The sequence below is a fragment of the Sminthopsis crassicaudata genome, chromosome 3 (genome assembly GCF_048593235.1).
Source record: "Sminthopsis crassicaudata isolate SCR6 chromosome 3, ASM4859323v1, whole genome shotgun sequence".
NCBI lineage: Eukaryota > Metazoa > Chordata > Mammalia > Dasyuromorphia > Dasyuridae > Sminthopsis > Sminthopsis crassicaudata.
Genome location: NC_133619.1, coordinates 24,650,350 through 24,777,889, shown reverse-complemented (window position 1 = coordinate 24,777,889; position 127,540 = coordinate 24,650,350). Strand labels below are relative to the sequence as shown.

General features: G+C 34.3%; 1 protein-coding gene across 1 annotated transcript; it reads left to right on the top strand.

Annotated features, from left to right (window-relative positions):
* Positions 1–15,087: 15,087 nt before the first annotated feature.
* Positions 15,088–127,317, top strand: ZBBX (zinc finger B-box domain containing). Its single transcript, XM_074298133.1, has 20 exons — positions 15,088–15,197; positions 24,299–24,432; positions 29,353–29,466; positions 33,528–33,621; positions 37,328–37,376; positions 39,409–39,518; positions 47,118–47,213; positions 71,212–71,367; positions 73,360–73,540; positions 75,183–75,303; positions 78,863–78,984; positions 79,976–80,073; positions 80,991–81,070; positions 83,185–83,357; positions 86,178–86,464; positions 95,023–95,182; positions 96,224–96,340; positions 106,053–106,310; positions 125,590–125,728; positions 127,043–127,317. Exons 2-20 carry the CDS (start codon positions 24,365–24,367, stop codon positions 127,140–127,142), a joined length of 2,523 nt encoding a protein of 840 aa, XP_074154234.1. The 5' UTR covers positions 15,088–15,197; positions 24,299–24,364; the 3' UTR covers positions 127,143–127,317.
* The last annotated feature ends 223 nt before the right edge of the window (positions 127,318–127,540 follow it).

Here is a 127,540-nt window from a genome sequence, read left to right as displayed (position 1 = left end):
GTAAATCACTTCCAAATTTTTTGTCCAAAAAACCCCAACTGGGGTCACATAAAGGCAAAAATGATTGAAATAACTGAATAACAACAATTGTCTGATAAAATATCATTGCTTATTTGCTCCAGGAACATTGGATCGCAGGTTCAGAAAGGCGAGGGACATCACATATTTTCTGTAGCAAAGTTCTCAGTTTGCAGATGGGGACCTCAATTTTCTTCTCTGCAACCTGAGGGGTTAGACAAGATGTCTCTTCCAGATCTAAATCTATGCTTCTGTGAATCTGTGAAACAGTGTCAGAGAACTCAGTGTCGTTTAATAATCAAGGGGCATAGTGATCTGCAAAGAACGGGGGCTTCATAAAGTCTCGTTGAGAGTATTGAGTAATTGCTTCATTTCTTGGAGCAATTTCAAAAAATCGGCACATTGACAATATTTTTAAAAAATAAACACAAATGAGAATCATTAGGGGAAAACAATAAACAAGATACCATAGTGGGAAACATCACAAAGACAGGTGGCAGTTATTTAGCAGATGATGGGAAATAAGTGAATTTATTTCCATTCCCACATCTGGGGTGCTAAAAATTGTTAGGAAAACCACTGTTTTCTTGGAGGGAAGCCACTTATAAGAGACATTTTATGGCTCCAAGAATTAAGATAAAGGGCAACAGTAGGTCCATGGGTAATATCGCTTGCTTGAAGCACATGTAAGAAGCATTAATTTTGTTTAGCATACTAACTTCGTGTGGTTGTGGCCTTATGGGGATGTTTTAGAGCAACATCTGAAAAAGGTAAGTTTATTATAATGGCAAATATATGTTTCTGCACAATCTGATGAAAAATTTGCCCTTGGGGACCCAAGCTGAAGAAGAATCAATTTGATGATGGAAAATTACTGTCAGCTATATTCCAGTCAAGCAAGCCTAGAAACTCTTATTTTGCTTCCCAGCTTGAGTACATAAGTGAGAAATGCAAATCTTTCCAATGAAGTGCAGTTAACAGTGCATAAATCTCAACAAGACAGTAGGATACACTTATTAAAACTTGGCAAGGATCAGAAATGAATGACTTTTTCTTTTAGAAATGCCAGCTTCCTTTTTCTTCCTCCTTTTCAAGATGAGCTTTTCCCTGGGCCCCATCAATTATAAATAATGGTTTCCTCACAAAATTGGCACCACTAACCTAAAAGCAAATAAGCTGAGAAATTAAAATGGATTGAAAATCAACATTGTGACAAACATATTAGCTATTTTTTGATGATTTAAAAAGTATGCTCCAAGTTATTTTCATATCTGTGATGGAATATTGATGGCAAATGATGAAAGAAGGAAGTAGAGCCCAACAATGACTGGAAAACCATGAAGAATGGAGCTTCAGGACAGTTCTTTGTCTCTGCAGGGTGTTAGTTCCTGAAAGGGGCGGAAGGGGGGAGAGGGAGGATCTTTTGTCACTGTGCACCTAGAAGCATTGCAGAGTGGGGACCAATGCTTCCATGCAGCTGTTTTCTAACATTAGTTATGGCTGAAGTTTAGGCCCTAGTGTGGATGTTCTCTTAGGCTAGATTATTCTTCCTCCTTCACTCCAATTACTGATCTCACTGAGTTCTGTCATGTCCCATCTAAAATCAGAGCTTCTACAGGAAGCCTTTCCCAACTCCTCTTATTCTAGTGCCCTTCTTCTATTAATTATTTCTTATTATCCTGCCTAGAGCTTGCTTTGCATGAATGCGTTTACTTGTTGTCTCCTCCCATTAGATTTTAAGCTCTTTGAGGACTGAGACTGTTAATCCCAGTGCATAGCATTGTACCTGTCACTTAGTAAGTACTTAATAAATGTCTATTTATGAGTGATTGATTAATGAAACAAGCCAAGGAAAGGAGATGAAGCCAGCTGTAATCACTGGGGTCATGTTCTCATTTCATTTACCATCACAGTATCATAAATTATAGATGAAAGAACCTTGAAAATCATCAGCTACTTCATTCTCCCTATTTTATGGATGAACAAACTGTGGACCAGAGAAGAAGAATCTGTCTTGCCTTGGGGCCCTGACAGGAAACACTGATTGCATGCATATTGAAGAATCGTTTTGCTGGGAACCATTCTCAACTCATTAATGTGTAAATATCATGAACTTCAAAACAGAATATATAGCAAATGTGGGCACTCATTCTGCTGTGTACCTTTTCCTTTCCCCTTTTGTCTCTTTTCTCCCTCTCTGCTTTTGCTCTTTCATCTACTCTTTTCTGTCTCTTCCCACCCAATCCTTTTCCTTTATATACTACTCTCCATATATGCTACCCCACAAACAGTGAATAATTAGGTAATTATCTGGTGTCTAGCTTATTCTAGGGACTGCATTAAATGCCAGTGTTGCAGAGACAAGAAAAAATGAAAATGTCTGTTTTCATAGACTTGTATTCTATTGCTTATAAATTGATGTACACATGATATATGTAGAGTGGATAGATGGAAGGTAACTATAGCAGGGAAGGTGCTAAATATTGATGGGAACCAGCAATGACTTCCCGCAGATTTTACTGTTCTGAGTCTTAAAGGAAGTCAAAGATTCCCTCTTAAAACCTAAAACTTAAAACCTTTAAAACTCCATTCAAATAAGGAAGGAAAGCCAAGATTAGAGGGGAGCCAGTACAAAGGCACGGAGGTGGGAGCTTAATCAAAACATGAATTTAAAATCATTTATTTAGGATTAGAGGGTATCTTAGAAGTCCCTGAATAAATTCATCTCATTTTACAGTTGAAGATACTGAAGGCTACAGAGATTATATGACTTGCTCATAGTATCTCTGTTAATAGAAAGTGATAATTTCACTTATATGCAGAGTATACCATATGAAATGCCAGATTGGATGAATCCAACCTGGAATTCAGATTTCCAGGAAAAAAATATCCACATTCTGAGACATGCAGATGACACCACTTTCATGGCAGAAAGTGAAGAAGAATTAAGAAGACTCAATATAGGTGAAAAAGGGGAGTGTGAAAGTTAGCTAGAAGCTCATTTTCAAAAACAAAACAAAACAAAACAAACAAACAAACAAACAAACAAAAAAAAAAAAAAAAAAAAAACTTGGCAATTGATCCAATTCCTTCCTGGCAAATAGGGAGAGAAAAAATGGAAGTAGTGTCAGACTTTATATTCTTGGGCTCCCGGATCACCACAAATGGTGACTGCAGACATGAAATTTAAAAGTACTTGCTCCTTCGACTGAAAGCTCTGGAAAATCTGGACAGCATACTTAAAATCAGAGACATTGCCTTGCCAAGAAAGTTCCATATAGTCACAGCTATGGGTTTTCCTGTAGTAATATATGACAGTAAGAGTTGAGTTATAAGGAAAGTTGAGCTCCACAGAATCATTGCTTTTGGATTGTGATGCTGGAGAAGATTTTTGCGAGTTCTTTGGAAAGAAAATAGGTCAAATCAAGTAATGTTTAAATAAATTAATTCAGGCTATTTACTGGAAAGTCAAACACTGGAGCTGAAGATAAAATACTTTGGTCACATATTGAAAAGATGGGATTCATTGGAATAAGATCCTGATATTGGGAAATATTGACTGCAATAGGAAAAGGGAATGGCAGAAGATGAGATGGATAATGTCATAGAGACAACAATCATGAGCTTGGACAGGGTTTGGAAGACAGTGGAGAATAAAAAGGCCTGCTTACTATGGTCCATGGGGTCACAAATAGTTGGATAAGACTGACCACCAGAACTGTAATAATAATAACATGGGGAAGAGATTTAGAGCTCAAACTTAGAGATTATCCAGTCCAAATGCCTTATTTTACTAATGAGGACACCAAGATCACACACGTTGAAATTAGCAGAGGGAAGACTTGAATTAGGTCCTCTTTTCCCATCTCACTTGCCACTCTTCCATGAGACTTTTATAACCTAGAATTTTCTAGGATAGATTATAAATGAGAATCATTGTCATAGCTTTAGAACTGAAAAAAATTCAGAAACTATCTCATCTAGTCCCTTTACTTTATAGATGAGGCACCTGAGGCCCAATAGCTTGTCAATAATTTGTCTAATACAGGAAAGTGTCAAAGGTGGGAATTTGAAACAGATTTCTTTAGTCCAGAGCCAATGATCTTTTAATTATGGAATTCCAAATTATCCATTTTTTTCCCATGATATGTGAACAGAACTGATAATTATAAAATTGGTAGAGATAGATTTAAAGGACCAATCTTTGTCCTCTCCACTACATTCACCCCCAGTTGTTCAATGATAATTGTGATCTAGGAAACTATGCTGAGTGATCCCAAATAGATTATAACAAATGATTATTCAACCCCTCCTATACCTTGTTAAAGGGAGAGAGAGACAGATTAGAAAGAGAGACAGAGACAGAGAGAGATATAGAGCGAAAGAGGAAAGAAAAGAGGGAGAGAGAAAGAGAGAGGGAGGGGGAGAGAGGAGGGAGAAAGAGAAAGAAAGAGAGGCAGAGATAGAGAGAGAAAAGAGAGAGAACATTAGGAATAGAAGAGAGACAGAGACAGACACAGAGAGAGAGAGAAAGGGAGAAGAGAGACACACACACACACAGAGAGAGAGAGAGAGAGAGAGAGAGAGAGAGAGAGAGAGAGAGAGAGAGAGAGAGAGGAGAGAGAGACATTAGGAATAGAGTGAGGTGGGGATGAAGATATGAAAGGATTTTTAAAGAACTAAGCCTGGAAAGGGGGAAAGTTGAATTCAGAGTCTTAGCACCTCTGAATCAAAATTTAGGTATTATCTCTTCTGTATTGAGCTTGCTCTGTCTTCCTCTTACTTTGGAAAGGAGATGGAATTGTTTTGATTTGTTAAGAACTATTAAGTCTAAATATAATTATTAGTGGCCAAGTTAAATATATTTGTATCCTGATAATTTAGGTCTCTGTCAGTTTTGTGAAGGCTTCTGTTGTTCTACAAAGCATAAAATCTCTAAAGAAAATGATTCCTTAATAATTTGAAGGAATTAAACTCTACAGATAGACTCAGTCAGAAGAAAAAAAAATGATCTAGGGAGGGCTGTTTTAGTGGACTGATGTATCAAATTCCCTTTCCATCATACCACACAGACAGATATCAAACGTCCTTTCAAGGAATACTACCTCTGACCCCAAACCACTGGTTGTACTCTTTTAACTGGAGAAGAAACTGAATTTTTCACATACCACTATATAAATTCATCCTATAACTTGATTACTTTCTTCCACTTGTGAGGTATCAACTTTATTTTTTTTTCTGTATTTGCTTAAGAGTGCTGTAAATGAAGCTGTAGTTAGGAGTCATGGTGGCTGGAAAAATGAAGCAGGATTGACTTATTCCTGTAGCAACATCTGCCCTGCATATATCTTAGCTTTAAAGAGTTTTTCCAGGAAGATGAGGCTAAAGCCTTTTTTCTGCTAAAGGCTGACAGTAAGTGAAGTCTAGCTGTTGTGAAATTTCACTATTTTAGGGTGTGCCTTTGCTCCAAATTCACATATAATTGAGAGGTTAAAACAAAGACTAGGACGTTTGATGATAAGCCTCTGCTGCCAGGTCTTCAAACCATTACCACAAACATTAATAACAGCCATATTCATAACTGGGTTGAAGTAAGGGCTTTTCTCCTGGACTTTAGAATTTAGAAAGGGGGCATTTCAGGGGAGGCACTTTCAGTCCCCTGGTCTGTGATCTCTGACTCTGGTCATTTTCTGATAATTCTGTGTCACCTATCTCATGTTCTTCTATTCCCCTCCCAACTACTTCTCCACAAATTTTTGCATGTACTATGGGGTCACACTTAAAACTCTCACACAGAGCGTGTGTTTCTATTCTCAAATTAGCACTCTGGCCATGGACATGAAAGAGAGGACTATTATATGGGGAGCTGAATGCTTTTGGATACCTCAGCCTGTGGCAATATCAGCTTTTCTGTGATCTACCTTCACTAGGCTCACTAGGTGTTAGAAAAGTAGAATTTCTAGATAAAGTTCTGTAATAAAATCAAAGAAAAATATTGGCAAAATAGTCCTCCATGGATCTGTTCTTGTGTCAGAAGGTCTGAGGTTCTGCCTCTAATTTCTACCAACTGAAATAAGACTCTTCTCTTAAATTTAGTTTTCTAAAATGTAAAACTTATTCACTAATTGTGTTTTTATATTATGAAAGAAATATAATTTTGCTAAAACTTCAGAAAATAGTGTGTATCTGATATGAATTGTAAAAGCTATGTCCTTGGGCTTTAGGCCTTTCTTAAATGGCTCCTTCTTTTGGAAGTGGGACAGGAACCTTTTTTTTTTTTTTTTTTTGGCTTTGATCTTGTACTGCTTTTTAAATTTCAATAATTGCTGAATGAAAAAAGTTGAAATTAATAAGAACTTTTATAAGTATTTACTATGTGCCAAATATTGTGCTAAGTGGTAAGGCTATAACCCAAAGATAGTTCTTGGAGGAGAACCAATATAACAAGAGAATAGACAAATCTTTGTCTGAGCTCTTCTTGGCTTCCTTTAGATCAACACCAGATCCAGCTTCTGAACTGGTTTTGCACTGGTAGAACCCACAAATATTTGGAGTGTAACAAATTTCTAGCAGAAGATATTTTGGAAAAACTTCAGAAAAAGGTCTGTTTCAATGGGGGTGGGAAGGCAGCAAAGTGCAGGGGCAGCACAGGAATCCAGGGCAGAAAGCTTTACAGGTTGGGGAATCTATTGGGAGGCTCTTACCAAAAGACAGTAAATTGGTCAAGGTTCAAAAGTCAGTGGATCAGTAGACAAGCTGATTCAGCACAGCTATAAAAGACAAATAGTGAGGCATTGAACCTTAGAATAAGGCCATATTCATCCAATACAGGAAAGCCAGCAGCTCTGGCCCCAGGGCAACATGAAGCCACTGTCACCTACAGAAAAAGCCTGGTACAATCTTTTCTTTGCCCTAAGACCTCAACTTTTTTTTTATTATAGCTTTTTATTTACAAAATATATGCATGGGTAATTTTTTAGCATTGACAGTTGTAAAACCTTTTGTTCCAATTTTTCCCTTCCTTCCCTCCATCCCCTCCCCCAGATGGCAAGTAGACCAATACATGTTAAATATGTTAAAGTATATGTTAAATATGATATATGTATACATCAGACCTCAAAAACAAACAAAAAAAAAAAAACTCTGACCATAGATAGCTTTTATGGAGATAGGGAACAACAGACCTCAAACCCTAAGGACACTAATGCCAAAATGTCTCTAGATGAAGCCCCCAAAATGATATGAGTTGGTCTCCATCTCACCAGGCTTTCTTGAAATTATTCAAAAAAGACTTTTAAAGAAGTGTTAGAAGAAAAATGGAAAAAGGAAATGAGAACTTTGCAGGACAGTTTATGTATGGGACAGCTATGACTACAACTCAAATTAATAGTAGAAACTCTCAAGGTAAAAAAGAGCAAAAAAAAGGATTTATTACAATCTAGGAGAAAGGGCAACTCCTAACAGACAAGATGTCATCAGTAAAGGAGTGCAAAGCACAAAGTATAAATACAGAATTATATACATCCTAATGTAGAAACCTCCACTCCTGTCTTTGATCTTTTCTCCTATTGTCTGGCAGAGTCCAGACACCCTAAAGTGGAAATCTTTCCCAAAAACAAAATAACACTAGTAAATAATAAACTCTTTATTGATTAAGTATTTAAACAGTAATTAAGAGTTGGGGGGCAGGAGGGAAATGTTCCAACACTTGCAACTTTTGTCTATAGCTCAACTTGTTATTGGAAAGTCTTAAGTCACAATTAGGACATAGGTCAAGACCACATTCTTATTTATTCCATTCAGTTCCACCTTTTTATTAAATAACCTTTGAAAACATCTCTCACTATTCTTGACACATTTCCTCAACCCATTCTGTTCTCAGTCTCTAATTCCTCTGGGTCTGGTTTGTCCTTTTCTCTATTGTGGTCCATCCTTATCAGCAACAAAGGACCTGTTTTCAGTTTGATTCCTTGGTCCCAGCCTTTAAAGGTCCAAGTCTAACTGGACATCCCCCTCCAGGTTGTTCAATCTTTACTATCCAAGTTATTGTCAAGCTCCTAAGACTCATCCTTTGTGGAAATCCCAGTTATGTCTCTGAGGTTAAATTTTCCCTATAAAATCTGCTTGTATGCTACCCCATGGCTGCTACCTTCCTTTGGGTCAGCTGGGCACAGCATCCTGTCTTGTATTTTTTCCCTTCCCCCATATTATGTTATCTCCTCTAATTCCACTATGCCCAAACCCAATTCACCTTCCAGCTAATTAAAGCTTTTAGGGTGCTAAGTCATTTTGAGGACTCTTAATTCTCTAACAAAGCAATAGGGAAACATTTGTTCCAATGCAGTTTCATTCCTAACATCAATTTAGTAATCTATTTCTTAAGAATCTGATTCATCCTTTCAATTTTCCCTGATGAGGGCAGATGTCCCAGTGTATGGGATTACCACTCAATTTGCAACCCCTCCCCATTATTTCTTACAAAACCTTAGAAGTAAAATAGGTTCCTTTATCAGAATCAAATAGTCTCTATAAATCCATACTTAGTCCAATGTTATTCCACTAGTGCCTCTTAAAGCAGTAGAACCCATGGGAAAACTTCCACCCATCCTATTAAATAGTGCACTCGATCTCAGTTTCCCCACAGGTTTCATTTCATTAAAACTTAAGTTGAATATTTTGGATGCAAGTTCCCTCCCTCTGGAGAGACACCTCCTTCTTATTTATCTGTAGATATATTGCACACTTTTCAGATAAAATTTGTTTTGCAATTACATATATCCATATACACTAACTTTTCTTGCTTTTTCTTTCTCTGTTAAAAAGAGTAAGCAAGAAAAACGTTAAGATTCAGAATATAAGTAATATCTAAATAACTTTGGACCAAAATTCACAAAATTTATATCACATATCCAGCAGGGCTGCCAAACTGTTAAATCACAGTTCATACAATTTTTACAAATTATCCAATATACAATTTAGAAAGCAACATGGTCTAATTAGGAGATACAAACATGTGACCTCTTTAAGTAAGTTACCAGAGAACCCAAATTTTTTTAACTTCAAATTAAATACAGATTTGAATTTCCAGTAGCGATACTTCAATATTAACGCACACATATTTCTAAAATCTTAGACCAGAATAAACAAGTTCACAATTTTAGCACGTATTAATTAATACAAATTATCTTATAAAAGTTCAGAATCAGAATTATAATTTAAACACACAGCTCCAAAATTTGAGGTGGCAGAAAACTGCCCTTTCAAGTCATCTACAAAGCTTTAAGAAATCTGTGGGCTTTAGGAACTTGGGAGAGAAGGTTGGAGAAATTTGTCCCAGGTATCCAGCTGCAGGTCAGTAGCCCAGTGACTAGCCCACCCTCCATGCCAGAAATGAAGAGGGTTGGGTGAGCAGAGGAATGTTGAAGATGTTGGGACAGCAGCACAAACCTCAGAAGAATCCAGGCCATCCAGAGACACTAGCCTAGCCAGGACAGATTCCACAAACCTCTCTAAGAGAAAGAAGCATGGAAAATACCAAAAAGGATGTTTGTTTGTTTGTTTTTTTCCTTTTGCAGTTTTTTTTTTTTTTTTATTCTGGATTCAGGACCTTAGAAGGCTTTTAGTCATGTAAATTAGGCCTACTTAAAAATAAAATAGACTACTTCAAGTTAGCAGACTGAGAGATAATGCCAAGCAACTTAAAACTTAGTCTCAAACCCCCCAGAATCTGCTAAAATCAAAAGGTGAAGTGTGACTAGTTCCCTGGAAGGCCTCAGGATCAGTCAAAGTCAGGATTAATCAAAGTTCTTGGTCTTTAGTGGGAGAAATGAAGGAGGCAGGCAAGTGGAGTCCTGAGTCTCCAGCTTCTCTCCTCCTCATCCTGCAGCAGAATCACCCTGACTTCTCTCCCCCAGCCCTCCAATCCTTGTCTATGATTATCTCACCACCAAAACATTCAGCAAGCACCAATGGTGAGGAGAGTCATCACATCACCATCTCATCTAAATATGTATATACAGCCATTATCTTACAATGAATAGGTAATCAGCCTTAAGTGTTCTGCTGTCTGATTCAAGCATACTTTTTTGGAGTTTCAGCCCTCTACAATGAAGGAAAAAAAAATGGGAGGAAAAAATATTCAAGCAAACAAACAACCAAAAAAAAAATAAGATGAAAATTATTATCCTTTGATCAATATTTGGGTTCCATCGTTCTGTCTCAGAAGGTGGATGGTTGTTTCCATCACAAGTCTATTGGAATTGCCTTATATCACCTCATTGTTGAAAAGAGCCAAGTCCATCAGAATTGATTATCACATAATCTTGTTACTGTATACAATGTTCTTTGGTTCTACTCACTTTACTTAGCATCAATTCATATAAGTCTTTCCAGGCTTTTCTGAAATCAACCTGCTCATCATTTTTTTTTTTTTTTTGCTAAGGCCATTGGGGATAAGTGGGCCCAAGGTCACAAGCTAAGAAGTGTTAAGTGTCTGAGGTGGGATTTGAACTCAAGTCCTACTGACTTCAGGGTTGGCACTCTATCCACTTCACCTTCTAGCTGTCCCTCATCACTTCTTATAGAAATAGTTCTTATTCTCAAGGAACTCACATTTTATTGAGAGACTAGGGGACAGGAAACAAATGTCACTTTATCTGTATATCTATTTGTCTTTCTATCTATCCATCTATCTGTCCTCCTATTTATCTCCTGTGCAAGACATTGTGGAATACAAAGACAAGAGTATAAATAGCTTCTATCCTCATGGCCCTTATATTCCACCAAAGTCTATGTGTGTGTGGGAGGGGTGAGAGTGGTAAGGGGTGGGTGGATATAAAATGAACACAGGTAAGCAAATATGATATAAATCGAAGCAAAAAATTACTAAAAACTGAATGGGGCATCAGGAAAGCCTTTCTATGAGGTATGTGAACTAAGTCATGAAGGAAACTAAGGATCCCGAACATTGGAGAAAGTACATTGTGGGCTGGGGGCAAGATTGTTCTGAGAACAGAGTGATGGAAATCTGAGTTTGGAGAATAACAATCTGGACAGTTTGACCATATCTAAGGGGGAATGAATGTCAGGTTTTTGGTGCTTCATGCATATGGAGGACAAGCTCCTCTTCTTTTTTCCTCCGTACATAGATCCTTACATGACTGAAAATTCATGGCTTTTCAAGTTAGTTTTTTCTCTTTGGGTCATCATTTATTCAAGTTCATAACTCTGACCCCTTCCCCCAACAATATATCTCAATGCCAGGCCAAACCAAATAAACCATCACTTCAGAACAAAAGAGAATAAAGGAAATATAAATAGCAAGGCAAATGAGAAATTTAATTAAGCAATCAATCGCATTCTGGACCAATACCAAATAATTGCCACCTCACATCCTTCCAGCAGAGCATTAACCAACTCACCTATCCATCCCCTAATGCAGATCACTCCAGGTCCTAACATGTCACAAAAGATCCTAGTAACTTAACCACTTATTTTGGAACTGCGCACAGCAATCTAGTAACTGTTGACTTCTCTTAGCAAGGAAATTTTTCCTCACTGAGAACATTTCTGTTGCTTTATGAACTTCCCAGCTCTCTTAGCTCCCCCCAAGATTTCTCTAGTGATCTCTTAAACTTCTTTGCTTGAAAGCTTTCTCGTCCAAACTCTGTATCTAGTAACACCTTCATTCTGTAGGTTAATTCTATAGGTTAGTGTATAGACTCATGGAACACTTAGTAAATAAAATCCCCCATTCCCCTCTTCCCCCTCCCTAATGATTTCTTGGTCTCAAGCATACATAAAAAAATATAAAGTGATAATAATAGCATCTAATATTATTATGTGGATAACATGAAATAAGATTTGTAAAGGAGTTTGAAAACCTTAATGTGCTACTCCTTATTGTTGTTATTATTGTTATTAATGATACAATTTCATTAAGATTATCTCTTTCCAAGCTTTATATGAACTAGAAAAAACACACTTATATCACAATTTAGGATACATTTGCTAGAAACTAAATTTACTAGAATAGAAAGGTAATAAAAAGACAATATTGAGAACTTTTAACTGATTTCCTCTTGCTTGTAATGCTATTTCAATGCTCACTTCAGTTTATAACTATCTTTTCCATGGAGAGTGCCAGTCAGCTGGAGCCTTTGTTTTAGTGTGATCTGAATTCATGTTCTTTCACATTCTCATTTTTCAATATTTTGAATTAGATTGGCATAGATTCTTTTTTGGGGGAAATGCTCTCTGTGTCCTGAAGCCAATTGAAAAGGGAAGCTAATAAATCTCATCCAAATATATTCCAGTTCTTATGATCAAGTAACTCATGAATTGATGCTGTCAGCTTGGTCTTTGTTACATCTAAGATGAAATGGAATTTTCCATCCAGGTAAGTGTGATGCCACATGGGTCAGGAATTCTTTGGTTTCCTGCTTTAATCCATGGATTCCCAGGAAAATAATAAAAGTAGAAAGCAAGGGAATTCCCTTCCCAATGGGCAAATGACCTATCTGTGTTCTATCTCCAAAATTCCTGTCTGGACATCCTGGTATATGGCATGGTTATGACTGTTCTTATTGTAGTGCCACCAAGAAGTTCTTCCCTTGAATTTTAAATTCATTTCTTCAACTAAATTCCATAACATTTCCATTATGCAGAATCATTGCTCTAGAATTAAAAGGGTCCTCAATCTAGTTTTTCTCCAATGTCCTCCTTCTACAAGTGAGGAACATAAGGTGAAAAAAGTTGAAACAGTTGCCCAAGATTATAAACAGGACCTTCCCTAGTTCCAAATTATTATTTCCAACTCTTTTTTTTCTGATTTTGGCAATGAGCTTGTCTAAGTGGAAATGTGAGAATGGAGGCTGCCTAAACATGGATTATGTTAATATAACACCAATAAATCATCTAGAGCTAGGCCTTATAGGATGCTTGGATCATAACAATCTGGGGAGAGGGGAAGTGGAAGATTTGTTCATTTTATTTTAAAGATAAAGAAATTGAGTCCCAAAAGCACCGAGTTATCTCCTTAGAGTCACATAGGTAGAGAGAATAAGAGTTGCCCAGGATGATTTCAGAAAGGCCTGGAGAGATTTACATGAACTGATGCTGAGTGAAACGAGCAGGACCAGGAGATCATTATATACTTCAATAACAATACTATATGATGATCAATTCTGATGGATGAGGCCCTCTCCAACAATGAGATGAACCAAATCAGTTCCAACGGAAGCAGCTAATCACAGTGAAAGAACTCTGGGAGATGACTATGAACCACTACATAGAATTCCCAATACCCTTATTTTTGTCCACCTGCATTTTTTATTTCCTTCACAGACTGTACACTATTTCAAAGTCCGATTCTTTTTGTACAGCAAAATAACTGTTTAGACATGTATACATATATTGTATTTAATTTATACTTTAACATATGTAACATATATTGCTCATCTGGGGGAGGAGGGTGGGGAGAAGGAGGGGAAAAATTGGAACAAAAACCTTGGCAATTATCAATGTTGTAAAATTACCCATGCATATATCTGGTAAATAAAAAGCTATAAATTAAAAAAAAAAAAAAAGAATTAAAGTTGTCTTTTCCTGCCAATTCCATTATACTTGGCTGATTTATTTTCCTAATTTTAATGAGGTAAAAATGCAAATACAAATGCATAACATAATGGAGATTATCATAGCATCTCAAAAGTAAAAAAAAAAAATCAGTTTAATATAGTTTAATTCTCAAGTTCACAGAAGACAAAAACCAGTTATTTGAATCAGGAGTGATAGGTAATCCTTGTGATTTTGTGGTTAGGGAGACTGTGGTTGATGGATTGCTTCAGCTTGAGAGTTCTGAGTTATAGTAGGTTAAATCAAATGGGTGGGTGCACTTAATAGAGTACCAGTGTGATGAGCCTTTGAACTGAAGCAAAATATGGATGGGCACATCAGGCTGCCTAAAGATGGCTGAGCTAGGACAGTAACAAACATAGCAAATTTCTCTTGCTGATAAGTGATAATATTCTCCTGTAAATGAAGGGAGCCAGTATTGTGCTGATTGTTAAAATTCAGGGTGAGCATTTACAACTTGGAAATTGACAATAGCTGCAAATGAAGGCTTGATTTCTTGTTTTCTTGATTGTCTAGGTTGAAGAAAACAATGGTGAAAATATTAATAATGAAAATTACCCTTAAGAGCATATTATGGACTTTTTTGGGGAAGAGATTGTTGTTAACTTATCAGCAGACTGCAGTAACAGGAAGACTGTCAAAAAAAGAAACTTTTCTGGAAAAAAACAAAACAAAACAAAACATATGCATTATCTTAACTGTCCTTAAAGGATTGATTATGCCTCTGCAGACAGCATGTTATTTTATCTTCTAACTGCTTTTCACTTTGTTACTAATCATAGGTTTGAGAAAAGAGCTCTATATTTTGTTTCAAAATACTTTCTCCTAAGACGTCACCTTCATAACAATTTCTGGATGTTGCTCTGTTCCACAGATGCTGAGAAAAGTTTCTAAATGGAAATGAGACTGTGTTACAATCGCCTTTTCCTGTTTGTTCTCTGGCAGATCATTATAATTTATGGGCTCCTAACTTGGGTCATCTGTCCACAGTCATTTGCCTAGTGTGGGCTACAGTGGATCCAGGGCCCGACTTTCACTCAAATCGGGCCTCATAAACTTAACTGTGGGATCTTGGTCAATCGCTTCACCTGTTTTGCCTCAGTTTCCTCAGCTGTAAAGCGAGCTAATAGCAACCGTCTCACGGGGTCCTGAGTCTCAGATGAGATTTACGTTTTGTAAACTTTACACCGTTGTAGCAACGCTAGTTGTTGTTATTTATTGAGGATGCCTTCAGATCTGGAGATGAAATGCAAAGGTGATAATTACACAGTTCCATTCTTCTCTTTTATTTTCTTTGGGGGTCACTCCGGGCAGAGGCAGCTTCCTCCCCTTACACCTGGGCCGGTTGGATCGCGCCGCCGCTCTCTCCCTGAGGTCCGGCTGCGAGTGGTACAGTCCGTCAGCGAGGGGTTGCCATGGACACGGCTGGTCGCCAGGTAACCAGGGAGACAAAGGCAGAGGCGCCTTACGGCGCGGGGCGGGGCGGGGCGGGGCGGCCCGCCCGCTGCAGGCGGTGCTGACGATGAAGGAGCTGAGGGCCACAGGTGGGTCCGGGGTCCAGGTGGGCCTTTTGAGGCGGCCCGCGGGGCTCGGGGCGGGCGATCTAAGCTCGGACATGGCCCGGGAGGCGCGGGGCCGCTGGCCGGCTGGGGTTATAATGGTGTGTGCGGGCCGAGGGACAGAGGAACGGAGTGGGGCGGGGCTATTACCTGCCAGGCCCGGCCTTGAGCCAGGTCCCAACTACCCCTACCTGCAACTAGGGCTGAACCCGGAGGGACCGACCACCTGTCCGGGTGGCCAACTTCCCCTCCTTCACCCCCTTCTCCTTTTAAAATTGTGGCCCCAGGTGAGGTGGTGAAAGGACTTCCTCCAAGCTGGCACAGAGATAGCAGAATGATACCGGGACGGGAATCAACTTTAATATAGCATCGTCTATGTACCAGTCATCGTGCTAAAAACATTGTCACAAATATCTCAGTTGACTTTCACATTAACCCTGAGAAATGGGTGAAATGGGTGCCACTGGTATTCCCATTTTACCGTTGAGAAAACTGAGGCAGAGAGTGACTTGCTCAGGGTCATACAGCTGTGAAGGGTCTGGGACCAGGGCTCCATCCCCTGGGCTGCTTCACGCATCAGAGGCCATCATGGATCCCAGTCCTTGTTCCCACCGCTGATAGGGGATAACGGGAAGATCATTGAATAAGGGGCCATCTGGTTCAGCCTTTTCCTTTTTACACTTAAGGAAACAGGCCAAAGAGATGAAGGGATATTTTGGGGTCCCACAGTTATCTGGGTCACAGAACAGTTGACTTCCATTCTATCCCTGAACTTTTCTAGATGAAGAAACTCAGCCTTGGAGTGTGTGAAGGGGCTTGTCCCAACTAGGTGGCTCCTGGAAGGATCATAGATTAGGGGTCAGCTAATCCATCTCTGCCCCAAGCATGCAACCAGGAACCTGCTTTAGTCCAAGCATTTTCCTTTACAGCCTAAATAAGCAATCTGAAATAAATCAAAATTGTAAGTGAAGGAAAAGGCTCCTTTAATAGAGGTAAAGAGAGTCAAGAGTTTGGTTCCAATAAAACTGACAGAAAAAAGTTTTTTTTGTTTGTTTTTTTGTTTTTTGTTTTTGTTTTTGTTTTTGTTTTTGTTTTTTTAGTTGATTTTACTTTTAGGATGAAAAAAGGGGTGGGGAATCTTTGGTCAGGAGGCTTGGCAATTGAGCCAGAAAAACCCGTTTCATTTTGGTTGTTTTTAACCTTTCATGATTCAATTTGTCCCACATCTTAATGTGGAGGCCAGGACACTTTAGAATCACTTTTAGTAATTGTGGCCAGCTCTAGCCAACCTCTGTTTACAAGATGAACAGAGCAAAGATTCTCTAGGGTGGGGCTAGGCCCAACCTGGCTGAGAATCCTTGACCTCTAGAGCTGGAATGCATAAACATTCCTATAGTTAGTGGGAGAAGGTCTCTCAATGCCAAAAGGCCATCCCGACACCCAGAAGGGAGTCTTATATTTTATATGAACAATATTAAAATTAATTTTCCGGTCAGTAGCTAATATTAACATTTAAGCATTTATATTTTTCAGGCAATATTCTAACTACTGGAGATACAAATAGAAACCAAAAGAAACAATTTTTGCTTCCAAAGAGTTTGTAATCTAATGGGGAAAGAATCCAGGGCCCAGTATTCTATCCACTGCTCCACCTAGCTGCCCCATCTATATGACATAGGGTTAACTTAAATTCAAGTCTTTGATATTTTTACTCACCCTCTCTGCTAACTCAGGTTGACACTTCTAAGAGGTACTTAATAAAAGTCAAACTGAGTTGTACATTCTCCCCAAATAACCAATATTTTTAAAAGAGGCCCATTTTTTTCACTATAAAGTCTCACCTAGATGTCACATCATGGGATGGAGGTCACTAGGTTTTCAGACTATAGCTATGAGTTACAGCAGATCCTATCAAGTGGAAAGGTTATTTTTCTGGCCTAGAATCATGACTAAATTGGTCTCAGGCTGTTGGAGGGCATTTTGGTTACTAGTTAAGCTCATTTACAAAGGCATAGAGAGGTTGGATTCTGAGATCAAAGAGGAAAGACCCATTCACATGAAATTGCAGATCTGGGAAGGGTTGTAGTAGAAACAATTTAGTATCTCCATTTCTCTCCTATCCATACAAGGTTTTGAATCTTCCAATACCATTATCTCAGTTTGCTCCCTAATAAAGCAACATGTTAGTTGTGAATTAGGAATCTAGGAATAGTAGGGGCATGTTGTGAGCTTTTTTATATATTGTTTGGATCATTAAGGCAATGTTGTCATAAGAAAGAAATACATTAAGTACTTATATGTAAAGCAGGAAGTGCAAAAAAAGGTATGGTTTCCTTACCTAAAAGGGTTTATGGTCTATTTAGGAAGATTGGGCATAACTCATGGCAAGTTATTATATAACATTCCAATGAATGGCAAAAGAGCAAACTTTTCAGAAGGAATAAGGAGTTTGAGGCAGGGAGACATCTTGTCTTCGGGACAAAAACAGTTTAATTGCAGAATTGAAACAAGCCACTGAACTACTATAAATAAAGGCAGAAGTTTATTGAATTAAACAGAGAAGAAGGAGAAAATATTTCTGAAATACACAAACAAGTTATGAGTAGGGCAAATTTAAGTATAATGGAGTAAGTTATTTTGGTTGAAGCATATGGTGATAAGGCTAGAGAAAGGATGGGATAAGGGAGTGGTCCCAGAGACAATCACAAGAATATGGATATTTGCTGGGAGTGGGAAGCCATTTTAAAGACTATAATAAATGGCCTGATATTTGAAATGTAAAAGCTGCTTAAGCTATTAAAACATTGTTGTAAACCTTAGCAAATAAGACTTTCAAAAACAGAATATCTTCTTCTCCAGATTTTCTTATTTGTTATAAATTTTAAAACAAGGTGTGCTAGAGGAATGAATACTTCCTCAATAGCTTGCTTAAAGGATATAGGTAATCTTTATAAAGACAGAGGACACAATTTATGGGATTATATGAGCATAGAATTTGGAGATGTAAAGGATTTTTTGAAATTTTGCCATTTCCTGTACAGATGAAGAAATATTTATTTATTTATTTGTTTTTTATAAAAGAATCGACCAGTTTTTATATTGGGAAAATGATCATTATTGCTAAGCAGCTTCATATGCAGATTGTTGGCTGGATGTAATCATGCCCCTTTTCTCTGGCTTTGCCTAGTTAACACAAGGTAGGATAATAACTAGATCAGTGATTTCAGAGGTTTAGGGAATTCTCGGATAAGAAACCTCTCAATACCTTCTCTAGTCCTAGTAGTTTTGCCCTGATTCTCACATCCAATATAGTTCAGAGGAAGTACTTGAAGTCAGATATTTCAGGCTCCTAAATCAGCCTTCTATGCTTATATTTCAAAGGGGAGAGGCAATTCAAAATATAGTTTGAATGTATGGTGGATGGAGGGCTGGGTCAGAAGTATAACCAGGAATGGGGATGAAGGAAGGCCAGTCTATACCCCTCCCCAAAATGGAGGACCCAGAAGGAAGTGAGCTGTAGTAGAAGGGACCAACACAGAATAATGGTCCAGGATGAGAAGGCTTCAGAAGCTGGCTGGGGAGTGGAATGCAAAGATGAAGCACTATATAGAGGTCCACAGCACTTGAGTTCAAAGCTAACTTCTGGTACCATTTGGATGAAGTGGGTCCAGTCACTCAACTTTTGTAGGCTTCTCTTTTCTCATTTGTAAGAGAAAGAGATGTCAGACACACAGTTAGGCTGCATGCAGCAGCTGTTGAGGGTAATCCAAACTAGATTAAGATCTAATTGGAAACCATTTAACAAAATAAATAAAAATATCAAAAAACTTATGAGATGACATTTTCAAATAAAGTCAACCTGCAGCTTCTCAAGGATCCTTACAGATGAGTGGTTCCCATTTTTTTTTAATTAATTAATTTTTTGTGTGGTTCCCATTTCTGAGTTTCTTACACTAGATTAACATGGCTTCTGAGATCCTTCCAGCTGTAAAATTATATAAATATATAATATAATAAATATGGTAATAAACATATAACATAGAAATACAATATAAAGCCAATTTTGAAGAAATATTAAAATGAAATTTCATAAGATTAAAAATTTTAACTGAATTTAGTTTAACCCCATCCCCCAACAAGAGCAAAAACAAAACAATAAACTCAGAACACCTTCATTTGATTGTGATGACTTGTATTAGAAATTATTGAGAGTACCAAATAGCTGGGCAGTGTTTAATTGACTTAAATATATGGTGGGAAAACTTCGATTTTTAATGGATTCTAAAATGGTCTACAGTTTTAAAAGTACTCAGGCTTTAAAATGAATCCCTCCAACTTTCCATTTATAAACTTTAATGTATTTGAATAAAGTACTTTTATCATCCTCCTTTTCTCCTGAGATGTTCCAATAAGATTATAGATATTAGGGACAAATGAAGTTTGTCTGTAAGGCAGGGTGACTTGTTGTGACAATATGTGTCCTGATGTGTCCTGATGTCCATCTTTTCAGACTTCCTTATTTTTCTGACCTCATTCCATTGAATACTTATAGTTTATATCATCAGACTGGGAACATGTATTGTGGAATTATCAAGCCAGTCTACAATAGGTCATATTTCAGCATCTTATGATTTAATAAATACTGTACCTGGAAAAGTCATAACATGCGCAAGAGACTTTGTATTCCATCACCATCACTGTCATCATACATCTTAACATGTATGCATTCCTGATTTTTTTTTAAATTTTTACTCAAAATGTATGATTTAGTCTTATTTTATTAATGAAATACTTTGCCTAATGATTGGTATTTTACCATATTCATATTGCTATAGTCTTGGGTATCTCAACAAAGATGTCTTATGACGTTTAAGAAAAAAAAAAAATCAGGAGAGCAAGATTCCTATATGCCTATATTCCTATAGTCAATTATTTTTCTCTTTCTCCCCCATAGAAAAAAGCTTTTGTTCTGTTATATGATGGAATATTAATTGAAGGGAACCTACAGTTATTACACGTGCAAAGTGAAATGCATAAAATAATTTGGTTAATTTGCACATAAAACAATAATTATAAATGTGGAGGAGATCAGTATTTAAGAATTTTCATATTTTCCTCTTTTTTTCCCCAAAGAAAGGCAAATTCAACCAGCTATTTGCAAAGTTTGTTATCCATATTATTTGCATATGTATTTATGAAGAGCAGTGAGTTATTTCTGGTGGTCATTAAGACCGGAGAGTCTTTCTGCCCATCAAGAACCTTTTCATTCCATTTTTGCTAATGCAGTGATAACATTATTATGATCATAACCAAAGAACATATTAAAATAAGAGGTCTTGGAGCCACACTGAATTGCCATAGTGTGTGTCAGATAGACTATTTTAGGTTTTTCATTTAATACATTGGGGAAAAAAGTAATTTTCTAAATATGGCCTTATTAACCTCAAAGAACTGTCACATTTTCCAAATCATTCAGTCAGTGTAAAAACTAGAGTTTCTCAAGCATAATCAATTCATATACACAGTAGGTACTTTATAAATATTTATTGAACTGAATTGACCCAAGTTGAATGAATATCTTCTCCTAGGAGTCATTCCCTCTCCTGCTTATCTTCCTTACCCCCACATCATTGAAGTTTATTTTCTCAAGGGAACTAAGATGAGCTTGAATTCTCTCAGAAAAGAGAAAGATTGCTCAGCTTTCCCTACAAATCTTTACAAAAACAAATTTTCTGACTATTCATTTCACTGGCAGCTGCCCCTTCTTAACTCTACTTGCTGGCTTCCCTAGTCCATCAGACTAGCTAACATTTATTTATTATGTACTAGGCACTGTGCTAAGCATTCATAAAACAAAGAGAGGGAATAAAGTCAACTGACCAGCCACCCAACAATCACTACTATCAGCAACAAAATCAGTTTCTCTTCTCTAGGAACTTGGGCAGTTGGAAAAGGACACAGAAAATAACATCTAAACATGAGATAAAATGGGAATACACAAAAATTGAGGAGGTCTGGGGAAGGTCTTATCTGAGAATTGAAGGAAACTAGGGATTTTGAGATGGATATGAGGAGGGAGGGTTTTCTAGGTAAGGAGTAAAAATGATTATCAAGAGTAACCTGTAAGAGGTCAGTGTCACTCTATCATCTTAGTAGGGATTTAGGAACCAACCAGGTTAAAAGCCAAAGAGTGAATTTTATATTTGATCTTGGATAGAACAGAGAGAGTCATTGGAATTTATTGTAGAGGAGGCCATATGGTTCAGACCTATGGTTTAGAAAGCTAGATTTGATGTCTTAGTGGACAATAGAGGAGGGAAGAGATTTGAGGGAGGGAGACCAATCGGCAAGTTAAGACAATAGTTCAGCTATGAAGTGATGAAGGTCTATGCTAGGGAAATTGCTGTGTCAGAGGAAAGAAATCTACCTTAAAAATTACCTATGCATATGTACTGACAAAAAATGTTATAATTATGAAATTAATAATAAATAAAGTACAGTTCAAATGCCAAAAAAAAAGAAATCCACCTACCTACCTATCTATACACATACATATATTCACATATGTATATATCTCTTTATATAAAACAAACACATATCTATATATGTGTGTCAGTGTATAGATATATAAATATGCATATATATATATATGTTTAAGTGTGTATGGGTATATATATATAGAGAGAGATTAAGATAGTGAAAAGATAGAATGTGATCTCTCTATTCTGGATGTTTGCTTTCCATTTACTCTTTGCATTTCTTGTATTTTTCCTCATTACTTATGTGCTATCTATCCCACTAGAAGATAACTCACTGAAAGTAGAAAGTCTTTGCCTTTCCTCTTATACCCTGATATTTACCACAGTGTCTGACATGAGTTGCTGTAGTCTTAGCATCTCAACAAATATGTCTTTTGGCTGTAAGAAAAACACTCAGGAGAGCAAGACTCCTATATGCAATCTTCTAGTCTTAATTACCTCCCTCTCCCCTCCCACAGGAAAAAAAAAAAAAAAAAGCTTTTGTGCTGTTATATGATAGAATATTAATTAACATTGGTCAGATCTCTTTGTGAACTCCTTTGGGGTTTTCCTATCAAAGACTCTGCTGTGGTTTGCCATGTCCTTTTTCAACCCATTTTTACAGATAAGCCATGTTAAGAGCTTAACAACAGCTTGAGAATGGCTGATGTCATTTAATTGCCTGGGATCTCTGAGCCCCATGCTTAGAGGGGGCTCCCTCATTACCTCCACCTCATTGGTGTCCTCTCTTCAGGATACTATACAAAAGATAATGATAAATGTTGAAGGGGATGTGGCAAAACTGGGACACTAATGCATTGTTAAAGTTGTGAAATGATCCAGCCATTCTGGAGAGCAATTTGATCCAGCAGTGCTACTACTGGGTCTCTATTCCAAGAAAATCATAAAAAGAGGGAAAAGGACCCCAATGTGCAAAAATGTTTGTAGTGACTCTTTTTGTGGTGACAAAGAATTATAAAGTAAGTAGATGCCCATCAAATACGGAATGCTTAAGCAAGTTGTGGTATATGAAAGTATTGGAATATTATTGTTCCATAAACAACGGACAAGCTGATTTTAGAAAGGCCTGAAAAGATTTATACAAACTGATGCTGACTGAAACAAGTACAACCAGGAATTTAGTGTACACAGTAACAGCAAAATTGTGCAATGATTGACTCTGAAAGACTTATTTTTTTCTCAGTAGTTCAGTGATCCAAGGCAATCCCAATAAATTTTGGACAAAAAATGCCATCTGCCGCCAGAGAGAGAACCATGGAGAATGAATGTAACTCAACATATGCTATGTTCTTTTTTATTTTTTTTTCTCTTGAGGTTTTCCCCTTTTTTTCTGATTTTTCTCTTCCAACATGATTTATAAAGAAGTATGTTTTTTTAAAATTAATGTACACGTGTAACCAAATAAAACAATAAAAAAAAATAGGAAAAATAATAGAAAAATAATAGGAAAGTATAGCCTTCTGTATAGCCTTCTATCCAGAACCCTTCTTGTTCCCACCAACTGCTTGTACCCACTAGGCCCTTTGCATTTACATTTTAATATTTCCACATGATTTTTCCTGTATAAACTAATATTTAAACTTTCTTCCTTGATAGAACATAAGGGCCTTTGGAGCAGTGATTTTTTTCTCATGTTTATCCCTCCACTTAGTATCATGCCTGGCACATAGTAGAAATTTAATAAATGTTTGTTGACAGATTTAGGGATGAGATGATGAATCCCTAGTGGATCAAACAAAATAAAGAAGGAATGAAATCTCTCTCAATGGGAGGAAACTCTAAACTGATCCAATAAAGGATCTTTGAAGTTTTCTGTTTGAAAGGTTATGGATTCTAAAAGAATACTGATTTTTGGGTCAGGGGATTCAGGCTTCTAATCTTGGCTTCAATATTTTTAGGCAGTTAGGTAAGTCACTGCCTTTCTTCTCCAGTTTCCTTATCTGTAAAATGGGTTAAATATTGATAGTAAATCGTACTTGAATGACTTTCATTTAGTATTGTTCTAAAGGAGACTGCTTTGAAAATATTAAATTATAATTTTAGTCCAGCTCCATGAGCAGTGTCATGGATTATATGCCACATTCATGTAAACATATTGACCAAACTTTTCCCTGCCTCCTCCACTAACTACATGTTTTGTATTAAAATGGGATGCTATGGGGGCGGCTGGATTGCACAGTGGATAGAGCACCAGCCCTGAAGTCTCCAGTATCTGAGTTCAAATGTGGTCTCACTTAATACTTCCTAGCTGTATGACTCTGGGCAAGTCACTTAACCCCAATTGCCTCAGGGGGGAAAAGATGCTATAATTACTTTTTCTATGTGTGCCTAATGACATTTTTCTTTTAAAGTGATCTAATGTTAAAGGTATGTCCTCTATGTGATGATGAATTTGTATAGACTAATATAGAATCTCAGATATTACATAGAAGAATTTGAGTTGGAGCATGTTTCATGAATTTTTTTTTTAATTTCTCATTGTTTGTGTCATTTTGGCGTGCATTTTATTTTTTTGGCTAAAACTTATTTGTTCCATTTGATGACCAGGTTATATGGCATAAAAGATTTCACGATTCAGAATACTTTTAAGAAGATATTATTACACCATAAATCATGAACACCAATGATTTTATAGTTCTTCCATGGGGAAAAACTGGAAACTCTGTAAAACTCAAAGCCAAGTAAGTTCATGTGTTCCATTAACTGTAATTGAAATGATTGTGAAAGTTTGTAGATGTCAGAATTGTAAAAGTGTTTAAATATAGCATTCAAATTTAAATGTATAATGCAGCTCAAATGTTATGCATCCCTAATTCCATTTTTCTCATCCTTCACTTTCTATCCAAGTATTTCAAGATATAAATATAAATGTTTCATACCTAATTCATCTATATTTGAGAAAACTAGCAAGGAAAATGAATAGTATTTGGGCACTAAAATAATTGAAGGAGAAAGTTGCATTTAGACAAGAATGCTTAGCCAGTAATCTCAGCTACAGATGAACCAAAGCTACCATGATGGTTTTTATGACTCACGGTAATGCTTTCTCATTCAGACTGTACAAATTACTTTAGGGAGAAATAGACAATTAGGGAGATCCCTAAGATATATGCTACAATGGAAGGACCCTTGAGTCTATAGTTAGTAGAACCAAGTTCAAGTTGCAGTTCTGAAATTGAATACTGGTTTGATAGTGGGCAAATTATTTTATATCTCTGATTTGATTTCCTCATCTGTGAAAAGGGGATATAATTCTAGTGTCTATGCCTCTAAGGGAATTGTTAATGTAAAATATAGATAAGGACTTGATTATTGTATCTAATGAATTTCTAAGAAATAGTTGGAGGTACCTTATACCCTCATCCATCTCAAAACCCACCTCATCCATACAGGACACTGTCTCCTGAATGAGTCTATACTGGAGGGAAGCCATCAGGAATAAGCTAGCTGGAAGTAAATTGTGCTGAGGTTTGATACTTCCAAAGCTTTCTGGGTGTAGAAAGTTCCATTTAAATGTGATGATCCAGACTATATACTGTTGTCCTTGGAGACCTCCATAAAATAATTTTAAGCTACTAAAGGTCTTCTTTCCAAATATCCCATATTCAAGATTCCTTATATTATTATAGAGCCTGAATTAGGAGTAGTAGTCATTCTTGTGTCTGACTCTCTGTAATCCTGTATGGGAACCATCAGAGTGGTTTGCCATTTCCATGTCCCATGGATTAAAGGAAGTAGAGGTCAAGTGACTTACCCAAAATCACATAGTTTGTGAGTGAATGAGATCAGAAGGATTAGGAGTAGACCCTCCTAGATCCATAGTCCTGGTGAGACATCTAGGCACGTAGTGGTCTCTGTAGACTGATAATTAGACAGTTTATATCTTTGTAGTTTGTTATTGGAATAGGAAGGGCTGTAGGAAAAACATTCAGAGGAATATGCTGTTGGAGGAGTTATAAATTAAAAAGCCATTTTAGGGAAAAATAGTTACTGTACTAAAAAAATGTTTCTCAACTCTGCATAGTCTTTGTATTATTATCAGCAGCACCAGCAACACTACCATCACACCCACAGCCCCACCCATCCATATCCCCCACCCCTACATATAATCCTCCACCTCACTCACCTCCCCCAAACATTAAATTTCCCAATCTATGGGCTGTATCAGTCAGAATATAACCGCCCTCAGATATCACCCTCTCCTCTGCCCATGGTTGGGCACAGTTGCTGTTCCAACAGAATCCTGGGAGGGGTTTGTACCCAACAGAAACATGGACATTTCTTCAAGGGATCCCAGCCTGTGTGTCTGTGTGACTGTGAGTCCTGTTGGAGAAGGGAGTACCATGGAGAAGGGCTGGGGAATGAGCTCTGGGGACTAGCGGTCTTTGCTCTACATTCTCAAGGCTGTTACTTGGTGGGCTTCTTGCCTGCCTTGTGTTGACAGCTGTAATGGTTCTCTCTCTGATGTTGAATTCTTTCCTTGGAGGCTTTTGGAGAATTTGTGGCACTTGGAGAAAACACCTGGTCCTCTAGTTTGTTGACCTGGGACTCCTCTCCACAGGCTATGTGTCATACTACTTCTGTGCTCCCTGTGCTCACTGACCCCATGAGACCCGTGTGTGTGTACCTCACAGTGTGCATCTGACAGTTGGAGCTAGTGTTTTGCAAATTATCATTCCAGTTATATTATCAATCATTGATCAAGTCTGGCAATAAGTGCATAAGCTATAGAACCTGACATCTATCCCTGAAGATGACCTGTGGTAGAGATAGTCATGCTTTGGGGTTGTGAACTGCCAAGATGAGGGGGAGTTGGGGGAGCAGCTCCAAAGTGGGGTTCCAGCTACTTCCAAGATTGGCTCTGGAGTGCAAGCAAAGCATTCTGGTGCACACCAGAGGAGCCCCAGCAAGCACAGTGGGATTTCTGGGTAGACATGGACACATCTCTTTGAATGAGGACAGAGGGATGGTTTCCTGACACCAATGCTGGGGGAATCTGTTGTTGAGATTGTTATTTCATTGACAAACTAATGTCAGCTCTGCCTCTGGGAGAGAAGTTGTTCAGTTGTTCTGTCTCATTTGACTCTTCATTCAGTCCAAGGAGTTTTCTTAGCAAAGATACTTCAAAAGTTTGCCCTTCTCTCATGGATTAAGACAGAGGTTAAGTGCCTACGTTCCCACAGCTAGTTAAGTGTGTGAGGCTGGATTTCAACTCCGTTCTTCCTGACTCTAGGCCTGGAGCTTTATCCACTGAACCAATTAGCTGCTCCTGGAAAACACCTGAGAGATCCTTAAATCTACCTTGCCCTGATTCAAATAAGAAAACAGATGCTGAGAGACTTTAAATGACTTACTAAAAAGTCACATTGGTGTACACATGACAAACACATTTGCCATACATCTCTATTCCTTATGCCATTGGAATCATAATCTTAACAATGGAAAAACTCCCCCTACCTGTGCATAGGTATTATATATGTATAGATATTATGTACATATGTCTTACATCTGTATAGGTATTATGTGCGGGTATATATATCTACATAAGCCCACATTATATATATGCAAACATTGTACACACGTAGTCCCTCTATTACATTAGACAAGCAACTATATTCAACAGCTGACTTCTAAGGGATCTTGAAGCTCTAACTCTTTTCATGTGATGTAAACAACACATATGAGTGGAGTACTCCCAGGCATTAATATTAGATACATGTGTCACAAGTACATATATCAGCATGTGATAAATATATATGTACACAAATGTGTGTAAGACACATAACCCATGATATCAATCCATCTCTGCAGTTGCCACTCTTAGCTGAAAAAAATAGGTTTGAGGATTGCCCAGTATTTTGTGCAGGAACTAAAATTAGACTTTAACCATTGAAGAGTTAGAGCTGATAATCTGTACTTTAATGGATACTCTTTGTTTTTCTGAGAAATCTATTAACATAACAAATTCACCAACTACCCCTTAAAATAATAGGAGACATTTATGGTGTTTTATAATTTACCAAAAAAAGTCACATGCGTTAAATAGATTGTCTCCAAAACCTTTTGAAGAACATGTCATAGGTCTTATTGTTCCCACTGAAAAAATGAATTAGGACACTGTTGTTCAATGACTTTCTTATATTTATAAATTTGTGAAGTCAGAATTTCAACCTATGATCTTCCCAATTTAGGCTGATCTCACTTCAAGTACATCATATTGCTGAATTATTCACCGTCTGTTTTGAGAATGGGGAATAATAGGTAAACATAGAACAAAGGAATAGATTTGTAGAGAAGAGAGATTAAAAAGTATAGATTGTGGGAAGGCTTATGGGCTTTTAAAAATTTGTAGCTTCTTTTGAAATAAATTTGATGGGTTTTCTCATCAATAAGATCTGAGGTCTGTTTTGAGTATGTAGTGCTTTGTTTGAATGTATGAACAGTAAATTGTGTCTGGAGATCAAATGATGAATTATATAGTATCAAGGAAGATAAAAGGACTTTGATTTATTAATTGCAGTTTTATTTATATTTTTGTTTTCTTGACTAAGTACTTCTTAGTATGATGTACATTCAGGTTGCAACATTGGATCCAAGTTTTAAATCACATTTCTCTGAAGTCCTGAAAGATACTTTCCTTACTTCACCCTATTTAGTACTGACATCTTGATTAAGCACAGTGTTGAAATTAAATTAACACTGTATTTAAAAATATAGATGAATAGCATAAAGTAGAATATGAGAATTTTTGCTCTTATATTTTTAGTCATTATGAGTTTTGTAAGCCGGTTTTAGTTTATACTGTGACATATTTTGTTATTTTCTAGATATATGTATTTGTGTTGATTTATGCATACCCACATACATACAAATACCCACATACATGTATATACATATATATGTATATATATATATATGTATATATATATATATATATATATACACATATATATAGTTATACACACATATATACACACACATACACACACAGGTAGAGATTACTAACATTTTCAACAACTGTTAAATTAAGCTTTCAGCTACTGGCATAATTCAAATATTACCTGTATTGTGAATATTGTCTACATTGAGGAATTTTTTGAAATGATGACAAGAATTGTGATTAAAAGTCATTACAAGTATAAAAACTTGTTGGAGGATAGGTGATATTTAAATCTGTTAAATAGCTTTAAATTTAATTATTTCACACTTTTGGTAGTGCATTTGAATTCTCTGGATATAATTCATGTGTAAAAGAAAATGATTTATAATTTCTGCTTTTAGCTGAGCAGTAGCAATAGTGAATGTTTAACATTTAAATAAGCTCAGCATGTAAAGGAAATCTTAACAAAGGCAGTGTCCTGAAGACTGAATGGTACCCTTGGAAGTTTTGGTTTTTTTTTTTTTTTTGGGTAGGGAAAGTGAAAGTAGGGCCACTGTCTTTTGAAATTTCCTTGCAAAATTAGTTAAAAGGGGGAAAAAAAAGTTAAAATACAAGCTAATAATGTCCTACTTCACTATCTTTCTTCTATTATTAACATATATAATTACATATAGTTTACAAGATGAGTCACTTCCATTCATTTTAATCCTTTTTTCTTCAGGAATGTCCGGGAATTGCAGGTAGAGAAAGTACAGTTAGAGCTGGAAACCCAAGAGATGGAGAAGAAACTTCAACAATTACAATCAAGCATGAGCCGAGAAAAAGAAGAAAGAGAGTAGGTGGAATTCTGGAATTCTCTCAATAAGTATTTATATGCTAATGTAACTCTGACAAGATGTTTTCCTTAAGAAAATGAGTAATTTTGACTTCTCTGGTGAGCTCTGTTCCCTGAACATGCAGAAGAATAAAGATTTGATTTTATTTCTTTGTATTATATCAATTTTATATCATATTTTTTCACAGTGACTTTGACATCTCTTTTTTTTCAATAGAACAAGAGAAAATCCTTTCTAGGTACTAGCCACTGTGCTAATCCCTGGGGATCAACACAGAAAAGTAAGACAGCCCTTGTTTTCAAGGAGTTCAACATTCTAATGGAGGAGACAGAACAGAAAGGGTATTTAGTTTTATGGCATGTGGAGAGTCCATGTGAAAATTAGGGCTTGGAGGCAGAGTTCACAGATCAGATGTCAAGGCTTTCCTTGGTAACCAGCAGTGCAGCTATAATCCACCTCCACTAACAGGGGGAGTGTAATGGCATAAAGGATAAGTGAAGGAAGAGTAAGAACCCTGGTTACCTCCAGTGGGAGGTTAGGTCAGCATGTACTTGAGTCTAAGGTCTAGTACCTGGTGGTAGTAGCACTTGAATTGGAGAGGGGTAAATTTTTGACCATACCAGTTCACTTAAAATGAGAATAATTGAATAGATGGCTCAGTCCTCCTACCATTCCCAGAGAAATCTTCCATCTGCCTGGGTCATGGCCTTGCTCAAGCAATCAGTCTACCTCTCACTCAGGTTCAACTTTAAATATAACTAAAAGACAGGGGCAGTTAGGTGGCGCAGTGGATAGAGCACCAGCCTTGAATTCAGGAGGACCTGAGTTCAAATCTGATTTCAGACACTTAACACTTCCTAGATGTGTGACCCTGGGCAAGTCACTTAACCCCAGCCTCAGGAAAAATAAAATAAAATAAAAAAAATATATAACTAAAAGTCTGTTCATCCTCAAAGGACCTCATCTTCATCCTTCTACATGGTTCAGCCATCAGCCTATCTCTACCATTATTCTTTCTACAGAACCTCTGCAAAAATTTATAGAGAGACTTATAACTCTATTAAGTAAACAACAGATATTTATGAGGTGCCTTTTATGTCCAAGGCACTGGGGACGCAAAACACCAGATTAAATAATCCCTCCAAGTAATGAGCTAATAGCATCTCCTACTTTGTCTGCAATGGGTGCAGATGTTTTTTTTCCTCACTACTTTACTGAAAATACTCTCATAAGGTCACCAGTGGCATCCTTCATGTCCAGAACCAGTGGTTTATTACAAAATGGCATACTTATCTCTTAGAAACATCTTCCTCTTCTGTATCCTCCCTTCTCCGTTAGTTTCACGGACTCCATACTCTACATTCACTTTGGCTTTTTACATTCTACATTGGCTTTTTTCTATTTATAGTTTTCAAATTTCAGGATAAGTCTTTGATCCAAGAGGGTCCTGCTCTTGGCCCTTTTCTCTTTGTTCACCATTTCTTTTAATTATCTCATTACGTTATCACTTCCACACAGATAACTCCCACCAGCTGTCTTTTGAGCTTTGAACTGTTGTCACCAAATGCCTATGGGACAGCTGAATGTTGCACACTGACTCTTAATTTCATGATGACTAAACCAAATTCATCATGTGGACTGTTAAGTAGTGCAATGAATAATGCCTTAGGTCTAAAGTTAAGATGATGTTGTTTAGTTGTTTCAATTATGTTCAAATCTTCATCACTCTGTTTGGGGTTTCATTGGCAGAGATAATGCAGTGGTTTGCCATTTCCTTTTCCAGGTCATTTTGCAGATGAGAAAACTGAGGCAGATAGGATTAATGTACTTATCCAGATCATATAGCTAGTAAGTGTCTGAGGTCATGTTTGACCTCAGAATGATGGGTGTCCTGACTCCAAGCCCAACAATCCACTTAACTGCTCCCAAAGCCTCCAAACTGTTCCTTTTCTACCATAGTTTAGTCTTATCTTCTTATTTTACTGTCACTGATTGCTCCTGGGCTGCTGATTTTTCTGGATCAGTTTTGGATGTCCTCATTTTCTCTTTTCGGCTGCCAGACTCTGAAGAGGACCTGAAGTCAAATCCATCTTTAGATACTTACAAACTCAATGACCTTGGACAAGTCACTTGATTGCTGTTGACTTAAGTTTCTCATCTGTGAAATGGGTAGGATCATTGTGAGGATCAAATGAGACAGCATAGTTCTTGACATATAGTAGTTACTTCAAAAATGTGTTTTCTTTTGTCTCTAAAACAACTCCTCCCTAGGATTTAGTCCTTCTCTAAGTGGAAAGTTAATTATCTTTAACAATTCTTCTTCCATTTTCCTGCATTTTGTAGTTTATCCATCTCAAAATTCTGTCCATTCTGTCTCTGTTCTTGTTGGCACTTCTTTAGTAGAGACTTCATTATTCTTTCTAGATTATTATTATTATTTTAACTGAAGTAGGCCCACTTTTAATTTAATTTAATTTTTAAATTTTTTTATTATAGCTTTTTATTTACAAGACATATACATGGATAATTTTTCAGCATTGACCCTTGCAAAACCTGTTTAACTCTTCCCCTCTTTCCTCCTATCCTCCCCTAGATGGCAGGTAGACCAATACATGTTAAATATGTTAAAGTATATGTTAGATGCAACATATGTATACATATTTATACAGTTATCTTGATGGACAAGAAAAATCAGATTTAAAAATAACTCTTTCTAGATTATTGGCAGTGGCTTCCTAACAAGTCTTTTTAGCTCCATTCTCCTACCCCTTCAATCTGTCCTTCATACCAAATGGATAATAATTTACTTGCTTAAATCTGTTCATATCATGTCTCTGCTCCCAAAACTTCAGTGGTTTTGATTTGAAGAGCTAACTTCAAACCACCTTGTTCTTGGATGACTACGCCTATTTTTATATAGTGAATTTATTTCCTTCTTATCTATAATTCAGCCACTTGGACTACTCTCTGTCAAAATCTTGTGTCTATGATTTTGTTCCCCTTATTTACCTCTCTAGAAGAGGTATCCTTATTTTTATTTATTTCTTTTATATCATAGACCTCCTTTGCCAGTTGGCTTCATCACACTGCCATCAGAATAATGTTTTTAAATGCATGAACCTAAAATACGTAGTATTTTGTCTTCAAATGATCTTCAAATGCAATTATGAAAATATTAATTAAAAAACAGTTCCTGATCTCCAGACTGTAAAAGATCTGGCCCTTGCTTCTCTGCTTGTTAAATGTCTTTCTGACCTTTGAAACCCAATTCAAATGCTACCTCCCCCAAGAAACTTTTTTGTAATCTATTTAATGGTATCATTAGGTATTATTTTGCAATATAATTATCAGAGTAACCCATATGGGTTAAGACCAATCCAAACTTGATTGATTCCCCATCTCCTTCACAAAAAGGGCTATTTAATAAAGATTTATTTAATTGAATGAGAAGCCTTCTGTAGTATTCACAGTTACTTTAGGCACCTCTGAATATTCAGTTGAAAGCTTTTGCTCTTCATTGGTTTGGATCAAAAGATTTTACAATTCATCCTCAGGAGAATAGATTGATACATTCTCTGCTTGGAAAATTTTTCAGATGTTCCTAAAAATTGATATCATTATGCCTTCCTGAAAACTTGTTTTGCTTTTTAGTGCTGAAATGTTGCATTTTTTTTTAGAGGAAGTATTTGCTTCCCAGAATATTTATAATGTTGGATCCTAATCAGTAAATTTGGGAAACTGAATGATGATCCTCACTCAGGGTTTTCTCTAAGACACAGTGTTCTTGGGGTGGTAAAATGTTCCACAATTGAAATCCTTACCTTTATTTTGCTTGCTGTTTATACTTTAAGACAACCATTATTGAAGGGATTATGTTTTCAGAGTTATGGAGGGTATAATTACTTTAGAGATATATCATTAGTCATTTGAATTTTATAAGTCAATTCCATGCGTCAAACTCGATTTCCATTTCCTAGAAATGAGAAAATATATTTGTTTTCATTAGCAAGAGAAATGTATACATATATAGTAATTATATTGTTGTTTCTTGTGTATACAGAAGGTCAAGTGGCTATCACTGGAAATCTGGACAGGTGGGCAAATTGGGTAATCAATCACAAATGATGTCACAAAATAAAGAAAATGTTGTTAAGGTAAGAATATTTCATTTGATTTTCAGGCAGTTTCCTAAGCAACACAATTTGCGACTGTTCTGGCAGCTTGTATTCATTCACAGAGTTGAGAAATGAATGTTTTTCAAATAAGAGTATAGTGTTGTACATTGTTAGATTTCAATTGCCCCTCCTTTTATCTCAACAAACACCTTTCTTCTTTAAATAGGACTTAAATCTGTCAGCTAAGAGTTGATGATTTTTCATTTCATTTAGTCTGGGGAAGGTTCAGCACAGGAGTAAAGCAAGTGAAATCATGCTTTATTAGATGTTATATATAAAGGGCAATGCTTTTGCTGTTAGTATGACAAATGTTAAACATTTTTAACCTTCTCTTCAGGTTTAATTTTCTACATGAGTATACATTCTATTGGAACAGTATGTTTCTTTTGTATATGAAAAAAATAAAAGAAATATCTGTCTCTTTCACTCACTATTAATGTTATTTTTTAATTTATTGATCTTTTCACAACTAAGTTTAAGCAAATTCAAGATTCTCCTCCTCTCTTTCTCTTTATCTCTTAGCAGCTTACTATTCCTTCAGGCCGCAGCTTCTTCCAGCTTTTGGATAACTCTTATTTTTGGGAAGTTTACTCATATTAGGACAATGTTTCATTCACTCATATAGTAGAAAGAACTTGTAAATCTGGAAGATCTGGGATATAAAAAGCTGAACTGGATAAGTGAGCACTGGGAAAAGCAGGGAAGAGATGGGAAGTATGAGAGTGAAAGAGATTTTCACTTATTAGTAACTTGTGTCACAAGGTGTCATTCAACTACAGAAAGAAGGAGGTTGGGAGATGAGTTATAGAAGCCATTAGATTGTGAGCTCCTTGACAGTGGGGGGCTACCTTTGGCTCTTTATCAAATAGATTTATATTCCTAGCACAATAGTTTGATTAAGACCAGTTTGAAGTTTAATTAAACCCAGGATTCTTGTTGGAGGGCAGTTGGGTAGTGAGCCTGGAGTCAGGACGAGCTGATTTCAAATGTGCTCTCAGACAGTTAGTCTCTGTGTGACTTTGGGCAAAAAAGTTTGCTCATTTACAAAGTGAACTGGAGAAGGAAAAGGCAAACCACTCTAGGGTCTTTGCCAAGAAAACCCCAGTGGGGTCATGGAGAATCAGACATGATGAGCCACAATAAATTCTTGTTGCAGTGTGCCTGCGAGAGGCCCTTGCAATTGTGCCTCTGATTGTGCTGTAGTGGGGCTGGGTCAGCATTTCTAGTGGGAATGTGTTCTGGCAAGAATTATGGCCAGGCAGGTGAATACTAGTGGCACTTGCTGACTATATCTATTCAAAGAAAACACTGATGTAGAAATAGAGATTAGGCTGAAGATCAAAGTAACGTTCCTGTGGATTTCTTGAAGAAAAGCAGTCAAAATCTTCATTTTAAGTTGTTTTCTCTTCTTTTGTAGTTTGAAGAAACTCTTGATTATTCATTTATGAAGCAAATAATGAACTGTGCAATTGTAAAAACAATATATTTTATTGCTTTACTCAGTTTGTTCAAATGTTCTGACCCAGCAGTAAGATGTCCAAAGCAAATGATTCAACTACACCCCACTTAGATGTGTCTATCTATTGTGAGATGAAATAATTAAGAATTTATATCACCAGTAGTAGGTTTTAAATCAAAATGTGATTTGCAGGACTGTTTTTTTTTTTTTTTATGACTTTTTGCTTTTGTGCGATGGGTTGTTTTAATGCATGGCTAGTAAAGTTCAGGATAGCAGGAGACATTGAAGCCATATTGAGACAGGAAAGCAGCCAGTGTCATGGAGGGGCCATACTTACAATAAGAAGGGCAGACGGGGATAATGGTGAAACAGGTCAAGTCCTCTGAGATCCCAGGTGGAATTGATGCTGATTATAATTCTGCTATTGCCTCGGAGGGAATGGAACAACCTCTCTTTCCACTTCCACTTCTCAAACAGTTTGGCAGGTTTTTATAGGGTTATTACCTGTGTCCAGCAGGACACTAGGCATTGGGGGAAGGGATTTAGGAGCTTGGACCTGGGGGCTTGCTCTGAGTGATGCTAGTGGGGAAAGAGAAGTCTATTGGGAAATTGGCAGTTAGTTTATATTCATACCCTCTGCCAACAGCAAAGGCATTTGGGGCCATTACTGCTAGTCTTTCTCTGACAGGCTGACTCAAGAGTTTTTCACTGTCTCTTGGGCTTCTTTGTTAACTGGATGGGTAGGCTTCTCCTGGGGTCTTGAAATGACTTCATAAAATCTCAGAAGCCATCACTTTGGGAAGGATGAACACTGAATTTCATTTCTAAAGCAAAATTGCTGACATCATTGAGAAAAATTAGGGATATATTTGCAGCAGAAGAGACCAAAGTTGATAAATATGTAGAACCACAGGCATCTGTTATTTTTATATTTACAAGTACAAATTAAGCAACTTAGTATGCAAACTGCAAATTGATCATTAGACAAGAAATAAGTTTGTTAGCAGATTATCTCGTGTTCTTTTGTGTATTCTTCAGAAATGAATTTAAATAAGATGACTCCTTGTACAGACAGTTCAATTCAGCGAGATTATGCAATTCTCTTATTCATTAAGGTCTTGGGCTCTTTTCATCTAACAAACTCTTTAAGTTCATTTTAATATTCCTTTTTTTTAAATTTTGCTTAGCCTTAAATCTTTTTGTCAAGCAAAATGAAGAATTTGGAAAGTTGCAATAGCTAAACCTTGGAAAGACTTTTGAGATTCCAAAAAAGTGTGTTAGGAAATGTAAAAGTTTATTGTACTTAGATATGATAGACATTAAATTGATGAAGACTGATTTCTATAGTTTTACATATGTATGTATTTATATCCACACATTTATACATGTGTATATATGTATATATATATATATATATATATATATATATATATATATATATACTCACACATACATCTTTCTTAGTTATAGGTGGAATAACTATAAATCATGGTCTAACTGGAAACTTGTCATTTGAATAATAGTTAGGAGCCTATATGTACAAACATATACATACATACATTACATATACATGTATATATGTCTCTAAAAACAGAGAGACACAGATAGAGACAAGAGACAGAGACAGAGACAGAGATGGAAACAGAGAGACACAGACAATATTTAGAATAACTCATTTCAGAAAAAGCAAAATCAGAATTATGGACTTTTAGAACTGGAACAGTTCTTTGAGATCATCTAATAAAAATATTTTACAGATGAGGAACCTGAGGAAACATGACTTGCTTAATATCACACACTTAATGGTACAAATGGGACCAGAATCCAGATTTAGTGATTGATTCTTGAGTTATGGTAGCATGGAAATCAGCTAGCATTAGATTAGAAAATAGTGTACATAGAAGTTATTACATAACATTTGAATATTTACTAAAAGAAAATTTTAATAGAAGAGATTTTCTCTTTTATCTTTAGAATTCTTAATAATGATTCTTAACATTCTTTTCAAAATTTGTTTTTTAATGTATCTTTTCTTTTTAATGAAAATTGTTTAATTGTATAACATTTATTTTTATATTATTGTTTCAACATGAAAAAATTTCTATTCAAAAAAATTCCAAAATGTCGAATAGTTTTAATACTTGTTAAGTTAGTTTTTTTTTTTTTTTTTAATAAGCCCTATGTTTCTTTGATAATATGCTAATAGCACATGTTTCATTCATACAGCTATCTCCAGGAAAAGTCAAATTAAAAATCCTGAAGGATCAGGTTCCAGGTAAATAATAATTTCACTTTATTTGAACTAAAAAAAGTACAAAATATTTACTTTTTAATTTCTATATATGATTTCCTAATGCTCCTTAATAATGTCCTTAATTAGGAACAATAATAACATCTTAAAATATTTATATTTCTGAAGAAGAAATGTGTTTTAGTGGCTAATCACAAGTGTTGATTGTAGTGATTCCTTTGGCCACCTTTTGGTGGGGAGACCAAAGTCAAGTCACTTTGGGAACTTCTCAGCAATTCAAGGCACCATTCTGAGATTAAAAATTCTAAATTAGTAGATGATTTTCATCATGAAGAGATTTACCACAATAAGTATCCCTATGTGGATGTAATCATTACCTCAATCTTTCCCAGTCTCCCATATACATTTACACATTCACACCCACCCATACCCACATCCAGGGCCATCTAGCCACCCATCTACTCACTCCACATCCCACATACTCCTTGATTTTCAGCTATCCAGAAGTTAATGCTGTGTTCTATGAACCCACAGAGAGGCCATATGCTTCATTGAGAGGTGGCAAGACAAGTCAATATTTTCTGAAACTCAAATTTCCTCATCTTTAAAATGGGGATAATAATAGTCAAACTACATATTCCACAGGCTTGCTGTGAATAAAGTATATTGTAAACATTCCTGTGTGATAAAAATGTTCATTATTGTCACTATTTTGTAATCCTTTAGTCCAGTAAAATAGGTAGTGCATGTAGATGTCCTTTCATAATCCTCCTATCCTTGAATTAAGGAATGGTTTTCTTAATTGCTGTGGGTAAAGGAATCACCTTTTGATGATGAGCTTTTGAAACTCATCTAAATTGGCCTTTAGATCATGGAAATACATTCCACTTTCATGAAAAGTTTTTTCTGTTACTTGAAGGGAACATCCAGAGATTTTAAATCTATGACCGCAGTGAGGGATTGTGGGTAGAATGGAAGAAAACATATATTATTGTTCCATTTTACAGATAAAAAAGGATCATATTAGTTAAGTGGTAGGCACAAAATCACATGGCTGTTCAGAACTTGCATTGACAAGGTCACAACCTAACATTCTCTTACATGTTGCTGCAACTGGCTTTTAATGAGACTTGTAATTCCAAAATCAATCTTAAAATGGTCAGAATTGTTTAAAAAAATAACACATTTGAAATTTGAGTTCCTTCAGTTTACTTTTGAGTATTTTGTAATATATAAGATTAGAATCTGCTTAATGGTGAATGTATTGTTATTATGACTTTCTTTATAAAAGTAAGATTTTTTTCATATCAAAATTTTTGAGATTGATTTAAAAATCTTTGACAGTTGAAAGCTAATTTAAGAAACTTAAACATGTAATATTTTCTCTAATTATGGAAACTTAAAGGAGACGAATAAATCACCTTTTTTACAATGTTGAAAACCAAAAATATATTTATGAGTTTATGGAAACTCATTGGAAAACCTAGTCAGTTTTGATTTCATTTTTTTCTAAATTCTGCATATGTGTGTATATATGTGTTAACAATCATTCTTTGAAGACAATTGAGGCAAAGCTATAGCTTGCCTCTAAAAGAGATTTCTCATTTCTATCAGTTATTTTATTGTATACATGTATATTTATGCACATGCACATATTATCTTTCCACAGTTGAACATTTTATTTTGATTTAGAATAGCTGAGTTATTTTAGAAACTAAACCTGTAAAATTACAGGATAGTTTAGCATAGAGGTGATTTTGATGAAATGTCCAAAGTGAAAAAGAATCTGTGATTCAGTACATTTTTGCTCTCAGTATAGACTTATTTGATCCTTTGAATCTGTTGAGAGAATGTTTAGTTTGGGTACATAAATATATACAGATTCTTGTCGTTGGTAGGTGGAGACAAGATTAACCATAATAATACTGTATGAACTGGAGTTAAAAATAATAGTTGTTACAGAATTAGGAAAATACCAACTAATGGACTTCATCAAAAAGTGAAAAAAAAATCTCATTTACAATTATTTAACTAATTAAAATTTTCTTTCTTTTAGAAACAGTAAAACAATCACTTAACTATAAAGCAACAAATGTTTATACCCAGGAGAAAATAAAAGGAAAGGGGAAAGTTTGTGGACAGTGTGAGAACAAATTTGCATTATTAGTAAGTACCTTTCATCAGGATTCTCTCTTTGAATTTAGGATGGTAAAGCACATGTTGTAGAAGTGTTCATTTCAAAAGTGATACATACTTGAAATTAGTTAAAATGCTTCTTGCTCAAATAGTGTGATATATGTTCTTTAAGAAATGCACATTACTCTTAATGAGTCGATCTCAAATTTTGTTGCTGGAACTTCAAAATATTTCTATTTCCATTCAATATATGGCATTTAAGATTCATTTAATGAACCTTTTTCCTTTTCTTCCAGTTTTTCACGTGATAAAACTCTAACTGAGAGATTCAATGATGTGCCTGAAAATACACATGTAGCAAATGGCAAAGCTGAGATTTGAACCCCAGGTCCTTTGACCCCCATAGCCATCATTGATTCTCCTGCCTTACAGCTAAATATGCTGCTGGATATGCAATATTACAATTATGTAGTCTCCTTTCTATATTAACCTCTCAAACTTGGTTGCATTGATGAGTTTGTAGAGTGGATCTAAGAGGGCAACTACTCCCATAGGTTCAAAGGATCTTTTGTGGTCTTGTATTTCTACAACTCATATTCAAAAATGCCCACTGGTGAGCTTTATTTTAATGGTCAGCTCATTTCATTTTAGTTGTTTCACTTGGGTCTCACTCTTCATGACCCCATTTGTGATTTTCTTGGTAAAGATATTTTACCAGTTTGGCATTTTCTTCTCAAGCTTATTTTACAGCTGAGGAAACTAAGGCAAATAGGGTTAAGTGAATTATTCATGGTTATGCAGCTAGTTAAGTATCTAAGGCCATATTTGATGTCAAATCTTCTTGATTCCAGACCTGGAGTTCTATCCACTGCAGCACTTAATGTCCTAACAGTCAGTAAGGAAATATGATTAGATCAAATAAAAAGCATTTATTATATTATAGTAGGAATAGAGAATAAAAATGTTTCCCTTCCATAAACCTGGGGTGCATTTTCTCTCTACTGCATAAAATTCCCATAGCAAAAATCAAATCATTTTATGTCAACAAACATTACGTGTTTTTTATGGGTCAGACACTGTGATAAGCAATAAGATTTCAAATAGAGAAGCAAAAAGAAAGACATTCCCTGTCTTCAAAAAAACTTTTTGTTTGTCCTTTATTCTTGAATAGGACCATGGCACCAGTAAGATGATGGCATGATATGCAGTTGAATGGAATTTAAGTGAGGGAGGGCTGTGCAAAGTTATCAGTCTTACTCTGTCCTTAAGATCCATCTCTGGATACAATGGCAAGATGGAGATCAAGACAAGTTCAGATGGCTCTAGATGCAGTGAGAGACCTTGAGCTTTTTAAGCTAAGCCCATTCACAGTTTGTTTTAGGCAATGCCCATTACGATTACATAAAAATAAGACAAAGGATGGCCTCTTTTACTTAGGGAAAAAATCAGTCTGGAAGCTTCAAAGAGCTTATATTTTAATGAAGGAAGATACAACATAAAAGGAGACTAAAAAAAACTTGTAGGGACCAAGATGGAAGGAAAGGGGGCAAGGGAAGCTATAAATGGATCCATGGTGATGAAGAACAGAATATGAAGGATAGTTCCTCAAATTTATGGTTCTTCAAAATTAAGAGAAAGGAATCAGCGGGAAAGGGGACCATAGTGCTGGAGGGAGAAGGCAACTGAGGCATGGTGGTAAAACCCAGAAAGTGTAGAGGCAGTAGGCAGAAGGAGGAGAAAGTTAGAGAACATAGTGTGGAGGCACACATTTGGAGACAACCTCCGGCCAAAGGTCCCTCCAGTTGTACAGGGCTCTGGTGGCTTTTTTCTTCTCATGCTCACATTCCCCTTTGGGAGCAGGGTCTTTTCTAAGCAGTTCATCAAACTGGACTCTGTGGGTTTGTTCCTCACCAGAACACAACTCTCCACTTTTCTTGAATTCCCAAACTTCTCCACTGTCAAGTCATATTCCTCAAAGTTGATTCCTACCTCAGTTGCTTTCAGGAGTGACTCGCTTATTTTTAGAAGTCTCTGACAGTGAGACAATATTTGGCCATCCAGTATCCAGTTGCTTTCTTAATTCTATGGTAGACAACTCCTTTATGCCCCATAAAGCATTAACAAAGAGGGCAGAAATATTGTGGTACTTTATTTTAACTTATTTAAAAAAAACTTACCATTTTATTAACTTATTAAAAAAAACCTTAAAACATTACTGTTATTGTCAAGTAGCTTGTGTGGGAACTAGTTCTTTTCCTCATACAGATTCAAAAAGCTTTATTTCCTTATGCATGGAGACAGTCAATAGAAAAAGTGCTTTATTGATCTGGTTCCAGTAAATTATATAGTTCTCTTCAAATATAATATTTATTGATTGCCTATGATGTTCACAGAAGTGTTTTCCTACTTTTATGTGGAATTGGGTAAAAATAATAGTAAGAAATGGTCCCTGCCCCCAGTGAGCTTATAGTCTATTTGACAAAAAAGATAACCACATCTGAAAAGGAATGATACAAAGCTATGATTTAATGACAGATGAATGATACAAAGGGCTATAGTAATTTAAATATAGGAAGAGGGTATTGTGAACTGCATTGATTAAGGGAAACTGAAGCAGAAGGAGCCATAAATTAATCAATTAATATTAGAAGGATTAGTTAAATATGGATAGGCAGATTAGTTGAACATGAGAGAACATGGCAGAGAGAATGGAGGGGGAAAAACAGTGGCTAGCTCCTAGGGAATGATACATATTTGGTGATTATTTAATAAGGGAAAGAAAGACAACACATACATTATAGAAAAATATATATTTGGTTGTCAGTGAATAGAACATGTAGTTTCATTGAATCTATTTTTAGAGGTAGTAGGTCATATAACTAGAAAATATAATAAGCCCAGATCATGGAGGGTTTGAAATGCAGACTCAGTGAGAGTTGGACTTTGTGTTTGTAACAAGTGTAACTTTTTTGAGGAGAGAATACTAAGATGGAAATATTATGTTAAAATGATTTTCACTTTGCCTGGGTCATTTAGAGTCAGAAGAGATGAAAACAGGGAGACCATTTTAGAGGTTGTTGCATTTAGAAAATGAAGTACTTATGTTCTAAAGCTGAGTAGTGATAGTGCACATGGGCAGGAGAGATTATCTATGAAAGACATAATGAGGGAAGAGATGCTAGCCGTCCTTGACTCGCTTGTGTTTAAAGAGGAAGGAGAAAAAAATTCAAAGATGATTTGAAAAATGCTTATTAAAATTTAATAATCATCAACATTGAATTTTTTAATAAACAAAGGGGCTCTCTAACAGCAGTTTTGGCCATCAGGTCAAGAATTATTTTGTCTTGGCAACCCAACAATGATATTATGATACATTAAAATCGTTAAGGAAAAAATCCCATTAAAAACTTACCTTCACTGGAAAGCTACTTATCTTTTCTTAGCTTCTTATCCATATGTGTAAAATAATAATGAAAAGAATTGGATGTAAAATGCCTTTTAAATCTTAGAGCATTGAATTGATACTATTATTATTATTATGGAAAAAGTCAGTCCATCAATATGTTTGTGAGATATTTCATAACACTTGGCCAGCATTGGAAGGGCATAGTTTCCAGAGAGAATTGAATAGTGGAAAGACATTCTCCCTAGAAGAAGTGTTTTTCTTTTTTTCAAATATGAATATCTTTTATGAGATATGTTCAGGGGAACCACTGGTTGGTGTAGCAGACTAAAAAGAGGGCAAGGTGAAAGATAAGATCTGAAAGTGAGCTGTTGAGACCTTATTAAAGCATTTAAAATGTTTGCGGGGAAGTTAATTACCCATCAGATCTGCTTTTGTGCAGTGGTTGATTTTTTTTTTTAATAATTTCTTTGATCTGAACTGGTGCCTGAGAAAGGTGATTTGTATAACTACATAAAAAAAGTACAGGTCAAAAGATCAAAAATATCCTCAGCGAAAAATAAAATAATCAGTAACAAATCATTATAAAATCAAAATGAGACAAAAAGTCTTGATGAAATAAGTAAATGAATCATTTGTGAAGTATGTATGAGTGTTCTTGGAGTTCTGGTGAATGGATCATTTGAAGACTTTCATAATAATAATTGGTTAGTGATAAAGAGCTTGTTTTTAAGAAATTCCTTTTGACTTGATGCATTAAGTTCTATTACATTCATAGACAAAAATAAGCTTATTGGGTATTAAAATAAAAATGTCAAGTCAATAATAAATATTTAATATGAGTTTCCTATATGCTTGCCATACTGTACTGAGTTTTTGAGGATATTATCTGAAGGAATAAAAGTCCTTGTCTTCAAGTAAGTGGGGAATGAGGGAATAAAAGGAAGGGAAAGAAAAGGAAGCTGAGAAGGAGGACCTTTGGAGCAAGCTAGACAAATTTTAGATTCTACAGGACATTGTGGAGTAGAATATTAACCTGGATTGTCTGGGACTTATCTTTAAAATGTAAGACACAAATAAGAAAAATTAAAATGTTTTTAAATGCTAGAAATGAACAATTTATTTTTGATGCTAGAATTAATAGCCACTGGAATGCATATAAGAGACTGACATGATCAGATTAATATTTTAGGAAAATCACTTTGGTTTTAGAATAGATGCCATGTGGATTGGAGTGACAAGAAATCTGAGGCACAAAGACCAATTAGAAAGCTGTTGTAGTCCAGAAGAGAGGTGGTGAGTGCCTGGATTTGTGTGGTGAGGATGTTAGTAGTGAGAAGTAGTATTGAGAGGTGTTGTGAAGATAGGAATGAGAAGATTTACCAATGGGCTAGACATGTAGAATGAGTAAGAGTAAGGAATCACAAGGGAGATATAAAGTTAGGTAATTGGAAGAATAGTGCTGTCTGTGACAGATAAAAGGGAAGATAGGAAGAGGACTGGAATTTTTGGGGAAAATAATTCTTTTTGGACATGATGAATTTGAGATTCTTACATCCAATTAAGATGTGCAAAAGACAGTTGGTGATTTACTACTGTAGCTCTAGAGAGAGATTAAGATGGATAATAGCCCTGGGATTCATCTATATCAGGGTGAGGAACATGTAGCCCACAGAGGTTATTCTGCTGAGAAATCATTTACTCAGGCAATCACAGGTGATGAGCTGAACACCAGGTACAACAGCCTCCTACTGCTTGAGTTCTATAAATTGATATTTTGCATGGCTGTGGATGATGGCATAAATATCCAAATGACCCTTGGAGGGAAAGGTTCCTCATCTCTGATTTCTATACAGATGGTGATTGAACCCATGGAAGTCAATGAGTTTACCAAGTAAAACACTATGAGTCACAAAAGAAGAGAACCCAGGGAAGAGAGTGAGGGTCACTCATGTTTTCTGTATATGATCTGAAAGAAAATAAATAGCAAAGAATACTGAGAAGTGATTGGGTGTGTAGGAGTAGAAGCAAGAGAGAGAAATGTAAGGGCAAAAGTAAAACTGGAGAAGAGAATGGAAATGAGGGAATCAATAAGGCTCGAGAAAAGACCATTAGATTTAGTAAGTAAGCGATCATTGCTATTTTGGAGAGAACAGTTGTAATCAGATATTGAGGTTAGGAGTCAGATCATAGAAGAATGAGCTGGTCTTAGCAGATATGGAGAATTGATTGGAATCGGGAGAGACTTGCCACCAGTGAGTCTTTAGGAGGTTCTTGCAATAATCCATCCAGATGCAAAAAAAAAAAAAAAAAAAAAAAATGAAGACTTGAAGTAATGAAGTGGGGATAAAGAAGTGAAAATTGAGGCAACTGGTACAAAATAGGAACAACTTCAAGTAAAATACCTGACAACTATATGGAGATTTGTCAAGAACTAGGGGAAAAGGACACTAGTGGCTTCTTTTCAAGGAGAAAAATAGAATTAAAAACATCAAAGATTTTTTTGATAAATTTGTGATCTTTTCCTGGGTATAAATAAGTACTTCCTCCACTTGTACAACTCAATTCTTCCTTTAATGAATCAATTAAAATATTTTATCAAGGAAGCATCCAACACACAAAGTCCTGTGTTAACCACTGGGTTTGCAAATAGAAAATCTGGACAGGCCTTACTTTCAAGAAGCTCAACTTCTAATAGGGTGAGACAACATATATGAGTGGTGTAGATTCTGGGAAGATTGAAGGACCCATAGAATTTTCTGTGTTTTCTTATTCAGATCTTTACATAAATGCACCATAGTACAAGCCAGTCAGCTTACTGGATGGATTTGTTTATTTGTTTTGATGATGTAGATCAGTTGCATTCATGCTTTCTCTCAAATATTACACACACACACACTCATACACACACCCACACACACCCACACACACCCACACACACCCCTTCTGTGCCATTCTGTAAATCTTCTACAGAAGTCTACACAACATGTTGGACCTCCCTTCTCTGGTTCTCTTGACATTGTGTGGATACTATTGGGAACTTCATTTTGTTTAATTTGGAGAACTTTGGATCAAATCTGAGCTCTGCTACTTGATACTCATACACCTTTCTATCTGGGGCACAGCTTCCTCAGAAAAAAAAATGAGAGGATTGGACCAGAAGGCCTTTAGAAGCTTCCTTTTAGCTCTAAATCTGTGATCTTATGGATTGTTTTCAGACAGTTTAGTGTGTGAGCCACTTTTTTTTTCATAGTAAAACCTTTCAGATACTGCAAAAAATACTAACCTGAACCAGTACTCAGTTCTCAATCACCTATCTCTTGGTTAGGGTGACTACTCTTTTTGGCAGGGGAGAAGGGTGATGGAAGAAACCTCACAGTGGAGTCAGGTAGTAGACAAAGCACATATCACAATTAGGTTTCCTGTCTAAGTCCTCCCAACCTCCTCCTTGGGGCAGATCAGGTGTGGATGACAGTGAGTCCATATCATGTTCTTGGTTTTGATGGTGGTGGCAGCAGCAAAATATCTTATACATTCTTTGCCCAGATGGATTTTAAGCATTGAACATATTTTGAATAAAACTCTTTATCCATGTTTACTTTGTTCTCTTGTGACTTGGGAATCTCTTTAATTAAGATGAATTTCATCCTTACATTTTAAAATCATATAGAAGATTCTTTGGTGTTACTTTGAGCATCAACTGGTAAATGTAAAAAGTTAAACACAATGTTTTTACATGTTAGGTATTTAATAAATGACCAAATAATCAAATAAGATTGGGAAAAAGCTGTGGTATGGAAACCCAGAGTAAAAACACTACAGAAAATAGCAGCTTAAGCTCAAAGAGATCCCATTAAAGTTCCTTGAGGCCCTTTTGTCCAAACACTGCATTTCCATGGACTCCGTGTGCTGTGTACTTTACCCTGCTCCTGAGCAAAGACCACCCATTGCTCGCGAGTTTCACAGTGACTTTATAAGTGTAAGTAACCCTTCTGCGTTGCAGCCTTGACATTATTTGTGCAATGTTGGCAGCTAGAGCTTGAGGCAGGTTTTTAATAAAGAAAGAAAAACCTTAAATGAATTGTTTTCCTACTTCCTATTAGGCATTCTATCATGAATCTCAACTTGGTAAATTGGGGAAATAATAATAAGAAAATGAAATGGTGATGTGAAATTTCACAAGGGATCATGTCATTAAAAAGAACTTTTGTTTTTTTTCCCCTGAGGTTTGTCTTGAATGTGGAGAAGATTATTGTTCAGCCTGCTTTGCTAGAATCCATCAGAAGGGGGCATTAAAGCGCCACAGAACTACTCTTTTACAGGTTGGAATTTCTGAAATGCTTTTTATGTGTTTTGTGAAAAATTTGAAGGCATGTTTCTGATTATTTAAAAGACAGGATTATTTTCATTAATTCCTAAAACTCCCACAGATAACCTGCATGTATCTTCTTGTCTCTTTTGACACTGAATACTACTTTTCACTTAATTTTTGTTTTAAGAAACGTTTTGTATTTTGATGGAGTGATTGGAAATTTCAGGTAAAAATGGGCAAAAACTGAACTTTTATTTTTCCATCTGTCTTGAAGAGAAGAGAACAAAACATCAAGAAAAGGATTTCATCAAAATAACAATAACAATTCTAGGCTTTGTCCAATGATTGGATACTTAACCTACTTCTGATGTCTCACAGAGTGATAGTTGATATTCAGAGCAGTGAGGCTAAGGCACTCTTAGAGGATACCTCTAGAGGATACAAATGAATATAGATAGTTTTAATATTGATGGTTTTTGAGTTTAATTTTTGATGCATTTTTTATTTTTATATTTGTTGAAAATCATCATACAGACATTTTCTTCATAGATCAACCTGCCATTTAACTTACTTTCTTTCTTTTTTTTTTTTTCATTTCATTTTTTTTAAAGTAGATTCATTTCTGAAACATCACAGTTATTTCCCAATATGTTCCCTAATCCCTAATCCTTCCTTGGGACAAAAACCAACTCAAACCAAAAAAGAAAAGAGGCAAAATAAACCAGAAAGACATCTGTATCTGATGTGTCATATTTAATGGAGGAAAGTGGATCTTTGATCCTCTATTTTCTAGGATTAAGATCGTTAATTGTTGTTAATTAGATTTCCAATGCTTTTATTCATAATATTTTACTGCACTCCTTGTGTAATTTGCTCTTTATTTTGATTTATTTTTTTCTGTGTCAGATCATACACGACTCATGTTTCTGTTTACTCTTAACTGTTACTTCTTTCAGCCCAATAACAGTCTCTTATGTTCTTGTAGTATAATTATTCAGCTGTTACACAGTATAGACATCCACTTGGTTTCTATTTTTTTGCTACTACCGAAGTTGCTGCAATTTATTTCCATGGGGGTATGTGTCCACAAGTGGGTTCGCTGGGCTAAAGGATATGAAGAACTGAGTCACTTTTATTGAATAATTCTGTTATTTTTGAGAATCATTACAGTATTTTATTACAGTATTTTACTCTTCTATCTTCCCATAGTCCCTTCAACAATGATGATTTCTATTTTTTCATTACTATTTGATAGGTATGATATGCAACCTTACATCATTTTTACATAACAGTTTTCTTAATATTGGTTATTTGGACCTTTTCTCTTTCTGATACATTTGTATTTCTTCTGGGATCTTTCTGTTCTACCATTTGATCACTTATTTATTTGGAAATGATTTTTGTCAGTTTCCTATATACTTTAGATATCAGTTTTTTTTTCACAAAAATGATGTAAAATATTCTCTTAATTCTCTTAATGTTTTATCATGTGGTTTATGGTTTTGAATATACATATACTTAATCCTTGGCAGTTATAAGAAAAGATCTATGACCCTAACAATAACTATAATGAATGCAGTCAGTTTATGTCATCAGCCATGCTTAATTCTTGGTGTGACGAAAATATCAACAGTCAATAGTTTTTAGCACGTGATCTTTGGATACTAAGAACTATTATTGCTTCTGCAGGCAAGTAAGAGAAGATAAATAGGTAAAGAAAACATATTCTGTCCTTATGAACATTATATAGTTGGAAGTATGTAAGGCATATAGATGAAACATGTGATATACACACTAGAAAAATATGCACATATATATTATATATATATACACACACAGATGAATAACCTTTATTAAATTGTTAATGAAATAGATTCTCAAGAACAGAACAATCAATAAGCCAAACTTTTATTTTTCCATCACTGTCTTGAAGAAAAGGGAACAAAAACAAGATCAAAACAGGATTTTTATCAAAATAACTATTCTAGGCTATGTCCAATGGTCCATGGATACTTAGTCTAGTTCTGATAAGTGTGTTGTACCATCAAGTGATAGTTGATATTCAGTTGAGTCTAAGGCACTCTTAAATTAAAAGTCAAAGAAATGCCAAATTATGTTTACTATGCTGGGGCAAAAAACAGTAGGGTCTGTTAACTTTAGAAAGAAAAATGTTCAATTCAAAAAGAGTTAACTTTTTAAGCTTTACTGTGGTGTAGGGGAAGAAATGCATAATCTGAATTTTAGAAACAGGGATTTGTATCATGGCTTTCATATTTCCTAATATATGTCTTAGGCAGGTAGCAACTTATCTTGAATTTAGTTTTCTTATCTATAAAAAGGGTATACTGATACTTGTGCCACTATGGTTCCTGTGGGGGGAAAAGAAAAACATTTTATGAGCACTAAAATATTATGTAAATATAAAGGAGTATATTAATTTTGTACTTCTCAGACTTCTTGATATGATTATTCCCTTCACAAGTGAGGTCACTCCAGCTCTGCCTCTTATTCTAGGTTATTTTCATCCATTTCTTATTCTTTCACAAACCCTCTATTGAGCATCTGCTTATGTTGGAGGCCTTGACATTTTTGGGGTATCAGTGGGGGTTCCCTGTTAACTTTGATTCTTGCAGTATCCTTTTTCTATCATATGCTTTCTTGCTAATACTGCTTAGGTTACTTCTTGAAGTTTAATCATTATTGCAGATATGCTTTAAACGGTTTCTATCTGTCACACATTTCTCCATTGCCCTCTGGGTAACCTCCAACTTAGATTTCTCAGAGATGGGATGTTTCAATATCCATAATCATAGAGTATCACTGCAGAAACAGTTCTGTTGAAAAGATGGGTCTTTGCACATGAAACAGCTTGGGAGAGTTAGAGAGCACTACCCAAATTATTAAATCCTATCCAATTTGCTATCTTCTTCCTATTCCATTTTGGCTCCAATTATAGCCCATCTGCAGTGCTTTCCTAAATACATGTACTGATGTACTGACTCAACGGACTGGGCCTCCAGCTGCATGTTCTAGTCAGACAATGGGTATTTTCCAACTACTTAGTTTTTCCTATTTTCAGGCTGATAACTTCTGAAAAATCAAATTTTTGTAGAGAAGATTCTACTATTTTGGGGATTTATGTAATTATCAAAAATATCAGTCGATCTTAGCGTCTTTGGGACCTCCTTCTATTTGCACTTTATCCAAGATGTCTCCCAAGAAAGTGGTAAAACGCTTTGGATGGAGAGATCTCTCTCATGTGTTTTACTTTCTGCTGGAACCCTGTCTTCCCAGAAATCAGCCAGAGTCAGGATACTCAAAAGTCTTTATTCTTGGTATTTTGAGGTCGCTCTCAGGGGATTAGATCTAGCAATCTCCACCTCCTTTCTCTCTCCCCACAGCCAGGACTCAATTTCCTCCTCCTACTCCACCCACACAAGTCACTTCCCCTTCTTTGTCCCACCAATCTAGCCAGCACAGAATAGTTGGGGAGGGTCATTCTTCAAACATGTTAATAGAGAATTGTCCAATTGGCAATTAGTCTCACGTGCTCCATTATCCAAGTGCATTTGCTCAGTTCTAGCCCTTTACAACTTTCATTGGTATTCATAATCATAGATTATTAATCAGATTATATTAATCTGATTTCCAGAAGTCATTGAAGTAACTTGTCTCTTGTTGCTTTTATCAAATAATCTTGTATGACCTTGACATAAATATGATAAATGTCTTTTGAGGAAGAGAATCTTTAAGACTGAGCTTTATGCTTCCATGGCAAATACCTAATTTGCTTGTGGCTAACACACAGTAAATCAGTGGGATTTTGTATTCTCTCCCTTTTGGTAATTATGAAATTTACTGAAGAGGTCACACCCCAGCTCTATCTTTCATTTTAGATGATCTTCATCCATTTCTCATTCTTTCACAGACCCTATACAGAATATCTCCTCAAACTAGAGGCCTTGACATTTTCTGGATATCAGTGGGGCTCTATTCATTTAAAAATGAGAGGATAATTCTAAAAATTAAATAGCAGTAGCCCACACTGCTCAAAAATGAGCTTCAGATCCTCAAAATTAGGAAAATGAAAAAGGCAACATTTAGAAAGGCTTCTCTCTTCCTCTTTTTTATTGAAAACCCATCTTTTATGAGAAAAAAAAAAGGAAACATGGAATATGGACAAAGATCTTATTTTCCTTCTGGGGTATTATTTATAACTTGTTTTTCTTATTTTAAAATAATTTCTTTTTTCTAATGTAGCTTTGAGATTTGATCACTTTTGAAATTTGTCATCTACAGAATTAATTTCCTCAGTGTACATTTATACTGATCAGTCCCTCTGTTCCGAAGTTGTCTTTCCAAGTTCCAGTTTTGTTATTGTATATAGAACACTTAAAATTGTATTGCCTTTCTTATTCAGTATTCCCTCCATTTTATGTTTGCTTATTGTTCTTCTAGTTTCATCCATGAATAATCTGGAAATTTTGTGGCTCATTTGGGTCTAAGGCCAAGATTTCTGTAGATTTGTATTTGTTTCATTATTTTGATACTTTTCACTGTGATACTTTTCATAATCTTTGTCATTTTTCTTTATAATGTTTTACAAATGAGGTATTGATTTCCCTAAGCTGGTATTATCCTTGGCAATCACCACTTTCTCCAACTGACAAGGACTTTAGATGTTTGTCAAATAAATTCTTTTCTGGGCTAGGTAAGGTTTTTTGTCTGGCGACTATCACATCAGGCAAAATTTCTGTAAGGCTTGATGATTTTGTTGTTTTGTCTATTTCTTCATGACCTCATTTTGCATTTTGTAGACAAAGATACTGGAATGGTTTTCCATTTCCTTCTCTTGTTCTTTTTACAGATGAAGAATTTAAACAGAGTTAAATGACTTGTCCAGTGCTACACAGTCAATAAAAGTATTTGAAGTCAGATTTGACTTTTTTACATGAGGGGAAAACTCAATAGGCAACAATCAGGAAAGAAAAAAAACAACTACACTTGTATTATAGTTCAAATTCTAATAAGAATCGAAAGATAACAAAACATTAGGATTTTTGGTTTCTTACCTCGTTATTACTTTAGCTCATAAAGTATTCAATTTCATAAAATTGTTGTTGAGTGTCAGTATGCTCAGCTCTTCTGTATCACATTTGGGATTTTCTTGGTAAAGATGCTTCAACAGTTTGCCAAAGATGAAGAAAATGAGTGATTTGCCCAAGGTCACACAGCTGGTAAGTTTCTGAAGCTGGATTTGAACTTGTATCTTCTTGATTGTATCCCTACCACTCTATCTACTTTGGCACCTAGCTGCCCTTTTATTAAAATCATAGAACAACCAATTATACATATATATATATATATACACACATATATATGTACATACATACATATATATGTACATATAAATATATATACACATATATGTGTGTATACAAATGCATACACATACAGACATACATACAAATATATACATATAGTTATAATGAGGTTTGACTTGTATACTTTTTTTTTTAAAAGAAGGTATGTTGCATTTTATTTAGGAAATTTGTCATTTAAAATGCTATCTCTGTTTCTTGGAGAATTTTGGGAGCAGAGATGAGAAGGATGAATTAAGGTTTGTTTCTTTTTTTGTTTGTTTTTGTTTTTGTTTTTTAGAAAATTGGGTTAGTGGACTCGGCCAGTTTGATTTCTGAAGCTTGTGAATTTTGTGTGGACCTGATGTTTAATTGTTGAAATTCTCTGAGGTGTAGGGAGATCAAGATTTCCAAAAAAGGCTTTTCCCTTATTGATAATCATTAGCACATTTTCAATGAGTAAGTTTGCATTCGAGATAATAGTAGCAATTTACATTTTATATACCATTGACATAACCACAAAAAATAATGTTTTTCTAACTAACCTGAAACTTCTGTTCCAGGACCTCATTTTCTGAAAAGTGTCATCTGTCTTGAAATGCTATAAAATATCAAACCTGTTTGTACTGATTAATGGTATATTGTCAGAGTGATGAATTCTTCTGGTGGGTAATTTGAAAGATAATATCATTCTAGGGGAAAAAAATCAGGTGAGAATTTAAAACTCTTCCTGGATGAAAACCTGCCATCTCACAGCATAGTGAAGAATGTTAGGGAATTCAGGAACATCAGCAATAAATCACTGTGTTTGGTCCTTCCTAGTTCGAGCTAGTGTCCTACAATGAAGTATATGATATACAGTGTGTCTTGAAGGTGGCTGGATTTTAAAGCTTTTTCAGACTCTAGTGAGCAGTCATATAAGTGATATGAATCTTTTTCAAGTGTTTTGCAGTTGTAAAAATGAATAGCAGTATAGTAGATAGATCACTGGACATGAAATCAGGAACACCTGAGTTCAAATTGCATCTCAGACACTTACTAACCCCATGACCCTGGCTGGGTGAGTCACTTAACTTCTGCCTCTTTCAGGTTCTTCATTTGTAAATGGAAATCATAATAGTACCTATTTCCCCAGATTGCATAAGCTATTTTATTACTACAAAAGAAATAGTAATTGTTAAAAACAAAGTAGATAAAAACATTAGACAATTTGATTTTTTAAAAAGGAAGAATAAAATAGAGAAAGTTTAATCATTTATTTTACTCATTACTATTATATCATTTGTCTTGATAATATACAAATATGGATTTAAAAAGCAGGAAATTTAAAATAATAATTTTTTCCTGAAATTATAGACATTCTTTGGCACCATGTCTATGATTTTTGGAAAAGTCACCTTAATCTTGACCTAATTCATGTAATGAATAATAATAAAATGGCATTTTTATTATTGGCTGGTTGTTGCTTTACCAGTTATGGCATAAAATGTCTTACCACTCCTTAGTCCTCCTTATTGACTCCTCGTCCAAGTTATGCCTTTTTATATAGGTGTTTGTTATGGGTTTGTCTTGGGCTTTCATCTTTTCTACCCCAAAGTTATGGCACTTTGTTATTTCATAAATTCCTGAATGTTAAATTTTAATCTATATTGTGATGATTCATAGATCTATATATTCAACCTTCAGCCTTTTTATGAGTTCCACTTTCACATCACTGACTGCTGTTTGGATTATCTTGGATTGGAGTTTCCTTAGACATCTCAAACTCAGAACTTATTTTTTATTTAAATTTATTTATTTTTTAAAGCTTTTTATTTTAAAAATGTATGCATGGATAGTTTCAACATTCATCCTTGCAAAACCTTCCAAAATTGTTCCCTTCTTTTACCCAACCTTCTCCCCTAGATGGCAAGTAATATGTAAATATGTGCAGTTATTTTATGTATTTTTTCACAAATATCATACTGCATAAGAAAAATCAGATCAAAAAGGAAAAAAAAATGAGAAAGGAAACAAAATGCAAGCAAACAACAAAAAGAATAAAAATACTATGCTGTGATCCACACCCAGTTCCCAGTCATCTCTCTGGGTGCAGATGCCTCTCTTCATTACAAGACTATGGAACTGGCCTGAATTATCTTATTTTGAAGAGAACCATGTCCATCAGGATTTATCATCATTTAATCTTCTATGCCATGTTTAATTATCTCTAGGTTCTGCTCATTTCACTTAGCATCAGTCCATGTAAGTCTCTCCAGGTCTCTCCAAAATCATGCTGCTAATCATTTCTTATAGACTAATAATACTCCATGTCATTCATATATCATAACTTATTCAGCCATTCTCCAACTGATGGGCATCCACTCAGTTTTCAGTTTCTTTCTTCTGCAAAAAGGGCTGCCACAAACATTTTTGCATATGTGGATCTTTCCCTCCTTTAAGATCTCTTTAGAGACACTGCTGGATCAAGATGTAAGCACAGTTTGATAGCCCTTTGGGCATAGTTCCAAATTACTCTCCAGAGTGGTTGAATCAAACTCTGAATTTTAAAGGGGCTCCCATCTTTTCCCCAAAACCATCCTTCTAACTTCCCCCATTGCTTTTAACCACTACATCTTCTAGTCAATAGAAGATGTCTTCCCAACTTTGGTGTTAAGTTAATTAAGCATCACTAATAAGCAGGCAATGCATTAAGCAGATCTCTGCTGACATTTGTTATTTGTGATTCCTCTCTCATACTTTCCTCATATAGCCAGATTGGATACTCCCTTTTGTTGCCAAGGGGGCAGTATAGCATTAGTGACAAGGAACCTGACAAGGAAGAACCCAACAGATTGTCCATTTCAAGATAAAATAAGGACCAAAATTGAAATTCAGCATAGAATTTTCAAGTTGCAAAGGAACATTAAATTTAGATATTACCCATTATATCATTAGGTAGGCTTCCCGAATAACTAATGCTTGAAATCAGTTGATGCTCAGGCTAAAATTGAGGGTCCCTTCCTGGATTACTTTTTACCTGGAAAAAGTTTCTGTCCTTCAGCAATCTATTATAATGCCCTGGAATGGGCATTTGAGTTCTTCATTATGTTCCCCTGGAGATATAACTTCCAGCACCATACATAAAGCATGGGGTAGAGATGGAAGAAACAATTCTAGACCACCAAAGATGATTTCTTGTTGCCTGATCCTACTATTTACTTCCCCATTTAAAAAATTTTAGAACCCTAAATATTATAAAAAGTAGATAATGTGATCAGGCTAAAATGGATATTAAAGTTAAAATAACAAAGACAGAACTTTAGTCCATGGTACCTACTTATTCCTTATTCTTTCTCCGAAACCTTAAAATTATCTGCTAAAATATAAAATAACTATCAGTTTGGGACTTATTTTTCTTTTTTTTCTCTTACAGATTTACAATGAATTTTTCTCATTCTCTATTCTCCCTCCCCTAAGCTCTCATCATTTTTAGTATTGAAATCAATTTTATTCATCTTTGATGGGGACCATTATTCTGTAATATATTGGATTTTTTTGTTCCAAGAATACCATTTCCTCTCATTGTTAACTTTTTTGAAAGAATAAAATATCATTAAGAGAAGTCAAGTTATTCTCTTTTATGCTTTGTCAGGAGAGCAAGGTCTAGCAGATACCTAGAAAATTGAAATCCCCCAATGCTTCTTTACCAGCCTTGAGTTCTGTTTCACCAACTCATCCATTTTTTCTTATCATCTAATTGTTCCGTGGTAATAGTACAATGACAGAATTCCTTCTGATTTTGCTGCTTGTTAATTTTGATCTAACTCTTAATGCTTTCCATCACATTTCTTCCAATTGATTTCTGAACTTTCACATATAAACATTTTCTGAATATCCAATGTTACCCTCTCTCACCCAATTTCCATTTTATTTTTTATTTTAATACAACAGACATTTCCAGAAAAATTCACTTATGCATCATGCCATTTCAAAGACATGTCTAGGAAGTTAAGTTACCTTCTTGTATTAGGGTTTCTAATTTATTTCACTTTTTGTAGCTCCTATTGAATAATTTAGGTGGGACAAAACAATTTTTTGTTATTGGGTCCATATTCAAAGCTTTGCAGGATCTTTCTGAGCCTTCAAACAACAAAGATATCTTAATGTCATAATGAGATATTAGATTAGGATTTTAATGTAGGAACATATGTTGTGTTTTAACAAAAAGTAAATATAAGAAAGCTTTCCTTTGAGAGGAAAATCTAGATGTGAATGATTTACAGAAACCTTTCTATTCTTGCAACTCTTAGTGATATTTACTTTGGTTACTATGTTTAATTTTGATAATGATTCACCATTTGCATATCTTGCTATTTCTGAGAATGTTTTTATAATATTAATAGCTTTTCCTTTTATATAATTTTCATTTCCAAATATCTTCCTCTCCCTCCTCTGCCTAATGAGCCATTCCTCATAATAGAAGAATTATAAAGAATAGGGGGAAAATAGTAAAAAAAAATTCAACCAAACTTACCAATTCATCATTTTAGTCTGATAGTTTAGGATATATATCCTTCATCCATTGGTTCTCACTACTCCAATGAAGGGGAAGTACAAGGCATATTGTTTTCTTTCCATCTCTTATTCCGAGACAAGCCTGATCATTATATTTCCAAAAAAATAGCTTGTTTGTTGTTTCCATTTTCCTTGTTGTTATTGTGTATATGCCTCCCCCCTTGGATTTGTTTACTTCATTTTGCATCTCTTTTTATGAATTTTATACTGTTTCTCTGAATTTTCCATGTTCATCATTTCTTTTTGAACAGAGTATCCCACTTACAGTGAGACATTTACATCATTTAATGTTATTTGTTATCATAAAAATGCTGCTATGAATATTAGAATTCATTTAAGGAAACTTTCTTCCTGTTTTTAATCTTTTAAAGGATCATGTCTGTTACTACAGGGATCTCTGGGGCAAGGAGAATAAAATTTTTTGTTACTTTATTAATATGATTCCCAATTACTTTCCAGATTTTTTAGAACTAATTAATGAATATGCCAATTAATGCCTTAATGAATTTATGTATTAACATGCTACTCTTTTTGAAGCTCCTGAAGATTAAATCACACACACATACACACATGTGTTTTAGATAATTCTTGCACTTTAAAAAAGATAATTTGATGAGAGGATTGGTACAACTTTTGTTTCAGGCAGCTTAATGATATAGCTGTAGATAGATAAAATTAAATCAATCTAGCTATACATATGTAGATGTAAAATATATGTATTTAAATTATTATAGATAGATATAAATACATGTGGTTAGTATAGTGTATTATGCAGGTAGATAAAAATAATTGCTTTTTGTAGGTGACTGACGTCCATATTAGATTAAAATGTATTAGATTTTATATTGGAATATAAAAATGAAATTAACATTTATTAAGACTTAAAGTTATTTTTGTAGACCTACCAAAAAGCTGCACTTGTTACAGTGCCAGTTAAAAAAAGAAAAAGACATAGTTCATCTTCTCATATCATTTGTTTTTCATCTAAGTTTCTTTCTTGTGAAGACTTTTCCCTTTATGTACATTAGAGGTTATGGGAATTTGGTTTGGTTTCATCTACTAAAATAGATCTTTAGCTTTATGTCTGGGCAGTTGTGGGTAGCAGTCCTATCAGTAATGATGCTCTGGCACCAGTACAACTTATTTTGTTAATTTGTAAGGATTCTTTAGGATGTATATATATATATATATATATATATATATATATATATATATATATATATATATATATATATATATATATATATATATATATATTTGTAGCATGGAAGTTGGTTGTTTGGGAGTTTATAAAGAGTATTTAGGTTTATTATTCTCTCCACCTGTGCCTTTCTGGAAATCTAATAAATGATAACATTTTCTGTGAATATATACATTGCATGTATATGTTGCAAAGATTATGAGACTTCATTGAATAGTTTACATCGATCAATATATCTGGCCCCCTTAAGGGATAACCTTCCTATTATTACTACTATCTTACTCATAACATTTTTTCACTGGCTCAGATAAAAATGATCCTGAGAAAATAATACTATTCTTTGTTATACTGTTCTATGAATTTGAACAAGTGGATAAAATCACTGTTTTTTTGGAAATGAAAAAATATTAGGATATAAGTTCATTGTATTCATTCATTCACTTGCTGAGAGTATCCACAGTACAATTCCAGCAGCAGCAGAATGAGCAAGATATATGCATCATTCTGTTGCCATTATATATAGTCTTTGTTGTTGGTGATACAGATGCTTGAACTCTTTTGGACCCTGTTTGGAGTTTTCTTGGAAAATATACTGTTGTGGTTTGCCATTTCCTTCTTCAGCTCATTTTATATATGAGAAAATTGAGGCAAACTGGGTTGTATGACTGACTTAGGCTCACATAACTAGTAGTGTCTGAGGCTAGATTTGAACTCAGGAAGGTGAGTTATCCTCGTCCTATACTCTATCCAACTAGCTGCCATTATAAAATCCTCTGTTAGACACCTGTATTTTGGAAGCATTTTGAGCATTATAAGTATTTGACATGGCAATGCATATTGAGATGTTCTTCAATTTTTATAAATACATTATATCTTGGCCTTATTTATGGTCTTAAATACATTTTGATCTGGGATAAATAATCTGGTTGACATTATTGGTGGTATCTTTATAATAGTTGTAGGTTCCTATTTGTAATATGGGTATTTGTTTAAGTTCTAAACACCAAATATCTTGCTAGATATAAGGTAGGTGCTGAATTTTTGTAGCCTACAGTTATAGTCTTTTCTCTGACTTTTTTCCCACAAAAAAAAAAAACAAAACAATAAGCCTGGATTTTTAAGGATAACCCTTCTGTAATTTATCTTGGCAATGAAGTGGTCTTAAATTCTGATCATAAACACCTTCATTTTCCACTACAATGCTGTATGTCAGACATTTACTCTGCCTTTCGTCGTATTCATGTTATTGACAGAATTCATGTAGATGATACCCATAAAATAAAAGAGTTTAGAAAGGAGGGTGCTTGCTCCCTGCCCCTACCACAAAACCCATGGTTCATGGGATATGTACTGTAATCACAAGGTCATCTAGGGAACAGGGAGGGAGAATAGAACCGTACTTATGGCATTCTGGTGAATAATTCTGGTGGGTAGCAATTACAGTCAGTCCTCAACTTTTATGGGATTAATGTTTCTAGAAAACTATGTGTAAGTCAAAAATATGAATGTTTCTTCATTACTTCTCTTTTCTGCATGCAATTCTTTATAACAAAACATTCATCATAATTATATTAACTTTTTGTATCATAATCACTATGAAATGGCCAAAAAATGATGAGGAAAGGGGAGGCAATGCCAAGCGGGATGGGGAGGTGCAGCAGAAATGATGCTGTAAGTCACACACCTGTGATCTCTAATCTTCCTGCCACTTGGTGCAGGCACTGTTGCCCTATGAAAAGCACATGTCCCAGAATGAATCCCAGGCAATTCAAGCTCAGAACTCCTGAGCTTTCTAGCTTGGCACGACCACTCTGGTGTGCAGAACTGCTGTCCCTGTGAAACTGCTCCTCCATCAGCACCAGCATCAGAGGATAGAGGCAACCATTATTTCATCTACCCACAAAATTGGCCACCTTTCTGCTTTTTAAAAATTCCTCTATTTTTTACCTGAGAAGTTTCTGGAGGAAATATGTGAACACTTTTGCAAATCCATTTCTCCTTTTTGCAGATAAAAATATGCACATCACCCCTTTCATTTTTTTTCTTTACCACACATCGCCATGAATGTGCATGATTGCCAACATGTAAATGAAAATGAAGTTACTAATAAAAACACATGAATCATGACTTAGCTCAGCTGAAAATTCTGCTGATGAAATGAATAAGTCTTAGAGGGAAGGAATTATTTTTCAAAGAAAAAAGAGGGATCTGAGTGGAGTGATGCTGGGAATAATGGTAAGTGTATTTTTTTGGGGGAAAAAGGCTCTATAATTGGATCTTGAAATAGGATTGAGATATCACCTGTTTTGCCACCCTCTGTTTTGTTGATCACATATACCTTGGAGAGGTCAGGTCTTGCTTTTTCTTAACAATCCTGTTCCCACTTTGGAGACCATTGTGTTTTTTTTCTCTTATGTAATAAGAAATCCAACATAGTAAAGATTCAAGTTGTGTCAAAAGAAAAGCAAAAAGTTTGCACACCTTCAATATAATAAAAGACAGAGTAGTACCAAGGAAGAAAGCAACTAAAATTCTAGTATCTCTATAAAGAAACAGAACAAGATAAGATCTATCATTATTGACTCAAAGGACTCACAGTTGTACCTGAATTACTAGCAAGGCACTTTCAGTTTCTGTGTAGAAATGAGCCTGAATCCTTTTCTCTACCTTTTTATTACTAATATTAGAAAACCAGTTATCTTTCCAAATATAGGCCAATTTATATGAAGAATTTACATATCAATTTTAAAAATCTGTAAATAATTATAAGAAAACAATATATATGCTTGAAAAACAAAAGGCTAGATTTGAAATGCATAAAAGATAACATCGATTCAATAAGAAGGAAGGAGATAAGCATGTATTATATACTTATTATATATTACTAAGTATTAAATACTATGTCAGACACTATTAAAGCTTTATAAATATATTTAGTTTGATCCCACAACACTGAGAAGTAGGTACTTTTTATTAGTCCCACTCACAAAAGTGGAATCAACAGAGATTATATGATTTTTCAAGTTCACAAACAGTAAATATCTAAAGCTGGATTTGAATTCAGTTCTTTCTGACTTCAGTTCATGTGTTCTTTCTAGTGACTCAGTTGTCTGAAGGCTTATAAAACTTTGTAATGCCTTCTTTGATTCTTAAAACAAAACAAAACAAAACTTTTGATTCGATTCTTAACTAATGATTTAGTTATGTATTATAAATATATATATATTTATATATATTATATTTATATATATTATATATATTATACATGCATATATATACATAGCTGATCTGGAAAAAGAATAGAATGTTGGAATATCTGCATATCCACATGGAATACTTCTCTATATTTGAAACTTGCCACCAACAAAATATTGTTAAGAATTAGTGATTTTAAATGTGATTGTTGAAAGTTAAAGTCCATTATAGCTCCTACTTAACCTTAAATCCATTATTAGCTTTCCTAAATAAAATTATATATGATTTCCAAATTAAAGAATTAGAAAACCAAATGTGATATTAGCCACTGGATATGCATATATAATATCAAGCTATGCGGTTCCATCAAAAAGCATATTAGGCATTTTCTTCATTTTATGTAATCTTTTGAAAATACTATAAAATGTAATTTTGACTCAGTAAGTCAAAAAATTACCAAGGCTTTGAATTTGACTGCAAGATGACACTAAACAAATGGATAAATACAATAGCAGTACATTATTGGTATGCAACTAATGTCACTACTAATACTACCACTACAACCTTTGAAACCAGGACCACTAATATTAGCACTATCAATCAACAATTAAGTATTAAGTATATACTATGTACTAAGAACTGGGGAGACAAAAAGAGTCAAAGGACAGTCCTAACTATAAGGAGGTTACAATCTAAAGGGGAGACCACGTACAGACAAAAATCTACAAAGCAAACTATATACAGAATAAGTAGGAATGAGTTAAGAGAGAATGCACAGAATGAATAGAAGTTGGGAAAGATTTTCTGTAGAAGGCAGAATCTTAGTTGAGACTTAAAAGAAGGTAGGAATTCAGTAGTTGAAGTGGAGGAGGGAGAAAGGAGTGCTGGAGAGAATGGCCATGGCTGCAAAATAGAATGTTTGTTCATAGTACAGTCAGGATCCTCCTTGGATCAGAAAGTAAGTTATAAGAAGATTGGACTGGGAGGGAGGAAGAGTATTAAAGGTTTTGAATGCCAAATATCATGTTGTGTTTATTTGTTGAGGTAATAGAGAGCCACTGGTGTTTATTGAATGGTGGGTGGTGATGGTAGTAACATGATCAGACTTGCATTTTGGGAAAATCACCTCAGTGACTGAATGGAAGATTTGATGTGGGAAGAGACTTGAGGCAGGTAGACTCACCAGCAGTAAGCATTCAGCATGAAGTGATGAAGTCTGGATTAGACTCAGAGCAGGGTCAGAAGAAAGAAGAGGACATATTGGGGAAATGTTCTAAAGATGAATTTTGCTGACATTTACAATAGTTTGGAAATGGGTACGAGAGTGAGGAGCCCAGGATAACCCCTAGGCTGTGAGTTTGAGTGAGCTTAGGATGCAAAATACTAGGCACATTTTCTTCCCTTTTTAGATATTTTGTAGATGCCAAATTTTTGCAGTCTTCAATGTTAATGTTGCACAGTTTCCATTGCTTCACCACACAATTTCTTTGATCAATAAGTATGGTTTCCTTAAGATTAACTTTTCTATACATAATATTGATAATGAGTTGATGCCAAATCATAATCTCTTCCTTTTTTATAAACCAAACTCTACAATTAAACTTCTTATTTAATTCTTTATTGGTAGAATTTATGTGAACATCATTTATAGTTCACTTTTTTATTCCTCTTTAATTGGCTTTTAATGATAAAAAAATTAAGTACTTAACTATTTGAAAAGTATTGTAACAAATCATGGACATCTCACTAGAAAAAAAAGACAGTTCTGGCTCTTTAGGAGCTCACATTTTGCTAGGAGGAGACAGATAGAAAGGCTATGTTGGTCCTCAGACGGTTTCTAGAAAGTAGATGATAGGATACATCCATTTATGTCACTTCCATTGATAGACTCCATATTAATTTCTGATAGTTCAACATTAGTATAGTATATCATATAGTATAAACTATATAGTATATAGTACAGTATAGAAGAGTTCAGGGAAGAGAACTTTAATTTCTGGGTCTTCAGCAACAATGGCTGCCTAGACAGCAGATGGGAAGTTCAATATCTGATAGCAGTTGATAGGTAGCATCTCCATCATAAGAGTGATTTTTTTCCTAAATGTTGGCTTGCCGAGACTGTGCTGGAAGTAGGGTCAGTAGTCTGGATGAAACTACTGTTCCCTGGGGCTTTTGACACAGGATCCTGGACTGTCTTTACCTAGAACTGAAGGGAGCTGATGATGGCAGCAGTTTTATCTTCCTAGGAACATGCTACCTCCTGTTTCTCCATTGAGATTTCTTCTTGCTTTAGCTGGGCTAACTTGCTTGTCTTGTCAGTGGTAGTTGGTATTGTTGGGAGAAAGAATGATGGATCTCTGCTACACAAAGGTTACTCTTCTTGACAAGGTACTTTATCCTATTTCCATATATTTTTATTTGTTGATAATAGCTTTTGGTACTCCAGAAACTTTTGGATTGGGCATCTTGATGATTACGAATATTTGTATGCTTTCATCTATTAAAATATTGTTTTAAAGTTTTTATGGGTGAATGTTATACATGATGGTTTGGTAGGTGATAACATTTTTCATCAGAGCAGTTTATAAATTGGGTTTTTTAATTAGTAAGTTTTTACTTCCAGTGTGAGTCTTTGTTGTTTGTCAGTCCAAGAAATATAGCTAGCCTCTAATGTATCATTCTAGACTCTTGTTTTATCACCCCTTAGCTCTATCAACATCTATTTTACTATGCCATCAGTTTGAGTTAAAACTAGTATTGCATAGTTATTAAATGCTTTAAATGTGTTCTTCCCATTAAACTTTGACTTCAAGATACTAGGCTTCTCTCTTCCTTCCTTCCTTCCTTGCTTCCTTCCTTCCTTCCTTCCTTCCTTCCTTCCTTCCTTCCTTCCTTCCTTCCTTCCTTCCTTCCTTCCTTCCTTCCTTCCTTCCTTCCTTCCTTCCTTCCTTCCTTCCTTCCTTTCTTTTTCTGTCCTTCTTTTTCTCTTTGTCATTGTTTATCTCCCTCCCTCCCTCCTTTGCTCCCTCTTTCCTTCCTCTCTCTCTCAAATATATATATATGTATGTATGTATATATATATATATGCGCGTATATATGTATGTATATATGTGTATGTGTATATATGTATATATACACATACATATATTAAATATAAATATTAAATATATAATATATATAATAAATATTAAATATATTAAAACATATATTTGTGCATAGTTGACCTGCAAATTTTCTCTCCTGTTCCAATGTGAGTTCCTTCAGGAAGGAATCATGTTTTTCATTTTCTTCATGCCCACAGTGCTCAGTACAGTGCCTGGAACAGAGTAAACACTTAACAAATGATCTAAGATTGGCAAGCATTAAATAGAGATCAATTAATATGAGGTCATCAAGTACTCTAGTGTTCTCCCAATGTTTGGATTCATCATAAATATTTTCTGAGCGTGATTTAGTGATGAGTGTATAAGCCAAATACTGTGATAATAGACAATTTAGATGCTATGGAAATTCCAGATTTCTTGTATACTAATCATCAAATCAATTATGAGTCACTCTTTTATGTATGTGGGTCTTTTTCATGTAAGCTTTTGTTCCTCAGGCAACATATTGATTTCTAAGTGTTTATGTATTTAAAAAAATTGTACAAGCTAGGAATCATTTGTATAAAGCACATAAACTAATAAATATTATTTGAACTGATATTCTCATCCTGTGGCAATTCATGGATTATCATGTGTAGAAAAGGGGGACATTTTGCTTTGTAGAGGAAGTTAGTAAAGTGCTCTGCTGTTATACATCACTAGGGAGTAGAGTCAAGAAGACCTAATTTGCTTGATTCAGAGCAAATCATTTTCCCTTGGCCTGTTTCAGTTTCCTAATTTGTAAAATGTGCTTAATAATAGAACTTAGTGCCTGCCATTGTGAAGAGCAAAGTGAGATAATACACGCTGTCTGACATATATTGAGCACCATATGAATGTTGGGTATTTTTATTATTATTTTGACTTGTCACTTTCCTGTTTTGAAGAAAAGTACAAAGTCAGTTGCCTCATTTAACCTAACTGCTCTGCAAGCTTTCTGTCACATTTGATGCATTGTACACTTTTAGATATTTTATGATCAAATAGATGATCACGTCTTTTTCACATTCTTCTTTTCTGGGTAAACCTTCTAATTGCCTTGTTTCTCAAGTTTTTTCATGGAGACTTTGGGTAATGTTGAAATGTTTATTTTGTTCTTTCTGCTGCCTTGATTCTTCATGATGTCTTAAACTTTTAATTTTTGATGAAAGGTTTCAGGCATTTCTGATATTGCTCTATGTTTTGAGGATTCTTCTGTATGTCTCTTTTTTAAGGTATTAAATAAGTGACATGGTTTTCAAGGTATTACTGAGCATAGCTGTTAGATGATGATGTGATCTTCCATTGTTTTTCATAAATCTTCAATAATTGTGACAAGTTGCTTTTGCCATAGGGGTATTTGGTACCTTTCCTTTGGAATATTCCCACATGACATCAACTTTTCTTCTAACTGTGGCAACAGCTGTATCATATACTGTTGAATGCAGTTTCTGCAATGTTTTTATATTTTTTCTGAATTACTGTTGGAAGACTGCATTTATTTATAATGTTTATAGCAAATTCCAGCCTTTTAAAAATGTCTATAAATTCATCTTATGACACTCAACAAGAATTGCAAAGATTCTTTTCTAAGTAGGATCTTATCCTTTTCAAATCATTTAAGGTATTTCTGTTGTTGCTATCTGTTTCATTATTCAGTAGTCCTAGTTGAGTTTGTTTTACAAGTATTATTTCAGTACCTTCAGCTTTCAGATATAAATATCTTTGATTTCTGTTTTTATTTGTTCTAATTTGGGCCAAGGAAAGAAATTATTCATGTGATTGATTTACAATACAAGTAATTGACAATACATTGTTGTATAATTTAAAATTAAGTATATAATTGATAAAAAGCAAGATGTCATCCTTAACCTAAAACTGGCACAAAGCCTTCCCAAATTTGTTATGATATAGCCCTTGTGCATAATAAAAACATATGCATTTTCAGATAGTCTATTTCATATATACCCAGAGTTAGCCTGCTTGTGTAGTCAGTTCCCTATGTAGTTATTGAAGGACTATTGCTCTGTTGGGGTATTAGTATTTTTGATTTGTTCATCCCAGGGGTTCTCAAACTACGGCCCATGGGCCAGATGCAGCCCGCTGAGGATGTTTATGGGGCCCGCCAGGTTATGGCAAATGGGCTGAGGGGTGGAGACAGACTGTGAGTTTTTGTTTTTACTGTAGTCTGGCCCTCCAACAGTCTGAGGGACAGTGAACTGGCCCCGTATTTAAAAGTTTGAGGACTACTGCTCTTAGACCATGGTATGATGGAATGCTACTGATAATCTGTTCTCTGTGACAATGTTATCTTTATGACCATTCTGGGTGGCTCCATCAAGCAACTCTGTGCCATCCCGTGCATCTCTTAGATCATTAAGAGCAGTTACATCACATTGGCTGGGGTGCTAATTTGATTTGTGGGATCACTAACACCCAATTGGCTTCCATTTGTGGTTTCCTGCCAGATCTTAATAGCTACTGGAGCTAGCACAGAGCACATTAGTTCCAGTTTCTTTGAGAGATTCCTGGAGGAACATCCTCTGAATGTTGGATATCTGGATTTACTCAAAAATCCTGATATTTTTATAGAATTCTCTTAATTATTTTGAAATTAAGTTTATATATTATATTTTCTGTAGAATGCTCATGAAGAGCTCCTAAACATGCACTATCAACATGGTTTTAGAGCCCTAGTTTTATTCACTCAGTTCTAAAGGCCTTATTTTAGGCAGATGGACTTCTACTACATTCTTCTTAGTTATAGCAATGGTGTTAAGGTCCCATATAAGTGCTTGATCAGGCACTGAACCTGTGTGGTATTGTTAGGCCAATTACCTCCAGGGGCTATACTTCTTCCTGTAATATGTTGTCCTGCCATCTGAAAAGCAAAATAGAGATGTCTTCGACATGTCACATGACTTACATAAACTTGGGATATTTGAGCTTCAGCAATAATGGCTCTTGGCTGCTTGTGTATTGCAAGTTATAATTTCTTTCATCTTTCATTAAAAATAAGTGTAACTTTATATTTAATATATTATAGTGATATATTTTATTTTTATATCAGAGCCCTTGCCATGCTTTCCTCTGAATTTAACTCTCTTTGGTGAAAAATAAAACAGTTAAGCAAAAGTATTCAATAATGAAATTGCATATGACATTATATGTGTTATTCTACTCTCATGCTTCTTTTCCACTCTGCTGGGAGAAAAGAGATATGCTTCATTGGCTGTCTTGGAAGTATAATTTATTAGGTATTCAGAATTAAATATTCATTGATCATGACTGGGGAAATTTTAGCCTATAGTAAAATAAGCGATCATTGCTCAATAATAGAAGAATAAACTTTGCCAAATTACTTTGCAAGTGGAATTTAGCTATAGCAACTCTCCCCAGTAAATTGTACATCCTACAATCAAGCAGAAAAGACATATACAGAAAGGAAATGATCTGGTATGAGGTTCATGAGAGGGAGAACACACATTACACACATGCGCACTTACACACACACACACACACACACACACACACACACACACACATATACACTATTGGGAGCAGAAATGGAGTTTGCAGCCAATAACCAAATTACCTTTGGGAAGGGAAGAAGACCAACGAAGACACATTAGCTGGCTCTTACTGGCCTACTTTTACAGAGCTAATTATACTTCTAGAAAAAGGCAATGTATTGTGGAGCCACTAAGCTTTTAAAAAGACAGAGAACATGGTGGAAACAAGGGGGAGAGGAGGTGAAGTTTAAGGGGGAGGATGGTTTAGAGAAGAATACCTTGGAATTTCTCTTCCAAACCAGTCAGAAAAAAAGAAATAAAAAAGCATAAATTAAAACTGCTTTTTATAGAACAAATAATCAGCAAACGAGAGAGCATGAGACAGAAAAATCTACCCTAGTCCAAAAAAAGTCTACTTCTACATGTTTTTTGGGTGTGAGTCTATGTGTTTGAGTGTGCATCTATTGTATGTTAATTTCAAAGGTCAAGTAATCTACGGCACTTCATTCTCTCCATACTAGAGAGACAGATAAAATTTAAACATTTCCCCACTAAATGTAAACGTGTCACGTACATATATAAATATAACATAAATTTTCTTTGTTCTAGCCTATCTCTTTATACTTTATTTTATCTCTGAAGTCATTTCTTTCTTTCCCAAATTGTTATTGCTACTACAAGTCAGCATTTATGTAGTAGGTTAAGATTTGCCAAGTGTTTTATATTTGATGTTAACAACTACCCTATGAAATGGATAATTATTATTATTCTCATTTTACTGCTGAGGAAACTGTGATTGAGGGATGCAGCGCCTTGCATAGAGTCCCCCAAGAGCTAAATGTCTGAGGCAAGATTTGAACTGCAGGCTTTCTGAAACCAAAAGAAGTGATTTCACCCTATGACACCTCTGGGGTACTTATCTTTTTAAAAGACCAGTCCCGTTTGCTTGTGTTCTGGTCAGTATTGCTCCTGTAGAGCTGTTTTCTCTAAACTCATATTTTTCTTATACTATTTTCCCCAGTTACATTTGCTTATTTATTTGTCTAATAAATTTATTTATTTTAAAAACATATTGCTTTATAAATCATGTTGGGAAACTAAAATTACTTTATATGCTGATCCACAGAGAAGAACCAAGTTTTTCATAGTAGATCATCACACATTCTTCCTGTTATTATGTACAATGTATTTGTCGTTCTGCTTGTTTCGTTCAGCATCAATTTGTGTAAATCTTTCCAGGTCTTTGTATAATCAGCTTGTTCATCATTTTATAGTACAATAATATTCCATTATCTTCATATACCACAACTTGTTCAGCCATTCTCCAAGTGATGGGCATCTACTACTCCTTTTCCAATTCTTTGTTAGCACAAAAAGATATGCTATCAATATATTTGCACATGTGGATATTTTCCCCTCCTTTATGAGTTCTTTGGGTCAAAGGGTATGAATATTTTGATTGTCCTTTGGGTATAGTTCCAAATTATCCTCCAAAATGGTTCAATCATGTCACAACTCCACCAACAATGCATTGATGTCCCAGTTTTCCCACATCCCTTCTAACATTTATGATTATCTTTTCCTGTGATTGTAACCAATATGAGAATTGTGAGGTGGTACCTCAGAGTTTTTAAATTTGCATTTCTCTAATCAGTAGTGATTTAGAGCATTTTTTCATATAAAGATAGATGGTTTTATTTTCATCATCTGAAAATCGGTTTTTTCATATTTTTTAACCATTTATCATTTGGGGCTTATACAACATGTGGTCTATCTATGAGAGTCAGGTAAAATCTTACAAAATTACCAAGGATTCAGTATATCATTCATATGCACCCTATCAAGAAAGCTTCCAGTAACTCCAAGGCCAAGATTTCTTCACATTTTAAAACTTTCCACTAAAACTGAATTTTTCTGAAAGCTTATAAAGAAGTAGTAGAAGCCAGAGAATTTTTCCTGTGCTATATTGACTTCCTTTGAATTGTACTAATTGCTTTGGACTTAATATATGTTTAATAAATAAGTGTTAATTGATTGAATGAGTGAGTTAATGAGCTTTGACCTCTCATATACATCGTGGCTACAAATTGGCTAGTCAGCACCAAAAAACAATCAGTAATTCATCAATTATTCTTTTATTCACATATCAATTGGAAATACAACTTTTTGAAAGTTTAATTTAAATCAATATCTATATTTTGAATAATAATAATGCTATCTGAAAATATTGGTTAAATTTGTTTTCATTGTGTGAAATACATGCAAGATTTATAATATTTGCATATATTTGTCAATATGTAGCAAGAATTTTAAACAGTATTTAATTTTAGTGGTTGCTAGAGCACTATAATCAGCCATAAACTTTTAATTGAAAAAAGAATTAGCATTGATGTATTTTCCACAGAGTCTTGTTAAATTGAATTCTTGAGTTGAATAAATTTGCGAACTTTTTCCTCTGATGCAGATAAGTATTAGCTACTAATTGGGTTTAATGAGATACACAGATTATACACATATCAGGGTTTTTTCCTTAAATGCATTAGTAATATCTTAATATAATAAAAGGATTTATATATGTGCTCCTTTTCTTGATTCAGATTTCAATTTTCTCCCTACCACCATCATACAGACTTTAAAGTATATACACAAAACATTGAAATGAATTGTTGTGACCCCAAATTAAATCATTATATCTGGCCTATTGGTTATTTGCTAGTGAACAGGTATAACTAACTGGGATGAAGCTGTTGATTGGGTGACCTTTATATTCTACATTGTTTGCTTTGCACTCAAAATCCTTCCATTGTGAAAACATTTGTCAAATATTGTGACCCACTAGTTTCATGCCTTTGGGAAACCTGTTTTATCTCTATACTAAGAGTAGGTCTCGGAATAGGACTATCATGATAAGGATATGTAGACAGTTAACTGAAATTCATACTGCTTTTAGTACATATTAAAACAAAGTTCATAATCAAGGTGTAAACATATTGGAGTCACAATGTAATATATTCATAATGTAGTTTTGCTTTTATAATCACATGTTGCTCTTATTTTATAGACGAGGCCTCAAGTTTTGACCAAATTGGATAGTTCCCATCAATTTTTAAAGGAAGTTTATCCTGAAGAATCTCAAGAGGAAAAGAATTCGAAAAAAGAGATTAGTAAAAATGTAAATGGCTCAATAACTCCATCTCCACAGATCACTGACTCTGAGGTAAGGAGAAGGAAACCAAGCCCAAATCTTCCATTATATGAACTATAATTCATATTCATCTAAATCTCTATGATCATTTTGGAACTATTTTATTGTATTAAAGTTTAGTATTTCTTTATTAAAAAGCAAATTTGTCCTTATTTGTGAAACAAACCTAATTAAGTTCAACAGAAAGGAGGGTTACCCCCCTACACTTTGACCCCATGCCCCATTTATCTTCTCCTCCTACAGTCCCCTTTTCTCCTTGGTAAGTTCCTCCCATAACCTCCATAACCTCTGTCCAGAATTTCCTTCACAATTGGGTCCATTTTTCTAACCATATAAAAGATCTAGACTAACACAATTTTATTTTCTAGACTTTTGTCACCATGGCCCCTGAACCGATAACTCCTCCCAGATATGTTTCAGCTCCCTTTTATGTGTAGTCTTTCTTCAGGAGAACGTAAGCTCCCTGAAGGGAAGAAATGCCTTTCATTTTGCTCATATTTGTATCTTCAGCATTTAGCACATAACCTAGAACATGGTAAATACTTAGTAAATTATTACTAAGCAATCCTTCTCCTCTCCCAAGAAGTTCCACTGAAAACTAGACTTTTTGTTGAAGAGTTTCCATATTCAATGTCAGTTTGGAAGAATAAGAAGAAATAGAATTTGGATCTCATCTTTTTTGTTGCCATTCCTTTTGTGTGTGTGTTTCTATCTCTGTATAGATGTAGATGCATATATGCACGCACACACACACACACACACACACACACACACACACACACACACACACACACACACACTCGGTCTCACCAAAAGAATGCTTGATCCTTGAAGGTTTTTATTTTATATTTTTTGTCTCCGTGTTTAACAGAGTGCCTAGCAGATAGTAAGTGCTTACTAAGTTCATGCTTAGTGATTGAATGATATTCACAGGCACATATAATACTTGGAAAAAATTGCAATGAAAATGTCCTTCTCTTTCAATATGACAATTTATGATTTTCAAAAGTATAATACAGTTTATCAAATGTGAAATGGCCCATTCTCTTCCTACTTCCTACATTTATTTTTGGCTCCAATTCTCATTATATATTCAACATTTTGATTCAAGGTTTTACATTGATGAATCAATTGAATGGCTCTTTATGCTATTGAATTTTGAAATACAGATTCAAAGACCTGTAATAAACACATAACAGTTTGAATTGCATTACTTGTAATTGTATTCTTTCCATATACCAATATAACATTGGATGACATTTTAATATCTATCTCTCAATTTGGCTAGGTCAAAAAAATGGGGCTTCCCTAATTTATTGAAATAATGAGAAACAATGAGAAAAGTATAAAAATATTATAATGTCATATAGTAACCCTATAATTATATAGAGATAAAAAATACAACTGAGGATTATAAATTAAATGGTGGATACAGATGTACAATAAGACTCTGTTCCTCTTTCAACAATGTACAATGTTGAGATTTGACAGTTATTCAATGTATTCGATTGCTATAGACAGCCATGTTGAATAATTCAGGTTCTATTAAGAAATTTATAATAATAATAATAACAATTATTATTCTTTGAATTATCCAATTTGACTGATCAAAATTATTTCCTCCTTTGAATAATTAAGTCCTTTGTTTTGCTCTCATTGTAGGCAGAGGCAAAGTGTCTTTATATATTTAGTGAATCTATTTAGACTTTTGTCACTGAATTTTGAGTTCAGAACAACATATTACTTTGCTTCATTTTATCTAGTAGAGTTTTTTATATGTTTATAAACTCTTTATTTGAAAGTTCACATTACTGAACAACTATAGAAAATATTGGAAACTATAGAAATAGGCATGCTTTTAATGAAAATGTCAATATCATGTTTATAGTTGGAAGTTAATAAATGTGGAATTTATTTTTAAGAGGTCATGATGCAATACCTAAGATTTTAAAAATAATGAAATAATTGCATAACATCTTTGGTTAATACTTGAAATTGAATTAGGTAGATTCTAAATCATCAAAAAAGGATGAGTCGACAAATCAAACAGGTGGGCTCCTGCTTCAAGGGTCATTTGATGAAGAGGAGTCTGCTAGATCATTTCAAGAAATTTTAATTCAGTGGAGAAATAGCAATCGTGAAAACAAAGAGAAACATATTCAAAAGAATGCTGAAACTTCCCCAGGTACAGATTTATTTTCATAAAAGATAAATGTCATTTTAAAAAATAATTATTTATATGTGTGTATAAGAAATGTGGTTGTTTTAATTTCTATTGGGAATAATATATTATGGATCACTATTCATAGGTGTCCTTTTAAAATATGATTATATGTGTATTTAATAAAGTGTGCTTATTTTAATTTCTATGTGGAATAATGTCTTATGGATCATTATTTATTCTCACAAATCTCACTCAATCACGACTATATTGGAAAGATATATCAACCTGAAGTATCTAAATTATATAGTTAATAGAGAGATAGATCTAGAGTTAGGAAATCTGAATTCAAATTCATTTTTCAGATACTTATTGATTGTGTCATTCTGGCTAAGACATTTAACCTCTTCCTGTTGTCATTTCCTGTAAAATGGAAATAATAATAGCATCTACCTCCCAAGGTTGTTATGAGGGTAAAATATTTGTAAAGTGCATTGTGAAACTTCAGGTGCTCAATGGTTATAAAATGCTATTGTTTTTCCACCATCATTTGAACAATTTCATCTCCATCTTTTTAGAACCTATCAGTGGCTGTCACTTAACTGTTGGCTAAATTCCCGATAATGAATTTCATTGCTTTATACCTTTTGAAATTATCATTGTGTTACTCTCTTCTTTTCTAACCAAAGAAATCTTGTGTCCTTAATGTATTTTATATTCCACTTCCCATTTGTTGTCCCTCCCACCAAATCTTTTTCTCTACACCAGATATTCTAAAGACATAGCTATTATATAATGACACCCAAGATATCAGTTGAATGGATGTCAACCGAGGGATTGTATTTTGGTCATCCTTTTATTCCCCACAAATTCCTTGTGCATAATTGGCATTAAATAAATAATTGAAGAATACTTCTGTGGACATTGACATTACAATTATACTGGAAGCTTGTTAGTGAAGGAATTTCTAGATGCTTCTCATTGTCCATGGTACTTTTGACTGTGTCCTTTATGAGTTTTGATGGTCAAACCTTATTTTTTTCATAGCTACATAAAGCACTTAGAAAAGAGTCTGTCACATAATAGGTACTATATAAACATTAGCTATTACTATTACTGTTATATTAACTCTTAATTTTGATAGCAAAAGTTATAGTGAAAAAGTGCTTGTATTTTGTGAAATCATCAGTGTATCAGATTAAATGAAAGTTTTTCTTTTAATAACATCTAAGAATTGGTATAAATAATATCATAAAGGAATAAATTCAGGCAGGCAGTTGTCTCCTGCAAGTGTCATGGTTGAATATTTCTTCTCTCCATGGCCTGTAATGTTGATGTTTTATGGCTGATGGAAAGGCTTCGTACATCTATTTAGTTTATCATTTTTCAAAATAATCAGTTTGCATGAAAAGGCAATATTATATAGTTGCAGGTCAAGAAAATAATACATGCATTTCAAACTTGTTGATTTTGTTTATATTACTTTGCAAATCAAATGGATATTTGGGTTCTACTAATTTTATGTATTCAGTATAATTTTTTTTTACAGTCTAAGCCTATTGATTACGACAAAATAAATATATGCCCTTTGAATTGAGCAGCATTTGATGAGATATAGTAGTTAATCAGTTAGTTTTGAATGATAGATGAACAATTTATTTTTTAGAGCAAATGGAAGCATCTGCAGTACAGACAAATCTAAAAATTTGGAGAGAGCCACTTCATATTGAATTTAAAGAAGACAGCCTGACTTACATGGAAAGATTATGGCTTAAGAAACAGAGAAGGTATTTATCAAATGTATACAATATTAATAAGCAACACAAATATTTTAAATATCTCTACTTGTGTAAAAGTGCCTCTCTATAGATAATTTATCTGTTCTCTTCATAATTGAACAAATAATAATATTAAGGCAAGATTAAATCATTATGAAAGACCTGTTTTTCTGCTGAGAATTATAATTCCGTTTGTTATATGACAGGTTATTATTTGTGAACCTAATGTTCGAAAATAAAATTTTTATATAGAAAAAAGAGAAATCTGGCATAAAAGTCAGAAAATCATTGTTAAAAATAGTTATTAGTTTTATTGAAACTTTGAATAGACCTTTGTTACTTCAAGCCCAACTTTTTAAATCTCTATTCAATTTAAATCCAAGAAATGTTAGAATTATTCAAATCATATGTTACACTTTCTTGCATTTTTTATTTTGCATTTATATGTTGTGCTGAGTTAACTGCATTCAAAAACAAAACATTTTTGAGAATAATGTTAACTATAACTTTGGTCATATTGGTCTACTTTCCTTTGTGTATTGTTACAGGTCTCTGCAGATGTAACCCTTGGTAGATCAGCCAGGCTGTCAATTTGACCAAAAGTTAGAATTAAAATTATGCTTGAAATGTTTCTTCTTTTGAGTATGTATATAGAATTAGACAAATTCCTTAGATTCAGCCTTAGCAAAAACTCATCTTTTCCCAACATGTAAAAGGCAATGCTTTTGGTTATGTTAATTACGAAGTTATAGTTAACACTATTTTAAATTTAATGATTTTGTGACCTTTTAGGCCAATTATGAGAAATCTTTGAGATTAGGTGGACCCTCTGTCTACTCACAGATTGTTAATCAGCTTCTGTTTCAATACTTCCAGGCATGGAAAATTTATAGCTTTACAAAACATTTAAATGTATTTGTGACTTCTTTATAAAGTTCAAAGATTTTCCTTCTGCTTTCTGAATCTCTGAAACTCGCATTTATTGGCTACTATGGCATCTTCTGGGGCTGAATAGAATAATTAAAATAATAATCTTCAGTTCCATATGTTATATTATTGGTATATGATTTCTCTCAAATACATTGTAAAAGTGCACAAAGTGATTTGTGTTGGGAATTATCATTCATAATGGAAAATAAAGCATGGGAGAAGAATGTAAATAACTGTATCTTCATTCTGTTTATATTGCTTGAAAGAATTGCAGTCTCAAGATTATGTCAAATGAAGAGTCACCCTAAATCATTTTAGACTTTTAGTCTGAACATTCTGTGATCTGGTATCTTTTTTCCCCTTGTTTCCAAATACTAATGTTTAAATAGAATTTCCCTATTAAGGTTTACTTAACTCAATTAGAACAAATTGAATAATTCCTAGGTAAAGCCTAATGTTCCAATAATTATATAATGGTTGTTAGATTTTTTTAATAGAGAAAAAGCTCTTATGGTCATAGACTCTACCCATGCTCTGGTGAACTGCCTCAGAAATGTATTCTATTGATCATAAGGATGAACTGGTAAAATAAAAGCTCAATAGACCTTGTTTTACCTTTAGAGAAATAGTTCAAAGTAAGTTCAGAATCTACTGACAAATCTCTTTCTGTATATTTATCATATACATAATATATATTTTGCATATGTATGCTGTTATATTCATATTCACTTCACTGTATAGGTACAATTGTATATCAATATTCAACACCAGTGATTTAAGTAATGAGGTTTCATTACTTCTGTAACAGATACTGCATAAATCACTTCTCAAAACAAAAACTTCCAGTGATATATATATATATATGTATATATATATATGTATGTATGTATGTGCTGAGTGGGTTTCAGTCATATGTAAATCAGAATCTCAGAATTAGAAAGAACCTCAGCAGCCATCTGCTATAACCTGTATCTCTCCAAGAACCCCCTTTATAAATCTGCTATAAAAAAGTAGTCATGCCGATGTTTTTGTCTTATGCTTAAAAGTCCATTGGTGAAGGGGAATTTACTCTATATTGAAACTTTCATTTCTTCTTGTTATTGTTGAGTCATTTATTCCTCTCCAACCCTTCTGGGAATTTTCTTTCTTTTCTTGAGGGGGTCAATTTAATCATTTTATTAACAAGGCCAACATGCTATTAAATTTAAAAAAGATGTTCCCTTGGCCTTTTAGATTAAAGCCAAACTGGCCTGAGACAATCACTTTATTGAGAGTTTCTTGGGACCTCTGAGGGGAGACAATATGGAAGAAAAATAATGGAAAAGTGGATGGCATGTGGGTTTTCTTGGCAGTGATACTGGAATGGTTTGACATTTCCTTCTCCAGTAGTTTAAGGTAAACAGGGATAGGTGACTTGCTCAGGGTCACACAGCTAGTAAATGTCTGAGGCTGGATTTGACTAAAAGTCATCCAGACTTCAGACTCAGACATTTGTCCTATAAGCTCTCCAGCTACCTTTTTCAATTCTGAGTTAATTCTAATTCTCTGCAACTTCCATAAAATTATTTCTCGGTGGGATTTGGGGCAGGGAGGAGAGTACAACAAGTTTAGCCATTGGTTCTTCAAAGATCTTTCATATTCTTAAATACAACTATCATGCATGGCCTTTCAAAATTGTTTTTATTTTTTTTCACGCTAAATATCCCATGCTTATTCAATGTTTTCTTTTGTTTTGTTTTCCTCCTCTTTGACATGAATAATATATTATTAATGTGCTCCTTAAAATGCGAATCAGATCTGAAGGATCTGGAAATGTTGTACTCAGGGTAGAGCACAATGAATTTGTGACCCTCCTCATGGAGTATACAAGGGGTGCTTAAAGTTGCTGAAGATTTTATCATGGATTCACATTGAGCTTGTAACCTTTCCCATCAGTTACTGACAATGACTTTAAAAGCAGCTCTATTTTGTAGTCACTCTTTGCTGCAAACTTACAGGAAGGAGTAGAGGAGTGAGTGCAGCAGATTAATTATCAGATTTAGATCACAGTATATTGCCTGGCCTCAACTCCTAATTATCAACTTGATTTAGGGCAAGCTATTTAGCATTTGTATGCCTCAGTTTATAGATTTGTTAAAACAAAAGATTTGGATTACATGATTTGTAAGGTTCCTTCTGACCAAAAGTTATACAAATTTGAATAAAATTGTTGTGTTCTTACAAGGGAAATCCTAAACCATATGCAGATGTTGCTAATTTTTCATTAATGTGCTAAGAAATTCTCATTGTTATAAATTTGCCAAGATGAAAACTAGTGGCATGGCACATTGAGTTCTTTGTATAGAGAACTGGCCCAATGACTGTACTACTTACGTAGAAATTCAACCAGTTCTTACAGTACATATTTGTAAAAAAAAAAAATTATAAGGCTTTTTTATATTATGATTGTTATTCTGTGCAGAGGCATCTTGTAAAATTAACATTTTAGCCTGATGTTGTCTGAAAGGATCAGGCTCTTCTATCTAATTAGGAATAATCCTTCCTCTTCATGATATATTGTGAAATAAGTAAGTCAAGAATGCTTATAGAATTGCTTTAAATCACTCTTTAATATTTTCATTGCTCTTTTGTCTCATAGTGCAAGGAACATGTCAGTGGAGAAAGAGCAAAGTCCAACTATAGCCATTACTGAATCATCCACACCTTTACCAGCTCCTACTGAAGACCAGGAATTAAGTGAAAAAGATGATAATATTGAAGGTATATTGAATTTGATAACATTGATAAGTTATGATTTTGATTTTAAGGCATTAAGCTTCCATAAATGCATTAAGCTTCCTTCAGAGACATTTTTTTTTGATGTATATTATCCTCAATTAGAATGGCCAGTAAGAGATTACCAGATCTCTCAAACATTGTTTCTTATAAAACTCTACTTTGTTTTCTTGGATAAAAGAAAATCTCTTGTATTAGTTAAAATGAATGTTTTAAAAATAAGGATAAGCGATAGAGACTGGACCTGTGATTTTACTGCTTCTAGGGAGCTCTCAAAAATTAAAAAAAAAAACCCACCAATATAGGTTGGCATTTTCACTACAAGTCCTTGTTATCATTTTCTGAGATGTCAAGAACACTAATGTCAAACTCAATAGAAATAGAGATCATTAACCCATATAAAAAATCCATGAAGGCAACATATTGGCCTTGTTTTAAAATGTAAATTTGTTTTATTGAATTTATTTTGTTAAACATACTCCAATTATATAAGAATTTGGTTTGAACCACATTTGGCCCATGGGAGCATGTTTGACCTCTCTGGTCTAATGCACTAAGAGGTTAAATGACTTGTACAAAGTAATATAACCAGTCTGTGGAAGCAGCTGAATCTGTAGCTGTGATTTACTGATTTCAAGGTACATTCCCATTCTTTTTAAAATTATAAACTCAAATTCTATTATGGGTTTTTATGAGAAGAAATAAATAATTTTGCATTAATTCAATATTTTCATTATATGCATAAAACTCTATTTACTTGTGAGTTTTTGTGAGAACCAGACCTTTGTACAGTCAAAAATAGTTTTAATTGGATAATTAAAGTTTATATTTCGCTTGTGGAAACTGACAATTCTTAAACGTTCGCATGAATGTAAAGGAGAACACCAGCTGTATGTCAATGGTTATGCTGTTTTGAAGAAAATAAGTCAACAAGTAAGATGAGTAATGAATGATTTCTTCGTGTTTTACTTTCTAGTTGAAGAGTTGAAAGAAAGTTATCCAGATTCTTTATTATCAGAAGAACCTGAATTAGAGCAGCTTGAGTCATCTTTGAAGATAGTGGAACTCGATGATGTGAGTGTCTCAGAAGAATGATATCCTTTCATGATAATACAAAATAACATACAAAATTCATAACATTAAAAATTAGACATTATTCAGAAGGAAAAGTACAACTGATGGGATTTAATATACTTGTAGAACAAAAACCCAGTTGACATATTTACAAAAAGTAGAAAGATAAATTTGCTTACTAGATTGAAGCTCAACTTTTCAGGAATTTGAAAGCTTATTTGCAGATAATAACTGACTTTAGTTTTTATAACATATGTATAGAGAAGCAAATTCTAATTATAAATATAATTTGTAGTTAATGATGAGAGTATAATAAGGACCTCCCCTTTACAGTGCCCCCACCAATATTACACAAAGGATAGCTCTTGAAAACATATATAAATTGATTTTGTGAAATTTTAAAATTTCGGTTAGTTGGCTGTGTGAATTAAGAGTGTTCTTTCTACCTTGGATATTTCTATTAACAGTATATGATGGAACGTTTTCATTACAGGAAAGAAAGTCCATTTAAAGCTACTTTATGTATTTAATGACTTTATCTACCTCCTTCTGTAGGTGTCTCCCTGTTCTTCCTGTCTCCCTAGTATATATGTAGCCCAATTTTGAAAGCCACTTCATGACATGTGATCTGTATAGATTTTTTTGTTGTTTTATTTTTCTCATTTTGTCATAATGAATAGAATAGCTTTATTGATATTTTGTTTTGGGAAGGAAGCCAAAGTATTCAGTTAGTAACGAACTTAAATTCATGTTTGGCGCATGCAGAATTCATGCTACATTTTATAACTCCCAAGATTCAGAATTCTTGGGATCCATATTTGGATGAAAATAAAACCTGCATATCCCCTAAATTAACCTTTTTGTTTTTGACAAGTGTATGGAATTATATTAATATTTCACAATCTATTTTTAATAAGAATTATGAAGAGGAATCTGGAGACTCAGGAGATTTTGTGCCTTACAAAGTAGAATTAGCTGACACTGATAGTCAACAAAGGTAAGAGGCTATTAACAGAACTGATTGATTTTGACATTGTTTTATATTCTCTTTGTTTTCATATCAATGCATTGCCCAGATATATCATTCACCCTATAAAAAAGATTCCTTGGTAACTGTCTGCCAGCCTATCATGTAGCATCCTCTCTGTGTCTCATACACAGAGACAGACACCTCTCAATGGAGAGGGAGATAAATGTGTGTTGTTATTTATTCTCTGCAACCAAAATCAGATCTGGCTTCTAATTGATGTCTCTTAGTGTCATTGTCATTTCCCAAGTTTCTTCCAAAGTTTCTTAGAATTCCTCATATTTGCTGCTGCTTTGGTATGCTAATACTTTATTGCTTTTACTTACCATAATTTGTTCATCCATTTTTCAATCAATGGGGACCCACTTTGTTTCCAGGTATAATTTAGTTACTTATAGAAGGCAGCACTTTGGCAAATGAATGCTGGATAACTAGTTTAACTTAATTTTGTAAATTTAGTGAAGGTATTTTTAAATTTGCAGGTAATTTATAGTTGATTTATCATCATCATCATCATCATTATCATCATCATCATCATCATCTGGCATTTATATAGTGATTTAAGTCCTACAAAGTGATTTTACAGCTATTATTTCATTTAACCCTCCCCAAACCCTGTGAAACAGGTGCTATTATTATTATGCCATTGTGGGCATATAGGAGGTTCACCTCCATAGAATTACATAGGTAGTGTGTGAAGTAGAATTCAAACTCAGGTGTTCCCCAAGGCATATCCAGTTCCATCATCCTATGTGACCTACAGAGCATAAATGAGATTGATTTTTCTGCAGAAAAAAAGAGAGAGCACCTTATGGTGACCTCCTGAACATTGTGTCCTCTCAAAGTGTCGTCTGGTTATTATGAAATAAAAAGTTTTTTTCTGGACCTTTATCCTCCTAATGCTTTTTAAACATATTGAAGGCATTGTTTCAGAATTTTATAGTTCCAGTAGCATATTTTCATGCACTCTAAGGTAAGATTTTTCATTCTTCTCTTCCTGACTCTTGTTCAGTGATGTCCTCCAGCTACCTGAGTGTCCCATCAACAAGGAGTTGACCCCATCAACATGGTTAAAACTGATCCCATTATTATCTTTTTGTTTGGCTTGACAAAGTGAAGATGTCAGTGGAGTTAACTCTTTTCTTAATATTGTACTGAGAGTAAATTTGTTTAATTTTTGTCTTTGTATCTGTAGTATCTTACAATAAGGAGTGTCAAACTTAAATAGAAATGGGGCCCACCAGATCATATGTAAGACTCTCTATAGCCTACATATTAACTTAGAAAATTATATATTAGCATTATCTAAGTTCTGGTATATTTTTATTTATTTTAAAAATATTTCCCAATTTTAATCTGTGTCAGGATAAACTCAGGCATGTTATATGCCTTTATAATAGCCTGTGGGCTGTTGTCTTTAACACTTTTCTCTTAGAGCATGTTTGGCACCCAGCTGATGGCTTACTGCATAGTAGCTGGGTGAATGGATGAATAGGGAATTAAATGGTAACACAAATATCAGAGTTTTTAAATTATCTGTTTGTTGATAAAATAATTAGTATTAGACAATAAGAGTCTATTTGTGAAGAAAACTTATGAAAAAATTACAAGAGTTTTTATACCAATTTCATTTATAACTGATATATTAATTGACACAAATATTTAAATTTATGGAAGTTACATGGCAACTTAAGATCTTAAAATTAGATCTTAAAATTTAAAATCTACCTGTATTTATTGGTAACTATGCACACACTCAAGTATACTAATGATGATTGTTTATATATTTTGCTAGTATAGTCTAATTTACAAGTGATTGATCTTTCTACTATTTTTATAGTTTATTTTTCTTTTTGCTTTTATTCCTTGGGAGAATTAGAATAGGAAGGAGAAAAAAATCTTTCAAATTAAATATTTATTAGAATGCAAGAGTGAAAAAAACTGAACTTAACTAGAATGCTTTGTTTTTAAATATTAGAACAAGTTGATTTTCTTCTGTATTTGTTTTGATAGTCTGAATTTAAAAACAATTTCTTTGATGATTCATATTTTTTAACAATTTTTTACTTGTTTCCAAATTGAAGTTGGGCAGTTCATCAATATGAGAAGAATGATTTTCACTTTGGAAAAGACTTACCTTTTTCACCAAGAAACGCCACTGATGCTGTGCAACAGCATGGATATTTGACTAAGGATAAAGACTCGTTTTCTCAATGCAGCAGAATAACCTCACCAGCTTCTGACAAGACTTTGAAAGGTGCAACTTAAAAAAAAAAAGAAAAAAACCAGCTTCACTATAAATGTGATATAATTTAATACCAATTTATATCTGTAAAAATATCATGTAGTTTATTTTTAAAGCATAATTATGTTTCTTTTATAATTCTAATTAATAAATTGTAAACTAAAGAAATACAATCCCTAGCTCTGTATTTGTTAAAATAAAATCTCAAGATAAAAAAGATGAAAAAGTAAGGCAGTGGAAAGATCCCTGCCTGATGTATCAGAGAACTTGGATTCAAATCTTCCACTAAGAGGAAAAGTAGCTTGATTCTCTAAACCTCAATTTCCTCATTTATAAAATAAGAAGGTTGGACTAGATTGCCTCTGAGGTCTTATCTATATCTACAACTATATTTGTATAAAATGAAATAAAAAATATAATGATAAATCATGAAATTTTCAAGTAAATGATTTAATGAATTTCCATCAATTTCAACAATATTGACCTCTGTGAGACAAAGCCACTAGAAAGAGCTTCTCTAAAAACTGTTATTTCTCTTCCCACATTTTAAGATGAGCCAATCATTAGTAGAGCTTTTGGACAGAACAACAGAGCCTGATGTGAAGCCAAATGAGTGAGCACTTCTATGCCATTGAAATTTAATCATTATCATAATACAGGCCTTTTCTTTCTCTCTTTCTCCCCCCCCCCCATATCCTACTCCCAGTTGTATCCAGACACAATACCTACTTTTTCTCTCCCCCTCCCCAATTGTCCTCCCAGCTGTAACCAGGTAAGATGCAAAATACCATCATCAGAGAAAAAGGTCTGCCTCTGTGACTTGAATTATTATTGCCATTATTCTCTCCTCTCATGGGATGACTTTGCTGTGGTACAAGTTTCATTCTTCATCATGGAAATGGTCCTAGAGCATCAACCTCTATCACTCCTATCTTTTTAATTGACACTTTCCACCTCTGAGTCTATTGCTCTTAGTCACTAACAAATCCTATGAGTTTCAATATTCCTTAACCTGTTTGAGAGTTAGTTTCTTCAATTATAAAGCAAGAAATTCAACTGGAAAAAATCCTGAGGTCTTTTTAAAATCTTAAGTGCTAGAATGTGATTTTTAAAGAAAATGTTTTAAATCTGACTTTTCCTTTTGAACATAGAAGGGAAGGGCTTTTTTAGTATGTTATTTAGAATCATTAGTGGGAATGAATAGCACTTCTTCAGTAAGTAGAAAGCAGAACAAAATGATTAGTGATTTTAGAAACTTTCTGAGCCTTATCATTATCATCTATCATGTCAGCAAAGCCTTCCACTGACTGCATGAGAATTTTGGTTTGTGGTGCTCTGCCAGGTTGAGTACCTGGCAAAGAAAATATGTCTTGTTCTTGGTGGGTCAAGGAATTGATTTGTCACTCTGTTTTTAATGTGATCATGTGGACATGGTAGATACTTAATTTCCATGACCTAATAATTCTTTTAAGTAAACGCCCATGCACAGAAGGGAATCAGAGACTTTTTGTATTATGTTTATGTATGTGTATATATTCATAGCATATATTCCTATAAAACAACTTTTAGTTAAACTTGAGTTCATTGTCCATAATCTGGATTAAGATAATGAATAAAGATAAGGTTGAGTTAGGTCCATCATGAGGATGAGAGATTGTTTGTTCTAATTGTCCCTAAAGGATAGAATTAAATGTAGTGAGCAGAAGATATAAAGAAGGATATGGAAGCTTCAGGTTAGGGAAAATTGCTTGTCCAAAATTGCTCCTGGTTGTAGTGAATACTTGAGTGTGTAGCCAAGGGACTTTGTTTAGGAACAAGAATCTGTTTCTTCCATGATTTGAGGGCTATTTAACTCTGAGTTTTGATGTTGCTTTGAAATCAGTATAACCTCCAAGAGCTTTATAAATCTGATTATCTTTAGTAAAGTATCTCTCTTGGAGCAACTTCTTTCTATTATTGATAACATAGACACTTGGGCATCTTTTCCCTTCTTTGAAATTTAAATTGCAGCTTAATTTTAAAGGACTGAGCAGTTCTTTAATGTGCAGGTCTAATTGCATTGCATCTTTGCCATGCTCTGTGGAACCTGTTAGCACATTAAATAGTCCTTTGGGTTACATATTCAAATTTGAGTTGTGAAGCTATGGCGTCCACTATTTACAGATCTCTTGATGTAATGGGCAGTAAGCTGGCTGCTCCATTCAGAGCAGAGAAATTATATAATTGCATTACCAAAAATAAAAGACCATCTGAAAGAATTTTCTTCCCCCCAAAAATTAAAGAGTCAGAAGGCTGAAATCAAATGCAGTAATAATTCTTTGGGCTGTCCACTTTATATTCATATATTTAATTTAGGTTGCCTGGAGGTAGGTTTGCCAATGGAACCCTATGTCCTTGCCCCAGGATTTCCTTTCTTTGTTGTGTGCTTGTTGGCTACTCTTCATCAGTGGGCAGTTAGAGAAGAGTGAAATTCAAATTGCTTCAATTTTGCTCTTCATTAATGGTGTCCTTATAAAGGTGTAGTGGAAGAAAAATTCACCAGCTGAAATCAGCTAGAAGCAAAATTCAGATTGACTTTTCCCTATCTAAGATATTAAAATGATCTAATGGATCATTAGAAATGATCTAGGCCATACCCTTCATTCTGTAGTTGATAAGAAAGTGCATACGTCTCACATTTTGAATACATATCTGCAAACTATACACAGTACTTTCACAGCAAACCACTTTTAAATAGTTTGATAAAAAGTCCATTATAAAATGTTTGTTTATAGATCTATGCCCTATTTAACTTTCAAAGGATCTGGACAATATTGTTTCTTTTTATTGTAGTTTCATCACCGAGAAGTTCCACTTCAGATTCTCCTCAAATAATAGAAGGAGTGCAGCCTGTTTCCAGTGAAAATAATGCAGCAAAAAAGAAAAGCTTTTTATTGGAAAATAAAAAACCTGATGAAAAAATCTGTGCTTCACATCAAAGTAACCCTCACCATAATAATGTGGATTTAGGGGATTCCCATGGTGAAAGATTGACATCCAATTGCAAAGATTCCTTGGAAGGGAGCAGTTTTCATGAGCACAAGAACTCACAATGTCCCAAATCATTGAAGTCTTCAAAGGTAAAGCAAAAGGTTGTTTCATGATTTGAATTATTTCTTCAACCTAGTTATGCTCTGTAATTTGACCAGAGAATTTCACATTGATAGAGATAGGATTAATATTTATTATAGAGAGACAGCATTTTGATCTAATAGCAATTACAATTATTCAGTGTTCAGTTTCCTTGTAGTAGTGGTTCTTTTATTTTTATTTTCTAATCTGGGAGTATAAATGGTAAAGAATTAAAAGTCATATTCTGTTACAATGAATATCAAGACAAAAAGATCTCTATTAGTAAATGATAACTGATATATTGTAATACTTTATTATACTTTCTAAATGATAAAATTTATTACTGTGAATAATTCAGAAGCCCTTTATTTAGTTGTTACTGAATATGTTACTTGTTTTAAGGATACATATACTACTCAAACACATGTATGCACTTTGTATCTTTGAATTTATATAACATATATATATATGCACATAGATATATATATGCATGTATAAAAATTTATGGTATATGCATATTTAAATATGAACACAAATTTATTGTCCAATTATGGCAAAAAAATCATTGGACCAAGGAAATAGATGAAAAAAATTGAAGGGGAGGAAAAAAAGAGTTAAGTGAATAAGTCATTCTAGCAGGAAAAAATGAAGACAGAATAATCTGTTATTAATGCTTAAAAATTGTTACATCTGGCCTACAGATTTGCATAGTGAATTAAGTAATATCAAAAAGTAAGACATTTAAAATATTATTGTTCTATCTGATTTTAAGACTAACATCAATTCATTTAAATTATCTTTAATTTTTATATTAGTGTATCTTTATCAATATATTCTTTCCTGCTTTTCCAAATACAGAGGTATGCCAACATATATAAATAAATGAAGGTGAGGAAAACCAACCACTTCAATCACATTTATTATATTGGATATCTAAATCTTATAGGGCCCAATACCCATGAGGCAGTTAGGTGATGAAGTGGATAGGGCATGGGCATGGAGTCATGAGGACTTCAATTCAAATGTGGCCTCAGACATTTTCTCTATGATCTTGACAAGTTTGGGCCTAGCCTCTGTCTACCTCAACTCTGAAATATAAACTGCAGATAATATCAACATTTAAATCACAGATTTGTTTTGAGGATCAAATGAAATCAACACAAATATTCGGAAAATGCTTAGCACAGTGTATAGGACATAGAAAGTGCTATATAAATGGTTATTACCTTCACTTGCCCATCTTTTTCTACCAGTGTAAAGAATGTAAGAAGTTCATTTCTTCATTTATCTTCTTTGGGACAAAGGTATATTATTACAATTATTCAGTTTTCAGTTTCCTTGTAGTAGTTGTTCTTTTATTTACAGTTCCTAATCATTATGTAGATTATTGTCTTGGTTCTACTTAAATTTTGTTTTGCATTAATTCATATAAATCTTCCCATGCTTCTGTATATACTTAATATCATTTCTTAAACCTACGATGCTTAATCTATTTTGCTCATTAATATCTTAAACTTCTATGATATTGCTTCAGGAAAAAAGAAGCATATTTTAAACGACTCATCCTAAAAACATAGATGATTTAAATAGCATAATCTCAGATACTTGCTGAATAAATTAATTTATGGAAATATATTGAGTACAAAGAATGTTGATATTAGTATAATAAGATTTGGGTTCAAACTCTGCTCTGTCACTATGTGACCTTTGGAAAACCAGTTAATCTCTTTAAGCCTAATTTTCATATCCGTAAAATCAGAGAGTTGTACCAATGCCTTATAGAATCATTTTCAGTTCTAGATTTTAACAAGATATAGAAGCATAAGCAATATTTTCTTCACTTATTAAACAATGTAGCTGAGGAGACAAGATAGATAAAGTATCAGTAAATAATACATTACTAATATAACATGAATATATACTTTCATATAATATGAATATACTTTCACCATTTTTAATTTCCTCACTCTGCTCATTTGATTTTGCCATACTATCTACATTTCTTTCTATCATTTCTCTCTATCTTTCTATTTACCTATCATCTATACCTAATAGATATATTATCTATATATACTTCCATTCAAAAATCAGTCAATGGGAACTTGCCATGTGCTAGGTACTGTGCTAGGTATTAGGAATACAAAAACAAGAACATCCCAGTTACTTCTCTCAGGTAGCTTGCACTGTACTTCGAGGTTATAGCATACATCAATAAGTGAGGGCAGTATCTGTATAAAAGTAATTGAAAGTAATGTGTATGGTACTACCAATTGGGGGCAATCAGGAAATGCTTCTGGAATGATGTGGCTATTTATCTGAACCTCAAAGGTAATTAAGGATTCCAAGAGGTCAATATGAGGAGGAAGAGCATTTAATCAGAGGGGAGAGCCTGTAGAAGGGGTAGTGAGTAAGAATCTTTAATGCATGAGGTGGAATATTGTGTATAGAGAGGCTGAATCTAGAACTTGAAGGACTTCTAGCTTACATCTCCTACTGTTTTTGGTATTGGCCATCCATGTCTTATAGTATCCTTAAATCAGGGAGACTCCCCAACAGGATTTTATTGTCTTAGAACTGAATTAGGATCACAGATTTTGAGCAGGAAGGGGACCTTAATGGAATCAGATCAGTCCTTTCATTTAAAGATTGGGAGACTGAGCTTGGGGGAGTGATGGAGAAAACAGTCAGTAGCAGAGGAAGGATTTGAATCCATGTTTTCTGGCTCTATATTCAGCACTCTTTCTTCTGCATCCAAAAGTTGGTCTAGTGACTAAACATTGATATAAATACCCCCTTCAACAGTGCTGATTACAAACCATTCACACCTCTTCATCTTTCTCCTCTTCTTCCATCTTGGTGATATTATTATTCATGTTTTTCCAAAGATCTTTTGTAACTTGGAATAATTAAAAGCCCTGCATCATTTTCCAAATGAATCCAGCCTGTTTTCTTCCTCCTCTGGCTTCTAGGCCAGATTATGACCATCTTTAATACCTGTCATAGATAGACAGATGAATTAATGTGTTGGCCATCTACCTAAATGTCAGAGCATTTTTTTTTTCATTCATTTAGTTTGTATATGTGGATTGTTAGTCTGATTAATGGTTGGCATTTATTGAGGAAGTTCTTTGAGATCTTGATACAGACATTAGAGTGCCATTCCTAGATAGGGAAATCTGGATGAACCACATTATCTGTAAGGGATTATTCTTACAATTAGACTTTAGATATAATATTCTATATTACAATGATGTTGAAAAACATTGATGAATATATCTCTATTTTCTGCTATATTAATGTTAATAAACAGAGGATGGAACTAAATACTTTGAAGAAATATTATGGGTCACTTAAGAATTATCTAAATGGAAAATATAAAAGAAAATTTGTCCACAGATACATGCAGAATCTTAAAGAAGAAAATATCTTGAACTATAAAGATATCTAGAAAAAGTAAGCTAAATAGTACAAACAAAAAAATAATGATGGCAAATGGAAATAAAAGGAGAATTAACAGCTAGTTTTTAAAACATGGCAAAATATTTTATTTTTGTAAATTTTTTATATTAAATACAAAATGAGTAAAGGAAAAAAAATTGTTGAATATACAGCAGACCATATGAGTGGATTCAATATATAAAACAATAAATTTACAATTTATTAAATTTGAAGAAAACCTATATAATAAACACTACATATTGTGCTGAAAGCTCCATATTTTCTTTGCTTCATATGTTTTCTTTTGTTCTGTGTTGTGCACTTTTTACTTTATTTTCTCCCCTCATTCCTTCCCTTACCCCGCTTAGAGGACTACAATCAAGCATCTATATCTATATCCACACATATATATCTATATACATACATACATGTACACATACCAATGCATACACACATAGATACACATGCACATTGATACACCTGTATGTAAGACCATACTATGCTTATTTCCATTCTTCTTCTGTTTCTCTGAAAGTGAATAGCAACTTACTTCATAAGTCAAAGTCTTTCTATATTTTTCTAAATTTACCGGTTCATCCTTTCCTATATCACAGGAATATTCTAAACTGATACTGTCTACAATAATATTGATTAATATATCTGACATATAGTATACTTACCCTATTTTCTCTTTTGATTAAATCTATTTCAAGTTTGTCTGAGATCATGGTTACTACCCCTTTTTATATAGAGAATTCTACTCCTGATATTTATTTTATGTTTCTGTAGATTTCACAGATTTTCACTCTGTGAAATACAGTATTCCAAGACCTGTGGTTCTTCAGTGTAATAGCTGCTAGGTCTCGTGTGATTCTTTTTGTAACTCCATGGCATTTAATTCTCTTTTCTTGTTGCTTTCAATATCTTCTCCTTAACCTGGAGTTTTGAAACTTGGTTGTGATATTCCTGTGAGTTTTGCTCTAGGGATCTCTTTGAGGTGGTGTCTGGTGGATCTTTTTTCTATTTCTACTTTGCCTTTTTATTCTAGAATTTCAGGACAAATTTTGTTCACAATTTCTTGTATTATTACGTCAAAATTCTTTTTTAATTGTAATTTTCTGGAAGGCCAATTATTCCTTTTTATTTCTCTTTGATCTATTATATAGAATATTTTACATTCTATTCATTTTTCATTATTTTTATTTTATTTTATGATTTCTTACTGTCCTAGGACATTACTAATGTCCCCTTGCCAAATTCTAGTTTGCAGGAATTATTTTCTTAAGTCTTTGATTCTCCATTTCAAATTGGTTTGCTTTCTTTTCATAATTTTCTTGATGTTATTGTATAGCTCTTTTTTTTTCTATTCCTCAATCTCATGTATTTGATTTTTAAATACTTTTTAAGTTCTTTCAAGAACTCGTTTTTCTGCTTGAGATCATTTGATGGTTCTCATTTAAAAAGGAGTGGCTTTTTAAAAAGCTCTATCTTTCTCTGAATATGAAACTAGATATTTTCTATCCCCATAGTAACTAACTATGGTTGGGTTCTTTCTCAATTACTTACTTATCTTTATTTACTTATTTATTGTTTTATTTTTAGCAGCTATTGGTGCAATCAAATTTTCATCAATGGTGACTAATGTTCCAAGCTGCATTATTACCTGAAATCTATTTCAGGGCCCAATCTTGGACTCTCTTCTCCATTTCCAAGCCACAGCTAGGGTCCTTAGCCACTCTGTCCTGCAAATGATCTTTCTACTTGCAATCCCTCTGGTGGCTGCAAAAATTAACTGTTCTTTCTGCCCTGAAAGTGAAATCATGGATTTTCTGTCCTGCAAGTGCCCACAGTGAACAGGGTCCCTGTCTCTCTATACTGCACTCAAAAAGTGTGTCCTAGCACCCATCACAGCAGTCATAGTCTTCAGCATCTTTGGGTTTGGCATCTCTCAACAGTAGAAGGTCCTTCAGTTTTCTCCTTTTCAGCCATCAAACCACCAAAGCCTCAGCTTTCTCTCAACCCAGCTGCCTCCAGGGCTTGTTTGTTTATTCTACAGAGTTGGTTTGGAAGTGTTTGCATTTTACTCATTGGCCCACCCTTGGAGGTTGGGTCTTCCCAAATTGTGCAACAGATTTACCTTATGTTACTACTGCTCTGAGGTGATGTTCCTTCTTTTCTTTTTTTTTTTTAATTGAAGAGATGAGAGAGTTACTCAGAATCTTTTCAGCAATTTTTTCCTGAGAGATAGAGTTCCTAAAAATGAGAAAGTATGAAACAGAAATAAATAAATGTATGATATATGAAGGAATAGTAGGCAAACACAAAATATTAAAAGTTTAAGGATATGTTTTAAAAGAAAATAAAACAAATAGCCTTAAATGTAGAGTGATCATTGGAGGCTACTTGAAAAGATCAAACAATTTTTAATTAAAATTTCTTAGTATCTTTTAAAACTAGAGGCCAAAATGAAAAATGAAAAGAAGTTACCAGCAATCTGCTAAAGAAATGCCAAAGCAAAAGATCTTAGCATATGCCACAAACTAGAATCCAGAACTTCAAAGTCAAATAGAGATACTGTATGCAGCTTCAAAAAGTTCAAGTACAAAGATATTATAAGTATCACAGAAAATATGGAAGCTATTGCTTTAAAGGAGAAGTAATACAGGAATACAACATTAGAAAAAAATAAAGATAAATGCTTATATTCACTATGAAACCCAAGAATATATTATTTGTAAGAAAAACACTTGACACATAAAGATTTATAAAAAGCTAACATAAAGGGCTAGAGTAGAATTTTGTATGCCTCAGGTGAGCTCTGCTGCAGGTGTTAATTAACAAGTCCCTTAACCACAACTTTCTTCATAGGTTTATATTTGAGGAGGCTAATCTATTTCTAGTTCTCATCATCTCCATCTACAATAAAAATCTAAAATAGACAAAGGCCCTACTAAGCTTCATTTTGACTAGTATTCTATTACTTTTTCTTTGATATCACCTTTGCACTCAATGCAGTAATAATGGATAAGATTTTAAAGGAAAGAAGAAAATAAAAGGAAAAGGGTGAGTTCAGTAGAAGGGTCATTATGTGGTGGTTAATGACCTCTAATATCCCCTTAAAAAGAAGAATTAGAAGGAGGAGTAAAGAATTATAGGTGTAGTAGTTAAATGATCTCAAAAGTCCCTGTGAAATTCTGATGCCACATTTCATAGAAAATAGACCATTGAAGCTGTAATTATTAATTAATGACTAATTAAATTCATTTATCCTGGAATGATTTTATGTACTCAAAGTTATTTGAAGCTTAAAATTCTGAAGTTCTCAACTTGTTAGAAATAAATTATTTTAAAGTAATAGCAAGGCTGCATCTATTAAAAGCTTCAGACATTTGATTTCTAATGTGTGTCTTTGACCTCCATTTTTCTAGAACCAAGAATGGCCACCATTTCTGATACACAATAATTCAATGATTTTTTCCCATTTGGAAACTCAGTAAGCTATGGGTATTGGGCATTCTAAAATGGAAACCTTTAGTAGTTGGCACAAATTATGTAAGACCTAATTACAGTTTACAAAGTACTCTCATAGTGGGTTTTGTTTAGCTTTTGCATTACCATCTGCCTATGGGATGCAGTCACCAATCAGTAAGTAAGCAAGCTTAGGGCCAAAGGGGAGAAATATGTGATGATAAGTGTTTGTCTAAGAGTATAGATAGAATGTGGCTAAAACTCCAGGTGGTAAATGTAGCTAAAAAACTCATTTTTTTGAGTCTCTGAATGATCATCTATTTGAAGGCATTTTTTTGGCTCCCTTAAAGACAATTTATGAGTGATGGACTTGCTTGAGAAGAGTTCTACAAAGCCACAGCTGAACATTAGCATCATGGAAAAAAGTATTCTTTTTAAAAATGTGATCACAGAATTTTAAAATTGGAGACAACTTTAACTTTTTTGTCCATTTTTCTCTAAAGATTATTTTTCAAACATTGGCTAAAGACAAAAGCTCTCATTAATTTGTCTTCCATTTTATTCTCTTCTCTCTGTGCCTTTGTTGAGGCTTAGCTCCATACTTAGAATGGCTTATTGACGTCCCTCCTTGCTCTCAAGACCTACCTTAGGTACTATCTTCTCCAGAAAGCCTTCTTAGAAGATCCTCCTCACTATCCTCCCTCCAATTTCTCAAAGGAAAAAACCTGGGTGATTGCACCATAGTTAATTTTCCATCGGTCTTGTCTGTTATTTCTCTTAAAAACTTCTTGGTAGTAGGTTAACTGTACTGTATTGCCTTACAGTGCCTTACACACTCTACATCCTCAATCATAACATAAAGGAATAAATACTATTATTTAATAATATTTCTTTCAATGTCAGGTTATTTTTATTGATATCATTTTAATATGTGGTAATAATCAAATCCAGTTTAATCCAGTGAACATGTTAAGTGCTGACTATGTGCCAGGTACTATGTTAAGCATTGGGAATACAATTACTAAAAAAAGTTTCTAATTTTAAGGAGCTTAGAATATAATTATGGGAATGAAGGGGAGAAGGGCAGGAAATACACAAAAAAGAGATATGAAAGGGATAAAGAGAGACCAGAGGTTCCTGGGTATGTGGATGGGTGGGCCAGATTATTCAATAGAGTTGAAACAAGCTTGGCAGCCCAGATCCAGGGTGGAGAGAGCTGAATCCAGCTTTTGCCCTGTATAAAGACAGGCATTGAGAGGAGTTTGGTATTCTACCCGACAGCTCTCCAGATGAAATTAAAAGTCATGAGCATAACTTGGAAAGGGCATCATTCCCAAGGAGGTGAAACTAGGCAGAACAGTTCTGACCCCATTAATAATTTTAGAAAATTTACTTTTTTTCTACATACAACAACTACATACAGCTCTCTAGAAGATAAATTTCATCATTCTTTAGGTGATTGTTAAGGAAAAAAAACATGGAAAAAAAAGAAAAATAATTAGAAGAGAAATGGATATTCTCTTCTCTTAACACTTATTTCATTATTATTATTATTGATGATTATTATTTTGAATCACATTTTTTTATTTTTATGATTCAAATCGATTTTTCAATATTGATAAAAGATCAATTTAATTTATTTAAATGTTTTGTTTTCTAGTTACAAAAAATAGCCCTCAGAAGTAAGCCCATAAAGGAAGAATATCAAGGACTTGAGAAATTCTTTGTCTTTGGTAAAAATCATTCTAAAGAAAAAATCAAATTAAACCTGGCAAGGAAATCTGAGATCAGCCCTTCCAACAGCAGGATTACACTCACAGGTAAAGCTGCATTACATCAACTCAGTTTGCATTTGAGTGTTATAAATTGCTTGTTACCTATTCCTCCTCCCACCTGCTCCTAATCTTCCAATTAAAGATTCTATGGCAGCATTGGGTAATGAATAAGATCATTCTTTTCAATTTGCCTATAAAAAGTGTTATTAATTTAATGTAAAATGGAATGATATTAATGCTGTTATCTGAATGTGAGAGGTTTTTTTTTTGTTAGAAAAGTAAAAAGAACATTTTAACTCAGGGCCAATTTTATTTATAAGCTAATAGGAAACATTGGAATCAGAGTATTTGTATGTAGTGTTACTTTACATTTCTTAAAAAGAGAAAAAAGTATTTTAATTAATTTGATTAATACAGTATTTGATTTAATATTCTTCTTTTTCCTCAGTTTACTTTAAAAGACAAGTTTGAAAACACCTAAAACTAGAGAAACATTTACAGATTCTCTTTAAAAACAAAACTGAACAAAATAAACTATATTGCTCTTGGCTTTTGTCTTTATAGGATGTGCATTTGCCTCTTGTCCTGCAGTCTGAACCTTCCTTATTTCAAGGAAAAACAATCTATACATGATACTCTGACATGATATAACAATGCATAGAATATTCTGATCTGTCTATATACATCCACATGTAATTTATGTGTTTAATTCCCCATGTACAAAAATATGGATATATATATATTTTTTCTATTATAAACAACTATCTTGGCATATATAAATGCCTATCTTTGAAATGCTTATCACAAATTATTTTAAAAATATTAAATAACTTCCCGACAATTATCTTTTTTCCCATTTCAATTCACTAAGTATTATTCGTGTACACTTATGTTATTTTATATTTAATGATGCACATAAATAGATTCAGCTATTAGAATACTCTTTTTTTTTTTTTACTGCTAATTCACTTGTGCTACAATGGTGCATGTTCCATTTAAAGTACATCTTTTCTAGTCAAACATCAAGAAAATTAGCTATTTTTCTGTGTATATGTTAGATTTCTATTTTTTCCTTTTTGATTTCAGGAAACCGACAGTGGATATCTGAGAGTAGTTTAAGTGAATATGCTGATGATTCAATAGTTCAGGATATTGTTTGGAATAACCAGAAAAAAATGTCAGGTGTGCTACATCCTCAAAGAGGTAAGGATATTTCTAAGACATAAATGGCATCTGTTGGTCTTGAAATAGGGTTGAATGCTTTTCATAATGAAGTTTTTTCTTCTGCGTATTTTGAAATTATTCAAGTCAAATAAAAAAACCCCACTTATTATATATATATATATATATAATATGTGTCAGGAATTGTGTTAAGTTCTGTAAAGAAACAAAGAAAGGCCAAAACAGTTCCTGTCTTCAAATAGAATCCAATAGTGAAGACAATATGCAAACAGATTAAATTCTCAAAAGGAAGGCCCTAATGTTAAGGGGGATGAGGGAAAGACTTCTTGTATAAGGTGGGATTTTAGATTCGACTTGTGGTAATTTAGGGAAGCCAGATGTATGGAGAGAATTCCAGGGATGAATGAAAATGCACAGTAAGGAGATGGAGTGTCATATGTGAGATCAGAATCACTAGTACCTACAAAATGAGGAAGTAAATTATGTATGAGAAGATCAGAGATATAAGAAGGGTCATATAAGAAAGAATTTTATAAATCAAACAGAGGACTTTATGTTTTGTTGTGGGCATGATAAGGAACCACTCTAGTTTATTGAGCAGAAGAGTTATTGTTAAATCTATGGTTTAAGAAAATTACTTTGACAGCCAAATGGAGAATGGACTGGAGTAAGAAAAAACTAGAGGGAAATCAGTTAAATGCTATTATTACAATAATCCAGGTATGAGGTGATGAAGGCTCTATCAGAGTGATATAGCTATATGTGTGTAGAATAGAACTTCATTAGAAAGCTACTTCAAACCTATCATTGACAGGACTTGGTAGCAGAATGGATTATGGGGTTTAATAAAGAGAAGTCAAAATGGTACCCATATTATAAGCCCAGGTAAGTGAAAGGATGGTTCCCTTCATAGTAATATGAAAATGAGGAATAAGAGCATGTTTGAAAGATAATAACTTTAGTTTTAAACCATATTGAATTTAAGATTTCTACTATCTATCTATTCCATCTAATTGGTTTTTGTTCACTTGGCCAATGGAAATTTACTGAAGGCTTAGAAAAATGGGTTAGAGCTCAGATTATCTGAAGAGAGATGATAATTGAATATATGGGAGCTTATGTTATCATTAAACAGAATAGGTTAGAGGGATAGAAAAGAGGGATGATGAAGATAAACAAAATTGGAGGACTCTTACAGGATACCCACAGACCTGGATGAAGGAAGATATAGCAAAGTAGACTGAAGAAATTATTAGATAAGTAGGAGAAAAAACAGGAGGCAAACATTTCACACACCTGTGTGCATGTCCACACACACACACATACACACACACACACACACACAAACCACATAACAAAACAAAGCAAAAACACCACAAGAGGAAATAGAATATCAAGGGTAATAGAGTGATCAACAATGTATTGTCTACAGAGTGATCCAGAGGAATGAGGATTGAAAAAAAGCCATTAGCTTGAGCTGGTAATAGATCAGTGGTAAATGAACCATTTCAGTAGTAGGAAGTTGGAAGTTCAGTGGTTGGAAGCTAGACTACAAAGGTAAAAAGAGAATGAAAAGAAAGTAAGTAGAGACACGGATTACAGATAGCTTTCTCAAGAAAATTAACCATGAAAAGGAAGAGATATAGGATGCTAAATAAGAGGGACAGATGGATCAACTGAGAATTTCATTTTTATTGTTCATTTCTTTGTATTAAATTGCTTTAGTTTTGTTTTAAAAATATAAAGCAAGACTTATCCATCTCTGAGAAATGTGAAAATAGACATATGTCGCTTGTTAACCATATAAACATCTCTCCAACACCCTTAATCTTTTCTGTTCCCAAACAGTATAAACTCCTCATGGTTGGAAACTCTTATATTTGCAATTTGAAAACCAAACCAAAGTAAATAAATAAATCCAAACCCCATTAAGAAACAAAATAGAGTGAGGGAATAGTTGTGAACTTTCACCCCTTATGAATATTAACTGTTTCTTAAACTTTGTATGTGATTATTACAGTTCAGTGTATGGACATTTTTAGTAAATATCTGCTCGTTGTAATGACTTTTTAAATTAAATTTAGATTATTTTTGGTATTGTAATTGAAACATGATTTGCTTTATGATTTATGTTATTTATTTTTACAATTAAATAGTTTTATTGTAATTTTGTTTTTATCTTAATAACCGTTTTAACAACATACTTGGCTTTGCTCTTTATAATCTATATCTTCCAATAACTTCTTTAGGCCCAAATGCTGATGATATGCATCCTACTAATTGGTTCTCAGTTAAACCACATTTTAAAATTGTTATTTTAAATATTTTAATATTTAACAAAATTTATGGCACACATTGTCCAACATTAGAGTAAACTTAATTGAAAATTGTTATTTTGATTTGGTCAGTGATTTAATCAATTTAGAATAATGCCTTTACATACTTTAATTTTATGTTAATTCTAATTTTATTTATGAGTAGTCTTTTTCAGATAAAAATATAATTTCCATTCAAAACTTTAATGTTCATTTCATGAAAATACTCAGAAAATTTTCCTCAAACTGAAGATACATTCCATATCATGATATTCTGTGAAACTGTAGGCTAGCATTTTCTAGGGTACTTCTTCAATCCTAGCTGCTTCTTCAAGATGAAGAGAAAACCTAAGTGTACTTCTGAATTTCCACAGTATGAGCAGAATTAAGCACCCTTTCCTTTAGAAGTTTGTACCTCTCATAGTTTTTTTCCATTTCCTTCTTATTGTCCTTTATGTCATTTTCTTCCTTCCTAAATGAGTTCAGTATTGAATTCTTAGTCTTCTTTTTTATCACAGACCTTAACATTATGCTTTGTGATTTCATTATATTCACACTGATGACTTTAATAACACACTGGCTTTCTAGTTCATTAATTTCCTTCATGGAACATTTCTTTAAAACTATAGTTGAACATGAATGTCTTCTTCCAGAGATTTTCCTTATTTTTCCTTTGTGTTAAATGCATTTATTTGCATAACTATATTTCTCTGGGATTAGATGGTAAGCTCCTTGAAGTTTTTTTTTTTTTTTTTCCCATTCCATTTACCACAATGCCTTGCATATACCATGTAATTAATACAGGTTTGTTGAACTGAATTATATTTTTGAATTAGTTTGAACACTTATTTGATAGGACACAGGAAACTGAATTTTAGTTCTAGTTTTGCTACAAACTCCCTTGTAAAATGACTTAGCTTCCTTGATGAGAACATTAGATTATCCTTTAATTCCAATTATCCAGAATTTACTAAACATGTGCCATATGTCATACACTTGGAAAACAAAGAAAAAGGAAGTCATTCTTATTCTCAGGAGGCTTATATTCCAGTTCAAAGTTTGCATAAGGCATATGAACCCGTAGCTAACTGGTTCTATATATTTTGTAATTGTCATAAAAAAGGAGCATATAATCAGAGAATTCTTAAATTTAAAGTTGCTTCAAGTGAGTTGAGCCCAAACGTTGAGCCCAGTCTGAAGTGTGAATACCCTTTATGGCATTCAAAGTGGTATTTTAGAAAGTCTGGGGATTCAAAAGAATCATGGTTTCTGCCCTTCTGTTGCTTGTAATGTAGTAAAAGCAACAAAAATATGTTCACAAATAATTGTCGTAGAGAATAATATAGTAACACCTCCCTCCCTTAGAATTCAACTCCCTAAAAGCTTATGCACTTTCAGATGAAGCAGAAGAAATTCCAGAATCTCCAAACATTGAAGGCACATGGATTCCCAACTAATGGTCATACTTGACCCTTCTCTCTCTCTTAATCTCTACTCCTGACAATTTCCCATCTCTCTTCTGACATTGCCACCATCCTAGACCACCACAAAAGCTATTAGTGGGCCTCCTTTCTGAAGGAAACCATTCAGTGGGCAAATTTAATGTCTTACAACTGGCAGGGCTGACTACCTCAAGGCCCCTTTAATGAAATTCTAATGACTCTTTATTACCTCCAGGATGAAATCTATAATCTCTCGCTTTCAAAGTCATGTCTGTGCTCTTAAATCCAAATCATTCTGGCTCTCACTAATTGGCTAGGAGTAGGTTCCAGTTCAAGCCTAACTTGCTTATTGTTTGGGTTTTGATGGCTCAGAGTGAGTGTAAAACGCAATTGCTTCGGCTCTGACCAGAAACACTGAAGGTCTTTCCCAGATTTATTTTTTTGAGATGGGAAACAAGGCCATTTTTTTGCTTCATTTCTTACCTAACCTTTATTCACTGAATAAACAATTTGAGAAACTTGGGAAAGATATTATCTTAAAAAGAGTCTCCCCCTTCATCCTAGACCATGACCAGTGGTGCTGACCTAGGTCTTGCACTAGACTTTAATGTCTCTGGAGAAGACAGTGAGACTGATGACTTTGCACAGTCCTGGCTCACTTAAATCCAATTCATTCACAGAGCAAAATAATAGTTTTCTGATATCCTTGGTCTTCTTTGAGAATGAAAGATGAGCAACAATTTTTTTTCATATACTTTACTCCATCCCATCTATTTGATGATCCAGGAGCACTGGCCTCCTTTCTGTTCCTCTCACAGGTCACTCCATCTGCCAATTTGTAATTACTGGAATACTCTCTCTCCTCTCCCCTGGCTTCCTTTCAAGTCTCCAGCACCTCCTTATTATCTATAAGACATCTTTCTTACTCTTCTTTGTATCTTTCCTCTGAAACTTACCTCAATTTCACTTACTTGCTTGTGTTATTTTTGCAAGTTGTTTGGCCATCAGACCCTAAACTCCTTTAAACCAGGGGTTCTATTTTGCTCTTTACCTTTCTTTGTCCTCCCAGATCTTGCCCATAGTAGGCAATTATAAATATTGATTGACTATGATTGTGACTATGGCTGGATCTATAGTGTTACTATAGCCTTAATCCTCACAATCATGATTATTGTGTGTGTCTGATCTTGAAGCATATGAGAAGGGAGATAAATTCTGCTATAGATGTAGACACTGGTTCTGATTATAAAGAGTAGCTGGTACCCTGATGATAAGGAAGAAGAAATTAAGAAAAAAAAAGATAGAATTTCAAAAGTACAGTTGTCTGACAACAACCCAGAACCCTTCATACTTCAGTAGCCACAGTATTGGCCCACCATTGGGCTCTCTTTATTCTCTGAAAATAATGTTACTGACTCACTCTTGGCAGTTTTGAGTTCTGTCTCATGCTGAATCCTTCTCCCTCCCCACCTCTTGTGAATCATTACACACACTTTGGGAGGAAGTGATCGACGCAGAAGCCCCTGCCCATCAACAAGGTTTGTTATTGTACAAAACTCCCTGCTCTATATTTCTCCAGTGATGACCTTAGACTGATCAAGTTCATGTTCAAACCAAATTAGTGTCCCATAAATCTACAAAATCATACTTCTCAGGCATTAATATACTGGAACCTCTATCCATACTCATAACTGAGTTATAGATAAAACTGTATTGTGTAATTATTCTTTATGAAACAACATTTTGTATATCTAGTAATAAATCCAGCTCAATCTCCCATATATTGCATTTTGTGTTATGAGACTCCAGAATACATTCACTTTCTAATAATCTAAATCAAAATGATAACTTGATAAGATGGAGTATTTGTCAAATATAAACATAATTTGATATAAACTAAATATAGAGAAATATACAATTCCATGCCAGAATTTGCCATCTCTCAGTGATAATTGTCTAGCAGATCCACAGGGACCTTTTGCCCTCTTCCCTGATTGCTTTCTTTTAGTTTTCTTCTGGGATGTTTGGTTCTTTTGAGATTTAGAGTTGGGAAGGACCTAGACATTTATGAAACACTTCTCTATGCCAAAGTACATGAAGCACTTTACAAATATCATCACATTTGATTCCTACAAGAATCTGCTCTTAAACTCTCTCATTTTAAAGAGAATGAGCTGAAGTTTTGAGTGTCTGTGACATGCCCTAGGTCACACAACTGTGAATGTACTAATACTGTGTCAGTCAGTCCTAGAAATCTGAATTCTGTCCTGCTATCAGTACCCACCTTTAGTTTTTGAGACAGGATTTGAACTTGTCTTCCTGCCTCTAAGTCTAGCACTTTATCTCCTACACCACACTTTATCCTGCTTAAACCTAGACCTCTATAATCCAAGTCCATTTATTTTGTACCCCCCATGCCCTTTAATTGGCACATAAGAAACCATGAAACTTACCAAATAAATTGTTTCCCCATAGATTAGTAATATTAATAGTATTAATGCATTTTGTCATTGTGATGATTTCACATAGAGAGTACTGTACATTTAATGTATTCATGTTTGAGACTGAGATTTTCCTGTTATTTAGCAAAATTGTAGTGCTTAACGGTAGAAACTACAAGAACAAAAGTGCGTTATATTTTGGAGTTTTATTTCCCATCTTTGTTAGTTGACATATAACCACTGGTTGGTATGAAGAGCTGAACTTTCCTTCATTGTGTTTTCCACTAATGTGAAGGAATACTTTTTCTCTATAGGAAACCTTTCAAATTGACTGACATACTTAACCTCAGTTTACAGTTTTAGCTGTTAGTATTATTGACTGGCGTCCTGCTGTTCTTTTCAGTTCCTTTTTTAGATCTGTGTTTATTGTTAATTTTAATCTTTCTAAGCTACAATGGATAATAGAAAATGTAGTCTAACTTGCTATAAAAGTAGTCACCCATTTTTATAACCTAGTCAAAAAGTATTAATATGTTCATCTCCTGCCATTTTGATATGTTGAAAAAGTCCCGCAAATTTCAGTGTTTCTTAAGTGATATATCTATTTTTATATTAACACCAATCTTATGTCTGATTTCCTATTATTATTTGCACTTTATTACCCTGACTATTAACCTTCACTGAAGATTTGTTCTGGTGTGGAGATGACCCTGGTTTCTGAAATGCTTTGCCAGCAGAGCTTGGCTTGGGAGTATTACCTTCAGTACTTATTTCAGACACAGTGATTCATACTAAGGCACAGAGGAGTCACCATTTGACTTGTAACCTTGATTTTTTGACATGAGCAGCCAACTATGCTAAAGCTTAAACTGAAGCTAGTTTCCCATCTAAAGGGAACATTTGTACACTTCTGGTGGATTGTCTGCTTTTCAAATCTTAGCCACTAGATGGTAGTATTTCTTTTTTGATAGCATGAAGCATTCACACTAATTTTTTTTCCTTCATATCCAACAATTAATGACTCCAAAAATGACAAGATAATGCCATGACTGATTTTCCTTTTTTCCCTTTTTTATATCCACAAATTCACTCTTAAATCAAAACATAAGTAACAATTTTAAGGAAATTTTATCTGGAAATAAATATAATTCTGAATTTATAGAATGAAGACAGATCTGTAACTTATGCCCAAATGAGAATTTCTCTTAGCTATTTCTTTCCTTTTAATTGCTTACGAGCTAGAATTTGGACATATTCTAAGAACATCTTGAGTTCTTTACAAATGACCAAAGAAGTCCTAACCTTTACCAAATTCTGAGAATCAAAGTATTATTTTAAGTAATATTTCAAGTAATATTGCAAGGATTAGCTTTTCATTTGGGTTCTATAATGTTCTCTTTTAATTATATATAGTTGCCACCTCAAGAAAAAGACAGTGTCATAATTTTAAAAATTAATTTCATTTTCCCCTAATAAAAAGGGTTTTAAAAGGATTTTAAAATATTTTTAGAAGTTCTGAATTCCAAATTTTATCTCTCCTTCCCTTCCTCCTCCCTTCCCTCCCGTTTCCCTGAGATAGTAAACAATAAAATGCAGGTTATATATGTGCATTCCTATAGGATATTTCCATATTAGTCATTTTATACAAAAAGATGAATAAAAGAAAAAAGAATGAAAGAATGTGAAAACTAGCATGCTTCAAGTCTGTATTCAAACCATATCAGTTCTTTCTCTGCAGGGAGATAGTAGGCTTCATCATTAGTCCTTTGGTATTTTCTTGGATAATTGCATTGCTTAGAATAACTAAGTCATCCATAGTTCTTTATCAAAGAATACTACATTTACTGTGTAGAACTTTCCCCTGGAGCTGTTCATTTTACTTTGTGTCAGTTCATATAAGTCTTTTCTGATTTTTCTTAAATCATCATTTCTTACAGCACATTGATATTCCATTATAATCATATGCCATATATTGTTTTTTCCAAAAATTGAGCAACAATTGAGCAATTAAGTGATAAAAAGAATTGCTCTAAATATTTTTGTATATATTGATGCTTCCTCTCCCCTCCTTTTTTTCTCAAAAAAGTCTCATATTTATTATAATAGGAAAAAATAGCTGACATTTTCATAGCACTTACAAAAGTCTTGCAAAATACTTTATATTTATTTATAAAAAATATGTATCTGTGTGTCATATATATGTAACACATATTTATAAACTTTATATTTATTTATAAAATATGTGTCTGTATATCATACATATGTAACATATAGTTATAAACTATATGTATAAACTACATCTTCATCAAGATTATTTTAAAAATAAAATACTGAAACATTCATCAAGACTAGTGGCCCTTGGAATGCATCCAAGTCATTAATTTTTTATATATTTATTTCTTGTACCCAGTTCTTTGGGTACCACATATAAGGAGTAGTTAGGTACCTCAGAGGATAGAGCACTGATCCTGAAATCAAGAGAACCATCCAAATCTAGCTTCAGACACTAACTAGTTATGTGACTCTGGGCAAATCATCCATCCTTGTTTGCCTCAATTTCTTCATATGTAAAATGAGCTAGAGAAAGAAATAGCAAACTACTTCCATACCTTTTCCAGAAAAATCCTGAATTGGGACATGAAGACTTGGAGATGACTGAAAATGACTGAAAGCAACAACATATACTAGTTACTGTGCTAAACAACAGGGACACAAACAGAAGTGAGATCTTGATCTCAAGGAATTCACTCTGTAATTGGGAGGAAAAGCACAGGAAGGGGGAAGTTCAAGTGGAGGGCCCATGAAAAACCCCAGAATTTCTAAGAAGTCACCAGTGAAGTAGATGATTAAGTCCAGACACCTTCATGTAACCTCAGCAGATTAGTCAACAATGATGAAGGATCATGGGCAGAGAGGGAAGATAGATGGCAGGAGTTGGTGATGATTTCTCTTTGTCAGAATGAGCAAAGTCAAGAAGTGGCAACCAGCTGAGATGAACGGAGGTAGCTGACAACAGTGCTGGTGGGTTTCCCCATTTCCTGACTATCGCTGATGAGTGCTGGTCTGAAAATTAATCTTTCTGAGAGCAACAATGATGAGTCTTACTAAACTTATATAAGTAATTGTTGGATGAGAAATTTGCCTTAGCTGCCACAGTATTTGTTCCATTGCTTGAGCCTTTAAGAAATTAAGCAATTGTCTGAGCCAATACATGACACTGGAGGAAAATCCTAAGAATTTTTAAAAATTAATTTATGTTAAAATAAATTTGATTTATGTGAGCTTATACCAACTAACAGAAAAAAAATTACAGGCTAGTGGTCTACTTCATAGTAGGAAGTATCCACATGAGATATGTGCTATAGTAAACTGTGAAATTGGTAATTAAGAGGTGATTGTCTAATGAACTTTTGTTCAAATTGAATTAATGTTGATTGCTTCTACATTTAATGGGTTTATTTATTTGCACCCTCTGTTATTTATTGATAATGATAATAGTAGTAATTATATTCAAATTCTTTGCATTGTGTTTTAGGGCGTATTTCCAAGAGGCCATCATCAGCAAATATACCAATTTGTAAAATGATTCATAATAGCTCCCGGAGCTACATGTCTTTGCACCAAAGACCAAAAAGTGCAGTTTTTCGGCCAATATCCAGAGCTACTTCAGAAATTTCAGAAATTGAATACCTTGATGTAACTGAGCAAGATGAACTGTTCCTTGAAGATGCTGCTGATCATCAAACCTTAGACAGTTTGGAAAGAGAATTACATACATTGAAGAGTATTTCAGGTAATTTGAATTACTTTATTTATTCATTCATTTATTCACATATGTAATTAAATTTTTGTGACTTTCCTAAGGTTATTCAGCTGGTAATTTTTAAGTATCTAAGGTTAGGTTAGAACTCTGATCCTCCTGACTTCAGAGCTAGTGCTTTATCCATTATACCATTTAGCTGTAGTGTTTTTAAGATTACATAGTGCATTCATTCTGATTTCAAGCTTCTTTGCTCCAAGATGGGGAAAATGTTTTCCTTTTGGCCTTTATCCATTTTGAGTTACCAGGCTGTATTGTTTTTTCTCTGATATGTTTTCCCTGAGCCCTTGGATGTAGTATGAGATAAAATTAAGTAATAAAATTTTCTTTAATGTATTCTTGGCATATAATTGAGCTACATTTCCCTAAATCTGCATATTCTTTGTGGTATATAGTGAAATAATTGCATTGAAACTCACTATTTTGATGGGTCTAGGAAAAAATATTTTTCCCTTCCCATAAGGCCAAAAAGAGAAAAAAAAAAGGAGAAAAGATTTAATCTGCAAAAATATTGAAGATAATTTTTTATTATTACTATTCTTTTTAACCAAGATTATAATCCATTCTTTCTGATTATATACCCTTCTGACACTAAGCAAGGTTGGGAATCATTCCGTTAATTCCTAAAATGTTTAAATCAACTGCCTAGAAAGCTGTTTTCTTGATTACTTTCCTATATGACTAGAGAAGCAGGTTTGGGAAATAATAGAGCTTGTTGTATTCGGTAGCTTCAGGTCTGTCCTCCATTCTAATCCTGCCACTAGACTGACAAAATAATCTTCCTAAAAATGCAAGTGCATCCAAATCACACTCTTTTTCAGTGAACTCCCTTGGTTACCTTTTCCTTTTAAGTGCAACAGCAATTCTTCTGTTTGAAATTTAAATCTTTGACCATCTGGACCAAAACTGTCTTTCTAGCCTTATCACCCATTCTTCCAGGTCCTATATAGTCCATACAAACTGGCCCCTTTCCTATTTCTGAAATATAGTCCACCATCTTCTATCAGCAGTGCCTTTATATTGCCATTCTTCTTGCTTGAAATTCATTCCATTTACATCTTTACCTCTTAGAGTCCTCATTTTGCTTAAAAACTTAGCTCAATCACCATTTAAAATTTTTAAATAACTTTTTATTTGCAAAATGCATGCAAAGGTAGTTTTTTTCTATTCACCCTTGCAAAACCTTGTGTTCCAGATTTTTCTCCTTCCCTTCCAACCTTTCCCCTTTCCTAGATGGCAAGGAATCCAATATAGGTAAAACACGTACAATTCTTTTAAACATATTTCCATGCATTTATCACGCAGTGCAAGAAAAATTAGATCAAAAAGGAAAAAAAATAAGAAAAAAGTAAACAAACAACAACAAAAAGGTGAAAATCCTATGATGTGATCCACATTCAGTCTCCATAATTCTCTCTATCTAGATATGGATGGCTCTCTCCATCACAAGTCTGTTGGAATTGTCTTGAATCACCTCACAGTCGAAAAGAGCCATGTCTGTCACACAATCTTGTTGTTGCTCTTCTGTTTACTTTATTTAGTTCACATATGTTCCCTTATATCAGTTCATATAAGTCTCTTGGTCTTTCTGAAATCATTTTGCTTACCTTTTCTTATAGAATAATAATATGGCATTACATTAATGTAGCATAAACTTATTCAGCCATTCCCCATCTGATAGGTATCCACTTATTTCTCAGTTCCTTGATACTACAAAAAGGTTGCTATAAACATTTTTCGCACTTATGGGACCATTTCCCTTTTTAATGATTTCTTGAATACAGGCCCAGTAGAGACATTGCTGGACCAAAGGGTTTGCACAGATTGATAGCCCTTTGGGTATAGTTCTAAATTGCTTTCCAGAATAATTGGATCAGCTTGCAACTCCACTAATAATATATTGGTATCCCAATTTCCCCACATTCCCTCTACTTATCATTATATTTTCCTGTCATCTTGGCCAATCTTAGAGGTTCCTAGTAGTGCCTCAAAGTTGTCTTAATTTGCATTTCTTTTTTTTTTTTTTTTAATTTTTTATTTTATTTTATAATTATAACATTTTTTGACAGTACATATGCATGGGTAATTTTTTACAACATTATCCCTTGCACTTACTTCTATTCAGATTTTTTCCCTTCCTCCCCCAACCCCCTCCCCCAGATGGCAAGCAGACTTATATATGTTAAATATATTACAGTATAATTTAGATACAATATATGTGTGTAGAACCGAATTTTTTGTTGCACAGGAAGAATTGGATTCAGAAGGTAACAATAACAGTTTACATTCATTTCCCAGTGTTCCTTTTCTGGATGTAGCTGGTTCTGTCCTTCATTAATCAATTGGAATTGGATTAGTTCTTCTCTATGTTGAATAAATCCACTTCCATCAGCATACATCCTCGTACAGTATCATTGTTGAAGTGTATAATGATCTTCTGGTTCTGCTCGTTTCACTCAGCATCAGTTGATGTAAGTCTCTCCAAGCCTCTCTGTATTTCTCCTGTTGGTCATTTCTTATAGAACAATAATCTTAATTTGCATTTCTATGATCAATAATGATTTAGAGAATTTTTTCATATGACCGGAGATGGTCAAGCAGCTTTTTCTAAATAAAGCCTTCCCTATCCTTTCAATTTCCAATTCCTCCCCACTACAATTATCTTCTATTTGTATCCTTATATTTGCATATGTTCTCTCTCTGGACTACATTGTAAGCTTCTTCAGGGCAGGGACTAAATCGAATTTCCTTCTATTTCTCATGGAAAGTGAATCATACTTTTTTCTTATGCCCTCAAAGAGTAAAATTAGGAGTAAAAGACATCATTTCAGAAAGGCATATGTAATTCCCTTGCAATCAGAGATTCTGAACAGTTAAAATTATCCCAGAGAGGATTGGAGATAATGGGTTCCACTAAATTGAGAAGCCCTTAAGCTATTGAGGAATGCTAACTTGTTGATCTTACTGTGGTCAGCTTTTGGAATAAGGATAAATTGGCCTAGAGGAACTCTGAGGTTTCTCCAAACTTTAAGACAATGATGATCATGTGTGTAGCTTCTTTACCCTTTATGAGGCTTTCTCCAGCACGCATTTGCTGGAATATTGCACTATTTCTTTTGAGTATTTAAATTTAGGGCATTCTGGTTTCCTAAAGTTCATGAATACGGTCTAGTAAAACATATTCCTACCCTAGAATACATAGACTTTTGGTTATGTAATGAAACAATTAAAAGAGAGTTCAGGGGAAAGAACTTTTCCTTTGAAGTTAGCATATCTTTATGATAACCTATAGAACTTAGAAGCAACTTGCATATACATAAGAAGTCTCCAGAATTCCTTGTCTTTTGTGATTTTTGCCCCTCCTTATTACCTTCTGGTTCAAGTTCACAGTTCTCTAATATTAAATATGTTCTTATATTAAAACATTCTAAATGCAAGTTTTGTAGGAATCAGCATCTCAGAGGTCAGATGATAAAATTTATACAAATGTATAATCATGTGGTACGTGTGTATTTATGTATGGGAAAATAACACATGGCAAGCTAGATAACGTTCTCTGTTTGTAATCCATTAATTAGGAAATTATCAGAAAGTTCTTTAAATATGTCCATACAGTCCTCAATATCTCTGCTATCTGTTTTAAGTTCTCCTTTAACAGCATTCTTTATGGTAATATAAAATATCAGCTTTCTGCTTGGGGAATTAGTATGTTTCCCATTTACTCGTTAATAGTCTCCATTTATCTATTTCTCTTAAGGTTTACCTAATTCTTTTCTGAGAGCAACCTTGTGAAATGTAGGTATTGTAAATTCAATTCAATTTAATAAACACTCATTACTCACTTAGCATATCCAAACCACTGTTTAGCCCTGGGGATACACATAATATCTGTTCTCAGGGAACTTAATATTGAATAAGTTCATTTATTGCCTTCATTCATGAAATTCATCAATTTGCAAATGACTTATATTGACTTTTTTCTAGAATCTCAATTCCATTTATTAATTGCACAATGCATTCAGTTATATGGTCACAGAGTCATGCATACACATAGAGTGACAGATAACACTCATGGATGTCCCAGTAATGTATTACCCAAGCTCATGAGAAAAAAAAAAAAAGTAAACAAATGAGTTCACTGCTCTGTATTTATCCAGTGGGCTGTTTTTTAGATGGCAGCGTGCAGAAAAGTTCACCAGGATTGATACCCCTTTCTGGTACCTTTGCTCTGGAAGCTGTGCTAGGTCAACCTAAAACAAACAAACCAACCAAGAAAAAATCTTCATTGATATTAGTCTGAGAGCTAAGATTTTGTTCAGATTACAGCAAAGTAATATTCACACAAATAAAGAACTATAAATATATATAGGTGTAGGTATGCATGATTGTATATATAGATAGTATAGTATACACACATGTGGGTATTATGCGTGTGTATTTATTTTTAATCTTTGGATCTCAATTTTCTTAGCTTTAAATGAAAGAGTTGGACTCTAAAGAGTGCTTCCAATTTAATGATCCTTTGAATGATTTAGTTACTTCCTACTATCTTCTTTTTTTGTGATAGAAATTTTCAAAGTCCTAGTTTTCAATCTATAGCAAATTGGACCAGACACATTTTTTACCAATCATAATTCCTCCTTGGTTAAAACAAAACAAAACACACTGAATATGTATTTTTTATGTGCCAATATAAACCCATTTCTCTTTCATGGAAAACATTTCTGTCAGCAGATTTTCTCATTTTATTTTCTGTTAGCTCTAGGCTAAATCTTCTTCCTCCCCATGTATATGTCTTATGAAACAGCCAGGGAGGGTCAGAAAAGAAATGCTGCAGCATGAGTAAGGCTCCTTTAGCAGTGTCATTTCAAAATGGTCATGACTGGATAAAAGTTAGAAACTGAGGAAAAGAAAATGGTAAATTCTTCATTTGTGCCCCCCACCCAAAAGTGCTCATCTGCATGCACACACACACACACACACACACACACACACACACACACACACACACACATCCATACCTACACACCTGTCATGGAATTTCCAGAAAAGATCAGGATCTCTCCAGAAGAGTGCTTTGTAAACACACTGGACTGTTGTCTCTTTTAACTTCTCCATTTCTTCACTACTCCCACTCCAAACTGTGACATTTTGAGTTGAGCCATATTAGCATTTTTTTCCCACATAAGATATTGGATAAGAAGGATAATACAAGAAAAATGATTTCTTAGTATACTGAAAGGCAATGAAAGTCATCTTGCCAGTTCTCTTCTGTTATCATCTGAAGAGATTCATATCATTGAAGGAAAACATATTTCATTGAACATTACCATTACTATACTTTAAAGGATTCCCCTTTTGGGAGGATTATATGGAATTATATGGAAATTAATTAGATGGAAAAGATTTTCCCCAAAAACTGTTGTGTTTTTCAATTTAAGAGATTCTATTTGAAGCCAAGGAGATATTGATAGAGTTTGCAAACCCCTATTGAGTATGAAAGTCTTTAAAAGTTTTCCATATCATTAAATGAGCTAAATAAATGGAGGAAAGTATTTTTCTACAATAAAATTGAATAGAAAATTATTGAATACTGACAAATTTAGCAGTTCTGCTTAAAAAATAAACTACTCAAGCTATGTCTTCATTAGGGATTGAATCCCATTTTATAGGTTAATAGTAATCATAAAGAAGTGGATTAAAATTTAAGTGGCCACCCTAATAAGGTTCTCATGATGACTCAATGACCAGAGCAGGCGACTATTTTACTACAGAAGAACACAGAATTAAAGTTTTAAAAGAGAAAAGCTAGGAAGTCCTTTCCCCAAGGAATATCTAATCTATAGGTGACATGGTACATCTCCTTTCATATAACCTTGTGTTTATTTCTGCCATGTTTCCATTAGATTATGCCCAGGACTTGAGAGGAAACATAATTCAGATCAGGATTTGGGTCACTGTGATTGCATTTTTTGTGTGTACATTGTATGTAATCCTTACATTAATAATTCCCCTATGTCTTCTCATTCATATTGCTATAAATGAGCCACCTAATGTGCTTGAGGCTTTCCTCTTGATTCTTTGCCAATAAAAGAAGAAAACAATTTCTTTTAAATGCATCTTTTTAAATTCAGAAATGTGAACTACTCTTAATTCCTTTAGAAATTAAAAACAGGAAATAGGAAACAGCTAATATTAATGATATAGACTTTTCAATTTTACAAACAACTAATTTGATCTTTAAAGCAGTCCTGTAGTAGAGGGTAATATTGTACCCAAATTCAGAATAATGAAAAAGGCCAAAAAACTTATTCAGTTATGTGTGTGTATGTATCTATGTATGTATATAGTAAATGGCATAAGACTTGAGCCCACATCCTTTGACTTTAAGCCATCTGTTCTCTGCACCATAATAATTCCATATTATTAGTTGACTAATGGGTTGTTGTCCTTAGTTCTGGAAGATGATCAAAATTACTGATCAGATCAATGTACATTTGGAATGGTCAATCACAGGTTAGGCCCAAATAGTCCATATAATTCCCTCTTACAGCCAGTGAAGGGAAGGAAAGAAGGTGTAATTTTTTTAAAAGAGGGAGAAAATGGAAAAAAGAATAAGAAAAAATGAAAGGAGAGAAAAAGCAGAGAGACAGGAAAAGAAATAGGGACAAAGATTGAATAGTTTTTCAGTGGTTTTCAGGGAAGAAATTGTAGATGGGTAGGAAATGGAGCCTATCTTATTCAAACCATGTCCCAACTTTATTTGAACTCAGTACCTCAGTACATAATGTGCTATACAAGAAGTGAATATACTGCATAAGATGGATTAGGTAGAACAAGTGGACCTAATTCATTATATACAGCAGATATCTAAGGGAGAAGTTGTATAATACAAAAAGATCCGTTTTTACAGTCAATCCTCAAACACTGTAGTAGGATCTGAAAAGAATAGGCAGAAAAGAAGTAACTCCTACTTTTAGAGAGCTTTCAACCCAATGGTAAAGACAATAAACTCATATGTCAGTACATACCCTTTAGCAGCAAGAAAAACACAAACTAGTGAGGGAGGAAAGTAGGAGTATGTGTAGGTGGAGAGATAGGAGAGGTTAACCATGGAAAGGTGAATGAAGAGAGAGAATCTTGTGAGACAGAGATGAGGGGCAGATGGGCTGCATCCATTAAGGACAAATAGCTAGCACAAGTACACAGGATGAGAATTTATCATGTGTGAATAATAAAAAGCAAGTATGAAAAGTTTTCTGAGTGTGGGAGTAAGAGACAATGGTTTTGGGAAGGCAGTACATGGAGTTGTAAAGGACTTTAAAAGTTAAAAAAGAGGATTTTCCAGTTTATCTTAGATGTAGGGATTACTTAGACCTATTGGAATCAAAAAGTATTTTGAACGACCTTACCCTAAGGTTGGGGAGGATCAGGGTTTACAAGCATCATCTTTTTAAGAAAAAAAATGAATTTTTTTGTCTCAAAGGCTTTAAGATATTCTCATAAGCTGATACAAATATCAGATGTGGAATTTATACTTTGATCTTCTAGCCCAAAATCTAAAGTTCCTCTCAATATGCTCCGGAGATGTGACTGACTGCTTAGTGATACAATTTGATTTTTACCTATGCTCCAATTTTGTTCCTATTTTCTGTCTAAGCTAAACAATCATTGACTGGAGGAAACTTGAAAATTATGCTGACATAAAAGTGTTGGTTTCTATGAATTAATTACCTTTTTCAAGCTAAATCAGCAGAGTCCTGTTTAGGACAAGAGAAAAATTTGGAGACAGCCTGGTGTCTTGGGGGCTAGCTGGGAGTTCTAGTAAGTTCTAGGATTCACATCCCATGTTGCCTTACAAGCTGTATGACTCTAGGCAAGTCACTAAGACTCTTGATAACTTCAGTTTGTCTGAAAAATAGAACATTACCTTTTGTGGTTGTTAAGACTGCGATGAGATATATAGAATGCTTTATAAACCTTAAAACACACTTTAAATTTTAATTATTTGTATATTGACATGCTCTAAAAACACTATATCCTTGTCCTGAAAAAAAAATCCGAACTATTTTTCAGGATAGGATTCTCTTCTGAGCATCACATTTTTTAAGGTTTTCAGTAGTATTTTGTTTTTTTTTCCCCAAATATATGTAAAGTAGTTTCAACATTCATTTTTGTAAGACTTTGTGATCCAAATTTTTCTCCCTCCCTCTCTTACCTCTGCAATATAACAAACAGTCTGATATAGGTTAAATGTGTGTAATTATTTTAACAATATTTCGATATTTGTCATATTATGCAATAAAAATCACGCTAAAAAGGAGAAAAAAACACGAGAAACAAAAAAGTAAGCAAACAAAAAATGAAAATACTATTTTTTGATCCATGATCAGTCTCCATAGTTCTCTCTCTTGACACAGATGACATTTTCCATCCCACTTCTATTGGAGTTGGGTACCACATTTTGGAATCGAGAGTAGGACAACCTGAATGGTCTAGGCTAGTGACCTAGAGGGCATGCTATGGGTTCAATTGAGAAAATTAGGGATTTTGATTTTGAAAGAAGGCAAGGGAAACTACATAAGATAAGCGTCTAAAAGTAGTTAAAGACAATGAGAGTTAAATTTGCCCTCTTGCTGAGTCAGAACTAAGGCCAGTAGGTAGAAATGATGGTGAGCCATATTATAATTCTTGAAAACAATATTATTCCAGTGAGTATATTCCTGAAATGGAAGAGGCTCCCTCCCAAGGGAGAGGTTCTTGGAAAGCATAATTTGTAGGGGATTTGGATTCAGAGCTGAGAGATGATATGACCCAGGTTTTCAGAAGTTAACAAAGCACCTTCTTTTCCATGTTTCCTCTGATCTATTAGGAGTGAGCATGGACTGAAGCCACCTTAATGATGACAGTGTTTAATATTGGGGAGGCCACTGTTCACTTGTACTCTCCCCTAGGTCAGGCCACCTTGGAATTGGTTTTAGATTCCACATTTTAGAAAGGAAATGGTAACAAGGCCTCCTCTGGCCTGTCATTTTGACAGCATCTAATTGGTCATTTATAATAACTATCTGTGGACAGGGGTGTCTCCTCTGTTTGGTTGTAGAAGGCACAGGGGTAACTCCCAGTATTTTGGCAATGGGGCAGTAGGAGTAACTTGTCTTGTGTATATGGTTGATCACCATTATTCAAATGTGTTCCTAAGTTATTCAAGATAGATTGAAGGTTTCTATTATGAAGAATATTGGAATTGGATTGTCTTTTCTCTGGTCAAAGTTTAGAATACAACTTTCTTTAGAAAATGATATTTCCTTCTGACTTTGAGGAGTGGTAGGAAGTGCAGGAGATAGGTAATGGCACTGAGTGCTTAAAAACTTGACTAGGAAATCTGGCTAGGTGTGACTGGAACATAGGTGGGATTGTAAGTAGGTCTTTTGGGACTTTACTGTAGTCCCTTCTTGTTGGCAGAGGAGTGGTTCCCTCTTAGCTCTGCTCTGGCCTTGTTCAATCTTCTGTGTCTTCTGGATGATGAAGCAAAGAGATTTATAGAACCTACTCACCTTTTTCTGCAATCAGAGAAGGGGGAAATAATCCTGTACTGGAGATAGAGTGATAGCTGGTGGTCTGTCTGTTTTTTTTTTTTCCTTTTCACCTTTCTAGGAGTTGGGAAAACTGTGATATTATGTCCACCCAGGTACCACTAAGGTATACATTTACAGTTTTACTTATTACAGATATATATATATATATATATATATATATATATATATATATATATATATATATAATTTATTTGTTACAAGTATACATATTTAATTCATCACTGTACACATTTCAGGAACTTATGAGTTTCTCACTTTTCTGATTATTGTTAAGGATTATACATACATTCATTGTGTTGGTAGCAATTTTGATAGTGGTATATTTGAAGTGATTTAGAAATTTCCCCTAAGGTACATATGTCTAAGAGATATAAACATGCATTAGATCTGTATTTGTCATTGAGCCAATAATCATCCCTTGTGTGTTTGTCCACATAAAATAATTTTCTCTGTCTCTCTATCTCTGTCACCATCTCTATTTCTCTGTCTCTGTTGCTGTCTGTTGTTCTGTCTCTCTCCATCTCTGTCTCTCTGTCTCTGTCTTTCTCAATTGTGTTTATATCTTTGTTTGTGGGGTTTATGGAGGTTCCGTTTTCCAGAAAGTCTGAAGTCTACTGCCTGATTTCTCCTAAGAGTGGCAGAGAGCAGAGAGCATGTTTATGCCCTAAACGCTTCACCTCTTCATGTAAACTGAAGGACAATATAAATGAGCTAGAGTACATCTAAAAGGGCAAGTAGAGTGATAAAGGACCTCAATCAGTTGAAAGATCTGTGAATATTTAGTTCTTAAAAGATTTAAGGGATATGATAATTATTTATTTATACTTATATTTATATAAATTTAATTCATATTTAAAAATATGAATATTTCATATTCAAATATATTTCATATATTTGAATGCTGTTCAGATGGGAAGAGATGGAATATAACTCCTGTTTCCCTCTTGGCTTTATTGGGAAGAACTTAGAACAATGGGTAGAAGCTATAAAGAGGCAAATTGAAGCTTCAAGATAGTTAAAAAAACAACCACCACAACAACCACAACCCTCCGCCCCCCCCCCAAAAAAAAAAACTTCCTAAAAACTAGAGTTGCTTCTTTAAGGAAAAGGGGTAGTGGTAGTGGTATTTTCCTGCTCACTAGAGGTCTTTGGGTTTGATATGTTGTAGACCAATGATGTTAAAGTCAAATAAAAATGGGAGCTACTAAAGGTTGTATATTGACTCAGAAAACCACATCCTAACATTATCTATATTCTGTTTTATTTTTATGTAATTAAATATTTTAAAATAACATTTTAATCTGATCCTGGCACCCAGATCAGACATTAGATGTTTTTTCTATAGAAGGAATTCTTGCACAGTTGAGGGTGGGACTAAAACATATGTCATATCCCTTCTAGCTCTGAAAATTTAAGATTTGTTACCCTGCAGATGAGGGAACTTCAGAGAGATTAGCAACCTTGCCCAGGGTCCCACAAATAGGTGTTCTCAGAGGTTCTTATTTTAGGCCCCACACTTGGGCAGGTTTCAATATTCTCAGAGGCAGAGCCAAGTGACTGAATAATGTGCATCAGCTAAAGTATAGCATGCTACTAAAAGGGGAATCAGTTCAGTCAGTAATGTGCATCTATCTCACACTGCTGCATATAGAAAATAAAGCAAACAGAAGTTAAGGTGATTTGCCAAGAGTCACACAGGTACTCTGTGTTCTGTTTGCTCATCATTAAATTGGAGGATTTTGTCCCAGATCAAAAATTTGGGAAATTGTGTACCACTTTCAGTATGCTTATGCTATGCCCTGCTATAAAAGCCCATCTTTTAATACCAATATTTTTCCAGCATTGCTTTATGGGTTTGAAATTTGTTTTTTGCTAAGCAAGTTGACAAAAATTTTCTCACTTCTGTTTGATCTTAGATAAAGATCAAAAAATAATTTAGAACCACCAGTTTATAATTTCTAACTACACATTTCTCAAGAGTTATAAGAACTAGACCCATGATTTCATATGTGGGAGGCTTTTGTGTTTCAGAGATATGCAAAATACATGGGCAGAGGGTGGAAATAGAGAGTTGGGGGAATTGGGATGGCCCCATTATTGTCTGTATGGCTTCAATCTCCATCCACCCTGAGCTAGTCCCTTAGGTGACATCGGCAGCCATCGTTCTCATCGGGATTGTAGGTATCTTTTCTTACATGGTGGACGGATGACGTGGTTTCGGGAACACTGTTGAATTTAAAGGAAGCAGAGACAAGAGGCAAATAAGATATTCTGTCTCGCACTGTAAATTTGCCTGCTTACAATTTAAATCAGGGCTTAGTCATTAACTGTGTCAAGGCTGATAATAGAAGATGTTGGTTGGAGTTGTTTATGGCTGTAACACAATACATAGTTATATAACACCGAAAGCATATTTTCTACTCACAGAGTTCATATAAGGTCTTTCACTTCTTTTTCTTTTGTACTCTGAGGATAATACTAGGTGTATTCATATTACATACAACATTCCATTCACAATATGGGTCAAAGCTAACAGGCAAGCCAACAAATTAAGATTCATGAAAATTGAGATGACGATTTAAAATTTTTTACTGAAAATGAAGTGAATACATGAGAGTAAAAAGAAAAATAATTGGGAATTTTGTTTTAGGTTAGCACTAAACTCATTTATGTTGGCCAAAACAATTAAATATCTATGAAATTGTAGGGACTATATCGTTACATTTATTGTCTTTTTAGCAATGTGGGGAGATGTTTTTCAAAACCTTCACACTTTTATTTATTTCTTACTAATATAATCAATAGTTTCAGGTCTGACACTATTTTGATTAAAAAAAATTGCAAGGGGAAGGGCTTATATTTTGCATGTAAGATCATGGAGGGTTGTCCTTTGTCATAAAAACAACAACAACAAAAATGGTTTCAAATTAAAGAAAAAAAGACTGTTCAGTTACTCAAAACCAAATGTTAGCATATTGTGACAGTATCTGCAAAGTTGGTAGACATCTGGTGTAGATATTCAGTGAGGCTAAAGTCTTAAGTCTTAAATCTGTTCTCTTTTCAAAACCAGGTATATATTTTTCTCCTGTTATTTTATTCTAAATCAAAAAGGTGTTTTTTGTTTTTTGTTTTTTTACAATGGCAGAATTCCAAATTTTTCTATCCCATTATTTGATACAAATTACATTTTAAAATATTATCAGAAGCCCAAATTAATTTAACCTTATACGCTTCCAAATGTCAAAATTTGAGCTTGAATATTTTTTTTTTGAGTCAGCTAGGTGACTCAGTGAAGTGAGTCCTGTAGCTAGCATCAGAAAGACCTGAGCTCAAATTCACCCTCAGACATCCACTGTCTGTGGGACTTTTGGCAAATCACTTTATCTCTGTTTCCTAGTAGAGAAGGAAATGCCAAACCACTATGATTTTTTAAAACAAGAATATCCCCAAACATGACTGAACAACTGTTTCTCTCTATAGCATTCCAAATCTAATGCACATTCAGTATTGTATTTTAAAGAAACAAAACAAAAATTTCCAAATAGAACGTTTTTCAAGCCTACTTGAAATACATTCATTTTTAGGACATAGAATATGATTTCTTCTTTAGTCATAAAATACATTTCTTTCACTTAAGGGAAATGTTAACTCCAATATACAATTCCTTGCTTCACCAAATTGAGAGAAGAAATTTGGGTTTGCCTGCTTCTAATACTAACTTGATCATAACAAAATAATCAAAGGTTACTGTTTTCTGTTTTAGGAATTGTTTTAGCACAACTAAAAATACTCCACAGTTCTACTTTGAAAATAAAATACTTTGCCAATCCTGAGGAACACTATAAATATGGGTCTATTACAGAGGCATAAATAGAGAAATGCCTGTGTTCTATAATTCTTCCCTCTCTGATAGTCAAGTGACAGAAGAGAGTATATAGAAATGAATTATTAGATATTCAACCTTCTTTTTTCTTATCTGTTTTAAATCTTACATGATAAAATAATCAGGAAATCCAATCTATAGAAAGCAGTCAAAGTTTGATTACATTTCTAAACTTAACCAAAAATATTTAATTTACTTAGGGAGTATTTTCTTCTTCTAGAAAAGGCATTCCATCTGGCATATTTTTTCATGGCAAAAGTATTTCAGAAGAATGGAGCATGAGAATAGTTTTTAACACAATTTTTTTTGTTTGTTTTCACCCTTTTCACACCAAATTCAGAATAGAAATGAGAGATCGAGTTGCTCAAATTTAAGCATACCTAGGAATGGCATGGACCCGGAACACCTCCAAATGCATTGTCATTGCCCCAGGTGGGACAGTCTGTGGCACCAGACTGATAGAGAGTCCTGGTAATATCGATGAAAGTAGGCACCTCAGCCTGTTTTGAGTGAGGATTCATTGTTATGTCCTATCCTCTCTCAATTGTAATCATTCTCTGGGAGGAGATCTCTTTTCTGTATAATCTTTTCCTCTGTGAGCAGGTTTCTTGGGAGGCTTCTGGAGCCTCCAGCCAGAGCGAAGGTAGAATCTCGAATCCTCTTCTTCCCCTTCAAAAGAGTGGGATTGCTGGACTTGTGAATACACCTAACATCTTCTCCTTGACCCAATCCAGAATGACCCCTCAGACTCAATGTTCCTCTTTTTGTCCTCCCAGAGAATGGGCTTGTGGGTACTCCCAGGGGATTGTGGGAACTCCTTCAACCAATGAACTTGCTTCTTCAAAGGTGTAAACTCCTCTAAAGGTTTGAAGTAAAGGTGTGAACTCTGAGCTAGAGAATTGTTAAGTACCAGGCTAAATTAGACAACCAAGTTAACATCTAGAAATCCAAACAATTCATAATCTGAGAAGCTCTTCAAATATGACAGTCATCAATACTTAAGCTGAATAACAGATATTCAGGAAGCTTAGAATATCTTTACTGAAAATCTTTGACTTTTTCTGAGAAAAGAGACTTTTAGAAAGTGCAGCTAAATTAAGTGCCATTTACAAGCATAATCAACACATACACATACTTCCTTCTTTCACCAAGCCAACAGGACAAAGGTCATTGCCCAGCTAGAGCAACAGTTAGGTCCAATACAGGGTAGTTTTAATATAACCCAATGGACATAAATCAAACTAAAAAGTTTCTCAAGTTTTCACATATTGGTGCATCTTAGAAAAAAAAAGATAAAAGATTCACATCTAAACTGGTTGTTTTTCTTAATCTTACTGTCATAGCAATTAAATTTCTAGAGACTAAATCACAGAGATATTGGTGATCCATTCCTAATAGAATTTTCTCAGCTAGATTAAGACACATGGGAAAAGCAGTGAGAAGCTATTAGTTTACACCCACATTTCCAGGGGAGTTCAATTGCTATGGAGTCAAGAAAGCTCAGCTGAGTTGAGAAGAAATTGGTTGAAGAAAGGAAAGCCAAGAATACACAAGTGGAGGTGGGGGTGGGAGGCTGAGAAGAGACAAGTAATAATCTTGGGGGGAAACGCACAAAACTTTCAATACCCTTAAACCGAAAATGTACACATACAAACACCATCTAGAGACATCAACAATTATTTCCTAAATACCTACTATGTGCCAGGAATTGAGCTTAGAGTCAGAGATACAAAGAAAGTCTAAACAATTCCTTTTATCAAGGAATTCATGATACAATCGGGGAGACAACATCCAAACAAAATCTAGATAAGGTAAGTGAGAACTAAGTAGAAAGAGAAGGCACTAGTATTAAGATGGACCAGGAAACACTTCTTCAAAAAGAAGGGATTTCAGTTGATACTTGAAGGAAATCAAGGGAGGCAGGAGATGTAAATAAGGGGAGGCAAGGAGAGAGAGACATGGAGGAAAGCATGTGAAAATTTATAAAGGGTCTTATTTGCAAAGAACAGCAAGGATTCCGTGTTTCTGCACTGCAGGTCATGAAAGAGAGAACAAGCTTAAGATTAGAAAGGTAAAAAAAGCCAGGTTGAAGGGCTTTAACAGCCAAACATAAGATTTTATATGTTTATCTTGGAGCTAATGGAAGCCAATGGAACTTGATTGGTGGGTAGAGGGTGATATGGTTAAATCTGTAATTGAGGAAGATCACTTTGTCAGGGGGTGGGACAGGCAGATCCCAAAATGGGTTTTTATAATATCCCAGTATAATATAGTATGAAGTGATAAAGATGTGTGCTAGGATGGCGATAGTGAAGGACAGAAGCAGGTACTTACCAGAGATGCTGTGAGAGAAGAATCCTCAGGAGATTGATTGAGGATAAATTGAATATGGTGGGTAAAAGAGTATCTGAAGAGTCAAGAATGATATTCATGTGGTGAGCCTGAGTGACTGAAGGTAAATCATCAGAAGTAATAAGGAATTTATAAAGAGGCAAAGGTTTTGAGGAAAAGATAATGAATTCTGTTTGAGAAGTGTTGAATTTAAAATGTCTGTGAGTCATCTAGTTTGAGGTTTCCAGTGGACAGTTGATGATTCTACACTAGAGTTCACAATAGAAATTAAAATTGGATAAATGGATCTGAGACTCTAAGTATGTGGAAATGATTATTGAATTCATACGGACAGAAGAGACCACCAAGTATTGAAAGGCAGAATTGAAAGGTAAGAGGGAAAGGCAAGGGCTGTGGGGGATACCTCCAAGTGGCTGGCATGATCCAGAAAAGATCCATCAAAGCATGCTGAGAATGAGTGGGCAGATGTGTAGAAACAGAAAACCCAAGAGGCAAATGAGATGAACAATTAGAAGAGGATGAGAAAAGTCAAAAAATATGGGGATTTAGAAGAGAACATTAGTTTTGACAATTAAGAAATCATGGTAATTTTATAGAATGTAGTTACAAGTGAATGCATTTGGAAGTCATACTGTAGAGTTCAGGAAACACTGAGAGGAAAGCAACTGTAACCATTGGCATGTTATTTCTCAGGGAGATTAGCCATGAAAGGAGGAAAGATACCAGATGACAGTTTGTGGGGATGGATGGATCAAGTGAGTGTTTTTAAAAATGGAGAGATCTGTGTGACTGTAGGCAAAAGGGAAGTGACAAGGAGAGATCAATCATTAGTGAGAAAATGATGATGTTAGAGAAGGACACTTTGCTGGAAAAGACTCTGTGGAGTGGGATCAATTGTTCCAGGAGAGGTTTGCCTTGGCTAGAAGAAGGGCCACCTCTTCATGTGAGATTTTAAAAGATATAAAATTGTTCCTGGAGAGGTTTGCCTTGCCCAGAAGAAGGGCCACCTCTTCATGTGAGATTTTAAAAGATATATAGAGGAAGGCAGGCAAGTCGTTAGCTAAATCTCCTTTGGACCATTCATGGAAGGATAAAGATGAGAATTCCATTGGATGAGAAACAACCAATGGGCTGGGTTTAGGAAGAGAGAGTGGCAGAAGGCGTTTGAGAGATGCAAGTTGAGGAGTGAGGAGGTGGAAGGAAGAGGAGCTCTTGCAAATAAATTACATACATTTTTTTGGTGAAGCATGAGACAAGATCTTCAGGAAACAGAGTGGTAGGAGAGGGATTGATGAGGAGGATGGAAATGTTAAGAAAAGCCTCTGTGGTGAGTTGCATAGTGAATTGATCTGGTATGTATAAAAGGAATGCCAACTAAGTGAGGGCACTATTGATATTATATAGCATTAATTTCTTATGGATCTAGTCAGCATGGTTTCATTATTTTCTCCAGTTTGATTTTGCCTCATGTGGATATGAGACAGATGTTCAAAAGACTAAACCTCATACGGTACTTTCTGGAGGTAATAAACACAGGATTTTTCCTATAGAGTTCTAAACTTTTGCTTAGAACCAACAATAGGAATTGAGTCAGCTGGACCCGGAATGAAATGAAAAAATGAGAATAAAGTCTTTTACTGACCTGAGAAAAAGGGGAAATTCCAAGCTTCAAAGGAACAAGGAGCCTGTAGGCACCAGTGTTTCTGAGTAATAGAATTGATGACAATTAACAAGGATGAGCTTTCTCCCCCCAAATAAGATGTGAAGAGGAGAGTGAAAGAAGCAGTTTCTCTTCCCCCTCTGTGCTTAGACTCACTAACAAAAATGCTATGGAACATACACATTGCTTGAAATCTATGGATTCAGTCAGCAAAAAGGTTTATGTTATTGATGGCTATAAGCTAGCAAGTGAAGAAACAGAGAACAAAAAATCCTAAGATCAAGCAGACCTATTGACAGGAGGTCTTAGATTTCTTGGCTATTTACTGCAATTGATAGCATATCCTGCTACTGAGTTCAGTCATGGAATCAGTGTAATATTTTTAGAGAAGGGGATAGAATTCCCTAGTTTATTAATCTGTCATTGACCTTAGTGATTCAAGACAGAACTGGTTTGTCTGTCTATCCTTTGGCTTTTGATAATGGCTGGGGTAAAGAAGATCCAAAACAAAATGGATAGAAATGGCTTTTCATTTACACTGAAAGGGAAGCTTATTCTAAGATGGAATCAATTATAACAATAAACTGATCACATATGGCCTCCTTGACACCACTGCAGCCATTATGGACACATATGAACAGAAAATGGAATAGCAACCAAGTGATGACAAGAAGAAATTCCAGATGGACAATTTAAACATCACATTTATGAGATTTCAGAAGAGATCTAGAGGAAGGTAGATAGGTTATTAGCTAGATCTCCTCTGGACCATTTGTGGAAGGATAAAGATGAGAATTCCATTGGATAAGAAACAACCAATGGGCTGCTTTCTGCAAAGTTGGAAGGAAAATCCACATTGATAACAGATTTGTTTGAACTCCACGTGGGTAGTAATAATGGACTCTATTTCCCTACATATGGAAAATTGGCCATTAACTTATCCGCAAAGTAGAAATTATACCTACTTTTCAAGGGTGTTTTTAAAGATCAAAGTGTTTTGTGAATTTTGATGTGTGATTTGAATATCATTTGTGATTATGATTATTATTAATGAAAAATTGTATTTTTGATTTTGTTTTTCACTGTCATCTCTTCCGGGTTGTGTAACATCTTGATATCACTACATAGATGCTTATTCCTTCATTGATTTGGGGCCTATAGGTCAACAGGATCTGGAAAGAAAGGAGACTTGAGGTTCCACTCTTTGAAACTTAGAATTTAATTGCTCTAATCCCAAGGAAAATATCTAAAATATAGAACAGTGCTAGAAAGGGCAGCTGTTCTGAGGAAGTACTTTGCTTTAAAAATAATTGATATCAGAGTTGAAAGGGACTTCAGAGGTCATTTAGTGTAGTGCTAATTAGAATACCTCAGCACAGTTGCTATAATTTCCAATTATGTGGACAGCAAGGAAGAGTTGAATAGGAGGTCAGTATAGAACAATATAACAGAATCGACTTTTTCATTGACAGACTTTGTCATTTTCTATTAAACTTGGTGATTTTTAGACTGTCAGTCCTCCTCATATATAATTACAAAGTTATCAATATGCTGATTTTTGTCATCATTTGTCATTTTAGATGTCTGCGTCATTGACCTGTAACCTTTGCTCTTTTGTGCAGGGAATGGAGAGTTAGTTGTATGTATGAATTGATACAACCCACTCTTTACCATTCTAGGTAAATTGTCCGCACAACGTGCTGGGCTTTTTTTGTCATGAGGTAGAACAGTGACAGTGTCTCAAATAAAATATTTCAGATGCTCCAGAAAGACTTTACAGCTTAGACTCTGAAAACTTATCAGGCATCAACATACATTCAAAGAAGATAAGTAAGACTATGACGGATGTCCTAAAGACACCAGGACTAAAGGACGCCAGTAGACTTGACATTTCAAGGTAAGTAACGAATGGCGTATGGTAAAATTGGTGACATGCCGAATTCCTTTCCTGAGCTACATAATAAAATACATGGCCCACAAGTATGTATTTCCTGTGGCTATTATTTATAAAATAGTTGACTAGATATACTAGTGCAGATTTAGAAAATAAGACTAATAATTCTTGAAGTTGTATCTTGTCATAGTCTGTAAAATTATATTACACTCTTTCAATTTGGAAGAAGTAAAGGGTTTTGTGCCTTCTAATATGTTAGTTCAGGGGGACAGTGTTGGAAGGAGAACCCTCCAGGAATTTCCTTGCATTGACTAAAAGTAACTTATATATAAATATCATTGACTATTTGAATAAATAACCTCAGTACATCCCAAGGACTTAATCACTGTTTCTACTGTGTTATGTGGAATTATATCTAAGTGATTATTAGTAACTAAGTGATGTTTCCCAACTGCAAGGGGTTTATTAGTTTGAAAAGTAAGACTAGAATTGCTCAGAAATTCATATTTTAATTTGTTCAGTCATTTCAGTTATGTCTGAGTCTTTGTGATCCTAGTTGAGGTTTTCATGATAAAGATACTGGAGTGCTTTGCCATTTCCTTCTCCAGCTCATTTTACAATTGAGGAAATTGGACAAACTGGGTTAAGTAACTTGGCCAAGGTCACACAATTAGTAAGTGTCTGACGGTAGATTTGAATTCAGGAAGATGAATCTTCTTGACTTCAGCCCTGATACTCTATTCCCTGTAGCGTCTATCTTGTGCCGACAATTATGCCCATATTTTAAGTGCAATGACAATTCATCAAGGAAAGTGAATATACCAATTGAAGATAAGCACCAGTTGATAGGGATTCTGCATTTTTCAGAATAATAATATTTTTTTCACCCAAGGTGGCTTATTATACAGTAGTATGATATATAAGCCATGAAAAAAAAAATATTAGTGACTAGAGGACAGTTCTTAGAAGCCACGGAGACTTGCTGTAAAGTCCTGCCTCTGAGAGATCCTACCTGAGTGAGCAGAGGAAAATTGCTGAATGTCTCCTTGCCCAGGAAATTATTTTATGTCTGTGCATTGCAGATAAATTGATGACTTACAAGAATAGAAGCAGTTTCCTTTGTGAAACCAGAAGCTGCCAAGTGCAATCCTTCTGAGAGCCATTTAGCTAATGGTTAGCTAATGATGGAAAAGCCAGGTGATCCAAAACCAGCTTCATGCCCTCCATTATTTGGGTGTTGTGTTGATCTTAAAGCCCCCCCCCCACTCAAACTTTCTCTTCTGTGTATTGATTGTTTATGTGTTTTGAATTCCTCAGCTTGGACACTGAAATTCATAGTTTGCTATCATTGTCGGAAAGAAGCATCGATGAAGAAGAGAGATCTCTGGAAAAGCTACAAGTCATTGCCCTCCCTTGACCAAGAATGTGACTGATCAGAATGTCTTGATTTTTAACTTGTGTTCACAGATTAAAGCAAATATGAGACAAGATTTAACCGATTGAACCTACATACTGGTCTTAGCTAATGAAAAAAATAGATTATTGATGTCTCATTTCAAAGCCTGCATACTAATAAACATTGCTGAAATTGTTATACGTTTAAGACAGATTTATTTTGTTTAATAGTAGAAATAGCAATAATAATAGCACATTGACAGAGCACTTTAAGGGATTGCTAAGAAATGTGTCCAAATGTACCTTGTTTCTCAGATCTCATTAATAAGATCTAGGTTAGAAAGAAATCATGTTTGTGAGTTGAGTGTCCAGGAAAAACAGAGAGTATCAAAAGAGAACAAAGCATTTCCAAAAATAATT

Coding starts and splice junctions, on each gene's coding strand:
- ZBBX (XM_074298133.1), top strand. CDS start 24,365: ATGAACACCAATGATTTTATAGTTCTTCCATGGGGAAAAACTGGAAAC. Junction 24,433..29,352: donor TCTGTAAAACTCAAAGCCAA/GTAAGTTCATGT, acceptor TTTTTTCTTCAG/GAATGTCCGGGAATTGCAGG. Junction 86,465..95,022: donor AATCATTGAAGTCTTCAAAG/GTAAAGCAAAAG, acceptor TTTGTTTTCTAG/TTACAAAAAATAGCCCTCAG.